The sequence below is a fragment of the Mesoplodon mirus genome, assembly GCF_964341445.2.
Source record: "Mesoplodon mirus genome assembly, chromosome: 15".
NCBI lineage: Eukaryota > Metazoa > Chordata > Mammalia > Artiodactyla > Ziphiidae > Mesoplodon > Mesoplodon mirus.
The window spans coordinates 28,934,919-29,057,808 of NC_138991.1; the positions used below are offsets into that span (position 1 = coordinate 28,934,919).

Below are 122,890 nucleotides of genomic sequence, written 5' to 3' on the forward strand. Positions count from 1 at the left end.
GTTTAGGAAACCTCTCTAAGATGATGTGCAAAAACAGATTGGCTGCCTTGGAGCAGGCAGGGAGAGCCTTGGAGGGAGCGTCTTGGCCAGGAAGACTTCGGGCACTCTCTGTGTAGCCAGGCAAACTCTTCCAGGGTCTCTACAGGCGTCAGAGTGAGAACGGACTTCAAAATCTTCACTGGAACCCTTTCACAGAGCAGGTGTGGGTTGTGGCCCAACCTCTGCTCACACTGGACTCACCCCAACTTGTGGCACACTCCTCCTCTTGCAGCCAGAACCCTGCTAACTCCACCAGAACCTTCTCTGCCTTCACACATGCTCTTAGGATTCCTCAGTCTTTGCCCCTTGAAATAACCCCAAGCAGATCCCAGAGCTTTCCGTCACTGGTGCTGACTAACCCCATTTTGGCAATCATGCCTCCCTGTTTGGATATAAGGGACCAGTCCAATCTACACAGAAGCTTCAGTCTCACATCCAGCTCAAAGCTTCTGCCCTATGCTCAGCTCAGGCCTGACCTGGGCTTGCAGAAGGAGGCACTGTGCATGCCCCCTCTTCCTTCCTCCTTCCCCTCTTGTTGCCTGATCCATCAGAGTTGGAGAAGGGAGAGAGGAAATTACGAGAAAAATGACAAAGTTCGATTTCACTGGTGTTGATGCAGCCTGGCCACAGAAGCCCACCGCGTGGCTGGCATGTAAGTGCAGGCTTTCTGTGTTGCATGTCTCCAATGTGGTCAACATGCCCCTCAGACTCAGCCTCTGGAGGTTCTCCCCTACCGCTAACTGCTCTGGAAGTAGTGGTCCTATTGTGATGGTTTGAGCCCAGTTCCGTTTCATGGGCTCCACTGCCCTGCCGCAGACACCTCCTCTCCCCCTTCTGCATCTCAAGCTGGTCCAGCCTCAGCTTCCCACCTCCAAGTGCCCCAGGTGGGCAGTCAGCACCAGAACTTGTGTCCATACTTGCTCCTGGTGTCAAGGAGCTCTCACCAGGGCCCAGTTCTGGTGTCTGAATGCGGCTGGGCCTCCCAGTCTCTGCAGGACACCAGGCCCCCAGCTGTGGAGGGGGAAGCTCGTCTCTCCACTTGGAACCTTGCCACTCTCTCAAATACCCCTTGATTTGGCCTGGAGATAGGCACCAGTCCCCAGTGAGGAGGGGCAGGGTGAAATAGGCAGACTTCTGCTCCGGTTTCTATTAGAAAAAAGGAAATCCAGAGGTTTCCATTTCCTCCCATCCACATGAGGCCTGCCCCAAACTTTAAATCCCTCAAGCAACAGCCCTGTCAGCAAGCGTCTCCTGAGTGCCTGCTTTCTGCCAGGCTCTGTCCAGAGAGATTAAAAACCAACAAGAGGACTTCCCTGGTGGCACAGTGGTTGAGAGTCCGCCTGCCGATGCAGGGGATACGGGTTCGTGCCCCGGTCCGGGAAGATCCCACATGCCGTGGAGCGGCTGGGCCCGTGAGCCATGGCCGCTGAGCCTGCGCGTCCGGAGCCTGTGCTCCGCAGCAGGAGAGGCCACACCAGTGAGAGGCCCGCGTACCGCAAAAAAAAAAAAAACCAACAAGAGCAGAATCCCTGCCTTTGGGTTTCCATCCTCAAGGGAGCCTCCTAAGGTGTGTCATTAAAAATCCATGAGGAGTTTGTAACCAACACCAAACACATGTGTCTTAGAGCTATGTCTAAACACCCCGCCCCCCCAATTTGGGTTCTGAAGGATTTTAGCAATAAAACAAAGGAATAGCAGGCAGAGGCCACAGTGCCATGTTTATTTCTGGTAGAACAGAAGTTAGAGGTTGTAGCAACGTGTGAGATGCAGTCGGCCTGCTAGCTGAACCCCAGAATTAGGTGACCTTGCTTTATTTGTTAGGATATATGCTCAGCAGCCATAGCAGGGAAACCCAAACTGCCAGGGTCCTAAACAGAATGGGCATTAATTTCTGTCATATAAGAGCCAAGGGAAGCAGCTCAGGGACACAGGCTTCCTTGTCTTACAGTGCTGTCATCCTCCACACATAGCTTCCACCTATCGATTCTAGGTGGTTCTTCCAGCTCAAGGCAAAAGCCCACAGGCCATCCAGCAGGAAGGAAGAAAAGGGGAATAGATGGGCTCCCTCCTTCCCAATCTGAAAGTCAAAAGTTGAAATTATGCATTTCACTTCTGCAAACATCCCACTGGCCAATGAATCTAAAAGTGGGTTGTTTGAAATGAATAACATTGATGTATCTCTAGCCAAACTGATTGGGAAAAAATAAAAAATACACAAATTACAAATATCAGGAATGAAAGCACCTGCAGCTATTTAAAGGAAGTAAAGGAATATTATGAACAATGTTATGCCAATAAATCAGACAACTTAGATAAAATGAATTCCTTGAAAGACACAGACTATCAAAATTCATTCAAGAAAAGTAGATATTCCCCATATCTGTCAAAGAAATTGAATTTGGAGTGAAGACCAACAGAAACTGTCCAGGAGCCTAACAAGCCACAGAGCAGGTGGTTGTTTTGTCACTATGTTTTCCTGTGGTTTGTTATACAGCAAAGGAACCATTTTTCTCCATTTCCATGCATACATCCTTGCCCTTTCCAGTGAAATATCCCCTCTTCTGAGAAACCTTCTCCGTATCCCTCCCCACCTTGCTGCACCCATACACAGCTGGCCCCTCCTTCATCTACAATTCCCTTCACTGTGCACATGTCTTTTTAGACCACTTTGGCTTAAAGTCATCTGGGCCTTTGTACATCCCTCTCCCCATCTTAGACTATGTACTTGTCATGGGCAAGAACCAGGTTTCCTTTAGCCCTCCACACTTAGCAGTGTCTGGTGTAGATTAAGTACCCATAGATATTCATTAAAGACCAAAGAGGTGGGCCTCCCTGGTGGCGCAGTGGTTGAGAGTCCGCCTGCCGATGCAGGGGATACGGGTTCGTGCCCCGGTCTGGGAGGATCCCATATGCCGCGGAGCGGCTGGGCCCGTGAGCCATGGCCGCTGGGCCTGCGCATCCGGAGCCTGTGCTCCGCAACGGGAGAGGCCACAACAGTGAGAGGCCCGCATACCGCAAAAAGAAAAAAAAAAAAAAAAAAAAAAGACCAAAGAGGTGAATGAGACTGTAGTTGAACAAACAAATGAATGAATAAAGTGACTAATTGGAAGTACTAAAAAATTATAATATCTAACATTCATTGAGAGTGTAAAATCTGTAAGTCACTGTTCTAGGATTTTTAAAAATTTATTGATTGCCTACTATGTGCCAGATATTGTGCTCAGTGTTTCATGTCCATTATCTTACTGAATCCTATATAGCATTCTTGAGTGGCAATCATTGTTATTCTTATTTTTGTCTTTTCAACTTTCTTTTTAAATGGACTTTATTTTTTAGAGTAGTTTTAGATTCACGGCAAAATTGAACAGAAGGCACAGATATTTCTCATATACCCCCTGCCCCCCCATATGCATAGCCTCCCCCATTATCAATATCCCTACTAGAATAGTATACTTGTTACAATTGATGAGCCTATATTGACACATCATTATCACCCAAAGTTCATAGTTTTACATTAGGGTTCACTCTTGGTGTTGTACATTCTATGGGTTTGGATAACTTTATAATAACATGTATGTATCCACCATTATAGTACCCTCCTTCTCCTCTAACACCTGGCAACCACTGATCCTCTTCCTGTCTCCATAGTTTTGCTTTTTCCAGAATGCCACATAGTTGAAATCATACAGTAAGTAGTTTTGCCAGCCAGGCTTCTTTCACTTAGTAATATGCATTTAAGTTTCCTCTAAGTCTTTTCATGACTTGATAGTTTATTTCTGAATAATATTCTTTTGTCTAGATGTGCCACCGTTTGTTTATCCATTCACCCGCTGAAGGACATCTTGGATGCTTCCAAATTATGGCAAATATCAGTAGAGTTTCTATAAACATACATGGGCAGAATTTTGTGTGGACATAAGTTTTCAACTCCTTTGAGCAAATATCAAGGAGCCCAATTGCTGGATCATGTAATAACAGTATACTTAGTTTTATAAGAGACTGCCAAATTCTCTTCCAAAGTAGCATTATGCATTTCCACCAGCAATGAATGAGAGTTCCTATTGCTCCACACCCACATCAGCATTTGGTATTGGTAGTGTTCTGGATTTTGGCCATTCTGATAGATATGTAATGGTATCTCATTGTTTTAATTTGCATTTCTCTGATGACATATGAAGTCGAGTATCTTTTCATATGCATATTTGTCATCTATATATCTTCTCTAGTGAGGTGTCTGCTAAATGTATTTAGCCTTTATTTTAATCAGGTTATTTGTTTTCTTATTGTTGAGCTTCAAGAGTTCTTTGTATATTTTGGATAACCGTTCTTTATTAGATATGTCATTTGCAAATATTTTCTAATAGTCTGTGGCTGTCTTCTCATTCTCTTGACAGTGTCTTTTGTAGGTGAGAAATTATTCATTTTGATCAAGTCCAGCTTATTAATTCTTTCATGGATCATGCCTTTGGTGTTGTATTTAAAAAGTCATTGCCAGGGACTTCCCTGGCGGTCCAGTGGTTAGGACTCCGTGCTTCCACTGCAGCACTGCAGGAGGCCTGGGTTCAGTCCCTGGTGGGGGAACTAAGATCCTGCATCTTGCTCAGTGCAGCCAAAAAAAAATTTTTTAAGTAAAAATAAATAAAGTCGTTGCCAAACCCAGGGTCATCTAGATTTTCCCTTATGTTATCTTCTAGGAGTTTTAGAGTTTTGCATCTTACATTTAGGTCTGTGATTCATTTTGAGTTAATTTTTGTGAATGGTACAAAGTCTGTGTCTAGATTCATTTTTTTTGCATGTAGACGTCCAGTTGTTTCAGAATCCTTTGTTGAAAGGATTATCTTTTCTCCATTGAATTGTCTTTGCTCCTTTGTCAAAGATCAGTTGACTATATTTATGTGATTCTATTTCTGGGCTCTCTATTCCATTCCACTGATCTATTTGTCTATTCTTTCACCAATACCGCATTGTGTTGATAACTGTAGCTTTATAGCAAGTCTTGAAGTTGAGTAGTGTCAGTCCTTTGACGTTGTTCTTCTCCTTCAGTGCTGTGCTGGCTATTCTGGATCTTTTGCCTCTCCATATAAACTTTAGAATCATTTTGTTGATATCCACAAAATAACTCAATGAGATTTTAATGGGGATTGCTTTGAATCTACAGATCAAGTTAGGAAGAACTGATATCTTGTCAATATTAAGTCTTCTTATCCATAAACATGGAATATCTGTCCTATATTTAGTACTTTGATTTCTTCATTAGAGTTTTGTAGTTTTCCTTGTATAGATCTTGTATATATTTTCTTAGCATTTTATCTATTTTATTTTGGAGGCTGTTAAATTAAATAATATTATGGTTTTTTAAATTTCAAATTCCACTTTTCATTGTTGGTATATAGAAAAATGATTGATTTTTTTTATATTAGCTTTAAATCCTGCAACCTTGCTATAATAGCTTCTTAGTCCCAGGAGTTTGCTGTTGTTGTGGCTGATTCTTTCAGATTTTCTGCATAAATAATAATGTCATTTATGAACAAAGATAGCTTTATTTCTTCCTTCACAATCTGTACACCTTTCATTTCCTTTTCTTATTGCATTAGCCAGAACATCCAATATTGAAAAAAAAGTGGTGAGAGGAGACATCCTTGCCTTGTTCCTGCTCTTAGTGAGAAACCTTCTAGTATGATGCTAGCTATTTTGTAGATGTTCTTTATCAAATTGAAAAGTTCCCCCCATTCCTGGTTTACTAAAGGTTTGAAATGAGTGTTGCATTTTGGCAAATGTCTTTTCTGCATCTATTGATGTGACATGTGATTTTTCTTCTTTAGCTTATTGATGTAATGGGCTACAGTAATTGATTTCTTTTTTTTCTTTTTGCACAGATTTTTTTTTTAACATCTTTTTTGGAGTACAATTGCTCCACAATGGTGTGACAGTTTCTGCTCTACAAAAAAGTGATTCAACCATACACACACATAAATACCCAAACCTCCCCACTCTGCTTTCCCACCACCCCGCATCCCATCCCTCTAGGTGGTCACAAAGCAATGAGCTGATCTCCCTGGTGCTATGCCGCTGCTTCCCACTAGCTATCTATTTTACATTTAGTAGTATTTATAAGTCCATGCCACTCTCTCACTTCGTCCCAGCTTACCCTTCCCCCTCCCTGTGTCCTTGAGGACTTTCTCTACATCTGTGTCTTTATTCCTGTCCTGCCCCTAGGTTTTTTTTTTAGATTCCATATATATGTGTTAGCATACGGTATTTGTTTTTCTCTTTCTGACTTACTTCACTCTGTAGGACAGACTCTAGGTCCACCCACCTCACTACAAATAACTAAATTTCATTTCTTTTTATGGCTGAGTAATATTCCATTGTATATATGTGTCACATCTTCTTTATCGATTCATCTGTCAGTGGACACTTAACTTGCTTCCATGTCCTGGCTACTGTAAATAGAGCTGCAATGAACATTGTGGTACATGACTCTTTTTGAATTATGGTTTTCTCAGGGTATATGCCCAGTAGTGGGATTGCTGGGTCGTATAGTAGTTCTATTTTTAGGAACCTCCATACTGTTCTCCATACTGTTCTCCATAGTGGCTGTATCAATTTACATTCCCACCAACAGTGCAAGAGGCTTCCCTTTTCTCCACACCCTCTCCAGCATTTATTGTTCTGTAGATTTTTTTTTTTTTTTTTTTTTTTTTTTTTGCGGTACGTGGGCCTCCCACTGTTGTGGCCTCTCCTGTTGTGGAGCACAGGCTCCGGACGTGCAGGCTCAGCGGCCATGGCTCACGGGCCCAGCCACTTCGCAGCATGTGAAGTGATCTTCCTAGACCTGGGCATGAACCCGTGTCCCCTGCATCAGCAGGCAGACTCTCAACCACTGCGCCACCAGGGAAGCCCTGTAGATTTTTTGATGATGGCCATTCTTACTGGTGTGAGGTGATATCTCATTGTTGTTTTGATTTGCATTTCTCTAATGATTAGTGATGTTGAGCATTCTTTCATGTGTTTGTTGGCAATCTGTATATCTTCTTTGGAGAAATGTCTATTTAGGTCTTCTACCCATTTCTGGATTGGGTTTTTTGTTTTTTTGATACTGAATTGCATGAACTGCTTGTAAATTTTGGAGGTTAATCCTTTGTCAGTTACTTCATTTGCAAATATTTTCTCCCACTGTGAGGGTTGTCTTTTGTCTTGTTTATGATTTCCTTTGCTGTGCAAAAGCTTTTAAGTTTCATTAGGTCCCTTTTGTTTATTTATTTTATTTCCATTTCTCTAGGAGGTGGTTCAAAAAGTATCTTGCTGTGATTTGTCATAGAGTGTCCTGCCTGTTCTCCTCTAAGAGTTTTATAGTGTCTGGCCTTACCTTTAGGTTTTTAATCCATTTTGAGTTTATTTCTGTGTATGATGTTAGGGAGTGTTCTAATTTCATTCTTTTACATGTAGTTGTCCAGTTTTCCCAGCACCACTTATTGAAGAGGTTGTCTTTTCTCCATTGTATATTCTTGTCTCCTTTATCAAAAATAAGGTGACCATATGTGCGTGGGTTTAACTCTGGCCTTTCTATCCTGTTCCATTGATCTATAATTCAGTTTTTGTGCCAGTACCATACTGTCTTGATTATTATAGCTTTGTAGTATAGTCTGAGGTCTGGGAGCCTGATTCCTCCAGCTCCTTTTTTCTCTCTCAAGATTGCTTTGGCTATTCGGGGTCTTTTGTGTTTCCATACAAATTGTGAAATTTTTTGCTCTATTCTGTGAAAAAGGCCATTGGTAGTTTGCTAAGGATTGCATTGAATCTGTAGATTGCTTTGGGTGGTATAGTCATTTCCACAATATTGATTCTTCCAATCCAAGAACATGGTATATCTCTCCATCTGTTGGTATCATCTTTAATTTCTTTCATCAGTGTCTTATAGTTTACTGCATACAGGTCTTTTGTCTCCTTAGGTAGGTTTATTCCTAGGTATTTTATTCTTTTTGTTGCATTGGTAAATGGGAGTGTTTCCTTAATTTCTCTTTCAGATTTTTCATCATTAGTGTATAGGAATGCAAGAGATTTCTGTGCATTAATTTTGTATCCTGCTACTTTACCAAATTCATTGATTAGCTCTAGTAGCGTTCTGGTGGCATCTTTAGGATTCTCTATGTATAGTATCATGTCATCTGCAAACAGTGACAGTTTTACTTCTTCTTTTCCGATTTGCATTCCTTTTATTTCTTTTTCATCTCTGATTGCTGCAACTAAAACTTCCAAAACAATGTTGAATAACTGTCGTGAGAGTGGACGACCTTGTCTTGCTCCTGATCTTAGTGGAAATGGTTTCAGTTTTTCACCTTTGAGGACGATGTTGGCTGTGGGTTTGTCATATATGGCCTTTATCATGTTGAGGTAAGTTCCCTCTATGCCTACTTTCTGGAGGGTTTTTATCATAAATGGGTGTTGAATTTTGTCAAAAGCTTTTTCTGCCTCTATTGAGATGATCATATGTTTTTTCTTCTTCAATCTGTTAATATGGTTTATCACATTGATTGATTTTCATATGTTGAAGAATCCTTGCATTCTTGGGATAAACCCCACTTGATCATGGTGTATGATCCTTTCAGTGTGTTGTTGGATTCTCTTTGCTAGTATTTTGTTGAGGATTTTTGCATCTATGTTCATCAGTGATATAGGCCTGTTGTTTTCTTTCTTTGTGCCATCTTTGTCTGGTTTTGGTATCAGGATGATGGTGGCCTTGTAGAATTGAGTTTGGGAGTGTTCCTCCCTCTGCTGTATTTTGGAAGAGTTTGAGAAGGATAGGTGTTAGCTCTTCTCTAAATGTTTGATAGAATTCACCTGTGAAGCCATCTGGTCCTGGACTTTTGTTTGTTGGAAGATTTTTAATCACAGTTTCAATTTCATTACTTGTGATTGGTCTGTTTATATTTTCTATTTCTTCCTGGTTCAATCTTGGAATGTTGTGCTTTTCTAAGAATTTGTCCATTTCTTTCAGGTTGTCCATTTTATTGGCATATAATTGCTTGTAGCAGTCTCTCATGTTCCTTTGTATTTCTGCAGTGTCAGTTGTTACTTCTCCTTTTTCATTTCTAGTTCTATTGATTTGAGTCTTCTCCCTTTTTTTCTTGATGAGTCTGGCTAATGGTTTATCAATTTTGTTTATCTTCCCAAAGAACCGGCTTTTAGTTTTATTTATCTTTGCTATTGTTTCCTTATTTCTTTTTCATTTATTGCTGCTCTGATCTTTATGATTTCTTTCCTTCTGCTTACTTTGGGGTTTCTTTTTTTGTTGTTCTTCTTCTTTCTGTAATTGCTTTAGGTGTAAGATTAGGTTGTTTACTTGAGATGTTTCTTCTTTCTTGAGGTAGGATTGTATTGCTATAAACTTCCCTCTTAGAACTGTTTTTGCTGCATCCCATAGGTTTTGGGTCGTTTTCTTTTCATTGTCATTCGTTTCTAGGTATTTTTTGATTTCCTCTTTGATTTCTTCAGTGATCTCTTGGTTATTAAGTAGTGTATTGTTTAGCCTCCATGTGTTTGTGGTTTTTACAGATTTTTTCCTGTAATTGATATCTAGTCTCATAGCGTTGTGGTTGGAAAAGATACTTGATACAATTTCAATTTTCTTAAATTTACCAAGGCTTGCTTTGTGACCCAAGATATCATCTATCCGGGAGAATGTTCCATGAGCACTTGAGAAGAAAGTGTATTCTGTTGTTTTTGGATGGAATGTCCTATAAATATCAATTAAGTCCATCTTGTTTAATGTATCATTTAAAGCTTGTGTTTCCTTATTTATTTTCATTTTGGATGATCTGTCCATTGGTGAATGTGGGGTGTTAAAGTCCCCTACTATGATTGTGTTAGTGTCGATTTCCCCTTTTATGGCTGTAGCATTTGCCTTGTGTATTGAGGTGCTCCTATGTTGGGTGCATATATATTTATAATTGTTTTTTCTTCTCCTTGGAATGATCCCTTTGATGATTATGTAGTGTCCTTCTTTGTCTCTTGTAATAGTCTTTATTTTGAAGTCTATTTTGTCTGATATGAGAATTGCTACTACAGCTTTCTTTTGATTTTCCTTTGCATAGAATATCTTCTTCCATCCCCTTACTTTCAGTCTGTATGTGTCCCTAGGTCTGAAGTGGGTCGCTTGTAGACAGCATATATACGCATTTTGTTCTTGTATCCATTCAGCCAGTCTATGTCTTTTGGTTGGAGCATTTAATCTAGTTACATTTAAGGTAATTATCAATACGTATGCTCCTATTGCCATTTTCTTAATACTTTTGGGTTTGTTATTTTAGGTCTTTTCCTTCTCTTGTTTTTCCTGCCTAGCAAAGTTCCTTTAGCATTTGTTATAAAGCTGGTTTGGTGGTGTTGACTTCTCTTAGCTTTTGATTGTAAAGGTTTTAATTTCTCCATCAATGATCTCTGAATGAGATCCTTGCTGGATAGAGTAATCTTGGTTGTAGGTTTTTCCCTTTCATCACTTTAAATATGTCCTGTCACTCTCTTCTGGCTTGCAGAGTTTCTGCTGAAAGATCAGCTGTTAACCTTATGGGGATTCCCTTGTATGTTATTTGTTTTTTTTCCCTGCTGCTTTTAATATTTATTCTTTGTGTTTAATTTTTGATAATTTGATTGATATGTGTCTTGGCATGATTCTCCTTGGATTTATCCTGTATGGGACTCTCTGCGCTTCCTGGACTTGATTGACTATTTCCTTTCCCATATTAGGGAAGTTTTCAACTATAATCTCTTCAAATATTCTCTCAGTCACTTTCTTTTTGTCTTCTTCTTCCAGGACCCCTGTAATTTGAATGTTGGTGCATTTAATGTTGCCCCAGAGGTCTCTGAGACTGTATTCCCTTCTTTCATTCTTTTGTCTTTATTCTTCTCTGTGGTAGTTATTTCCACTATTTCATCTTCCAGGTCACTTATTCGTTCTTCTGCCTCAGTTATTCTCCTATTGATTCCTTCTAGAGAATTTTTAATTTCATTTATTGTGTTGCTCATCATTGTTTGTTTGTTGTTTAGTTCTTCTAGGTCCTTGTTAAACGTTTCTTGTATTTTCTCCATTCTGTTTCCAAGATTCTGGACCATCCTTCCTATCATTATTCTGAATTCTTTTTCCAGTAGACTGCCTATTTCCTCTTCATTTGTTTGGTCTGGTGGGTTTTTACCTTGCTCCTTCACCTGCTGTGTGTTTCTCTGTCTTCTCATTTTGCTTCACTTACAGTGTTTGGGGCCTCCTTTTCACAGGATGCAGGTTCATTGTTTCTGTTGTTTTTGGTGTCTGCCCCCAGTGGCTAAGGTTGGTTCAGTGGGTTGTGTAGGCTTCCTGGTGGAGGGGACTAGTACCTGTGTTCTGGTGGATGAGGCTGGATCTTGTCTTTCTGATGGGCAGGACCATGTCCAATGGTGTGTTTTGGGGTGTCTGTGACCTTATTATGATTTTAGGCAGCCTCTCTGCTAATGGGTGGGGTTGTATTCCTGTCTTGCTAGTTGTTTGGCATAGGAAGTACAGCAGTGTAGCTTGCTGGTCGTTGAGTGGAGCTGCGTCTTAGCATTGATATGGAGATATCTGGGAGAGCTTTCACCATTTGATATTACATGTAGCTTGGAGGTCTCTTGTGGACCAATGTCTTGAACTCAGCTCTCCCACCTCAGAGGCAGAGGCCTGGCACTTGGCTGGAGTACCAAAACCCTGTCAGCCACACAGCTCAGAAGAAAAGGGAGAAAAGAAAGAAAGAAAGAAAAAGAAAGAAAGAAAGAAAGGAATGAAGAAAGGAAGGAAGGAAGGAAGGAAGAAGAAAGAAAATAAGAAAGAAAGAAATATAAGGAAAGAAAGAAAGAAAGAAAGGGGGCTTCCCTGGTGGTGCAGTGCTTGAGAGTCCACCTGCCGATGCAGGGGACACAGGTTCGTGCCCCGGTCCGGGAAGATCCCACATGCTATGGAGCAGCTAGGCCCATGAGCCATGGCCGCTGAATCTGCGTGTCCGGAGCCTGTGCTCCACAGCGGGTGAGGCCACAGCAGTGAGAGGCCCGCGTACTGCAAAAAAAGAAAGAAAGAAAGAAAGAGAAAGTTATTAAAGTCAAAAATAATTGTTAAAAATAAAAAAAATTAAAAAGTAATTTTAAAGAAAAGTAAAAAACAAAAAGAAGAGAGCAACCAAACCAAAAAACAAATCCACCAATGATAACAAGAGCTAAAAACTATACCAAAAAAATGGACAGACAAAACCCTAGGACAAATGGTAAAAGCAAAGCTATATAGACAAAAATCACACAAAGAAGCATACACATACACACTCATAAAAGGAGAAAAAGGAAAAAAATATATATATTTAAAAAAAGGAAGCAAGCAACCAAATCAATAAACAAATCTACCAATGATAATAAACTAAATACTAAACTAAGATAAACATAAAGCCAGGAACAAATTAGATGCAGAAAGCAGACCCCAAGTCTGTAGTTGCTTCCAAAGTCCACCGCCTCAATTTTAGGATGATTCGTTGTCTATTCAGGTATTCCACAGATGCAGGGTACATCAAGTTGATTGTGGAGATTTAATCCACTGCTCCTGAGGCTGCTGGGAGAAATTTCTCTTTCTCTTCTTTGTTCACACAGCTCCTGGGGTTCAGTTTTGGATTTGGCTCCACCTCTGCGTGTAGGTCACCTGAGGGCATCTGTTCTTAGCTCAGACAGGATGGGGTTAAAGGAGCAGCTGATTTGGGTGCTGTGGCTCACTCAGGCCGGGGGGAGGGAGGGATATGGATGCAGGGTGAGCCTGCGGTGGCAGAGGCCAATGTGACATTGCAACAGCCTGAGGTGCGCTGTGCATTGTCCCGGGGAAGTTGTCCCTGGATCACGGGACCCTGGCAGCGGCGGGCTGCACAGGCTCCCAGGAGGGGAGGTGTGATGTGGTAGTGACCTGTGCTTGCACACAGGCTTCTTGGTGGCTGCAGCAGCAGCCTTAGTGTTTCATGCCTGTCTCTGGAGTCTGCACTGATAGCTGTGGCTCGCACGGGTCTCTGGAGCTCGTTTAGGCGGTGCTCTGAATCCCCTCTCCTCGTGCACCCCGAAACAATGGTTTCTTGCCTCTTAGGCAGTTCCAGACTTTTTCCCAGACTCCCTCCCGGCTAGCTGTGGCATACTAGCCCCCTTCAGGCTGTGTTCATGCAGCCAACCCCAGTCCACTCCCTGGGATCTGACCTCCGAAGCCTGAGCCTCAGCTCCCAGCCCGCGCCCGCCCCGGCAGGTGAGCAGACAAGCCTCTCAGGCTGGTGAGTGCTGGTTGGCACCGATCCTCTGTGTGGAAATCTCTCTGCTTTGCCCTCTGCACCCCTTTTGCTGCACTCTTCTCCATGGCTCTGAAGCTTCCCTCCCGACCAGCCCCTATCTCCACCGGTGAAGGGGCTTCCTAGTGTGTGGAAACTTTTCCTCCTTCACAGTTCCCTCCCACTGGTGCAGGTCCCATCCCTATTCTTTTGTCTCTGTTTATTCTGTTTTCTTTTGCCCTACCCAGGTACATGGGGAGTTTCTTGCCTTTTGGGGAAGTCTGAGGTCTTCTGCCAGCATTCAGTTGGTGTTCTGTAGGAGTTGCTCCACATGTAGATTTATTTCTGATGTATTTGTGGGGAGGAAGGTGATCTCCCGTCTTACTCCTCAATCATCTTGAAGGCCTCTTCTGGTAATTGATTTTTGAATGCAGAACCAGCTTTGCAAATCTGGGATAAATCCCACTTGATTCTGGTACATAAGTCTTTTTACTCAATGTTTTACACAGTATTTTGTTGAGGATTTTTGCATCTATGTTCATGAGAGATAGTGGTCTGTCATATCTTTTCCTATAATGTCTTTGTCTGGTTTTGGTATTTGGCCTTATTGAATGGGTTAGGAAGTATTCTCTCTGCTTCCACTCTCCAAAAGAGATTGTGGAGAATTGGTGTAATTTCTTCCTTAAACTTTTGGGAAAATTCACCATTGAACCCATCTGGGCTTCTTCTTCTTATTTTGTACTGATTCAATTTCTTTGATAGAAATTAAATACATATAGGCCTTTTCAGATTCTTCTGTGAGTTTTGGCAGATTGTGTCTTCAAGGAATTGGTCCATTTCATCTAGGTTATAAAATTTGTGGGCATAGAATTATCCATACCATTTCTCTATTATCCTTTTAATGCTTATGGATCTGCAGAGATGTCCCCTCTTTCATTTTTGATATTAATAATTTGTGTCTCTCTATATTTTCTTATTTAGCCTGCCTAGAGGCTTATTGATTTTATTGATCTTTTCAAAGAATCAGTTTTTGGTTTTGTTGATTTTCTCTTTTGATTTCTTGTTTTTCGTTGATTCTGCTTTATTTTTAAGTTTTATTTTCCTTATTTTGCTTACTTTGGATTTAATTTGCTTTTCTTTTGCTAGTTTCCTAAAGTGGAAACTGATTATTGATTTTAGATCTTCTTTTCTAATATATGCATTCAGTGCTATAAACTTCCACCTAAGCACTGGTTTGGTGCATCCTATACATTTTAAGCCATATTTTCATTTAGCTCAAAATATTTTAAGATTTCCCTTGAAATTTCTTCTTTGACTCCTGTGTTATTTAGAATTGTGTTGTTTAATCTCCATTTATCTTGGTATCCTTCTCAGCTATCCTTCTATCCTCAGCTATCCTTGGTATCCTTATCAGCTATCCTTCTGCTGTTAATTTCTAGTTTAATTCTAGTGTGGTCTAAGTGCACACATTGCACAATTTCTATTCCTTTAATTTGTTAGGGTGTGTCTTGTGGCCTAGACTGTGGTCAATCTTGGTGAATATTCCATGTGAGCTTGAGAAAAATGTGTATTCTGTTTTTGGGTGTATTAGTTTATAGATATCTATTATATCCAGTTGACTGATGGCATTGTTGAATTCAACTATGTCCTTACTGATTTTCTGCTTGCTGGATCTGCACATTTCTGATCATGATATGTTGAAATCTCCAACTATAATAGTGGATTTATCTATTTCTCCTTACAGTTCTATCAGTTTTTATCTTACATATTTTGATGCTCTGTTGTCAGGCACATACATGTTGAGGATTGTTATGTTTCCTTGGAAAGCTGACCCCTTTATCATTATGTAACACCCTTCTTATCTCTGATAAATTTCCTTGTTCTGAAATCTGTTCTGTCAGAAAATAATATAGCTACTCCCATGTTTTTTTGATTAGTGTTAACATGGTGTAACTCTCTCCATTCATTTACTTTTAATCTATATACGTCTTTATATTTAAAGTGGATTTCTTCTAGACAAAATATAGTTAGGTCTTATTTTTTGATCCACTCTGACAATCTCTGTCTTTTAATTGGTGTATTTAGATCATTGACATTCAAAATAACTGGATATAGTTGGGTTAATATCTACCACATTTATTATTGTTTTCTATTTGTTGCTTTGTTCATTGTTCCTAGTTTTGTCTCTCACTATTTTTCTGCCTTTGTGCTTTTAATTGATCATTTTATATTATTCCATTTTTTCTCCTTGCTTAGCATATCTTTTGTTATTTTTTTAGTGCAAGTACCTTATAATAATAATCCAAATTCTTTTCTCCTGTCCCTTATATCACTGCTGTCCTTCATTTCACTTATTATATAAGCATACATATATACACCATATATATGAAATATATAAATACACAATCAAATATATTACTATTTGAACAAACTATTATTATTTGAACAAAATAATATCTTTTAGATCAATTATTATTTTGAACAAACTATTATCTTTTAGATCAATTAACAATAAGAAAAACAAAGAAAACATGGGGGAATTTTCTCTGATCTTCACCAAGAAAACCTGGTAAGGCTTCTGGAGGGAAAACCCACAGAGATGTTGGGGACCCTCTATGACTGGGTCCCCCTGGAGTTTTTAACTCTCAGACTTGTCCACAATGAGCCTCCATCAATCACCACTTTCTTTAGAGTAATCCTGTAAAAACTGACCTTGTTTAAGATGAGTTATTTTAAAAATCTTAACAAAGTAAAAAACAGAACAGAAAAGTCACTTCAGTTCAGGTTTTCCTACCCCAACACTGGTTCCCACAGAGGTTGCTGCTCATAGGTTTCTCTGTATTCACAAGTCTCTCCAGTTTGGGGGACAGCAGTTTGCCTTGGGACCTCACTTCTCTTATGGATCTAAGAAGAGTTGTTGATTTTTCAGCTTGTTCAGATTTTTACTTGTTGTTAGTACAGAGTGGCGACTTCCAAGCTTCTTACATGTCAGACTGGGAAGCCAGAAGTCTGTTCTAAGCATTTTATAGGTACTTGTTTATTTAAGCTTTCCAACAAAACTTTGAGGAAAGGACTAACATTATCTTCACCTTACAGATAAGGGAACTGAGACTTCAAGAATTAATTGGGTCACAGGAGAGTTAGTAAGTGGCAGTGGTGGTACCTGGGTAGACTGGCTATAGTGCCTAACCGCTATATTATGTTGTACTACCTACACAAATTCTGAAAAGTTATCCAGTGATAAATGCCATCACAGGTTTACAAAGAAACAAGGAGGTAAATGATGCAGAAACTCAAGGAAGTGTGGCTCTGCCATGGCACCCAGCCCTGGAGAGGCATTCTTGGATGCCTCCTCCCAGCCTACTTTCCTGCAACTACTTGGTTATTGGCTCTCTCCTTCCCACACTAAGTGCCATCAATAGGGGAGCTATGAGTCCCTCTTCCCAGAAACAGCCTCCTTACCCACCCTACCTTTGGCTCTAGGCCACTCCTCCTCCCAATCTTAATCACACTTGCCTTAGAAGCCAACCTCAAACAGCTGAATTCAACCAGCATCTCCTGGAGCCTGCTGCATAGTAGGGGGTCTTCCTGCCATGTGTCATTCCCCCTCCCTGCAACCTTCAAAGGCAGACATTATTTACTCCCCTTGTACCAATGGGGAAACAGAAGCTTAGAGCAAGTTCTCTCCATTCTTTGCTCTCATACCAACCTTCACATACCTTTATGATCATCTTTATTGCAATCATTTGTTTATCTGTCAATGGTTGCCAATATACAAGGTAGAAACATAGGCAAATGTGCATAAAATGAGTTATTGATATCACCTTATTAATGGCCAACCCGTAGTAAATTAGCTTTCTCTTTTGTAAAATAAAAATGTTTAACATATACAGATACATTTATTAAAATATTTTATACAAATATAGTTACAGTATAAAAATCCCTTAAATACATGAGCAAAAGAGAGACTGAAAAACAGACACTTCTCTTTCCCACCCCTATTCTACTCTTTTTTCCAGAGAACACACAAGTTGTCAATTTGGAGTGTGCCTTTTCCAACTTCTGGGCCCTTGAGAGAGGAGAGATGGTGGTCTCCTACTGTTCCATGCTGAGAATAACAGGCTTTTGTAAAATCATCTGATGGTCAGTGCTTCAGACTGAAGGTCCAGCCTTCTGTTTAAACTTGATATCCCTGTGGAGACTGGAGGCATAACTCTACAGGAAGATTTTGGTGTTTTTGTATATGACATTGACAATCCAACTCATCTGATGTGAGCGACCTCCTAGGGTCACCAAGCCATTAAATTCCAAGATTTCTTGAATCACAGATGATTCATGAACCCCTACTGTGACCAGGTTGTAGGGATTCAGCACAGATAATCTGTGTTTTCTAGAAGTTTTCTGGCATGGGGAGACAGAGGTATAGAAGTGGATGTGGGAAGATAGAGAATAAAATGAGTAATCAAATAAATACAAAATACATCTTCAAGTAATTATTTTACACTGATGAATAAAAGTCAGGATGGGGATATGTGTTGACGAGGGACTGGGCAGGGCAGCCCTCTGACAGGTGATATTTACTAGAAACAGAAAATGAACTATGAAGGAAAGCCATGTGAAGATCTAAAGGAGTGAGTTCCAGGAACAGCAGAGCAAAGCCCTGAGGTGGGAGTATCCCTGGTGTGTAATCAGAACATAAGGAAGCAATGCTCTTGTAGAGGAGAAGTGAGGGTGAGAGTAATCAGAATGAAAGCAGAGAGGTGGGGTCGGGGGCACAGATCCCATAAGGTCTTGGAGACCACTGTAAGGACTTTGGCTTCTATCCTGAATGAGATGGGGCATCCAGGAGGGTTTTGAGCAGAGAAGTGACAGGATATCACTTGTGTTTTAAAAGAAGCCCTCTGGCTGATGCAGGGAGTCCAGTGAGGAGGCTACAGTGAACATCCAGGTAAGAGGTGATGGTAGCTCAGACCAGCGTGGGTAGCAATGGCTGGATGAAGAAGTGGTGGAGAAGGCAGAACCCACTAGACATCCCAAGGGATTAGATGTGGGATGTGAAGAAAGGAGGCGTGTAACTGACACCAACATCTACTAGCGTGAGCAATACAGTGATTCCAGGTCTGATGGAGCACCGCTCTTTTACTCTTCCTCCACTAGGTGAGCCCTGGGGGACTACAGAATGGAACCTCTTTACCTCTCCCTCCAGACTCATTCTGGCCCCCCATTGGCCACCTCTCTGTGTCTAACCCTCTAACCCCTGTTAGAGGCCTGGCCTAGGCCCAGGAAGCATCTTCTTTGGTCAACGTCCCAGGTGTTCAGAGCTCCACACCAGTCTTGGAAGGAGGAGCAGGTTTCAGAGGGGAAAGAAGACTTGAGGTCCAGCTGGGAGGCTGGGGCAATCAAGGAGGACTTCTCAGATGAGTTGGCCTTGAAAGATGTTAGGACATTCTCATATTCAGGCAGGGGACATTGGACCCTGGTGAGGGTGTTGTATGAGAAGGGAAGATCTGTTGCTAAACATGAGGAATGTGAGGCTGGATAGGCAAGTGGATGAGGACTGGGAAAAGCCTGACCTTGACTGGCCAGAGTTCATTTCAGTTTGGTGGGGCAGAGTGGGGGAGGGGCTGTATGGCAGATTATATTTTCCAAACATGGCCACAATCCTAGTTCTATATGCTCTTCCAGACTCAATCAAAAGGTAAAGTCTAATCTCCCTTCTCAAAGGTTGTCCTTTGAAACTGCCTTGATGAACAATGCAGCAGAAGTGATGCTATGGGACTTCTCTGATAAATCATAAAAGACAACATGGCTTCTTCCTGGCTCACTCTCGCTCTCACTCTCTCTCTCTCAGCACTCACATTTGGAACCCAGCCTCTATGTTGTGAGGAAGCCCACAGCACATGGAGAGGCTTCATGTAGGTATGCCAGCCGAAAATCCAGCTAAGGTTCCCACCACCAGCCAGAATCAACTGCCAACCGTGTGAGTAAACGAAACTTCAGTAGCTTCAGCCCCAGAGTTATACTCAGCCCTCAAGTCTTCAAGCCAAGGCTCTGAACTTCATGGAGCACAGGCAAGCCATCCCCACCATGCCATGTCTGAAATCCTCACTCATGAGAACAATAAATAAATGTTTTACACCACGAAGTTTGGGGGTAGCTTGTTATGCATCAGTTAATTGACACAAGCTTCAGTGCATGTCAGCCTCTTGAATAATTTCCCAGTGTCATTAATGTGTCCCTATTATTTCCAGGGTTATCAGTGTCTAAGTAGGCATTATGCACAGAGATTAAAGCATTTTATCTAAATATCATCTTATTATTGTTCCCCTTTGTGCTTGGCTGGTACCTGTTTGTTGGGGAGGCAGGAATACTCCCCACCCAGGACAGGAGCAACCCTTGTGGTTTTGTTTAAGAATAGGGTTCTCTCTTCATGATGTTGTCTAGTAAAAATTATGTGCCTGCTCGTCATGGATGAAGAGAACCGGGAGACTCGAAGTGACTCTGGAGTAAGGAATGTGACCTAAGGTAAAGGGCTTATTTGCCCATCTGATGCCTCCCAGGTCAGCCCTGTCCGAAAACAAGCCTCTTTAACCATCCATGCATCCATCAGTCATCTATGCATCTACTCAATCACAACCATCTTAAATACTTACTATGTGTCAGACACTGCACACATGAGAATACAGTGGTCCATGAACTCATAAAGTTTATTTTTTTAAATTTTATTTTATTATTTATTTATTTTTGGCTGTGTTGGTCTTTGTTGCTATGTGTGGGCTTTCTCTAGTTGCGGTGAATGGGGGCTACGCTTCATTGTGGTGCACGGGCTTCTCATCTTGGTGGCTTCACTTGTTACAGAGCATGAGCTCTAGCCACGGGCTTCAGTACTTGTGGCACACGGGCTCAGTAGTTGTGGCGCATGGGTTTAGTTGCTCTGTGACACGTGGGATCCTCCTGGACCAGGGCTTGAACCCATGTCCCCTGCATTGGGAGGCGGATTCTTAACCACTGTGCCACCAGGGAAGGCCCCAACTCATGAAGTTTACATTCTAATGGAGAATCAGACAGAAGCAGGTAAACCAGCAAATAAAATACTGACAGTTTGTTATAAGTGTAATGAAGGAAAAACACAGGTGTTGTCCTGGAGAATAACAGGCTACTTCCCCTGTGGCTGGAGGAGGTCTCTCTGAGGAGCTGTTTCAGCTGAGACCTGAAGAAACCAAGCATGATAGACCTGTCTGCAAGCAAAGGAAACTGACTCTGGCTGGATCAAGGAGAGGAGAAAATATTGAAAGGACACAAGGAACTCACACTAAGGAGAGAAGATGGAGGACCAAGTTTAGAAAACGAGCAGGAGCAAAGGATGGCCACACGATTGGCATCACAGTCAAAACTGAACCACAGGAAAAGCGTTCAAGATGGTGACATAAGAAGATCCTGCGGTCAACTCCTCCCATGTACACACCAATGTTACAACTACATATAGAACAGTTCCCTCAAAAAAGACCAGAAGACTGGCAGAACAACTTTTCCACAACAAAAGACAAAGGTGGGGGGAGGCACATCAAGATGGGTAAGAGAGGTGACCAACAAGCAGGAGGGATGTCACAAACACAGAGCTCTTACCTAAGGAGCAAGGGGTTCAGCCCCGCATTTGACACTCCAGCCTGTGAAACCTGTACCAGAAAGGTGAACCCCTGGAAAGACTGGCTTTGAAATCCAGCAGGGCTTATTCTGGGAGAGATGAAGGGCTGTAGAAAACTGAAACTCCACTCTTGCAGGGCTTACACACAGACTCACTGGCTCCAAGTCCCAACTCAGAAGCCGTAGCTTGAGAAGCACTTGAGGAGGGAGATTTGCTGACTAGTCTTAGGATGTATACGGAGTCTAAGGGTCTTTTGGAGACCTCTCCAGGGACAGAGATGCTGGCAGGTGCCATTTTTCTTACTCTCCTTCTGCCTCATTAGCCTGGAGCTAGCAGGCATCATTTTTGGCACTCTCAATCTCACTCACTAGCACATCTCACCCAGCCTGCTGCTCACCCACAACAGCCCTCACCTCACCAGACCCAGAGTGTGACCTCACCCCAGTCTAGCACTCATCCAGCACAGCCCCTACACTGCCAGATCCAGCAGATGGGCTTGCCCCATCCTAGCTCTCATCCACAGCTGCCCCGCCCCACTAGATATAGAAGGTGCATGCACCCCACACAGGGGATGACACTTGAACACCTGGTGCTGGTGGCCAGGAGGGCTTGTGTTTCTGGGTCCCATGGGACTGAAACAAGCAGAGAGACAGATCATGGCAGGCTAGCACTCCCAGAGTACTGCACAGACAACAAAACAAAACACACCTCCAGTCTTCCAGTGACCACTCCTTCAAGAACCAGGAGAGAGAGCTGTTTTGCCTAATACATAGAAACAAACACAAAGTGTCAGACAAAATGAGGAGACAGAGGAATATATTCCAAAGAAAAGAGCAAGACAAAACCTCAGAAAAAAAGACAGTAATGAAACAGAGATAAGCAATCTACCTGATACAGAGTTCAAAGTAATGATAATAAAGATGCTCACTAGACTCAGGAGAAGAATAGCTGAACACAGTGAGATCTTCAACAAAGAGTTAGAAAATATAAGAAAGTTCCAAACAAGCTACAAAGATGAAGAATTCAATAACCAAACTGAAAAATACACTAGATAAATGAACTAAAAAATACAACAGCAGACTGGATGAAGCAGAAGAATGAATCAGTGAGATGAAAAACAATGGAAATCACCCAGATAGAGCAGCAAAAAAAAAAAAAAAAATTAAAAAAAATGAAGATTTCTTAAGGGACCTCTGGGACAACACCAAGCAGAATAACATTTACATTAAAGGGTCCCAGAAAAGGAAGAGAGAGAAGGGACCAGAAAATGTATTTGAAGAAATAATGGCTGAAAACTTACCTAATCTGGGGAAGGAAAGAGAGTTCCAAGTAAAATGAACCCAAAGAGATCCACACCAACACATGTTATAGTAAAGTGGTAAAAGTTAGAGAGGATTTTAAAAGCAGCAAGAGAAAAATGACTTCTTACATATAAGAGAAACCCCATAAGGCTATCAGCAGGTTTTTCAACAGAAAATTTGCAAGCCAGGAGAGGGTGGCAAAACATATTCAAAGTGCTGAAAAGAAAAAACTTTCAACCAAGAATTCTGTACCCACAAGTTTATCATTCAGAATTAAAGGAGAGATCAAGAGTCTTCCAGGTAAGAAAAGGTGAAGTTCATCACCAGTAAATCAACCTTACAAGAAATGTTAAAGGGACTTCTCTGAGCTTAAAAGAAATGGCACTAATTAATAACAAGAAAACATATGAAAGAAAAATCTCACTGGTAAAAGTAAGCATATAATAAAGGTAGTGAATCAATTAGTTATAAAGCAAGTGTGAAGGTTGAAAGATGAAAATAGTAAAAATTAACTAAAATTACAATAATTAGTTCAGGGACGCACAAAATAAAAAGATGTAAAATGAGACATCAAAGATACAAAAAAATGGGAAAGGGAGAAAAATGTGATTTGGAATGTGTTCAAATTGAAGTTGCTATCAACTTAAAACAACTTAAAACAAACTATTATATACATATACGGTTTAATATATGAATCTCACAAAATCTACCAAGTGAAAACTCATAGTAAATACACAAAAGAAAAAGAGAAATGAATCTAAACTTAACACTAAAGAAAGTCATCAAACCACAAAGGAAGAGAACAAGAAGAAGAAAGGAACAGAGAGGAACTATGAAAAAAACACAGAAAACAATTAACAAAATGTCAATAAGTACCTATCAACAATTATTTCAAATGTAAATGAACTAAACTCTCCAATCAAAAGACATAGAGTGGGTGAGTGGATTAAAAAACAAGACACAATTATATGTTTCCCACAAGATACTAACTTCAGGACTAAGGACACACACAGACTATAAGTGAAGGGATGGAGAAAGAAATTCCATGCAAACAGAAATGAAAGGAAAACTGGTGTAGCTATACTCATATCAGACAAAACAGACTTTAAAACAAAGACTGTAATAAAATACAAAATGGGCATCACATAATGATAAAGGGTCAATCCAGCAAGAAGATATAACATTTATAAATATGCATGCACCCAACATAGGAGCAAAAAATATATAAAGCAAATATTACCAGACCTAAAGGGAGAAATTGATACAATAATACTAAGGGACTTTAACACTTCACTTACATCAACAGGTTGATCAGGCAGAAAATGAATAAGGAAACACTGAGATTGGTTCAAGATGGCAGAGTAGAAGAACATGCGCTCACTACCTCTTGCGAGAACACCAGAATCACAACTAACTGCTGAAAAATCATTGACAGGAAGACACTGGAACTCACCAAAAAAGATACCCCACATCCAAAGACAAAGGAGAAACCACAATGAGATGGTAAGAGGGGCGCAATCACAATAAAATCAAATCCCATAACTGCGGGGTGGGTGACTCACAAACTGCAGAACACTTGTACCACAGAAGTCCACCCACTGGAGTGAACGTTCTGAGCCCCACGTCAGGCTTCCCAACCTAGGGGTCCAGCAATGGGAGGAGGAATTCCTAGAGAATCAGACTTTGAATGCTAGTGGGATTTGATTGTAGGACTTTGACAGGACTGGGGGAAACAGAGACTCCACTCTGGGAGGGCACACACAAAGTAGTGTGCACATCAGGACCCAGGGGGAAGAAGCAGTGACCCCATAGGACACTGAACCAGGCCTACCTGCTAGGGTTGGAGGGTATCCTACAAAGGCAGGGAGTGGCTATGGCTCACCGTGGGGACACGGACACTGGCAGCAAAAGTTCTGGGAAGTACTCCTTGATGTGAACCCACCCAGAGTCTGCCATTAGCCCCACCAAAGAGCCAGGTAGGCACCAGTATTGGGTCGCCTCAGGCCAAATAACCAGTAGGGAGGGAACCCAGCTCCACCCATCAGCAGACAAGTGGATTAAAGTTTTACTGAGCTCTGCCCACCAGAGCAACACCCAGCTCTACCACCACCAGGCCCACCCATCAGGAAACTTCCAGAAGCCTCTTACATAGCTTCATCCACCAGAGGGCAGACAGCAGAAGCAAGAAGAACTACAATCCTGCAGCCTGTGAAACAAAAGCCACATTCACAGAAAGATAAACAAGTTGAAAAGGCAGAGGCTATGTACCAGATGACAGAATAAGATAAAACCCCAGAAAAACAACTAAATGAAAGGGAGATGGCCAACCTTCCAGAAAAATGGCCAACCTTCCAGAATAATGATAGTGAAAATGAACCAGGACCTCAGAAAAAAAATTGAAGGCAAAGATTGGGAAGATGCAAGAAGTGCTTTAAAAAGTCTTAGGAGAATTAAAGAACAAACAAGCAGAGATGAACAATACAATAACTGAAATGAAAAATACACTAGAAGGAATCAATAGCAGAATAACTGAGACAGAAGAACGGATAAATTACCTGGAAGACAGAATGGTGGAGTACACTGCCAAGGAACAAAATAAAGAAAAAAGAATGAAAAGAAATGAAGACAGCCTAAGAGACATCTGGGACAACATTAAACACAACAACATTCACATTATAGGGGTCCCAGAAGGAGAAGAAGGAGAAGGAGAAGAGAAAGAGAAAGGACCCAAGAAAATATTTGAAGAGATTATAGTCGAAAATGTCCCTAACATGGGAAAAGAAAGAGCCACCCAAGTCCAGGAAGCACAGGGAGCACCAGGCAGGATAACCAAAGAAGAAACACGCTGAGACACGTAGTAATCAAATTGACAAAAATTAAAGACAAAGAAAAATTATTGAAAGCAACAAGGGAAAAATAACAAATAAAATACAAGTGAACTCCCATAAGGTTAACAGCTGATTTCTCAGCAGAAACTCTACAAGCCAGAAGGGAGTGGCAAGATATACTTAAAGTGATGAAACTGAAGAACCTACAACCTAGATTACTCTACCTGGCAAGGATCTCATTCAGATACCACAGAGAAATCAAAAGCTTTACAGACATGCAAAAGCTAAGAGAATTCAGCACCACCAAACCAGCACTACAACAAATGCTAAAGGAACTTCTTTAAGTGGGAAACACAAGAGAAGAAAAGGACCTACAAAACAAACCCAAAACAATTAAGAAAATGGTCATAAGAACATACATATCGATAAGTACCTTAAATGTGAATGGATTAAATGCTCCAAACAAAAGACACAGGCTCACTGAAGGGATACAAAAACAAGACCCATATATATGCTGTCTACAAGAGACCCACTTCAGACCTAGAGACACATATATACTGAAAGTGAGGGGATAGAAAAAGATATTCCATGCAAATGGAAATCAAAAGAAAGCTGGAGTAGCTATACACATATCAGATAAAATAGACTTTAAAATAAAAAATGACACAAGAGAAAAGGAAGGACACTACATAATGATCAAGAGATCAACCCAGGAAGAAGATAAAACAATTACAAATATGTATGCACCCAACATAGGAGCACATCAATACATAAGGCAACTGCTAACAGCTATAAAAGAGGAAACCGACAGTAACACAATAATAGTGGGGGATTTAACACCTCACTTACACCAATGGACAGATCATCCAAAATGAAAATAAATCAGGAGACAGAAGCTTTAAATGACACAATAGACCAGATAGATTTAACTGATATACATAGGACATTCCATGCCAAAACAGCAGATTACACTTTCTTCTCAAGTGCACATGAAACATTCTCCAGGAGAGATCACATCTTGGATCACAAATCAAGCCTCAGTAAATTTAAGAAAATTGAAATCATATCAAGCATCTTATCTGACCACACGCTATGAGATTAGAAATCAACTACAGGGGAAAAAAACGTAAAAAACACAAAGACATGAAGGCTAAACAATATGTTACTAAATAACAAAGAGATCACTGAAGAAATGAAAGAGGAAATCAAAAAATACATAGAGTCAAATGACAATGAAAACATGATGATCAAAGACCTATAAGATGCAGCAAAAGCAGTTCTAAGAGTGAAGTTTATAAGAATACAAGCCTACCTCAAGAAACAAGAAAAATCTCAAATATCAATCTAACCTTACGCCTAAAGGAACTAGAGAAAGAAGAACAAACAAAACCCAAAGTTAGCAGAAGGATAGAAATCATAAAGATCAGAGCAGAAATAAATGACATAGAAACATAGAAAATAATAGCAACGATCAATACAACTAAAAGCTGGTTCTTTGAGAAGATAAACAAAATTGATAAAACATTAGCCAGACTCATCAAGAAAAAGAGGGAGAGCACTGAAATCAATAATATTAGAAAAGAAAAAGGAGAAGTTAAAACAGACACTGCAGAAATACAAAGCATCCGAAGAGACTACTACAAGCAACTCTATGCCAATAAAATGGACAACCTGGAAGAAATGGACAAATTCTTAGAAAGGTATAAACTTCCAGGACTGAATCAGGAACAAATAGAAAATATGAACAGACAGATCACAAGTAATGAAATTGAAACTGTGATTAAAAATCTTCCAACAAGCAGAAGTCCAGAACCAGATGGCTGCACAGGTGAATTCTATCAAACATTTAGAGATGACTTAACACCCATCGTTCTCAAACTCTTCCAAAATATTGCAGAGGAAGGAACACTCCAAAACTCATTCTATGAGGGCACCATCACCCTGATACCAAAACCAGACAAAGATACTACAAAAAGAGAAAATTACAAGGCCTTCCCTGGTGCTGCAGTGGTTGAGAGTCCGCCTGCCAATGCAGGGGACATGGGTTCGTGCCCCGGTCCGGGAAGATCCCACATGCCGCGGAGTGGCTTGGCCCGTGAGCCATGGCTGCTAAGCCTGTGCGTCCGGAGCCTGTGGTCCGCAATGGGAGAGGCCACAACAGTGAGAGGCATGCGTACCGCAAAAAAAAAAAAAAGAAAAGAAAAAAAAGAAAATTACAGACCAATATCACTGATGAATAGAGATGCAAAAATCCTTGACAACGTACTAGCAAACAGAATCCAACAATACATTAAAGGATCATACACCACTATCAAGTGGGATTTATCCCAGGGATGCAAGGATTTTCAAATATACACAAATCAATCAGTGATACACAATATTAACAAACTGAAGAAAAAAAAACCATATGATCATCTCAATAGAGGCAGAAAAAGCTTTTGACAAAATTCAAAACCAATTTATGATAAAAAAAAAAAAACCTCCAGAAAGTGTTCACAAAGGGAACCTACCTCAACATAATAAAGGCCATATATGACCAACCCACAGCAAACATCATTCTCAATGGTGAAAAACTGAAAGCATTTCCTCTAAGATCACAAACAAGAAAAGGATGTCCACTCTTGCCACTATTATTCAACATAGTTTTGGAAGTCCTAGCCATGGCAACCAGAGAAGAAAAAGAAATAAAAAGAATACAAGTTGGAAAAGAAGTAAAACTGTCACAGTTTGCAGATGACATGATAGTATACAGAGAATCCTAAAGATGCCACCAGAAAACTACTAGAGCTAATCAATGAATTTGGTAAAGTTGCAGGATACAAAGTTAATGCACAGAAATCTCTTGCAGTCCTATACATTAATGATGAAAAATCTGAAAGAGAAATTAAGGAAACACTCCCATTTACCATTGCAACAAAAAGAATAAAATACCTAGGAATAAACCTACCTAGGGAGACAAAAGACCCATATGCAGAAAACTATAAGACACTGATGAAAGAAAGTAAAGATGATACAAACAGATGGAGAGATATACCATGTTCTTGGATTGGAAGAATCAATATTGTGGAAATGACTATACCACCCAAAGCAATCTACAGATTCAATGCAATCCCTATCAAATTACCAATGGCATTCTTCACAAAATTAGAACAAAAAATCTTAAAATTTGTATGGAGACACAAAAGACCCCGATTAGCCAAAGTAGTCTTGAGAACGAAAAATGGAGCTGGAGGAATCAGGCTCCCTGACTTCAGACTATACTACAAAGCAACAGTAATCATAACAATATGGTACTGGCACAAAAAAATAAATATAGATCAATGGAATAGGATAGAAAACCCAGAGATAAACACACGGACATATGGTCACCTAATCTATGACAAAGGAGGCAAGAACATACAGTGGTGAAGAAACAGTCTTTTCAATAAGTGGTGCTGGGAAAACTGGACAGCTACATGTAAAAGAATGAAATTAGAACATTCCCCAACACCGTACACAAAAATAAACTGAAAATGGATTAAAGACCTAAATGTAAGGCCAGACACTATAAAACTCTTAGAGGAAAGCATAGGAAGAACACTCCATGACATAAATCACAGCAAGATCCTTTTTGGCCCACCTCCTAGAGAAATGGGAATAAAAAGAAAAATAAACAAAGGGGACCTAATGAAACTTAAAAGCTTTTGCACAGCAAATGAAAAAGGATTAATCTCCAAAATATACAAGGAGTTCATGCAGTTCAATGTCAAAAAAAACAAACAACTCAATTAAAAAATGGGCAGAAAACTTAAATAGACATTTCACCAAAGAAGACATACAGATGGCCAAGAGGCACATGAAAAGATGCTCAACATCACTAACTATTAGAGAAATGCAAATCGAAACTACAATGAAATATCACCTCACACTGGTCAGAATGGCCATCATCAAAAAATCTACAAACAATAAATGCTGGAGAGGGTGTGGAGAAAAGGGAACCCTCCTGCACTGTTGGTGGGAATATAAATTGATACAATCACTATGGAGAACAGTATGGAGGTTCCTTAAAAAACTAAAAATAGAACTACCATACGACCCAGCAATCCCACTGCTGGGCATATACCCTGAGCAAACCATAATTCAAAAAGAGACATGTACCACAATGTTCACTGCAGCACTATTTACAATAGCCAGGACATGGAAGCAACCTAAGTGTCCATTGACAGATGAATGTATAAAGAAGATGTGGCACATATATACAATGGAATATTACTCAGCCATAAAAAGGAATGAAATTGGGTCATTTGTAGAGATGTGGATGGACCTAGAGTCTGTCATATAGAGTGAAGTAAGTCAGCAAGAGAAAAACAAATACTGTATGCTAATGTATATATATGGAATATATATAAAAAAAATGGTACTGATGAACCTAATGGCAGGGCAAGAATAAAGACGTAGACATAGTGAATGGACTTGAAGACACAGATGGGGAGGGGAAGCTGGGGCAAAGTGAGAGTATCATCGACATACATACACTACCAAATGTAAAATATATAGCTAGTGGGAAGCAGCAGCATAGCACAGGGAGATCAGCTCAGTGCTTTGTGATGACATAGAGAGGTAGAGTAGGGAGGGTGGGAGGGAGGCTCAGGAGGGAGGGGATATGGAAATATATGTATGCATATGGCTGGTTCACTTTCTTGTACAACAGAAACTAACACAGCACTGTGAAGCAATTATACCCCAATAAAGATGTATTAAAAAAAAAAAAGAACTACCATGTGACTCAGCAATCCCACTACTGAGAAAACCATAATTCAACAAGACACTTGTGTCCCAATGTTCATTGCATCACTTTTTACAATAGCCAGGACATGAAAGCAACCTAAATGTCTATCGCCAGATGAATGGATAAAGAAGATGTGGTACATATATACAATGGAATATTACTCAGCCATAAAAATGAACAAAATTGGGTCATTTGTAGAGATGTGGATGTACCTAGAATCTGTCATACAGAGTGAAGTAAGTCAGAAAGAAAAAAACAAATATTGTATATTAACGCATATATGTGGAATATATATGCATTAAAAATTGTACAGATGAATCTATTTTCAGGTCAGGAATAGAGACATAGATGTAGAAAACAGATGTGTGCACACAGGGGGCAAAGGGGGGGTGGACAAATTGAGAGATTAGGATTGACATATACACACTACCATGTGTAAAATTGATAGCTAGTGGGAACCTGCTGTATAGCACAGGGAGCTCAGCTCAGTGCTCTGTGATGACCTAGATGGGTGGGATGGGGAGGGGGTGTGATGGAGGTCCAAGAGAGAGGAGATATATGTATACATATAGCTGATTCACTTCATTGTACAGCAGAAATTAACACAACATTGTAAAGCAACTATACTCAAATAAATAAATAAATAAATTTAATGGGAAAAATCCCAGAAATGTAGAGTTAAATAACATGCTACTAAACAACCAATGGGGCACCAAAGAAATCAAAGAAGAAATAAAGAAATACATAGAGACAAAGGAAAACAAATATGACATACCAAAATTTATGGGGTAGAGCAAAAGCAGTTCTAAGAGAGAAGTTTATAGCAATACAGGCCTACCTCAAAAAATAAGAAGAATCTCAAATAAACAATCTAACTTTACACCTAAAGGAGCTAGAAAAAAGAAGAACAAATGAAGTTCAACTTTAGGTGAAGGAAGGAAATAATAAAGATAAGAGCAGAAGTAAATGAAATAGATAATAAACAAAAAAAACCAAACGAAAAAGATCAATGAAACTAAGAGCTGTTTCTTTCAAAAGATAAGCAAAATTAACAAATATTTACCTAGACTAACCAAGAAAAAATAGAGGGCTTAAATAAACAAAATAAGAAATGAAAGAGGAGACCTTAGAAATATTTCAGTACAGCACAGAAATACAAACGGTTATAAAAGACTAGCACAATTTTATGCTAACAAGTTGGACACCCTAAAAGAAATGGATAAATTCATAGAAACATTTAGTCTTCCAAGACTGAGTCATGAGGAAATAGAAAATCTGAATAGAGCAATTACTATCATGGAGATTGAATCAGTAATCAAAAATCTCCCAAAAAACAAAAGTCCAGGACAAGATGGTTTCACTGGTGAATTCTACCAAACATTCAAAACAAGATTTAATACCTATCCTTCTCAAATTTGTCCAAAAGATTGAAGTGCAGGGAACACTTCCACACTCATTTTATGAAGCCAGCATTATCCTGATACTAAAACCAGACAAGGACATCACACACACACATACACACACACACACACACACACACACACAAATTACAGGTCAATATCCTTATTGAAGATAGATGCAAGAGTCCTCAACAAAATATTAGCAAACCAAATTCAACAATACATTAAAAGCATCATACACCATGATCAAGTGGGATTTATTGCAGGGATGCAAGCCTGGTTCAACAGCCACAAATCAATCAACATGATATACTACATTAACAAAATAAAGGATGAAAACCTTATGATCATCTCAACAGATGCAGAAAAAGCACCTAACAAAATTCAACATCCATTTATAACAAAAACTTTCAACAAAGTTGGTGTAGAGGGAGCATACTTCAATGTAATAAAGGCTATATATGACAAACCCACAGGTAACATTTACTTAATGGTGAAAAGCCGAAACCTTTTCCTCCAAGATCAGTAACAAGACAGGAATGCCTACTCTCACCACTTTTATTCAACATTGTATTGAAAGTCCTAACCACAGTGATTAGGCAAGAAAAATAAATAAAATGCAACCAAATTAGAAAAGAAGGAGTAAAATGTATGTAAAATTGTATGGAACCACAAAAGACCCTTAATAGCCAAAGCAATCTTGAGAAGGAAGGACAAAGCTGGAGGTATCATGCTCCCTGATTTCAAACCATACTACAAAGCTATAGTAACCAAAACAGTATGGCATTGGCATACTAACAGATGCAACATGTCAATGGAACAGCATTGAGAGCCCAGAAATAAAACCATGAATATAGAGACAACTAATTTACAACAAAGGAGAAAAAAATATACAGTGGAGAAAGGACAGTCTCTTCAAAAAATGGTGTTGGAAAAACTGGGAAGCCACATGCAAAAGAATAAAACTAGACCACTATCTTACTCCTTACACAAAAATTAACTCAAAATAGATTAAAGACTTGAACGTAAGACCTGAAACCATGAAATTCCTAGGAGAAAAAATAGGTGGTAACTTCCTTGACAACAATCTTAACTATGTTTTTGTGGATCTGACTCCAAAGGCAAGGGAAATAAAGCCAAAAATAAACAAATGGAACTTCATCAAGCTAAAAAGCTTTTGCACAGTGAAGAAAACAATCATCAAATGAAAAGGCAAACTATTGGATGAGAGAAGATATTTACACATCTGACAAGGGGTTAATATCCAAAAACTGTAAAGAATTCATACAACTTAACAACAACAACAAAACCCCACCAGATTAAAACATAGGCAGAGGATCTGAATAAACATTTCTCCAAAGAAGACATACAGGTAGCCAACTGACACATGAAAATCACTAATTATTAGGGGAATGAAAATAACAGCCACAATAAGATACCACCTCATACTTACAATGGCTATCACCAAAAAGACAAGAAGTAACAAGTGTTGGAAAGAATGTGGAGAAAAGGGAATCTTTTTACACGGTTCATAAGAATGTAAATTGATTCAGCCACTATGAAAAATAGTATGGAAGTTCTTCAAAAAGTAAAGAATAGAACTACCATACAATTCAGCCATTCCACTTCTGGGTATTTATCCAAAGAATATGAAAAGATTAATTTGAAAATATATATGTGCCCTGATTTTATAGCAGCATTATTTACAATAGCCAAGATATGGAAACAACCCTAAGTGTCCACTGGAGGATGAATGGATAAAGATATCATATATATACACAGTGGAATACTAATCAGCCATAAAAAAAGAATGAAATATTGCCACTTGCAACATCTTGGATGGACCTTGAGGGAATTATGTTAGTCAGAATGTGAAAGACGAAAATCAAATGATTTCACTCACATGTAAAATCTAAAAAACAAAACAAAAATGAACAAATAAAATGAAAAAACTCATAGACACAGAGAACAGGTTGGGGAATGGGCAAAATGGGTGAAGGGGGTCAAGTACATGGTGATGGATGGTCATAATGTTGTACACTTGAAACCTATAATGTTATACACAAATTTTACCTCAATAAAAAAATTGCATCACAAACCCATCGAGTGAGGACATCATTGCTTGACCTAAGAATAATATGGCACTAGAATCCATTCTGGCCAACAGAATCATCACCATTGTCCCCCAGATTGGAATCCCTATTGTCCCTGCTTCTTCTTGCCACCAGCTCCCAATTAAAAATTCCAGATGATAATTTGTTCTTGGCTATGCCTAAGTCATGTGACTATTCTCTTGCTGAAACAAAGTCTGGGAAGTTTGGACAAGATGACTGGATCTGCAGCAGCCATCTGTAACAATGAAGAAACAAGCATGAAGAAGATAGCCAAAGGTAGCGTAACAGAAAGTGAAAGAACTAGGTCTTTGATGGCACTGCTGAGCTGCTATACCAGTCTTAAGACTGTCTAATTCTGGATATTTTATTAAATAAACAATAAAGTTCTTTAGAATTTCAGCCACTATTGTCAGAGATTTTATTGCTTGCAGTAAAAAATTTTTAACCATTATAGAGGGAAAGAGATACATACTCAAGTAATTTTTATCTAAGGTGGCTGGTAGGTGTGCTCTAATGGGTGGAGGGGGCAGAGAGTAAAGTTTTTCAAACTTCTTTGTAAATCAGGATCAACTGGAGTGATTGCTAAAATGCAGATTTTCACAGCCCATCCTCCAAAATTGCTGGCTCAGAATCGTCAGGCATACGCATTATTATGGCATCCAGATGCATCTGACACAGACAGTCCACTGAACATAGATGATGAATTCTGCCAACAGAGGCACTCTGATTTAGAAAAGCACCAGGACAGGCAAACCTAAGTCTATTTTCTTATTCCTCCTCTCTGAGTCCCAGGTTCTCATCTGCAAAACTAAATGTGATAGTGAATGTCAAGTAGCTAACAGTACCTGGACACAGAAAACAATATAAATAATATTATTTATAGTATCAGACTGCCTGGGGATCCTGGCCCAACTGACTGTATGACTTTGGGAAAATTATTTAAACTCTCTGTGCCTCAGTTTCTTCATTTATACAATGCAGATAATAATGGGACTCACCTCATATAGTTGTGATGAACAGTGAGTTAAATATGTTGAGCACTTAGAACAGCAGTTGGCAGAGAGTTAAGTTTCAGTAAAGGTCAGCTTTAATTATTATTGCCAGGGTCAGGCATTCGTCTTAGTCAAAGAGGTTCCCCACACCTACTCCTACCCCACAGCACCAGGGTTTGGGAGTACCAGGAAGGACACAATCTTTCTGCTTGGAGGTCACTGGGAGGACCTTTGAAGGAGGTGAGATTTGATTTCTCCTTTGGTCAGAAGTGGTCTAATCAGGGCTGAGTCTGTGACACCAGAGACCTACACTGAGGCTCAACTCAGAGCTCTGAGGGTTTGCCCAGAGTAGAGCAGAGACTTCCATCTCTGGAGAATCACAGGGATAGGCACTGAGCAGCAGCCTGGATATTAAGGAAAGATCCAAGGATGCTGACAGCTGAGGCAAACCCACTGCAATCTTAAAGATAACCAACAGAGGGAGACCTAGACCAGAACCAGCTTCTAGCATTTAGTAACTAGCAAATGCCAGACTCAAGAAATTAGATGACTTCAATGTGCAGTCAAGATTGAGAACTAGCACCCTAAAGAGTGGGGAACTTGCTGTAACTGTATGTATTAATCCAGCATGGGAGGGGGACAGGGAGTGGGGTAGAACAGATGTATATCAGACACTCCAAATTCTCTTGGCCTCACTTGTCCCAGTCACTACTGTAGGAACTGATTCTGGTGTCTGACAATACTTTCTCTTGTACCTCCAGTTTAGACTCTCTTCCCCTGCCCATGACTTTCCTTCTGATGCTAAGGACCCAGCTCAGTATCCACTGAACTGTACCCTTAAAAATAGTTAAAATGGTAACTTGTATGTATAGTTTATCACAATTTTTAAAAATAAATATTTTTTAAAAAACATCATAAAACAATAATTATAAAATGATGTCAATATGTTTATAATGTATAAAGATTAATTTATATAATAATTACAGAAGGATTAAGGAGGAAATGGAGCTATATTGGAGTAAATTTCCTATATGCAATTCACATTAAGTTAAAGTTAATTCAAATTAGATTTTTTAAGTTAAGATGCTAATTGTAACCCCAGGGAAATCACTAAGAAAATAACTTCAAAATTATAGTGAAAGAAACAACAAGGAAATTTAAATGGTATACTAGAAAATATCTATTTAACACAAAAGAAGTCAGTAATAGAGGAACAAAGACATAAGACAGCAAACAAATAGCAAAATTACAGATATAAATCCTATCTTAATGGTAATTACAGCAAATGTAAATGGGTTAAACTCTCCAATTAAAAGGCAGAAGTTGGCAGATGGAATTTTTTTTTAATGACCAAACTATATGCTGTCTATTCGAAGACACAAACATGTTGAAAGTAAAAGGATGGAAAAATATATACCATGCAAACAGTAACCAAAAGAGAAAAGAGTGGCTATACTAATATTAGACAAAATATACTTTAAGACAAAAATTCTTACTAGAGACTAAACAATGCATGTTCCTGGTACAAGATCTTTGTAGACCAAGCCAGGAAATACATATACTTACCTTCACTCCAGAAGGTTCTCCTGAACACTAATGTTTAAGAACCATTGGTGAATGTCGTAGGCCCATGGAGGATTTAAATTGGCCTATACTTTGTTTTTAAAGTGTTTAAATCTATTGCTGACATTTTAAAACCATGAGACTCACATAACATTCAAACTTGCTGCTTCTCTAAAAGCCTGGCCACACTGGGTTTGCTTTTCTACTTAATAAATGTTGGCTCTGGGGACTTCCCTGGTGGTCCAGTGGTTAAGACTTTGCCTTCCAATGCAGCAGGTGCGGGTTCAATCCCTGGTCAGGGAGCTAAGATCCCACATGCCTCCTGACCAAAAAAAAAAAAAGAAACACACAATAGAAGCAATATTGTAACAAATTCAATAAAGACTTTAAAAAATGGTCCACATCAAAAAAAATCTTAAAAAAAAAGGTTATCTCCAGCTGATACCAACTTCCTTTTTCAATAAGTCTGTTGCCCAATTCCCCATAGTTCCCACCTAGAAGAAACTTGGAGCTTGGCCAGGCCAACATTCCCCTCCACCCTTACCATCCACTCTCTTTTCATGGATGGGGAAACAGACCTAACAAGGCAAGAGCCTGGCCAAGGGTCACACAGAGAGGCTCATGCAGGAGCAGTTCTGCTGCTGCTAGTCACTATCCCCTCCATAGCACTAACATAGCACATAGCACTACCATAAAAAAGCAGAAATGTTGCCTTTGAACTCTTACCCTCCAGGGTGAGCTGATGTGGGCTCATCCTTCACCTGTTGCCTGGGCCTGCCAGTTCTTTCTCCCCCATCAAAACCATTTTAGGAGACTCCAGCAGTCACAGTACCACTGAGAGTTGAATGGATGACAGCAAATCAGGGAGGGTACGGTCAGGGGCACTTGCATCTTAACAGACATCCAGGGTGAGCCAAATGAGTGACTGAGATTCTAAACCAGGAATTTCAGACACTTGACAGAGAATTGAGGAGGGCACACCTAGTGAATCTTCCCACTAGTGTTGAAATTGAAATCAGACTATAAAAAGAAGTGTCTTTTGGGGCTTCCCTGGTGGCGCAGTGGTTGAGAGTCCGCCGGCTGATGCAGGGGACGCGGGTTCGTGCCCTGGTCCGGGAGGATCCCACATGCCGCGGAGCGGCTAGGCCCGTGAGCCATGGCCGCTGAGCCTGTGCATCCAGAGCCTGTGCTCTGCAACGGGAGAGGCAACAACAGTGAGAGGCCTGTATTGCAAAAAAAAAAAAAAGAGAGAGAGAGAGAGAGAAGTGTCTTTTAAGTGATTTCAGCTGCAAAACCCTTTCTTCAAACGAAACAACTAATGGAACATAAGTGTATATAAAGTAATCAGAGAACTTCCATGATTCGGTGGGAGTGGGGGCCAGGAGCTGGGTTCACTCACTGCCCCCTTGTAGTACACACTCACGATGGACCAAGCCTTCCCCTCGGCACAGCTGGGGTAGAGTCCCGTGCACCATTGCCAGGGTCTCACAAGTGTGTTCCATGGTCAAGTCTCTGCTCTGCTTTTAGATAAGCTTCAGAAGCCTGCTCAGCCCTGTGCAGGCACATTCCAGAAGTGTGAGGAGTTGACACCTCTGGAGGTGACCCACTACCAGCGGAGACTGGACTTGGCTCTATCATCCTTTTGGAGGGACAGGCCTAAGGTGTGTTCCATACAGTTCTTCAGAGAATGACCAGCAGGATTAAGCCCCAGTTGTTCATCATAATTGTTTTATCTGTTCAGGCTGCTATAACAAAAAAACATAGACTGGATGGCTTATAAACAACAGAAATTCATTTCTCATGGGTCTGGAGGCTGAAGTCTGAGATCATGACGAGGTTCTGGTAAGGACCCTCTCTGGCTGCAGACTAGTAGTGTCTTCTCATTGTATACCCACATGGCATAAAGTGTGAGGGAACTCTCTAGAGTCTTATAAAAAATGGCACTAATCCCATTCATGACAGCAGAACCTGCCCAAAAGCCCAGAGGCCCCACCTCCTAATATCTTCACTGGGATTTCAACATATGAATTTGGGGTGGGACACAAACATTCATAACAGTAATCCATTTATTAACACACTATTTACTGACATTCCTTCATTTCTGTGTCACTTTTAATGCTCCTTCACTTCTAGCTCCTTGGATCACCTCCCAAACCAACTGTAGGCACACAAGCCTTTCCCTTAGGTTCTGCTTTCACAGGAATTCAAACTAAGACATCCCTCACCACTGCCCCCAACATGCCTCCCCAGACACTTGCCAGGGCTCCTCCATGTGGGTGATAGCCACTGCCCTAAGCACCTCTAGACCTTGGGCTTCTCGACTACCGTGGCTAATGCCGAAAACTCAGCCTCTGTACACTGGTGCCGAATTGAATCTTGGAGACAAAGTTTTGGGTGAAGTAAAAAAGAATAGCTTTATTGCTTTGCCAGGAAAAGTGGGTCACAGCAGGCTCCTGCCCCAAAAAACTATGTATCCCAACCCGGGAGGATTTGATGAGGAGTTTTATAGCAATAGTTCAAGGGTGGGGTTGCTGACAAGATTAGGGTGTGTGCAGGGTCTGTATTCCTTTAATCTCATCTCAGGTAGTCTTCTAATCTTGATGAGCTTCTCTGGTCCCTTTAATCTTGCCTCAGGTGGTTTCTTGGCTGCTCCTCCCTTGATTACAAACTGAATCTTCCCTTTGGAACTCAGGGAAGATCATGGAGGCTAGAGTCTTGCCTACAAACAAGAAATGGGGGACAGAAAGGCTTCCATGGCCAGGAGCCCCCTTCACATCAAAGAAACCATCTGGACTCAGAAAAAAGTAGCCCAAAGGAAAAGATCAATGCTATTGACTTCATACAACATGTACAATTCTTTAAATAAAGTTAGGAACACAATTCAAAGGCCATGGTGACTAGAAGTGGGAAGTGAGCAATAGAAGAAGTAGAGGAGAGAGAGCCTCAGCTTCCGGATGGAGTTAGAGGATGGGAAGGGATGCCATAGGAGCAGACTGGGGGGGAGATAAAAAGATTGGTCTTGGACATGTGCTTTTGGTGCCTGAGAGGTAACCTGGTGGAGTTTCCAGGAGACTATGGTTACCAGTTTCAGGAGATAGAGATTTGAAAGACAGCAAACTAGAGATGATATTAAAAGTCATGAGCATGGATGAGATCCCTCAAGGTAAATGTCTAGAAGAGAAAAGAAGCCTAAAATCGCTGTTTTAAAACTTAACCATGGTTTCTGAAAGGTGGATTTTTAGTGGTAGTGAAATGAAGGAACTTCAATTTTATATACTTTTTTCAGCTTTCTTATTGCAAGTACTATCTGTATTTATGTCTTGGATTTTGTATTTGTCTTTATATGTACTTTATCATTATAAATAATTTAGTGTTGTTATCACAAGTAATAGTGTAAGATTTTCAAAATGTACATCATGGTGATTTGATAAACACATACGCTGTAAAAGGGTCCCCCCGGCGATCTGGTTAATACATCCATCACCTCACATGTTTATCCTCTTTCTCTCTCTCTCTCTCTCTCTCTCTTTTTTTTTTTTCTGGTGAGAACATTTAAGTTCTACTTTCTTAGCAAATTTCAATTATATTGATACAATTCAGTGTTATCAACTATAGCCACCATGTTTTATATTAGATCTTCAGACCTTATTCATCTTGTAGCTGAAACTTTGTACCTTTCACCGACCTCTTCCTATTACCCCCAGCCCAGCCCCTGGCAACCACTTTTCTACTTTCTGCATCTATGAGCATGAGCATGACTTCTGCTGTTGTTGTTGTTGAAGACTTTCCTTTATTCTTTGGAGTACTGAATACTCACTGTGTTCAGGTACTGTTCATACATTTAAACTCATTTAGTCCTCCTTGGGTCAACAAGTTCGGATCAAATGGGGGAAAAAAACTGCCTTCTTACAGAGCAGGTGTCATCATCTTCACAGGGTATCAGTGGCTTTATAAGACTGTCTCACTTTAAGAATGCTGTGTCCAGTTCCTGGTGTGACAATTTTTGTTTTTTTTTCATCTTTACTGGAATATAATTGCTTTGCAATGCTGTGTTAGTTTCTGCTACATAACAAAGTGAATCAGCTATATGTATAAATATATCCCCATATCCCCTCCCTCTTGCGCCTCCCTCCCACCTTCCCTATACCACCCATCTAGGTGGTCAAAAAGCACCGAACTGATCTCCCTGTGCTGTGTGGCTGCTTCTCACTAGCTATCTATTTTACATTTGGTAGTGTATATATGTCAACGCCACTCTCTCACTTCATCCCAGCTTACCCTTCCCCCTCCCCGTGTCCGGAAGTCCATTCTCTACATCTGCATCTTTATTCCTGTCCTGCCCCTAGGTTCTTCAGAACTTTTTTTTTCAGATTCCATATATATGTGTTAGCATACAGTATTTTTCTCTTTCTGACTTACTTCACTCTGTATGACAGACTCTAGGTCCATCCACCTCCCTACAAATAACTAAATTTCATTTCTTTTTATGGCTGAGTAATATTCCATTGTATATATGTGCCACATCTTCTTTATCCATTTGTCTGTCGATGGGCATTTAGGTTGCTTCCGTGTCCTGGTTATTGTAAATAGTGCTGCAATGAACATTGTGGTACATGTCCCTTTTTGAATTATGGTTTTCTCAGGGTGTATGCCCACTAGTGGGATTGCTGGGTCATATGGTAGTTCTATTTTTAGATTTTTAAGGAACTTCCATACTGTTCTCCATAGTGGTTGTAACAATTTACATTCCTACCAACAGTGCAAGAAGGTTCCCTTTTCTCCACACCCTCTACAGCATATATTGTTTGTAGATTTTTTGATGATGGCCATTCTGACTGGTGTGAGGTGATACCTCACTGTAGTTTTGATTTGCATTTCTCTAATAGTTAGTGATGTTGAGCATCTTTTCATGTGCCTCTTGGCTATCTGTATGTCTTCTTTGGTGAAATGTTGATTTAGGTCTTCTGCCCACTTTTTAATTGGGTTGTTTGTTTTTTTGACATTGAGCTGCATGAGCTGCCTGTATATTTTGGAGATTAATCCTTTGTCCATTGCTTCATTTACAAATATTTTCTCCCATTCTGAGGGTTGTCTTTTCATCTTGTTTATGGTTTCCTTTGCTGTGCAAAAGCTTTTAAGTTTCATTATGTCCCCTTTGTTTATTTTTGTTTTTATTTCCCTTTCTCTGGGAGGTGGGTCCAAAATGATCTTGCTGTGATTTATGTCATAGAGTGTTCTGCCTATGTTTCCCTCTAAGAGTTTTGTAGTGTCTGGCCTTACATTTAGGTCTTTAATCCATTTTGAGTTTATTTTTGTGTATGGTGTTAGGGAGTGTATTAATTTCATTCTTTTACATGTACCTGTCCAGTTTTCCCAGCACCACTTATTGAAGAGGCTGTCTTTTCTCCATTGTATGTTCTTACCTCCTTTGCCATAAATTAGGTGACCATATGTGGGTGTGTTTATCTCTGGGCTTTCTATCCTGTACCATCGATCTATATTTCTGTTTTTGTGCCGGTACCATACTGTCTTGATCATTGTAGCTTTGTACTATAGACTGAAGTCAGGGAGCCTGATTCCTCCGGCTCCTTTTTTCTTTCTCAAGATTGTTTTGGCTATTCAGGGCCTTTTGTGTTTCCCTACAAATTGTAAAATTTTTTGTTCTGGTTCTGTGAAAAATGCCGTTGGTAGTTTGATAGGGATTGCATTGAATCTGTAGATTGCTTTGGGTAGTACAGTCATTTTCACAATATTGATATTCCAATCCAAGAACATGGTATATCTCTCAATCTGTTTGTATCGTCTTTGATTTCTTTCATCAGAGTCTTACAGTTTTCTGCATATGGGTCTTTTGTCTCCTTAGGTAGGTTTATTCCTAGGTATTTTATTCTTTCTGTTGCAGTGGTAAATGGGAATGTTTCCTTAATTTTTCTTTCAGATCTTTCATTGTTAGTGTATAGGAATACAAGAGATTTCTCTGTATTAATTTTGTATCCTGCTACTTTACCAAATCCATTGATTAGCTCTAGTAGTTTTCTGATAACATCTTTAGGATTCTCTATGTATAGTATCATGTCATCTGCAAACAGTGACAGTTTTACTTCTTTTCCGATTTGGTTTCCTTTTATTTCCTTTTCTTGTCTGATTGCCATGGCTAAAACTTCCAAAACCATTTTGAATAGTAATGGTGAGAGTGGGCACCCTTGTTTTGTTCCTGATCTTAGAGGAAATGGTTTCAGTTTTTCACCATTGAGAATGACGTTGGCTGTGGATTTGTCATATATGGCCTTTATTATGTTGATTCAGGTTCATTCTCTGCCGACTTTCTGGAGAATTTTTATCATAAATTGGTGTTGACAATGTTCATTGCAGCTCTATTTACAATAGCCAGGACATGGAAGCAACCTATGTGTCCATCGACAGATGAATGGATAAAGAAAATGTGGCACATATATACAATGGAATATTACTCAGCCATAAAAAGAAATGAAATTGCATTATTTGTAGTGAGGTGGATGGGCCTAGAGTCTGTCATACAGAGTGAAGTAAGTCAGAAAGAGAAAAACAAATACCATATGCTAACACATATATATGGAATCTAAAAAGAAAAAAAAAAGGTTCTGAAGAACCTAGGGGCAGGACAGTAATAAAGACGCAGATATAGAGAGTTGACTTGAGGACATGGCTGGAGGGAGGGTAAGCTGGGACGAAGTGAGAGAGTGCCATGAACATATATACACTACCACATGTAAAATAGATAGCTAGTGGGAAACAGCCACATAGCACAAGGAGATCACCTTAGTGCTTCGTGACCACATAGAGGGGTCGGATAGGGCGGGTAGGAGGGAGAGGCAAGAGGGAAGAGATATGGGGATATATGTATATGTATAGCTGATTCACTTTGTTATAAAGCAGAAATTAACACACCATTATAAAGCAGTTACATTCCAATAAAGAAGTTAAAAATAATAATGAAATAAAATAAATGGGTGTTGAATTTTGTCAAAAGCTTTTTCTGCATCTATTGAGATTATCATATGGTTTTTATCCTTCAATTTATTAATATGGTGTATCACATTGATTGATTTGCATATATTAAAGATTCCTTGCTTTCCTGGGATAAACCCTACTTGATCATGGTGTATGATCCTTTTAATGTGCTGTTGGATTCTGTTTGGTTGTATTTTGTTGAGGATTTTTGCATCTATGTTCATCAGTGATTCTTTTTTTGTGGCATCTTTGTCTGCTTTTGGTATCAGGGTGGTGGTGGCCTCGTATAATGAGTTTGGGATTGTTCTTCCCTCTGCTATATTTTGGAAGAGTTTGAGAAGGATGGGTGTTAGCTCTTCTCTAAATGTTTAATAGAATTCACCTGTGAAGCCATCTGGTCCTGGGTTTCTGTTTGCTGAAAGATTTTTAATCACTGTTTCAATATCAGTGCTTGTGATTGGTCTGTTCATATTTTCTATTTCTTCCTGGTTCAGTATTGGAAGGTTGTGCTTTTCTAAGAATTTCTCCATTTCTTCCAGATTGTCCATTTTATTGGCATATAGTTGTAGTAATCTCTCATGATCCTTTGTATTTCGGCAGTGTCAGTTGTTACTTCTTTTTCATTTCTAATTCTGTTGATTTGAGTCTTTTCCCTTGTTTTCTTGATGAGTCTGGCTAATTGTTTATCAACTTTATCTTCTCAAAGAAACAACTTTTAGGTTTTTTTTGTTTCTTTTGTTTGTTTGTTTTTTTGCCGTATGCGGGCCTCTCACTCTTGTAGCCTCTCCTGTTGTGGAGCACAGGCTCCGGACACGCAGGCTCAGCGGCCATGGCTCACGGGCCCAGCCGCTCCGCGTCATGTGGGATCCTCCCATACCAGGGCATGAACCCGTGTCCCCTGCATCAGCAGGTGGACTCTCAACCACTGTGCCACCAGGGAAGCCCTAGCTTTTAGTTTTTTTGATCTTTGCTACTGTTTTCTTCATTTCTTTTTCATTTATTTCTGATCTGATCTTTATGATTTCTTTCCTTCTGCTAATTTGGGGGGGTGTGTTTGGTGTTGTTGTTCTTCTTCTTCTTTCTCTAATTGTTTTAGGTGTAAGGTTAGGTTGTTTATTTGAGATTTTTCTTATTTCTTGAGGTAGGATTTTATTGCTATAAACTTTCCTCTTAGAACTGCTCTTGCTGCATCACATATGTTTTGAGTCCTCAAGTGTTTCTTGTCATTTGTTTCTAGGTGTTTTCTGATTTCCCCTTTGATTTCTTCATTGATAACTCTTGGTTACTTAGTAGCATATTGTTTACCCTCCATGTGTTTGTATTTTTTACAGTTTTTTTCCTGTAATTGATATCCAGTCTCATAACATTGTGGTAGGAAAAGATACCTGATACAATTTCAATTTTCTTAAATTTACTGAGGCTTGATTGGTGACCTAAGATATGCTCTATCCTGGAGAATGTTCCATGTACACTTGAGAAGAAAGTGTATCCTGTTGTTTTTGGATGGAATGTCCTCTAAATATCAGTTAAGTCCATCTTGTCTAATGTGTCCTTTAAAGCTTGTGTTTCCTTATTTATTTTCATTTTGGATGATCTGTCCATTGGTGAAAGTGGGGAGTTAAAGTCCCCTACCATTATTGTGTTACTGTCGATTTCCCCTTTTATGGCTATTAGCATTTGCCTTATGTATTGAGGTGCTCCTATGTTGGGTGCATAAATATTTACAATTGTTATATCTTCTTCTTGGATTGATCCCTTCATCATTATGTAGTGTCCTTCTTTGTCTCTTGTAATAGTCTGTATTTTAAAGTCTATTTTGTGTGATATGAAAATTTCTACTCCAGCTTTCTTTTGATATCCGTTTGCATGGAATATCTTTTTCCATCCCCTCACTTTCAGTTTGTATGTGTTCCTAGCTCTGAAGTGGGTCTCATGTAGACAGCACATATATATGGGTCTTGTTTTTGTAACCATTCAGCCTGTCTGTGTCTTTTGGTTGGAGCATTAAATCCATTTACATTTAAGATAATTATTGATATGTATGTTCCTATTACCATTTTTTAATAGTTTTCGGTTTGTTTTGGTAGGTTTTTTTCTCCTTTTGTGTTTCCCATCTAGAGAAGTTCCTTTAGCATTTGTTGTAAAGCTGGTTTAGTGGTGCTGAATTCTCTTAACTCTTGCTTGTCTGTAAAGGTTTTAATTTCTCCATCAAATCTGAATGAGATCCTTACTGGGTACAGTAATCTTGGTTGGAGGTTCTTCCCTTTCATCACTTTAAATATGTCCTGCCACTCCCCTCTGGCCTGCAGAGTTTCTGCTGAAAGATCAGCTGTTAACCATATGGGGATTCCCTCGTATGTTATTTGGTGATTTTCCCTTGCTGCTTTTAATATTTTTTCTTTGTATTTGATTTTTGATAGTTTGATTAATATGTGTCTTGGAGTGTTTCTTCCTGGATTTCTCCTGTATGGAACTCTCTGTGCTTCTTGGCCTTGACTATTTCCTTTCCCATGTTAGGGAAGTTTTTGACTATAATCTCTTCAAATATTTTCTCAGTCCCTTTCTTTTTCTCTTCTTCTCCTCGGACCCCTATAATTCGAACGTCAGTGTGTTTAATGTTGTCCCAGAGGTCTCTGAGACTGTCCTCAATTCTTTTAATTCTTTTTCCTTTAGTCTGCTCTGTGGCAGTTATTTCCACTATTCTGTCCTTTTTTTTTCTAAATTTAATTTTTATTTTATATTGGGGTATAGCTGATTTACAACTATGTAAATGTGTGACTTTCAGCTGTGCAGCAAAGTGAATCAGTTATACATACACATATATTCATTTTTTTTCATGATTTTTATTTTTATTTTTTATCTTAAAATCAGAAAGATGACTTTAATCTTATTTCTCAATAAAATAATAACATACATTTGTAAAGCAAACAATTTTAAGAATATTTCTCTAAAGGCTTTCTGGAATTCCTAAAAGAAATTCATCTATTTTAGAAAGAAAATTCCAAGGAATTATGGAAAACAATATAAAATTATGAAGTAGCCCCCTCTCTCTGCAGCACACAGTAATCATTCTGGTACAAACCACATTTTTTTTTTCTATACAGCAGGTTCTTATTAGTCATCAATTTTATACACATCAGTGTATACCTGTCAATCCCAATCTCCTAATTCATCACACCACCACCTCTACCCACCGTGGCTTTCCCCCCTTGGTGTCCACACGTTTGTTCTCTACATCTGTGTCTCAATTTCTGCCCTGCAAACCGGTTCATCTATACCATTTTTCTAGGTTCCATATATAAGCATTAATATATGATATTTGTTTTTCTCTTTCTGACTTACTTCAGTCTGTATGACAGTCTTTAGATCCATCCACGTCTCAACAAAAGACCAATTTCATTCATTTTACGGCTGAGTAATATTCCATTGTAAATACTTACCACATCTTCTTTATCCATTCATCTGTTGATCGGCATTTATGTTGCTTCCATGACCTGGTTATTGTAAATAGTGCTGCAATGAATGTTGGGGTACATGTGTCTTTTTGAATTGTGGTTTTCTCTGGGTATATGCCCAGTAATGGGATTGCTGTATCATATGGTCATTCTATATTTATTTTTTTAAGGAACCTCCATAATGCTCTCCATAGTGGCTATATCAGTTTACATTCCTACCAACAGTGCAGGAGAATTCCCTTTTCTCCACACCCTCTCCAGCATTTGTTGTTTGTACATTTTCAGATAAAGCCCATTCTAACTGGTGTGATGTGGTACCTCATTGTAGTTTTGATTTGCATTTCTCTAATAATTAGTGATGTTGAGCAGCTTTTCATGTGCTTCTTGGCCATCTGTATGTCTTCTTTGGAGAAATGTCTATTTAGGTCTTCTGCCCATTTTTGGATTGGGGTGTTTGTTTTTTTAATATTGAGCTGCATGAGCACTTTATATATTTTGGAGATTAATCCTTTGTCCATTGATTCGTTTGCAAATATTTTCTCCCATTCTAAGGGTTGTCTTTTCGTCTCGTTTATGGTTTCCTTTGTTGTGCAAAAGTTTTGAACGTTCATTAGGTCCCATTTGTTTATTTTTGTTTTTATTTCCATTACTCTAGGAGGTGGATCAAAGAAGATCTTGCTGTGATTTATGTCAAAGAGTGTTCTTCCTATGTTTTCCTCTAAGAGTTTTATAGTGTCCGGTCTTACATTTAGGTCTCTAATCCATTTTGAGTTTCTTTTTGCGTATGGTGTTAGGGAGTGTTCTAATTTCATTCTTTTACATGTAGCTTTCCAGTTTTCCCAGCACCACTTATTGAAGAGACTCTCTTTTCTCCATTGTATATCTTTGTCTCCTTTGTCATAGATTAGTTGACCATAGGTGTGTGGGTTTACCTCTGGGCTTTCTATCTTGTTCCATTGATCTATGTTTCTGTTTTTGTGCCAGTACCATATTGTCTTCATTACTGTAGCTTTGTAGTATAGTCTGAAGTCAGGGACTCTGATTCCTCCAGTTCCACTTTTTTCTCCTCAAGATTGCTTTGACTATGCGGGGTCTTTTGTGTCTCCATACAAATTTTAAGATTTTTTGTTCTAGTTCTGTAAAAAATGCTACTGATAATTTGATAGGGATTACATTGAATCTGTAGATTGCTTTGGGTAGTATAGTCCTTTTCACAATATTGATTCTTCCAATCAAGAACATGGTATATCTCTCCATCTGTTGGTATCATCTTTAATTTCTTTCATCAGTGTCTTATAGTTTTCTGCATATGGCTCTTTTGTCTACCTAGGCAGATTTATGCCTAAGTATTTTATTCTTTTTGTTGCAATGGTAAATGGGAGTGTTTCCTTAATTTCTCTTTCAGATATTTCATCATTAGTGTATAGGAATGCAAGAGATTTCTGTGCATTAATTTTGTATCCTGCAACTTTACCAAATTCATTGGTTAGCTCTAGTAGTTTTCTGGTGGGATCTTTAGGATTGTCTATGTATAGTATCATGTCATCTGCAAAGAGTGACAGTTTTACTTCTTCTTTTCCAATTTGTATTCCTTTTATTTCTTTTTCTTCTCTGACTGCCATGGCTAGGACTTCCAAAACTATGTTGAAAAATAGTGGTGAGAGAGGATATCCTTGTCTTGTTCGTGATCTTAGAGGAAATGCTTTCAGTTTTTCAACATTGAGAATGATGTTTGCTGTGGGTTTGTCATATATGCCCTTTGTTATGTTGAGGTGAGTTCCCTCTATGCCCACTTCTGGAGAGTTTTTATCATAAATTGGTGTTGACTTTTGTCAAAAGCTTTTTCTGCATCTATTGATATGATCATATGGTTTTTATTCTTCAATTTGTTAATATGGTGTATCACATTGATTCATTTGCATATATTGAAGAATCCTTGCATCCCTGGGATAAATCCCACTTGATCATGGTGTATAATCCTTTTAATGTGTTGTTGGATTCTGTTTTCTAGTATGTTGTTGAGGATTTTTGCATCTATATTCATCAGTGATATTGGTCTGTAATTTTCTTTTTTTGTAGTATCTTTTTCTGCTTTGGGTATCAGCGTGATGGTGGTCTCATACAATGAGTTTGGGAGTGTTCCTTCCTCTGCAATATTTTGGAAGAGTTTGAGAAAGATGGGTGTTAAGTCATCTCTAAATGTTTGATAGAATTCACCTGTGAAGCCTTCTGGTTCTGGACTTCTGCTTGTTGGAAGATTTTTAATCACAGTTTCAATTTCATTACTTGTGATTGGTCTATTCATATTTTCTGTTTCTTCCTGGTTCAGTCTTGGAAAGTTATACCTTTCTAAGAATTTGTCCATTTCTTCCAGGTTGTCCATTTTATTGGCATACAGTTATTTGTAGTACTCTCTTAGGATGCTCTGTATTCCTGTGGTGTCTGTTGTAACTTCTCCTTTTTCATTTGTAATTTTATTGATTTGAGTCCTCTCCCTCTTTTTCTTGAGGAGTCTGGCTAATGTTTTATCAATTTTGTTTATCTTCTCAAAGAACCAGCTTTTAGTTTTATTTATCTTTGCTGTTGTTTTCTTTGTTTCTATTTCATTTATTTCTGCTCTGATCTTTATGATTTCTTTCCTTCTGCTCACTTTGGGTTTTGATTGTTCTTCTTTCTCTAGTTCTTTTAAGTGTAAAGTTAGATGGTTTATTTGAGATTTTTCTTGTTTCTTGAGGTAGGCTTGTATAGCTATAAACTTCCCTCTTAGAACTGCTTTTGCTGCATCCCATAGGTTTTGGATCGTCGTATGTTCACTGTCATTTGTCTCTAGGTATTTTTTGATTTCCTCTTTGATTTCTTCAGTGATTTCTTGGTTCTTTAGTAACGTAGTGTTTAGCCTCCATGTGTTAGTGTTTTTTACGTTTTTTTCCCTGTAATTCATTTGTAATCTCATAGCGTTGTTTTCCGAAAAGATGCTTGATATGATTTCAATTTTCCTAAATTTACTGAGGCTTGATTGTGACCCAAGATGTGATCTATCCTGGAGAATGTTCCATGCACACTTGAGAAGAAAGTGTAATCTGCTGTTTCTGGATGGAATGCCCTATAAATATCAATTAAATCTATCTGGTCTATTGTGTCATTTAAAGCTTCTGTTTCCTTATTTATTTTTATTTTGGATAATCTGTCTTTTGGTGTAAGTGAGGTGTTAATGTCCCCCACTATTATTGGGTTACTGTCAACTTCCTCTTTTATAGCTGTTAGCAGTTGCCTTATGTATTGATGTGCTCCTATGTTGGGTGCATATATATTTATAATTGTTATAGCTTCTTCTTGGATTGATCCCTTGATCATTATGTAGTGTCCTTCCTTGCCTCTTGTAACATTTTTTATTTTAACGTCTATTTTATCTGATATGGGTATTGCCACTACAGCTTTCTTTTGATTTCCATTTGCATGGAATATCTTTTTCCATTCCCTCACTTTCAGTCTGTATGTGTCCCTAGGTCTGAAGTGGGTCTCTTGTAGACAGCATATATATGGGTCTTGTTTTTGTATCCATTCAGCAAGACTGTGTTTTGGTTGGAGCATTTAATCCATCGATATGTATGTTCCTATGACCATTTTCTTAATTGTTTTGGGTTTGTTTCTGTAGGTCCTTTTCTTCTCTTGTATTTCCCACTTAGAGAAGGTCCTTTAGCATTTGTTGTAGAGCTGGTTTGGTGGTGCTGAATTCTCTTAACTTTTGCTTGTCTGTAAAGCTTTTGATTTCTCCATTGAATCTGAATGAGATCCTTGCCAGGTAGAGTAATCTTGGTTGTAGGTTCTTCCCTTTCATCACTTTAAGTATAGCATGCCACTCCCTTCTGGCTTGTAGAGTTTCTGCTGAGAAATCAGCTGTTAACCTTATGGGAGTTCCCTTGTATGTTATTTGTCATTTATCCCTTGCTGCTTTCAATAATTTTTCTTTGTCTTTAATTTTTGCCAATTTGATTACTATGTGTCTCGGTGTGTTATCCTTGGGTTTATCCTGTATGTGACTCACTGCGCTTCCTGGACTTGGGTGGCTATTTCCTTTCCTGTGTTAGGGAAATTTTCGACTATAATCTCTTCAAATATTTTCTCGGTTCATTTCTCTCTCTCTTCTCCTTTTGGGACCCCTATAATGTGAACGTTGTTGTGTTTAATGTTTTTCCAGAGGTCTCTTAGGCTGTCTTCATTTCTTTTCATTCTTTTTTATTTATTCTGTTCTGCAGCAGTGAATTCCTCCATTCTGTCTTCCAGGTCACTTTTCCGTTCTTCTGCCTCAGTTGTTCTTCTATTGATTCCTTCTTGTGTAGTTTTCATTTCAGTTATTGTATTGTTCATCTCTGTTTGTTTGTTCTTTAATTCTTCTAGGTCTTTGTTAAATAGTTCTTGCGTCTTCTCCATCTTTGCCTCCATTGTTTTTCCAAGGTCCTGTTTCATCTTCACTATCATTATTCTGAATTCTTTTTCTGGAAGGTTGCCTATCTCTACCTCATTGAGTTGTTTTTCTGGGGTTTTATCTTCTTACTTCATCTGGTACATAACCCTCTGCCTTTTCATCTTGTCTATCTTTCTGTGAATGTGGTTTTTGTTCCACAGGCTGCAGCATTGTGGTTCTTCTTGCTTCTGCTGTCTGTCCTCTGGTGGATGAGGCTATCTAAGGGGCTTGTGCAGGTCTCCTTATGGGAGGGACTGGTGGTGGGTGGAGCTGACTGCTATGCTGGTGGGCAGAGCTCAGTAAAACTTTAATCCACTTGACTGCTGATGAGTGGGATGGGTTTCCTGTTGTTGGTTGTTGGGCCTGAGGGAACCCAACACTGGACCCTACCTGGGGTCTTTGTTGGGGCCAATGGCGGACTGTGGGAGGGCTCACGCCAAGGAGTACTTCCCAGAACTTCTGCTGCCAGTGTCCTTGTCCCCACGGTGAGCCACAGCCACCCCCGCCTCTGCAGGAGACCCTCTAACACTATCAGGTAGGTCTGGTTCGGTCTCTCCTGGGGTCACTGGCGTTCCCCTGAGTCCTGATGTGCACACTATTTTGTGTCTGCCCTCCAAGAGTGGAGTCTCTGTTTCACCCAGTCCTGTCGATGTCCTGCAGTCAAATCCCGCTAGCTTTCAAAGTCTGATTCTCTAGGAATTCCTCTTCCTGTTGCCGGACCCCCAGGTTGGGAAGCCTGACGTGGGGCTCAGAACCTTCACTCCAGTGGGTGTACTTCTGTGGTATAAGTGTTCTCCAGTCTGTGAATCAACCACCCAGCAGTTATGGGATTAGATTTTGTTGTGATTGCACCCCTCCTACCGTCTCATTATGGCTTCTCATATGTCTTTGGTTGTGGGGTATCTTTTTTGGTGATTTCCAGTGTCTTCCTGTCAATGATTGTCCAGCCCCTAGTTTTGATTCTGGTGTTCTCGCTAGAAGGAGTGAGAGCATGTCCTCCTACTCCACCATCTTTGTTCAGGCTCCTAGAGGCTTTTGATGACAGCTTTCTGGGGATGGTTGGAAGGTGCTGCCAGCAGGCAATGGGACAGATGAGATGACAACTCTGGAATCCTAGGCACACCAAGAAATCCAGGGCTCTGGATGGGTATGGAAATTCATCAGGCACTTTTGGAGCCCATGCTTTCATTTGCTGATCAGACAGAAGGCACACTTTGGTTTCAAAGAGTGCTTTCACTTCCTCCTTGATCCAGAAAGTGGGTGGAAGTCAGGACAGCTGAAGTGGACCCCTCTCTACTGCTGGCCCTCTTGCATCTTGGTCAGGTCCTTCCCCACAGCAGGGTCCCAGCAGCTCAGGGTTGGTCTACCAGGTCTGTAGCTTTTCCCTTTCTCCAGAGCTGAGCTTCCTGGGGGTGGCTGGGTCTCCTGATTCCCTCTCCTCTCTGCCAGGACCCCAGGCTTCTGAGGCCCTCCGCACCAAAGCTGTGTTCCAGACATTGGAGCTGGAGGAGAGCAATGCCTGGATGGCAGTGAAGGAGGCTCAGATGGAGAACACCATGACCATCAGCCTCACCAACCCTCCCGATGCTGTCATTGGCTGCTACCAGCTGAGCACCAAGGTTTCCTCTCACCGCAAACACAGTAACCGGAAGCTGGATGAGTTTGTTCTGCTTTTCAACCCATGGTGCCCAGATAGGAGCTCCTGAGTCCAAGGCTGAGGTTTTCCTGGAAGCTGTCCTTCAGGAAGGCCTGGGAGGCAAGTTAGGGACAGGGAGATGAATGCCAAGAGCTTGGCAAGAGCAGGCCCGGGAGGAGACAGGCATGGGACAGAGGAAGCTGGTAGCAGATGTTCCAAACCTGCCGTGACAGAGGGGTAGGTATTAGTGGGTTCTGATGTATGGAGGCCAGTGGGCAAGGAGGGAGCCTAATGGCAGGAAAGGCCTAGGATTGGGTAAGAGCCAGGTTTCAGCGGCCAGACAGCCTTGGTTTAGTCCCAGCTTTGCTAAGTTGCTTCCCTCTGAGTCTTAGTTCCTCACCTGTAATATGGGAATAACAGTGCCTACCTCTTAGTGTTATGGTGAGAAACTATAGAGCTAATGTTTGTAATATGCAAGGCACATCTTAAGGAGTACTGAGGTCAGTATTCTTACTAAGGGGTAAGTCAGTAAGCAGTAGCCTGGATCAGTATTCTTATTAATGTTTAAGAAATATGAGCCTTCCATTGTCATTAAGTCAGGTCACTCGAAAGCATCAGGACTTCTAAATTCCCTCCATCTGGGGCTGGGTTGGGGGTGGTCCCTGCCTGGGGAAAGACTGTCCAGGTGGAGTAGGGCTTGGCCGGGAGGCAGCCTGGGAGCCGGTAAACCCCTCTCGACCTCTCCTGCTCCAGCAGCCTCTAGGCGGCATCCTGCAGCTGAGCCCTGGTGTAGCCCTTTCCCCAGGCCAGTGAGGCCAGAGTCCCTGCCCACGCCAGGCCCGACCACTGCCTTTCAGAGGATGATGTGTTTCTGGCCACAGAGGAAGAGAGACAGGAGTACGTACATGCTCAACGACAGCGGGATCATCTTCCGAGGAGTGGAGAAGCACATCTGAGCCCAAGGCTGGAACTTTGGGCAGGTCTCCAGGGGCCCAGGCCAGGAGGGGGACTGAGAGGCATAAGAGACAGAAGGGGGGCTGGGGAGATGAGAAAAGTCAGCGCAGGAGCCTTTCTGTCTGCCCTCTTCTTCCCAGGAGGGACAAGGTGGGCTGACTCTTAGACCAAGTCCACTTCTCCAGTCTCTACTACTAGTTGTTCTGGGTCCTTGGGAAGGGGTGGTACATTGGGTACAAATAAATAGCTTAGATCAGGGGCTCTCAATCTTGAGTGTGCACCAGAAGGCCACCAAGGGCTCGTTAAAACACACAAATGGCTGGGCCCCAACTCCCCAAGTTGCTGATTCACTAGGTCTGAGGTGGGGCCTGAGAGTCTGTATTTCTAACAAGTTACCAGGTGCTGCTGCCGTCGCTGGCCTGGAACCACATTTTGAGAGTCACTGGCTTAGATAAGTAGCTACAATACAGGGTGCGATGTTGTGGGAGGGGGTGGAGGCGGTCGGAAAGGTAGAGATGGGAGCAGAGGGAGTTCAGAAGGGCATGAAGGGAAACTCCACCTCAGGGATTGCAGAAGCCTTCATGACATTGGGGTGGAGCCCCCAAAGTCGGGCAGGATCTGGACAGGCAGAGGGAAGAGCAGACAGAGCAGTGGAGGAGGGGAGCCAGAGAGTAGCGGAGGTTCTGTAGAGGAGCTCTGTCTGCCCGGGCTCCGGGCAAGTCGAGAGCCTTGACTGTCAGGCTGAGGAGCTGGGCGTTGAAAGCATCTGGGGCTCAGGGGCTGGGCAGGGATGATATACTAGACAGTTTAAGGTCCATCTAAGGGTAACCCCATCTCAGCACCCACTTCTTATTGCCACATAGGAAAGTGAGCCCAGGGTTCCCAGACCTTCCCAATTTTCAAAGACCAGAAATCTTAATTTGTATGTGAAAATCCCCCAGTTTTTAAATGTTGTCAACTAAGTCATTTGAAAACATTATGTAAACAAGTGGGATCGATGTGGCTCCAGAGTGTCAGTTTATCATGAACTTTACTGTGGTTCATGGGGAGCCATGGGCCTACTGAACAGGGGAGGGAGGTGATTAAGGCTGAGCTTCTGGTTCCCAGTGACTCTTTGAAAGAAGGTTTTTGAGACTTGGGTGTGCTCTATTGTGTCCCTGGAGGGGGGTGGAGGGGTGGGCAGGGGGGTAGGCAAACTCCCTGCACAATACAGTGACTGACTATGGGAGGGTCGTGAGAGGGTCTGAAGTGTAGGCGTGGCTCTGGTCTCTAAGAGCAGCTTCTCTGGGGACAGTTTGAGGAGGACATCCTGAACATCTGCTTCTGCATCCTGGACTGAAGCCCTAGTCACCAAGATGACCCAGCCCCCACCAAAGTGTCCCACCGCTACGACCCCATCTACGTCACTGGAGCCATCAGTGCCATGGTAAGGAGCCCTGCTATCCCTGCATGCACACTCCCTCGTGGGTCCCCGGGCCAACTCCAGGGCCACACCCTAAGATTTTTCCCATCACCTCTTGTTTTAATTCTCTATTGCCACATAACAAATCACCCCAAAACTCAGTGGTATAAAACGGCCATTTACTGTGCTGACAACTTTGCAAATCACGGACTTGGTCAGGGCAACGTGAGGACAGAACACCTCTGTTCCAAGCTGCTTCAGCTGGGTGTGTCTGAATGGCTGCAGATGTCTGGGATGATTTGACGGGACCATATATCTAGGGCATTGGTTCCAGCAGTCAATGTTTCCTTGGTTCTCTTCCATGCTGTGTCTGCTGGAAGTGGAATGCCCAGGTGGCTTGCTCACTCTCATGTCTGGCCCCTGGGCTGGGGTGGTTGGAAGAGCTGGGTCTGGCCAGTCATCACTCTGTGTCTCCATGCAGCCTTTCCACATGGCTAAGTTGGGCTTCCTCACAGCATGGCAGTCTCAGGGTAATCAGATAAGGCAGCTGGTTTCTCCCCAAGTGATTATTCTAAAATTAAGTGGAAGCTGCCCGTCTCATAAAGCCTGGGCCTGGAAACAGGCACAGCATCACTTCCACCATGGTCGTTAATCAAAGCAGTCACAGGCCAACCTGTGAGATTCAGGGAGAGGGTACACAGAACCACCTCGCTATGAGAGGAGTGCCATCTTTAATCTATTACATGTCAGTGCTTCCTCCTCAGAAGGTAGCCAGAGGGCCTACTAGCTCTCTCTATAGCAAGTAGGTGTTAAGATCAGTGGGTGGGTAACTGTGATTCCAAAAATGGGCAAAGCTGTTTTTCTCATATTTGATACTTTCAATTCCTCAAGACTTCAGAGAGATGTTGGAGCACAGAGAATCAAAAGCAGTGACCAGTCCCAAACAGTAGAGTGGTACAACCCTGTGGGATAGCGGTACAGGCTCCCAAGTCAAAGTCCTGAACTCCTGAACCCCTTTTGCTAACTTGCTGTGCGATTTGAGCAAGTTCCCTAGCCTCTATGAATCTCAGTTTCCTCATCTGAAAAAAAAAGGAAATAATAGAACCTACCTCATAGACTAATATAGATTAATATAGATTAATATAATGTGTGCTAAGCCCTTAGAATAGTGTCTGGCACACAGTAAACATTTAATGAATGTTAAGCGTCTCTACAACTATCATTACCACCAACAGTCCCAAAAAACAGATTACTTAAAACAGGAAATGCTCTAAAACTGAATATGATTTTCAGCAATAGAGCACCCCAATGGAAGGTAACTGAAAATGATAAATGGTACCAAAAAGTAGGTATTTTAAGACAGCAGATGGCCCCAATTTTCAGACAATTTAAAAACAAGGGGTGGCCCCAAATAAATGGGTGGCCCAAAGTTGGAGATGACTTTACGATGGCAATGTTCCTGAAGAGGGAAGCCCTGCCTGGTGGTGGACTTTTGGCCTCCTCTGCCCAGGTGAACAGCAACAACGACCAGGGCATGGTACAAGGCCAGTGGCAGGACAAGTACGGTGGCGGCACCAGCCCACGGCACTGGCGTGGCAGCGTGGCCATTCTGCACAAGTCGTTCAAGGGCAGGTTCAAGCCAGTCAGATATGGCCAGTGCTGGGTCTTCGCTGGAGTCATGTGTACAGGTACCCTGGGAAAGAAGTTCCCCAACCCCTAGTCAGCTCAGTTTGCATTTGTTTCCATATATTTGCATAGGCATCCCTCACCCCCCACAAAAACATCTTTCTTTATTAGTGATGGGGGAAATAGAAGTCTGGGTAATGAAGAGAAACCAGATCCCTCATTTATGTGACTTTTGGTCTTTTATTTTACAGGAGTCCCGCCTCTCAAGCCCATTGAGTGCCCTTGAGTGAGTCTTGTGGTCCTGGGTCCTCAGTCCCTACAGGCTATTATGGCTATTATAGGGTTATTATATGGCTTCCAAGGTCCTGCCAGCCTCAGCGCCCATCTATTCAAATGGGGGTGGTGGCAGTGACTCTAGAAGTCCCCTGAGAGAATGTACAGGAGATGGAGGTGTTTCTCAGAGTGGAGATGAGAGTCGACCCTGCCAAAGACAGGGAGGGGGCTGTGGCTAGATCTGAGGCAGGCGGCCTGCTAGGGGAGGCCACACCACCCCTCCCTGAGCCTGGGGTCCCGGCCTGTCCTGGAGTCTTTCAAGCATCCTGCTCTTCACTCCTTGGGTGCTTGGGGATAGCGACACGGGTTGTGTCCAAATTTAACTTGGCGCATGACAGGGGCAGGAACCTGAGTGTGGACAAATACGTGGACCCCTTCGGGCGGACGCTGGAGGACTTGATGGAGGACAGCATGTGGTGGGTCCTCAGCCGCCGGCTCCCAGGGGCGCCCTGAGGCCCTCCCAGATGGAGCTCAGCTCCACTGAGTCTGAGCCGGTTCTGGAAGGGGTGACAGGTGCCCAGCAGAGGGGTTGGTCCTGGGCAGGGTGACACCTCTTCTGAGATACAGGGGTCTTTGGACACATGACTCAGAAGCCAAGAGGGGGTCTCAGGATTTGACAGCCTTGTACCCCCGGCTCTCCGCTCTGCAGGGCTATGAGCCCTCCCCTAGACACCTGTGACTTGCAGGTGGGGTCAAGACCCGCCCCTGCAGAGTTACCTCTGTGTCCCGCTCCTGTTGTCTGTCAGCTGCCTGTGCACTGAGCTGTGTCTCAGGTGGGAAACAAGCTCCTTTCTCAGCTCAAACAAAACTCTTTGCACAAAGCTTTACAAAATCCATTTTGATTTTATTTTTTAAAGTAGGAGATACATTCACGTGCTTTAATATTCAAAAGGTACAGAATGGGCTACAGTGTAAGTCTCCCTCTCTCCATTGCCAGCAACCCCATCCTCCTTCTGGACACAACACCAGAGAGAAGCCCTGCAGCTACAGGAGCACACGTATGCACAATCCTAACACACCCCCACTTCCCCTCACTTTAATATCGGCAGCGTAATGTAAACTGTTCATTTTGCTCTACATGAAACAATTCCATATCGGTACATACAAGGTTTCCTTTCTTTTTTTCCTTAATTAATTAATTAATTAATTATTTTTTGGTTGCATTGGGTCTTCGTTGCTGCACGTGGGCTTTCTCTAGTTGTGGTAAGCGGGGGCTACTCCATTGCAGTGCGCGGGCTTCTCATTGAGGTGGCTTCTCTTTTTGCAGAGCACAGGCTCTAGACACACGGGCTTCAGTAGTTGTGGCGCACAGGCTCAGTAATTGTGGCTCACGGGCTCTAGAGCGCAGGCTCAGTAGTCGTGGTGCATGGGCTTAGTTGCTCCGCGGCATATGGGATCTTCCTCCACCAGGGCTCGAACCTGTGTCCTCTGCATTGGCAGGTGGATTCTTAATCAATGCACCACGAGGGAAGTCCCCTTATTTTCTATAGTGTTTAAAAAGTAGTAACACCGTGCCCAGTGAGCACCTCATGTATGCCAGGCCCAGTTGTGCTGCACATGCAGGCTGACCTCATTTTATTACTCTCCTTTTTATTGCTTCACAGACATTGCATTTTTTTTACAAATTGAAGGTTTGTGGCAATCTTGTGGCAAGCAAGTCTATTGGCATCATTTTTCCAACAGCTTCATTAAAGTATGTACATTGTTTTTTTAGACGTAATGTTATTGCACACTTAATAGATTACAGCATACTGTTAGCCTAACTTTTATATGCACTGGGAAACCAAAAAAGTTTGTGTCACTTGCTTTATTGCTGTATCCACATTTTATCCACATGTAGTGGTCTGGAACCTAATCCACAATATCTCCAAGGTGTACCTGTGTACTAATTCATTCCTCCAAACAACCTTGTAAGCAAGCTAGTATTATTATCTCTATTTTGCAGATGAGGAAACCAAGGCACAGAGAGGTTAAGTAACTTGTCTAAGGCCACACAGCTGGTGAGTGGAAGAGAAGTTACAAACCTGTCCTGTCTTTCAATTGTACAGCAAAACCAGTGTTTATCTAACCACCTCACATGGCTGGACCAAATATTTGCCTTTACAAACAAGGCTTTTAGAAAACCAAAAAGAGGAGAAGGAAAGGGGAGAAGAGAGGCAGAGAGATGGTCTGAGGCTGGACACCAGCTTCGGGGGAAGGGATCCTGGGCACGTTCCCCTGGGCGTGGCTGAAGGACATTCTTAAGAAGAGGGCTGCTGAGGCCGGCTGTGTTTCCTTCTGTACTACGTGCTCTTCACTATTCCCCTGCTCTTTAGAAAGTCGGCTTTTCTTGGCAACTTGCACATATATGAAAAGACATTCAGACAAGGTTATTCATGGAAGCCTTGTGGATACAGGAGCTCCAAAAAAAAAAATTGCCTTCTTCTCTTTATGCAGAACGGACAGACCCTTCTTTTTGTTTTGGGGATCTCTGTCACCATACAGGTTAACCATATTCTCCCTTTCACCCCCAATGCTTTTCACAATATTTTCCCAAAGAAGAATTTGGAGGCCAGAGTAAAGATGCCAACCCAGGCCAAGAAGCGTTTCTCTCTGTTGCTTCCTTACTGTGTGACCTTGTGCAAATGATGTCATTTTTCCTAATTTCATATTCTCATCTTTAACATAAGAGACTTAAAGCCTAAACCAAGGCCTACAGAACTCTGCATAATACGAAACCTACCTACCCCCGTGCTTGCCGTAGCCCAGAGATATACTTTCTGTTCCTTGAACACACTAAGTTTTTTCTTGTCTCAAGAGCCTTTGCACATGCTGCTCCTTCTATCTGGAACACCATTCCCTTCGCTCTTCCTATGGCTAATTCTTTCCACTTTAAGTCTCATCTTAGATGTCATTTACCTAGAGTAGGTCTCCAGCAGTTATTCCCTAACTCAAGCTCCTCTCTTTCTTCACAGTATTTATTATTACTTTATTGTTTTATTTATTTGTTTATTTATTATTATTTATTGTTACTTTATTGTTTTATTTATCTGCTTACTTAATTTTGCCTGTCTCCCTATCTGTCTCCTTTGTTAGAATGTAAGCTGCATGAGAACAAGGATCTTCCGTCTTATTTGCTGTTGTATTTCTAGACCTTGAACAACAGGTTCTAGATATATATAGATATAGATATATAGATATATATACATACACACGTATATTTATACATACAGGCAGACTTTGGAGATAGTGCCAGTTCAGTTCCAGACCACTTCAATAAAGCAAATATCACAGTAAAGTGAGTCACATGAATTTTTAATCCAAAAGAGCATATAAAAGTTATGTTTACATTATACTATAGTCTAATAAGCATGCAATAGTATTATGTCTAAAAAACTATGTACATACCTTAATTTTTAAATATTTCATTGCTAAATGATAACTACCATTTGAGCCTTCAGTGTGTTGTACTATTAACATCAAAGGTCACTCATCACAGATCACTATAACAAATACAATAATAATGAAAACATTTGAAATATTGCAAGAGTTACCAAATGTGACACAGAGAGATATGAAGTGAGCAAATGCTACTGGGAAAACAAGGCAGATAGACTTACTTAAGGAAGGGTTGCCATAAACTCTCAATTTGTAAAAAACGCAATATCTACAAAGTGGAATAAGTGAAGTGCAATTTAAAAAGGTCTGCCTGTACGTATATGAATGCTAGGGGCTCTATCAATACAGTTGATGAACGGTTCACAAAATTCAGCCACAGAGCAGGGCCCAGGGCCTGGCTGGCAGCAGGAACTTTCCCTCTCCGGGAGCGCCTCTCTGCTCACCGGAGGCCACCCTGCCCCATCCTCTCTCTGTGGCAGGAATTTCCATGTCTGGAATGAGAGCTGGTTTGTCCGGCAGGACCTGGGCCCCTCTTACAATGGTTGGCAGGTTCTGGATGCCACCCCCAGGGAGGAGAGCGAAAGTATGGGCTTAGGGGGACGGGTCCCAGACCCCCGCTTTTGCTCCCCTGGAGCTGCTCATGCCCACCCATCCTGCTCAGGCGTGTTCCAGTGCGGCCTGGCCTCGGTCACTGCCATCCGCGAGGGCGACGTGCATCTGGCCCACGACAGTCCTTCTGTGTTTGCGGAGGTCAACGTGGACTACATCACCTGGCTCTGGAATGAGGATGAAGCCGGGAGCGTGTGTCCTCAGACACTAGGTACTAAGAAGATCGGGAGGTGCCTCAGCACCAAGGCAGTGGGCAGCGACTCCCGCATGGACATTGCCAGCCTCTACAAGTATCCGGAAGGTAAGGGCGTATAGCGGCCTCCATCAGCCTCCCCTGTGACCCGGCTGCTGCAGAGGGACAACCGCGGGCCACCCTGGGACCAGGCCCTTTCCCATGTGATGTGGTGGTGATAGCCTCGTTCAATACTGTCTCTGAGACTGAGCCAAGTGCTTTTAGCTTATATGAACAGCTTCCTCTGTTTGCAAGTAGATTTCCCACATCTAACAATATCAATAGCTACATTTCCTTTAACATATATGTTCCAGGTACTGTATCAGGTATGCTCACATGTGATAACAATAATTACTAATAATAGTGATGTTAGTAGCAGGTATTATTTATTGAACACCTAGGATACATAGCAGTAGGCCCCACACAAAATAATAATAATAATAGCAGCTCCTGCTTATCATCTGCCAAGGCCTAAGCCATGGTCACTAATTAATGGTCACTGGTTTACTGAAGCTCCTGTACTTGTTGGGGGTACAAAAACAAAACATGTGTTTTTCTGGTCACTGCCTCTAGCTATAAAAAGTCACCCTTTCCCCCTAAATAACAGGTCCCTTAGCAATGCTGTGAGCTGATCACACACTTTCAGATATTCCTGCTTGTTAAAGGAATGTTATTTGTGTAATCAAGACTTCAAATTCAAACTTGAATCAGAGCTAGTCTCCTCCCCTCCTCTGAACACAAACTGGAGCAGTGACCCCAGAAGTCTGCTGTAATGGAGGGGCACCAGCTCTGGCTGCCTCCAGCCCCTGCAGTTTACCCTCTAAGGTGGTGGTTTGCAACACACTGGAGTCACCTGGGGCACAGATTGAACAACAATAACTTTTTGCTCAGGATTCTGTGGGTCAGCTATGTGGGCTGTGCTTAGCTGCGATGGCTCGTCTGCTGCACCTGGTGTCTGCTGAGATCTCAGATTTATCTGGGGCCTCAGATGGGACTGCTGGGCTGGCTACTGGGGCCTCTCACACTCCAGTAGCCAGCCCCGGCTTGTCCACGTGGCAGCAACGTGCTCAGCAGGTCAGAATGAAAGCTGCAAGGTCTCTCAAGGCCTCACTCAGAACTTACTATGTCACCTTTGCCACATTCTGTTGGTCAAGCAACAAACACCACCCCAGACTGAAGGGGCAGGAAGTACACTCTACATCTTAGTAGGAAGAGTTGCAAAGAGAGTATTATGGCCCCTTTAATCTACCACAGCAGCCCTGACGGCACCCTGACTCAGTGAATTGCAGTCTCTAGAGGGTGTGGCCCAGCCATCAGGACTTTTAAAAGCTCCCCAGGCGATTCCAATGCACAGCCAATGTTGAGAACACCAGTCTAAGTCTTCTGGTGTGTTAGGCCAAGAAGGAGGAGGACAGAAGAGTGGAAATGCCTTTGACTTCAGGGGGCGAGGATTCAGTGCCCTAAGGCAGGCGGGTCCTGCTGCCCTGGTTACTCCATAGCTCAGGGAGGACGGGTGGTGGCTCCGTTACAGCCTGCTACCTTGGGACTCACTCCTGTGCTGTCCCCAAGCACTGCTGATTTCTTGAGACATTGCCCACCCCTTGCAGTGGAGCCCCTCCCACCCTACTGGCAGTCACACAGCTTCCCTCTGATGCATGGAAGTTTTTGTCCCCAGATTCTGGAGGGGGTTTGCAAGGTTGTGGCCCCCACACTCATCTAGATGCTGTGGCCCCCTCCAAAGCTGGTGGGCAGAGTTCTTGATGGGCTGTTACCCACCTGCCATCTCCCTTCAGTTCTCCCCTCTGTGCTCAGGGAACACACAGCTCAATAAGCAGACCTCCCACAAGGATGAAATGCCAGCTTCCCCTTCCTGTAGGCACTCTGCCAGTCTTTACCGGCCAGCTCCTTCCTGCAGGCACCCCTAAACTTTAACATTGATTCTTTTAAACACCCCCTAACACACACACACACACACACACACACACACACACACGGTCCCCCAGTCCCTTCTCTAGGAACATGGCCCTTGATGTTGATGACCTTCTCTTCTTCACTGTCTCAGGGTGGGCAGTGAGGGGTGGTAGGTGGTAAGGCCTCTTCCAAACTGCTACTTCTCTCATAAGTCCTTCAGGTTGATGCCTGGTCCCATCTGCTGGGAGTTTCTAAAACTTAGAATACGGGGTCTTTGGGGTCTCTTATCCTGAGCTTTAGCCATGGCCACATGAGAAATCAACATCCTGTTACAAGATGCCAATAACAGTAGTCACCACTGCTGAGTCCCACTGTGGGCTGGCCGTGTTCACATGTTATTTAATTCTATTATTTAACAAATGCTTACAAAGCAGTTCCCATAAGCTTGTAAGGTAGACGCTGGTATAACACTTATTTGATAGAGGAAAAAGTAGAGGTGCACAGAGGGAAGTGGACTCAGTGAAGGGACACAACCAGTGAGTAGCGGGTCTGGCTCCGGAGCCCATGTTCTTCCTTTACTCTTGGCTGCACTATCTAATTATAATATTATCTACAGTTGATTGCCCACTGTGGGGCAAGTGATTTTACATCTAGGTTAATAATAATAATAGCATCTAAATATTGTTAAGCATGGTGATAAGCAATGTCTGCACATTATTTCATTTAATATCATAAAAACCCCCTCTTACATAAGCAAGTTGAAGCATAGGAAGGTTAAGTAACTTCCCCAAGTTTCCAAAACCTAGAAGAGCTGGAATGCTAACCAGAGCCTCTGTGTAATCTCAGAGCCTCTGCCTCTCCACTCTGCTAGACTGCTTCTCTCTTCCATGAGTGCCCACAATGTGCCATGTACCGTGCCAGGTTCTTTTATGTGCTCAAGAAATAAAGCGGCCCTAAGTGTCAGGCATGATTTAGAGGCAGGAGAGAAAGAGAAGTGCCCAGAGGATTCACCATCTGGTGAGCGGACAGCATCAGGAAGGTACAGGGTGATCAGCTGCACTGTGTTGGGGAGGCCAGAAGGCTGAGGAAGCACAGAGGACAGGTTGCTAACCAGCCAGGGAGGAGAGGGCAAGAAGAACATCCCCTGGGAAGGGATCCTGAAGGGAGTAGATTTAGCAGGAGATGAAGGGCTGGGAAGGCATTCCAGGAGAGGACCCTATGCATCTTGATTCCAGATTCACTATAAGCAGTGCTGTTCATCCAAGCCACGGGCATCCCATTCTGTGGATGAAATGGCAGGGCCTGTCTGCTTGCTCCATCCACTGAAGGAGGATACATGATAGAGCAGATTCAGAGCCCTTGGGGACAATGTGCTTTGCCCCTACCCCTGAGTCAGCCTGGATGCTGAACAAAGAGGAACCAACCTTCTAAGCAAAGGAAACTGTGTACAAAAAACGCACTGGCCGTCCTCAGATTCAGGTGGGCTTTCTGCAACAGGCTTCAGAGTAGAGTGGAGGAAGGCAGCTTCCTCCGCTAACCTTCAGGCAGAGGCACTAAACACAGAGGAAAGATAGAGGCTGGTGCCAGGGGTTTGCAGGGGAGCCAGGTTGGCAGTTCAGCCATCTGCCTCTGGGCCTGCCTGTTAGCTTCTTAGGGCTTCCATAACAAATTACCAGAAATGTAGCAGCTTAAACCATCAGAAAGTTATTCTCTCACAGTTCTAGAGGCCAGAAGTTAAATATCAAGGTTTAGCAGGGCCATACTCCCTCCAAGGGCTCTAGGGAAGAATCCTTCCTTGATTCTCCCAGCTGCTGATGGCCCCTGCATTCTTTGGCTTGTGGCTGCATCACTCCAATTTCTGCCTCCACACGGCCTTCTTTCCTCCTATGTGTCTCAAATCTCCATTTCCTTTCTCTTACAATGACATCAATCATTGACTTTAGGTCCCACCATAAATCCAGGGAGATCTTATCCCAGGATAATTAATGTACAAAGGCCCTATTTCCAAATAAGGTTATATTCACAGGTACCAGGGGTTAGGACTTGGACATACCATTTAAGGGGACACTATTCTGCCCACTACAGCCTGTGAGTGGGGAAGACCAAGCACCTGCTGATCAGGGCCTGGCCAGCCAGCCAGGCAGAGGACAGCACATCCAGTGGCTGTGGGGCTGGAGCTGAGAGGCTGATCCACAGAGACCCAGTGACCAGGCCCCAGGGAACTCCCCTTCCACCCTCTCTCTCCCTCTCTGTTACCCTGCTGTCTGTCTCTTTCTACACTTCTCTGCTGTGCCCTTCTCCCTCTCTTCCTTCTTGCATTTAGTGGGTCCCCCCAAGTGCCAGGTAGGAGAGTGGACAAGATGAGCAAGAAAGCAGACAGTCCCAGCACAGCGTGTTGCTGTCTGCCTGCCAAAGTACAAAATGGCCAAGGGAACAGCATGGGGGAAGGCACAGCTTGTTCAGGCAACAGCAAGTGTGAAAGGGTCATTGGAGGCTCTTTTATACCTAAAGGACTTTGCACAGGATGCTTTCTCTGCCTGGGAAGGTCCTGCTGACTTCATCCCAAGTCTGCCTGACCAGGGGTCTCAGGACCCTACTGGCTTCCTTCCTTCTAAGTACATATCACAATCTGATATTTGCTTGAATCTTTATTCTTTCCCAACAAACTAGACTGTGAGTTCTGGTATGGCTGGAAACCTGACTATTTTGTCTTCTGCTATATCACCAGCTCCTGTTTCAGCATCTACCACATAGTGATGCTCAATATGGATTCATATGAATGAATGAATGCAGGCTGATGGCACATAATGGGCTTTGAATGCCTAAGGCCTTTGATCCATATGTCGGAGGGCCTTGCTTTATTGATTGTAAGACTGGCTTATGTTATGAGATACATGAGGCACATTTTCACATTTCTCTGTATCAATATATATTTATTGAACATCTGCTGTGTGCCAGGTACCCAGAGAGCAAAACATGTATGACCCTTGCCTTAAAGGGGCTAACATTCTAGTGGGGCAGTTAGAAGTTAAGAAAAAGTAAAATAAATAGTATCTCAGATGTTGATAAGTATTCTGGGGGAAAATAAAGCAGAGAAGAAGTTTAGGAACAGATTGGGAGGAAGTGAACGTTTGTCATTAAAATCAGGTGATCACTAACAGATATCTATAGAAGACCCACCCAATAGCAGCAGAATACACATTCTTGGAAAGTCCAAATAGAACATAATCCAGAATTGACCATATGTTCATCCATAAAACAAACCTCAGAAATTTTAAAGGATTGAAATCATACAAAGTATATTCTCTGATCACAATGGAATAAGATTAGAAATCAAAATCAGAAAGGAATTTGGGGAATGCACAAATATGTGGAAATTAAGCAATACATACACCTAAACAATCAGTGGGTCAAAGAAGAAATCACAAGTGAAATTAGAAAATATTTTGAGATGAAAGTAAATGAAAACACAACATGCCAAAATTTATGAGGTGAGGTAAAGCAGTACCTAGAGGGAACTTTATAGCTGTAAATACCTATATTAAAGAAGAGCAATCTCAAGTAAATAACCTAACCTTCCACCTTAAGAAACTAGAAAAAGTAGAGCAAATAAAACCCAAAGAAAGCAGATGGGCTCCCCTGGTGGCGCAGTGGTTGAGAGTCCGCCTGCCAATGCAGGGGACACGGGTTCGTGCCCCGGTCCGGGAAGATCCCACATGCCGCGGAGCAGCTGGGCCCGTGAGCCATGGCTGCTGAGCCTGCGCATCCAGAGCCTGTGCTCCGCAATGGGAGAGGCCACAACAGTGAGAGGCACACGTACCGCAAAAAAAAAAAAAAAGAAAGCAGAAGGAGGAAATAAGAAAGATTAGAGCGGAAATAAATTTTTTAAAATGAAGAAAATCAATAAAACCAAAAGTTGGTTTTTTCACAAGATCAACAAAACTGACAAATCTTTAGGTAGACAGAAAGAAGACTCATATTACTAAGGTCAGAGAGGACATCACTACCAACCTTACAAAAAAGTTATAAGGGGTGTGACAAAAAAATAACTAATTGGTCTTTGTCCCCAGTTCCTGGACATGGCTCCTAAAAACCCTTGGAATCTCTGGAGTGATAAGAGTGTCTTTGGTATGGAAATGAGATGACAGGTGGCTGGGGGTCCCCAGGTAGCTCAGGATGGGGCTGATTACCAAAAAGGCCAAAACCATGCTTAGAAGATTAGAACTTTATACTTCACCTCAACCTCTGGGGATGGGAAAGGGACAGGAGATTGAGTTAAATGCCAATGGCCAATAATTTAATCAATCATGCCTATGTAATTAAACTGCCATAAAAACCCCTAAACACAGGGTGCAGAGAGCTACCAGGTTGGTGAACACATCCAGGAGCTAAGAGGGTTACCCTCCCAAAAAGGGCATGGAAGCTCCATGCTACCTCCCCCCTCCCTCTACCTTGCCCTATGTTTCTTCTGTTTATCTCTCCTATTTGGCTATTCCTAAGTTATATCCTTTAATATAAATTGGTAATAGTAACTAAACTGTTTTTCTGTTCTGTGAACTGCTCTAGCAAATTACTGAACCTGGGGCTGGGACAGTCATGGTAACCTCCAATTTGTAACCAAGTCAAACAGAAGTGTAGGTAACTTGGGCACCCAGTACTTGTGACTGGTGTCTGAATTGCGGGCAGTCTTGGACTGAGCCTTTAAATCTGTGGAATCTGACACTAACTCTAGGTAGTTAGTGTCTGGATTGAATTCAAATGCAGGACAGCCAGGTGGTGACCAGAGAGTTGGAGAGTTGGTTGGTGTGGAAAACTCCCACACATTTGGTGTCAGAAGAGTTGTGAATAAAACAGTTCATTAGGAGACAGAATGAACAACTATTTACCAACATATTAGGTAACTTTAGATAAAATGGACAAATTCCTCTAAGAATTACCAAAACTGCCTCAGGAAGAATTAGAAAATCTGAATAGATTTATAATAAGTAAAGAGATTGAAGTAGTAATTTAAAACTTCCCACAAAGAAAAGACCAGGCCCATATGATGTCACTGGTGAATTCTACCAAACATTAAAAGAAGAATTAATACCAATTCTTCACAAACTCCTCCCAAAAAAATAGGAGGGAACATTTCCCAATTCTTTCTATGAGGTTAGTATTATCCTGATAGCAAAACCAGATAATAACATCACAAGAAAGGGAAACTAGAGATTAATATCCCTTATGAACATAGAAGCAAAAATTGTCAACAAAAATACTAGCAAAGTGAATCCAGCAACACATAAAAAGGATTATATGCCATGACCAAGGGTTTATTACAGGAATACAAGATGGGTTGAACATTGAAAGCTAATTAATGTAATACACCACATCAATAGAAAAACTGGACAAAAACCACGTGATCATCTCAATAGATGCAGAAAATTATTTAACAAAATCCAGCACACCTTCATGATAAAAATGCTCAACAAATTAAGGATAGAAGTGAACTTAGCCTGATAAAAGTCTTCTACAGGTTAACATCATATTTAATGGTAAAAGATTGAATGCTTTCCCCCTAAGATGAGGAAAAGACAATGTTGTACACCATTGCTATTTTGTTCAACATTGTGATGGAAGTATTAGCCAAGGAAATTAGTCAAGAAAAAAATAGAGATCTTTTCAACAGTGTTGGGAAAACTGGATATCAACATGTAAAAGAATGAAGTTGGACCCTTACCTTACACCATACACAAAAATTAACTCAAAGTGGATCAAAGACCTAAATGTAAGACCTAAAACTCTAAAACTCTTAACAGGAAACATAGGAGAAAAGCTTCATGACATTGAATTTGGCAGTGATTTCTTGGATATGACACCAAAGGCAAAGGTAAAAAAATAAAGACAAATTGGACCTCATCAAACTTTTGTGACATTATCAACAGAGGAAACCTGTAGAATAGGAGGAATTATTTTCAAATCACATATCTGAAAAGAGGTTAATATCCAGAATATATAGACAACTCTAAACATTCGACAGCAAAAAAAAACCCAAAGAAATGGGCAAAGGATTGAATAGACATTTCTCCAAAGAGGGTATACAAATGGCCAATAAGCACATGAAAAGATGCTCACATCACTGATCATTATGGAAATGAAAATGAAAACCACAATGAGATACCACCTCATACCTATTAGGGTGACTACTATCACAGAAGGAAAGAAGTCAGGAAGGAAGGAAAGAGGAAAGGAAGAAAGGGATGGAGGAGGAGAGGGAAGAAGAAAGTAAGAAAAGCACAAGTGTTGATAAGGATGTGGAGAAGTTAGAACAAGTGCACTGTTGCTGGGATTTTTAAATGGTGCAGCCACTGTGGAAAACAGTATTGAAGTTCTTCATAATATTAAAAATATAATTATCAGATAATCCAGCAATTCCACTTCTGAATATATACCCAAAAGACCTGAAAACAGGGACTTGAAGAGATATTACACCCATGTTCATAACAGCATTATTCACAATAGCTAAAAAAACACAGAAGCAACCCAAGTGTCCATCAAGAGATGAATGGATAAACAAAATACGGTATATACATACAATGGAATATTATTCAACCTTAAAAAGGAAGGAAATTCTGACACATGCTACAAATGGATGAAGCTTTGAAGGCATGATGCTAATGAAATAAGCCAGTCCCACATGGACAAATGCCATACAATTCCACTTGTATGAGGTATCTAGAGTAGTGAAATTCTTAAAGACAAGAAGTAGAATGGTGGATGCCAGTGGCTAGGAGAGGAGGGATGGGAAGTTATTGTTTAATGAACATGGAGTTTCAGTTTTGCAACATGAAAAGAGTTCTGGAAATGGATGATGCTGAAGATAGCACAAAAATAGGAATGTACCTAATGCCACTGAAGTGCACACTTAAAAATGGTTAAGATAGTAAATTTTATATTATGTATATTTTACCATAATTTTTTAAAAAACAGAAAGAAGAAAAAATAAAGTAAAAGAAAGAAAAGGAAGGAAGGGGGGAGGGGCGAGGGAAAGTAAAGAAACAAGGATTTCCAGATTTGCAAGGAAGAGGTAAAACTATCTCTATTTGCACATGATATGATCTTGTATATATAAAATCCTAAGGAATCCACTAAAAGTTATTAGAGCCAATAAATGAGTTCAGAAAAATTGTAGAACACAAGATCAATTTTTAAAAATTAATTGTATTTCAGGACACTAGCAATGTATAATCTGAAAATGAAATTAAGAAAACAAATCCATTTACAATAGCATCAAAAATAATAAAATACTTAACAATAAATTTAACAAAAGAAGAGCAAGAGTAGTACACTGAAAACTACAAAACATTGTTGAAAGAAATTAAAGACTTCAATAAATGGACAGACATCCCATTTTCATGGATTGAAAGACTTTATTTTTTTAAGGTGGCAATGCCCCAAAATTGACCTACAGAATCCATGAAACCCCTATCAAAGTTCCATCTAAGTTTTTTCCAAAATTGAAAAGCTGTTCCTAAAATTCACTTGGAAATTCGAGGGACCCAGAATAGCCAAAACAATCTTGGAAAAGAAGAACAAAGTTGGAGGGCTCAAACTTCCCAAATTCAAAACTTACTATAAATATACAATAACCCAGATAGTGTGATACTGGCATAAGAATAGACATATAGATCAATGAAATAGAATCAGGAGTCCAGAAAAAAACTCTTAAAATTATGTTTAATTGATTTTGACGAGGGTGCCAAGACAATTCAGTGGGGAAAGAATGAGAATAGTCTTTTCAACAGATGGTGCTGGGACCACTAGTTATCCACATGCACAGAAGAAAATGGGCCTCCTATATCACACAGTACACAAAAATTAACTCAAATGGCTCATTGACCTATATCGAAGAGCTAAAATTACAAGTTTTAGAAGAAAACAGGAGTTAATCTTCATGAGCTTGAGTTAAACAGAACCTTTTTGGATATGACATCAAGAGCATAAATGACAGAAGAAAAAATTGATAAATTGGACTTCATCAAAATTAAAATCTTGTACTACAAATGATACCATCAAGAAAGAAGAAAAGCCTACAGAACAGAAAATATTTGCAAATCATGTATCTAATAAGGGACTTGTATCCATAATATATAAATAATTCTTATAGCTCAATAATGAATAGAAAAATAACCCAATTTTTAAATGGGCAAAGGATTTGAAAGACCTTTCTCCAAGGACAATATACAAATGACCAATAAACATGAAAAGGTGCTTAGCATCATTAATCATCAGGGAAATGCAAATCAAAAACACAACAACATACAACTTCATATCCACTAGAACTGCTATAATCAAAAAGACAGACAATAAGAGTTGGTGAGATTGTGGAGCAATTGGAACACTCATACATTGCTGGTGGGAATGTAAAATGGTACAAGCACTTTGGAAAACAGTTTGACACTTTCTCACAATGTTAAACACAGAGTTAACATAACAACCTAGCAGATGCACTTCTAGGTATACACCCCAAAGAAATGAAAACAAACATCCACCCAAAAACTTGTACATGAACCTTCATAGCAGCATTATTCAAAATAGCTAGAGTGGAAGCAACCCTAACATCCATCAGTGGATAAATAAAATGTGGTCTGTCCATATAATGGAGTATTATTCAGCAATAAAGAGGAATCAAGTACCAACGTATGCTACAACATGGATGAACCCTAAAAATATTATGTAAAGTGAAAAAAAGCCAGTCGCAAAGGACCACACATTGTATGATTCTCTTTATATGAAATGCCCAGAATAGGCAAATTAGAAATTAAACTAACAGTTGCCTAGGGCTAGGGGTGGGGCAGGGAGGAACAGGAAGTGACTGCTAATGGTTACAGAGTTTCTTTGGGGTGACAGAAATTGTTCTGAAATTAGATTGCGGTGATGAGTGCACGACTCTGTGAATGTACTAAAAGACATTGGCTTGTAACCTTTAAACCGGTGGATTGCTTGTTATGGAATTAACGTATATCTGAATAAAGCTGTTTTTAAAAATCAGGTGGCCAGAGAAGCCCTCCCTGAGAAACTGACTTTAGAAGTTTTGGCAGGGAGATGAAACATTTTCTTAGTAAAAATATATTGTGAGTACATTATGGAATGGAATGAAAATTCACATACATTTTAATAATAAAACATGACATGTTAAAGAACCTTTAGGTCCACATGTGTCCCTTCAAGCCCAGGTCACACAGTAGAGAGGTACTTGGGAGAACATTTGAGAAGGAGCATAGCACAGGGTTCAAGGAGGGAATCAGAACTATCAGAGTTGGATCTTGGAAGGATCAGGGTGGAAAAAGGACTAGAGTGGGCATGCAGCCCACATCCTCAGGAAGAGAGGGGCATTCTTGAGCACTGTGCTTGGGGCCTAGCCTTTGCACCTCTTGTCCTCACTTCATAGGTGGGAAACTGAGACTTGGAGGGACTGGGTAATGATAATAGTAAAAAAAAGTCCACAGTCACCTGGTGGCAAACTGATCTGATGGTGAGACGTTTTGTACAGTGGTCTGAGGGGAAAAGAATGATGGGAGAAGGGGGCAGATTCCAGAGATCAATGAGAATGCTTGGCAGAACTTGCTGTCTGATCAGCTGTGAGTGGTAAAGATGAGGGAAGAGTCAAGGACACATCCAGTTTCCAGTTTGTACATTGGGTGAACAGTGGGTGAATGGTGGAGCTGTTTGCTGAAATGGGGAATGCTGCCAGGCAGAAGATGGCATGCCTGGTTGGGCTGGAGGCACCTGTGGAACATCCTGGGGGTGAGGTGGGGGCTGTCAGGTTGTGTATTGATCTGGAGATCAAAAAAGAGAGAGAGAGGTCTGTGCTAGCAACAGGGTAAGTGGGTGATCAGGGTTCCTAAACTCACATGTCTTCAGGAGCTTGCAGATGGCATGCTGTGAGTGCAGCAGGCCTGTGGGAGAATTACAGGTGGAGATCATGGAGAACCAGCAAGTACACCCCCTTCCAGAGAGAGCACCCCTTACTCAGCTCTAGACCATAACTGCCAGGTAGAGAGAGTGGGAAGGGAGCATGATTAAGAACATGGAAGTTGGAGACAGACTGCCTGGGTTCAAATTCCAGCTCCCTTACAAGTTGCTTTACTTCTCTATGCCTTGGGTTCCTTATCTGTAAAATGGGGATGATAATATAGTACCTTCCTCCTAGGCAAAATATATGTGTGTGTGTGTGTGTGTGTGTGTGTGTGTGTGTGTACATATGTGTGTGTATCACCTAGAACTACAGTGCCTGGCATATAGCAAGTCTACAAAAGTGTCAGCTATCATTATCATATGAGACTTCAGATACAGCTGTCAGAGGGGCTACAAATCTATAATGTTATGTGAAATTTACTAACCTGAAGTTGTTGGCAACTGATTAAAATTTTATTTAAATAGTCCAGAATCAAACACAATGCATATGGATGAGGTCTGCATATGGCTCTTGAGTTTCCAATTTGAGACCTCCGACAGCCATGGTAAATTAAAGTGGGGATGAGTGGTGGTTTTACCTAGAGAAAACGGAAAATGAGAAGAGCTGGCCCTGGGACAGGTGGCAGAGGAGAGAATGCCTGCCTCATGATGTCCGATGCCCTGCAGGATCCCAGAAGGAGAGACAGGTGTACAGCAAGACCATGAAGAAGCTGTTAAGAGTGGAAGCCTCTGGAAGGAGGGCCCAGGTCCACAGTGTGGGCAGCCATGGTCTCTGGCATGATGACCTCTTGGAGCCTGCCACTAAGCCCAGCATCACTGGAAAGTTCAAGGTGCTGGAGCCGCTCGTGCTGGGCCATGACCTGAGGCTGGTCCTTTGCTTGGATAACCTCACATCCCAGGTCCAGTGGGTCCAAGTCAACATGAGTGGTGCCACCATACTTTACACCCACAAGCCAGTGGCAGAGATCCTGCACGAATCCCATGCAGTGAAGCTGGGGCCAGAAGAAGATAAGAACATCACAGCTGGGTGGGACCTGGTTGGCCCAGCTCCTTTTCCAGGAGGGTTGGGGTTGGGGGCAGACTTCCCAGCATCCTACATTCATTCCCAGGAAAGAAAGGGATATTTCTGGGCATTTGCAGATGAGAAAAATGAGGTTCAGAGGGGCTGAATAATGAAGATAGTAATAAAAGTACACAATCATCTAGTGGCAAACATATAATGGTCAGGTGATCCCACTTAGTATGAATATTTACACACTGAATAAATACCTGCTGGGAGCATTTCATAGTATGTGGAATATGCTTTGTGTTACCTTTCTTTTTTTTTTTTTTTTTTGTGGTACGTGGGCCTCTCACTGTTGTGGCCTCTCCCGTTGCAGAGCACAGGCTCCGGATGCGCAGGCTCAGTGGCCATGGCTCACAGGCCCAGCCGCTCTGCGGCATGTGGGATCTTCCCGGACCGGGGCACGAACCCGTGTCCCCTACATCGGCAGGCGGACTCTCAACCACTGCGCCAACAGGGAAGCACCTCCTGTGTTACCTTTCTAAAATCCAACAAATTTCAGAGCTCATCTGGCTCCAGGTGTTTGGTATGAGGGGAATGGACGAGTAAGAGATGTTTATTAAGCGCCTACATGTGCCAGGCCCTGTCCCAAGCATTCTGCAGGCATCAGCTACAACCCACAACCACCCTCAATCCTCTCCCCTCCCCTTTCCTCCCATATTCTTCCTCTGTCCCTCTCTCTCTCTCTCCCCTGCCCCACCAGCACATACATTCTGAAGGATTCCATTAAACAAAGACACTGTTCCTCTGACCCAGTTTCAGCTAAGTGAAACCTTGTGTGTTTTGACAGGATGTAAAAATATGTGAAGGAGGTGTCACATATTTTTTGCTTTTCTGTCACTTATTTTTCACAAAATCTAAATCACAAAATAACACTTCACAAGGAAATGCTAATTAACATACACTTTCTCCTGGCTTTTTTCATATTAAAAGTAATACAGCTACGTAGGGGAAAGCAGGAGCAAGATGGCAGAGTAGATGGACGTGCGCTCACTCCTTCTTGTGAATCATAAATAACTGCTGAACAATCATGGACAGGAAGACACCGACACTCACCAAAAAACATACCCCACATCCAAAGACAAAGGAGAAGCCACAGTGAGACAGTAGGAGAGGAGCAATCACAATAAAATCAAATCCCGTAACTGCTGGGTGGGTGACTCACAAACTGGAGAACACTTATACCACAGAAGTCCACTCACTGGAGTGAAGGTTCTGAGCCCCACATCAGGCTTCCCAACCTGGGGGTCTAGCAACAGGAGGAGGAAACCCTAGAGAATCAGACTTTGAAGGCTAGCGAGATTTGATTGCAGGACTTTGACAGGACTAGGGGAAACAGAGACTCCACTCTTGGAGGGCACACACAAAGTAATGGTCACATCAGGACGCAGGGGAAGGAGCAGTGACCCCATAGGAGACTGAACCAGACCTACCTGCTAGTGTTGGAGGGTCTCCTGCAGAGGCAGGGGATGGCTGTGGCTCACTGTGAGGACAAGGACACTGGCAGAAGAACATCTGGGAAGTACTCCTTGGTGTGAGCCCTCCCAGAGTCCGCCATTAGCCCCACCAAAGAGCCCGGGTAGGCTCCTGTGTTGGGTTGCCTCCGGCCAAACAACCAAAAGGGAAGGAACCCAGCCCCACCCATCAGCAGACAAGAGGATGAAAGTTTTACTGAGTTCTGCCTACCAGAGCAATACCCAGCTCTATCCACCACCAGTCCCTCCCATCAGGAAACTTGCCCAAGCCTCTTAGATAGCCTCATCCACCAGAAGGCAGACAGTAGAAGCAAGAAGAACTACAATCCCTCAGACTGTGGAACAAAAACCACATTCACAGAAAGATAGACAAGATGAAAAGACAGAGGGCTATGTACCAGATGAAGGAACAAGATAAAACCCCAGAAAAACAACTGAATGAAATGGAGATAGCCAACCTTCCAGAAAAAGAATTCAGAATAATGATAGTGAAGATGATCCAGGACCTCAGAAAAAGAATGGAGGCAGAGATCGAGAAGATGTAAGAAAAGTTTAACAAAGACCTAGAAGAATTAAAGAACAAATACATAGAAGAATTAAAGAACAAACAAACAGAGATGAATGATACAATAACTGAAATGAAAAATACACTACAAGGAAACAATAGCAGAATAACTGAGGCAGAAGAACGGATAAGTGACCTGGAAGACAGAATGGTGGAGTACACTGCCATGGAACAGAATAAAGAAAAAGGAATGAAAAGAAATGAAGACAGCCTAAGAGACCTCTGGGACAACATTAAATGCAACAACATTTGCATTATAGGGGTCCAAGAAGGAGAAGAGAGAGAAAGGACCCAAGAAAATATTTGAAAAGATTATAGTCAAACACTTCCCTAATGGTAAAGGAAATAGCCACCAAAGTCCAGGAAGCACAGAGAGTCCCAGGCAGGAAAAACCCAGGAGAAACACGTCAAGACACATAGTAATCAAATTGCAAAAGTTAAAGACAAAGAAAAATTATTGAAAGCAACAAGGGAAAAATGACAAGTAACATACAAGGGAACTCCCATGAGATGAACAGCTGATTCCTCAGCAGAAACTCTACAAGCCAGAAAGGAGTGGCATGATATATTTAAAGTGATGAAAGGGAAGAACCTACAATGAAGATTACTCTCCCCAGCAAGGATGTCATTCAGATTCAACAGAGAAATCAAAAGCTTTACAGACAAGCAAAATCTAAGAGAATTCAGCACCACCAAACCAGCTCTACAACAAACGCTAAAGGAACATCTCTAAGTGGGAAACACAAGAGAAGAAAAGGACCTACAAAAACAAACCCATAACAATTAAGAAAATGGTCACAGAAACATATATATCAATAATTACCTTAAATGTGAATGGATTAAATGCTCCAACCAAAAGACACAGGCTCGCTGAATGGTTACAAAAACGAGACCCATATATATGCTGTCTACAAGAGACCCACTTCAGACCTAGGGACATATACAGACTGAAAGTGAGGGTATGAAAAAAGATATTCCATGCAAAAGGAAATCAAAAGAAAGCTGGAGTAGCTATACTCATACCAGATAAAATAGACTTTAAAATGAAGAATGTGACAAGAGGCAAGGAAGGACACTACATAATGATCAATGGATCAATCCAAGAAGAATATATAACAACTATAAATATATATGCACAGAACATAGGAGCACCTCAATACATAAGGCAACTGCTAACAGCTATAAAAGGGGAAATCAACAGTTATTCAATAATAGTGGGGGACTTTTAACACCTCACTTACACCAATGGACAGATCATCCAAACAGAAAAGAAGGAAACACAAGCTTTAAATGATACAATAGAGCAGATAGATTTAATTGATATTTAAAGGACATTCCATCCAAAAACAGCAGATTACACTTACTTCTCAAGTGTGCACAGAACATTCTCCAGGATAGATCACATCTTGGGTCACAAATCAAGCCTCAGTATATTTAAGAAAACTGAAATCGTATCAAGCATCATTTCTGACCACAACGCTATGAGATTAGAAATGAGTTACGGGGGAAAAAAGTAAAAAACACAAACACATGGAGGCTAAACAATATGTTACTAAAGAACCAAGAAGTCACTGAGAAATCAAAGAGGAAATCAAAAAATACCTAGAGACAAATGACAGTGAACATACGACGATCCAAAACCTATGGGATGCAGCAGAAGCAGTTCTAAGAGGGAAGTTTATAGCTATACAAGCCTACCTCAAGAAACAAGAAAAACCTTAAATAAACAATCTAACCTTACACCTAAAGGAACTAGAGAAAGAAAAACAAACAAAACCCAAAGTGAGCAGAAGGAAAGAAACCATAAAGATCAAAGCAGAAATAATGAAATAGAAACAAAGGAAACAAAAGCGAAGATCAATAAAACTAAAAGCTGGTTCTTTGAGAAGATAAACAAAATTGATAAACCATTAGCCAGACTCATCAAGAAAAAGAGGGAGAGGACTCAAATCAATAAAATTAGAAATGAAAAAGGAGAAGTTACAACACACCTCAGAAATACAAAGCATCCTAAGAGACTACTACAAGCAACTCTATACCAATAAAATGGACAACCTGGAAGAAATGGACAAATTCTTAGAAAGGTTTAATCTTCCAAGACTGAACCAGGAAGAAATAGAAATATGAACAGACCAATCACAAGTAATGAAATTGAAACTTTGAGTAAAAATCTTCCAACAAGCAAAAGTCCAGGACCAGATGGCTTCACAGGTGAATTCTATCAAACATTTAGAAGAGAGCTAACACCCACCCTTCCCAAACTCTTCCAAAAAATTGCAGAAGAAGGAACACTCCCAAACTCATTCTATGAGGCCACCATCACCCTGATACCAAAACCAGATAAAGATACGACAAAAAAGAAAATTATAGACTAATATCACTGATGAATATAGATGCAAAAATCCTCAACAAAATACTAGCATCCAACAACACATTAAAAGGCTCATACACCATGATCAAGTGGGGTTTATCCCAGGAATGCAAGGATTCTTCAATATATGCAAATGAATCAATGTGATACACCATATTAACAAATTGAAGAATAAAAACCATATGATCATCTCAATAGATGCAGAAAAAGCTTTTGACAAAATTCAACACTGACTTATGATAAAAATTCTCCAGAAAGTGGGCATAGAGGGAACCTACCTCAACATAATAAAGCCCATATATGACAAACCCACAGCAAACATCTAATCAATGGTGAAAACCTGAAAGCATTTCCTCTAAGATCAGGAACAGACAAGGATGTCCACTCTCACCACTATTATTCAACATAATTTTGGAAGTCCTGGCCACGGCAATCAGAGAAGAAAAAGAAATACAAATTGGAAAAGAAGAAGTAAAACTGTCACTCTTTGCACATGACATGATACTATACATAGACAATTCTAAAGATCCCACCAGAAAACTACTAGAGGTAATCAATGAATTTGGAAAAGTTGCAGGATACAAAATTAATGCACAGAAATCTCTTGCATTCCTATACACTAATGATGAAATATCTGAAAGAGAAATTAAGGAAACACTCCCATTTACCATTGCAACAAAAAGACTAAAATACCTAGGAATAAACCTACCTAAGGAGACAAAAACCTGTATGCAGAAAACTATAAGACACTGATGAAAGAAATTAAAGATGAAGCCAACAGATGGAGAGATATACAATGTTCTTGGATTGGAAGAATCAATATTGTGAAAAATGACTATACTACCGAAAGCAATCTACAGATTCAATGCAAGCCCTATCAAATTACCAATGGCATGTTTTAGAGAACTAGAACAAAAAATCTTAAAATTTGTATGGAGACACAAAAGACCCCAAATAGCCAAAGCAGTCTTGAGGGAAAAAAACGGAGCTGGAGGAATCAGACTCCTTCACTTCAGACTATACTACAAAGCTACAGTAATGAAGACAATATGGTACTGGCACAAAAACAGAAACATAGATCAATGGAACAAGATAGAAAGCCCAGAGGTAAACCCACACACCTATGGTCAACTAATCTATGGCAAAGGAGGCAAGGATATACAATGGAGAAAAGAGAGTCTCTTCAATAAGTGGTGCTGGGAAAACTGGACAGCTACATGTAAAAAGTGAAATTAGAACACTCCCTAACACCATATGCAAAAATAAACTCAAAATGGATTAGAGACCTAAATGTAAGACCGGATACTATAAAACTCTTAGAGGAAAACATAGGAAGAACACTCTTTGACATAAATCACAGCAAGATCTTTTTTGATCCACCTCCTAGAGTAATGGAAATAAAAACAAAAATAAACAAATGGGACCTAATGAAACTTAAAAGCTTTTGCACAGCAAAGGAAACCATAAACAAGATGAAAAGACAACCCTCAGAATGGGAGAAAATATTTGCAAATGAAGCAACTGACAAAGGATTAATCTCCAAAATATATAAACAGCTCATGCATCTCAATATTAGAAAAACAAACAACCCAATCCAAAAATGGGCAGAAGACCTAAATAGACATTTCTCCAAAGAAGACATACAGATGGTCAAGAAGCACATGAAAAGCTGCTCAACATCACTAATAATTAGAGAAATGCAAATCAAGACTACAATGAAGTATCACCTCACACCAGTTAGAATGGGCATCATCAGAAAATCTATAAACAACAAATGCTGGAAAGGGTGTGGAGGAAAGGGAACCCTCTTGCACTGCTGGTGGGAATGTAAATTGATACAGCCACTATGGAGAACAGTATGGAGGTTCCTTAAAAAACTAAAAATAGAATTATCATGTGATCCAGCAACACCACTACTGGGCATATACCCAGAGAAAATCATAATTCAAAAAGGCTCACGCACCCCAATGTTCATTGCAGCACTATTTACAATAGCCAGGTAATGGAAGCAACCTAAATGCCCATCGACAGATGAATGGATAAAGAAGATGTGGTACATATATACAATGGAATATTTCTCAGCCATAAAGTGGAACAAAATTGGGTCATTTGTTGAGACATGGATGGATCTAGAGACTGTCATACAGAGTGAAGTATGTCCGAAAGAGAAAAACAAATATCATATATTATCACATATATGTGGAACCTAGAAAAATGGTACAGATAAACTGGTTTGCAGGGCAGAAATTGAGACACAGATGTACAGAACAAACATATGGACACCAAGGGGGGAAAGCAGCGGGGGGGGTGGGGGTGTGTGTGATGAATTGGGTGATTGGGATTGACATGTATACACTGATGTGTATAAAATTGATGTCTAATAAGAACTTGCTGTATAAAAACATAAATAAAATAAAATTCAAAAATACAAAAGAAAAAAAGATACCTATGATAGATACACAAAAACCGAAAACAAAGGAACACAAGCTTACTACCAAAGAAAATCGTCTTTGTTTGGAAGAACAAAAAGAAGAAGAAATGAACAAAGATGAACTACAAAAACAACTGGAAAAGAAGTAATAAAATGGCAAAAAGTACAGACCCACCAATAATTGTTTTAAATGTTAGTGGACTAAATGCTGCACTCAAAAGACAGGGTTGCTGATTGGATTAAAAAAAAAAAAAAAAGACAAGACCCTTCAATATCATGCCTACAAGAGACTCACTTCAGAGCCAAAGACACACACACACGATTGAAAGTAAGGGGATGAAAAAAAATATTTCATGCAAATAGAAATGACAAGAAGGGTGGCAATACTCATATCAGATGAAACAGACTTTAAAACAAAGGCTATAACAAAAGGCCAAGAAAATCATTAGGTAATAATAAAGGAATCAATACAAGAAATGGATATTACACTCCTTAACATATATGCATCCAATACAGGAGCACCTAAATATGTAAAGCAAATACAAACAGACATTAAGGAAGAAACTAACAATAGTACAATAATAGTAGGGGACTTTAATATCCCACTTACATCAATGGAAAGATCATCTAAACAGAAAATCAATAAGGCAACAGTGGTCTTAAATGATACAATAAACCAGCTGGATTTAATAGATAACTACAGGACATTACATCGAAAAGCAGCAAAATATGCATTCTTTTCAAGTGCACATGGAACGTTCTCCAGGATAGATCACATGCTGGGCCACAAAACAAGTCTCAACAAATTTAAGAGGATAGAAATTATATCAAGCATTTTTTTCCAATCACAATGGTATGAAACTATAAATCAACTACAAAAAGAAAAATGGGGGGCTTCCCTGGTGGCACAGTGGTTGAGAGTCCGCCTGCCGATGCAGGGGACACAGGTTCGTGCCCCGGTCTGGGAAGATCCCACATGCCGTGGAGCGGCTGGGCCCGTGAGCCATGGCCGCTGAGCCTGTGCGTCCGGAGCCTGTGCTCCGCAACGGGAGAGGCCACAGCAGTGAGAGGCCCGCGTACCGCAAAAAAAAAAAGAAAAATGGGAAAAGAATAAACACATGAAGACTAAACAACATGCTACTAAAAAACCAATAGGTCAATGAAGAGATCAAAGGGGAAATCAGAAAAATACGTCAAGACAAATGAAAATGGAAACACAACACTCCAAAATCTATGGGATGCAACAAAATCAGTTCTAAGATGGGAGTTTACAGTGATACAAGCCTTCCTCACAAAACAAGAAAAATCTCAAACAACATAACCTACCACCTAAAAGAATTAGAAAAAGAACAAAGCCCAACATCAGCAGAAGGAAGGAAGTATAAAGATCAGAGAGGAAATCGATAAAATGGAGATCAAAAAAATAGAAAAGATCAGTGAAACCAAGATCTGTTCTTTTTTAAAGATAAAATTGATAAACCTTTAGTCAGGTTCACCAAGAAGAAAAGAGAGAGGACTCAAGTAAATAAAATAAGAATGAAAGAAGACAAATAGCAACCAATATCACAGAGATACAAAAAATCATAAGAGAATATACTACAAACAGTTGTATGCCAACAAATTGGACAACCTAGAAGAAATGGACAAATTTCTAGAAACATACAACCTGACATGACTGAATCAAGAATAAACAAACAATTTGAACAAACCACTCACTAGTAGTAAAATTGAATTTGTAATAAAAAAATAAAAATAAATAAAAACTTTTAAAACTCTCAGCAAACAAAAGTCCAGGAATTAAGGCTTCACAGGGAAATTTTTTTTTTTTTTTTGGCTGCATTGGGTCTTCATTGCTGTGCATGGGCCTTCTCTAGTTGTGGCGAGCAGAGGCCACTCTTCATTGTGGTTCACGGGCTTCTCATTGCGGTGGCTTCTCCTGTTGTGGAGCATGGGCTCTAGGCACGTGGACTTCAGTAGTTGTAGCTCACGGGCTCTAGAGCACAGGCTCAGCAGTTGTGGCACACAGGTCTAGTTGCTCTGTGGCATGTGGGATCTTCCCAGACCAGGGCTTGAATCCATGTCCCCTGCATTAGCAGGTGGATTCTTAACCACTGCGCCATCAGGGAAGCCCCTCACAGGGAAATTTTACCAAACATATGAAGAAGAACTTATACCTATTCTTCTTAAACTATTCCAAAAATTTGAAGAGGACAGAAAAATCCCAAAATCACTCTACAACACCACCATCACCCTGATACCAAAGCCAAAGACACTATTAAAAAAAATTACAGGCCAACATCTTGGATGAATATTGATGCATAAATCCTCAACAAAATATTAGCAATTAAAATCCAACAAAATATAAAAAGGATGATACATAATGATCAAGTTGGACTTATTCCAGGAACACAAGGATGGTTCAACATTCACAAATTGGGCTTCCCTGGTGGCACAGTGGTTGAGAGTCTGCCTGCCAACGCAGGAGACACGGGTTTGAGCCCTGGTCAGCGAGGATCCCACATGTCGTGGAGCAAGTAAGCCCAGGTGCCACAACTACTGAGCCTGTGCTCTAGAGCCTGTGAGCCACAACTACTGAGCCTGCATGCCACAACTACTGAAGCCCGTGTGCCTAGAGCCCATGCTCCGCAACAAGAGAAGCCACTGCAATGAGAAGCCCGCCCACCGCAACAAAGAGTAGCTCTCACTCGTCACAACTAGACAAAGCCCACACACAGCAATGAAGACCCAACACAGCCATAAATAAATAAATAAATAAAATTATTTATTTTAAAAAATTCACAAATCAATCAATGTGATACACCACGTTAACAAAAGGAAGGATAAAAATCACATGATCATCTCAATAGATACAGAAAAAGCATTTGACAAAATTCAACACTCATTCCTGATAAAAACTCTCATCAAAGTGGGCATAGAGGGAACATATCTCAACATAATAAAGGCCATTTATGACAAGCCCACAGCCAGTATCATACTCAATGGTAAAAGCTGAAATCCTTTCCTCTAAATTTAGGAAAAGACAAGGATGCCCACTCTCACCACTTCTGTTTAACATAATATTGGAAGTCCTAGCCACAGAAATCAGACAAGAAGAGAAATAAAAGGCATCCAAATTGGAATGGAGGAAGTAAAACTGTCACTATTTGCAGATTACATGATACTTTATATAGAAAGCTGTAAAGTCTCCACTCAAAAACTATTAGAACTAATACATTGGGCTTCCCTGGTGGCGCAGTGGTTGATAGTCCGCCTGCCGATGCAGGGGACACGGGTTCGTGCCCCAGTCCAGGAAGATCCCACATGCCGCAGAGCGGCTAGGCCCGTGAGCCATGGCCGCTGAGCCTGCGTGTCCGGAGCCTATGCTCCGCAACGGGAGAGACCACAACAGTGAGAGGCCTGTGTACCGAAAAAAAAAAAAAAAAAAAGAACTAATACATTAATTCAGCAAAGTAGCAGGATACAAGATTAATATACAGAAATCTGTTGTTTCTATATACTAATAATGAACTATCAGAAAGAGAAAGCTTTATAAATTTTCATTTAAAATTGCATCAAAAAGAATAAAATACCTAGCAATAAATTTAGGCAAGGAGGTGAAAGACCTATACTCTGAAAACTATAAAACACTAATGAAAGACATTGAAGACGATACAGAGAAATGGGAGGATATCCCATGCCCTTAGATTCAAAGAATTAATATTGTTAAAATGGTCATACTACACAAAGCAATCTACAGATTTAATGCAATGCTTATCAAAATACCATGAAATTTTTCATAGAACTAGAACAAATAATCCTAAAATTCATATGGAACCACAGGAAACCCCGAATTGTCAAAGCAATCTTGAGAAAAAGAACAAAGCTGGAATATCACTTTCCCAGAGTTCATACTATACTACAAAGCTACCATAATCAAAACAGCATAGTATTGGCACTAAACCAGACACATAGATCAATGGAACAAAATAGAGGTCCAGAAATAAACCCATGTACCTATGGTCAATTAATCTACAACAAAGGAGGCAATAATATATAATGGAGAAAAGACTGTCTCTTCAATAAGTGGTTCTGGGAAAACTGGACAGCTACATGTAAAACAATGTGATTACAACATCTCCTCACATCATATACAAAAATAAATTCAAAGTGGTTTAAAGAGTAAATGTAAGACTTGAAACCATAAAACTCCTAGAAGAGAACATAGGCAGGACACCCTTTGACACAAAATCATAGCAACATTTTTTGGAACTGTCTCCTAAGGCAAAAGTAATAAAAACAAAAGTAAACTAATAGGACATTATTACACTTAAAAGGCTTTGCTTTTAAAAGCTTTTTGATTTTTGTTTTGTTGATGGTTTCAACAAAACAAAAAGACAACCAATGGAGTGGGAGAAAATATTTTCAAATGATATGACTGACATGGAGTTAATATCCAAGATATGTGAACAGTTCATACAACTCAATACTAAAAAAAAATTTTAATGGGCAGAATACCTGAATAAAAGACATATAGATGGCTAACAGATAAATGAAAAGATTTCAACATCACTACTTATTAGAGAAATGCAAGTCAAAACAATAAGTTGTCCCTTCTCCTCTAAGCAACCAGATGGAACCTTCCAAAATCTGTCATGTCATGTCATTCCTTTGCTCTGATCCCCTCCCACTAAGTGAAAACAAGTGTCCTTCAGGGCCCCTAGCTGCTCTCTAACTTCATCTCCTCCATCCTCTTACTCGCCCACTCCTTTAGAGCCAGGCCGACTGTGTCAGTCAGGGTCTATTCATGAGACAGAAACCATCAGTAATGTGCATGGGGAAAGTTTAATACAAAGAGTTATTGACCATAACAGGGGGTTGGAGTAATCAGGGGTTGGAGAACACCAAAAAATACAGGGGTTTCTTATTTAAGGAGCAGCTCCTAACCCTAGGCCTGAGAGAGCCCAAAAAGAGCCCACTCCCCAGCCCCAAACGAGGTTGAGATCAGGCTTAGCTGGAGAGGTCATGCTGTGGCTCTACAGATGGCAGAGGAGTGACCGTGGTCCTCACTAGTGGAAGCTGCTGGGAATCTGCCCTCTACCAATGGCCAGGGAAAGCCATTCATGGTGAGGCATCTCCCCAGAGGCATTCTATACAGAACCACCCAAGACAGGTGCCAGGGGAAGCTGCTGGTCGCTGGGTGCTGATGGCCAATGTGCACTGCAGGAGGCAGTGCTAAAGAAGCCATCTTCCCTGCAGAAGTGGGCTGAGAGCACAGCAGAACCAGAACAGAAATCCCTCTTCTCCTGCAGTGTCTCTCCAGCACCCTCCACTGACAAACCTTAAAATCATGCTAGCTGTCAAAAACGACTTGAGATGCAGTCAATTGATAAGTGGCCTGTGACTTTCTTGATAGTCTCACTGAAAAATACATTCCCACCTCAGTGCCTTTGCAGTTGCTGTGCCCTCCACCTAGAATCCTTCTCAATCCCCAACATTTTCTGCATGACTTGCTCCCTTACATCCAACAGACTTCTGCTCAAATTGCTCTTTATCAGTAGGTCTTTTCTGACCAACCTAATTAAATAGCACCATACTCGTAGCACTTGCCATCTCCCTTGTCCGGATTTCCTTTCTCCAAAGCAATTATGTATTTGCATGTTTATTATTTATTGTCCATCTTCCCCTTTTAGTTAGGATGTTAGCTCACCAAGTACAGAGAATTCTATTTTGTTCACTTTTGTATATCCAGCAGAGTTTAATTGAACAGTGCCTAGTACATAGTAGGCATTCAATAAAAAATTTTGAATAAATTGTTGTAAATTAGGAACATATAGGAAAAGAAGGGGAAAATACCTGCCAGAATCTCATCACTGAGATACTACCACAGTTAACATGACAAGTTTCCTTTCAGATTTTCCCCAATAAGGACTTTTAAAAAATTTTTTGTAGGATCTTAACATACACACAGAAATGCATTCATATGTGCAGCTTGCTGAATTTTCACATACTAAACCCACCCAGCACCCAAATCAAAAAATAGAACATTACCAAGCAACCTAGAATCTCCCTTTGTGCCCCCTCTAAAGGTAACCATTATCCTAGATTGTGGAACCAGAGATTAGTTTTTATCTTCTATATGAGTGGAATAACACAGTATGTATTTTGTGATTGGTCTTGACTTCTGTCATTTGACATTTTTATAGAAGATTCATCCATATTTGTGTTACCGTGTGTATCTTTCATACTCCTTGATGTGCAATATTCCAATGTGTGGATATACTACAATTTATTTGTACTGTTGATGGATATTTGTACAGTTATTATGAAGAGAATCACTATATGCTTTTCCTGTACGTGTCTTCTTGTGAGCATATGTCAGTATTTCTGTTGGGTATATATCTAAGAGTGGATATGCACATATTCAGCTTTACCAATCAGCCTCCCCAGCCCATACCCCAGGGATATTCTCTTTCATTCGTGTCAACTAGCATTCCCTGACATGACATATATGAAGCACCCAGCACTGTGCGTGGCCCTCAATATGAGGATTCTGGAAACGGGCATGCCCTTTCTTTGATTTCATGCAAAGCCCTGTACCTGGTTCAGTGGGATGAAACAAAGACAAGTAAGCCATGTGATACGTAAGAGTAAACAAACTCTGTAACTATAGATCTCACTATAGAAAAAAAAATTCTAAGGTTATACTCAAAAGAAAAAAACAAAACTAGAATTGAGGGCTTCCCTGGTGGCGCAGTGGTTGAGAGTCCACCTGCCGATGCAGCGGACATGGGTTCGTGCCCCGGTCCGGGAAGGTCCCACATGCCGCGGAGCAGCTGGGCCCGTGAGCCATGGCCGCTGAGCCTGCGCGTCCGGAGCCTGTGCTCCGCAACGGGAGAGGCCACAACAGTGAGAGGCCCGCGTACCACAAAAACAAACAAACAAAAAAAACTAGAATTGAAAGACTCAAGAATAACAATAAAAGTGGCAAACATTCATTAACCACTTCCTCTGCAGCAACCTTATTGTGTATATTACCTTATTTAATCTTCAGTGAGATGAGTTTCTTCATCCTGTAACACCAGAGCCCACTTTTTTTTTTGCTGTTTGACTGCTGACAGCTTTCAAGCTCTTAAGAAAGCTGTGGGCGCTCTCTCTTGGCACCTGTGGGATGTCCAAGCCATACATGCCTTGGCCCTTCTATAGGACCTTACCACAGCCCCCCACCCCAGCAAGCACAGCGAAATGGGACAGTCGCCCCACCTGACTCTCTCAAGCCATTTTCAGGCCTGCTTGGGACCCTGCCCTGCTCTCCCCAGAAAGCCTCATTATGGCTATAATAAATCCTTTCAAACACCTGTGGTGCATGTATAGGGTCATCAGTCTCAGATATCCAAACTGAACTTGGCGGAAGGCTCAATCCTGCCTCCCATGAAGCAACAAGAAGACACATTCCCATTTTATAGATGAGGAATGTGAGCTCAGAAAAGTTACTCATCATTCATTTATTCAACAACATGTGTTCAGTGCACAGAGCAGTGGGAAAAAAACATGGACAGGGCTTTCCTGGTGGCGCAGTGGTTGGGGGTCCGCCTGCCGATGCGGGGGCGCGGGTTTGTGCCCCGGTCTGGGAGGATCCCGCGTGCCGCGGAGCGGCTGGGCCTGCGCGTCCGGAGCCTGTGCTCCGCAACGGGAGAGGCTGCGGCGGTGGGAGGCTCGCGTACCGCAAAAAAAAAAAAAAAAAAAAAAAAAACATGGACAAATTCCCAGCCCTCGGTAGGGTGAAGGAAGTAGTTCACAGAAAAATAAATGTAAATTGCTTTTAAATATATGAAAACATAACTAATGTCCCTTATAGCTAAATATATACTAATTAAAACAAGGAGATATTTTTAACTTAAATTAAAATTAAATTTAACAAGCTCTAACACTGTAACAATACACTGTGTTGGCACCTGCATACACCATTATGAGTGGTGTAGGGTGATACCACTGGAAGGCTACCTGGTAGATCTATCAACATTTTAAATGTAGCCCCCCTTCCCTCGGTAACCTTACTTTTAGAAATTTATAAACATGGACAGAGGTATGGCCCTAGAGCTAAAGAGGGGCAGGGCTTGACACCTCCTTCTTTCCTTAAAGTGTATTTTATTTCTGTATAGGTGTTTGTAGAAAATTAGAAAATACAGAAGGTTAGGAAGAAAAACTCCAACCCACAATCTGAGCATCCATGAATAAGACTGAGCCCACACATTTGCTGCGTTTCCTTCCTCCTGACAGAGCAATGCTGCCTCCTGGTGGATTTATTTCTTAAGTACATTCATTATTTTACCATTTTTAATTTTTTAAATGTACTTAATTTTTTTAACTAGGTAGTGCACTCACACGGTTCAATATTTCTAAAGTTCTAAATGGAATAGAGTGGAAACTCTCCCATCCATTCCTTTTCCCCTTGAACTAGGGTTCTTTCCCCACAGGCAACTGAACTGGCCGATTCCTCATACATAGCTTTCCAGAGATCTTTTATGCATACACCTGGATTCATTTGGTGAGAGTTTCTTTCTTTCTATTTCTTGCCTTTGAATCATGAATATTGCTCCTAAAAACTTAGAAAATCCAAAGAAAAATATTTCTACATAAACTATTCATTACTGCCTGATATGAAGTCATAGAAAATCAGAGATACTATGCATTTCCCAAATAGGAAGAATGACCAAGTTATGTTACACTCACTAAATGTACATTCGGTCATCATTATGAAGATTTATGTAATAACATGGAAAAATGTCTATCACAAAAGTTTATTTTTAAGACAATACACAAAAGAGGAAATAACTTAAAAATACATCCCTACTTTAAAATTTTAAAAACAATGATATATCATTTTTCAGCTGTCAAACTAGAAAAGTGTTTTTCTTCTGAATGATAATTATCAGTTCTAAGGAGCATGTTGTGAAAAGTGTAGTTGTGTCTGTTTTATAACAGAGTAAATCGACTCAAGTGTTAAGTTAATTAAAACACTGACATCCTTTGACTCAAAAATTCCTTTTTAAATTATCTAAATATAGAATAATCCTTATGCAAAAATATGGTCATCACATTATTTGTTAATGAGAAAACTAATCTTAATGTCTAACTACTGAGAACTGGCTAAGTAAATAGTGGTTTGTCCACTTAATGAGATACTAAAGTCATTCTAATGTTTGCAAAGATTCAGAATGTGTTTTGATGTTAAAAGAAATAGAAAGCTGAGTACATAGTAAGCTCACAAAACCCAACAAAGGAGACAAGGCTAACAATGAATATATGGAATTTTGGGACTCGAGTAATTTCATTCTATAGTCATTCTTTATGAGCAGTTATATAATAAAATATTTTTAAAGAAATGAGCAGAATACAAAACCTATGAAATAGTACACATGTGGCTCTGACCAAGCACAATTTAGATTTAAATCCAGCAGCAAACCTAATGCCTTTATTATCTCATTTAGTCCTCACAGCCACAGACCAATTCACTAACTGAACTAATGTTATAGAGCAGCGGTCCCCAACTTTTTGGCAGCAGGGACCAGTTTCGTGGAAGACAATTTTTCCACGGACTGGGGGGCGGAGGAGGGAATGGTTTCAGGATGATTCAACCGCATTACATTTATTGTGTACTTTATTTCTATTATTATTATTACATTGTGTTATATAATGAAATAATTATATAATTCACCATAATGCAGAATCAGTGCCAGCCCTGAGCTTGTTTTTCTGCAACTAGATGGTCCCATCTGGGGGTGATGGGAGACAGTGATGCCCAAAGCGTTCTGCTTATGTCCAGTCTACTCCGTAAGATGCAGCTTACTCATCACTTGCCACTCACTGATAGGGTTTTGATATGAGTCTGCAAGCAACTGATTTATTATGGTCTCTGTGCAGTCACACCTCTCTGCTATGATCATCTGTATTTGCAGCCGCTCCGCAGCAGTAGCATCACCGCCTCAGCTCCACCTCAGATCATCAGGCATTAGATTCTCACAAGGAGCGCGCAACCTAGATCCCTCGCATGCGCAGTTCACAGTAGGGTTCCCACTCCTATGAGCATCTAATGCCGCCACTGATCTGACAGGAGGTGGAGCTCAGGCGGTAATGCGAGCAATGGGGAGCAGCTGTAAATACAGATGAAGCTTTGCTTACTCACCTGACATTCACCTCTTGCTGTGTGGCCCACTTTCTAACTGGCCATGGACCTATACCTGTACCGGTCCGTGGACTGGGGGTTGGGGACCCCTGTTACAGAGTCTTAATGTGAAAACTGGAAAGGAGTAAAGTCTGTAAGCAGGTCAAAGCACATTTGAATTCTCCACCCAACCCCTTTACCTCCAGGGACTTAAGAGTTCTCTTCAAGATACAATGATCAGAATGCCCCAGTATCTAATTGCAGACTTCACCTTTTGTTCTCTTAGTTTAGTCAATGGTTCTCAAAAGCAGGTGTGCCAAAGATTATTCTATGTAAGATTGTATACACAGAACAATATGGACCAGACATACTTCAAGAAGGTTTTAGTCGACTCTCAAGAACAGTTTTGAGCATCCAGGGTTTTTACTTACTGATCACTACGCAGTGTGTGACTCTGTTTTTCCTTAGTTGACTATGCTTATTTGTGTGATAGAAGTAAGAGTCCCCGTCTTTCAGCTCAGGCTAGGAGTACAAAACCCTTCTGTGTCACGCCTGGCAGGTAAGTGGGAGGCAAACCAGCCCTGCTTTGCAGTTCATGCTGCTCAGGCTATAGGTTCTTGCAACACTGTCTGAGCCAACCACTGACTCTTCTGCCAAAAGCCGCTGCCAAATTCACCTCCCTGATGTCCCTACTCCTCAGCCTTCCTCCGTGGGAATAACCTTCCCACAACAAAAAGCCTTAGTAAACTCTTTCCATGAAGAAACTTTTTTTTCTCCTTTTTTTGAGGTGAAATTCACCTAACATAAAATTAACCACTTTACTTTGACCATTACAACTCAATAGTATTTAGTATATTCACAATGATGTGTACTGTGCATAGAGAGCTGGTAAGCTCTCTCTAGTTTCAAAACCCTTTTCATCACCACATAAAAACATCCCGTACCCATTAAGTAACCACTCTCCATTTCCCCCATTCCATCCGCATCCCTTGGTAACCTCTAATCTGCTTTGTGTCTCTACGGTTTTACCTATTCATATAAAAGAATCATATACAGAAGCAACCTAAATGTCCATCAACAGATGAATGGATAAAGAAGATGTGGTATGGGATTTCCCTGGTGGCACAATGGTTAAGAATCTGCCTGCCAATGCAGGGGACACAGGTTCAATCCCTGGCCTGGGAAGATCCCACATGCTGCGGAGCAACTAAGGCCCTTGTGCCACAACTACTGAGCCTGTGCTCTAGAGCCCACATGCCACAACTACTGAAGCCTGTGCACCCTAGAGCCTGTGTGCTGCAACTACTGAGCCCACTTGCCACAACTACTGAGCCTGCGTGCTGCAACTACTGAAGCCCACATGCCTAGAGCCCATGCTCTGCAACAAGAGAGAAGCCACCACAATGAGAAGCCTGGTTAAAAACTCTCCAGAAAATTGGCATAGACGGAAGCTACCTCAACATAATAAAGCCCATATATGACAAACCCACAGCAAACATCATACTCAATGGTGAAAAACTGAAAGCATTTCCTCTAAGATCAGGAACAAGACAAGGATGTCCACTCTCGCCACTCTTATTCAACATAGTTTTGGAAGCCCTAGCCATGGCAATCAGAGAAGAAAAAGAAATAAAAGGAATACAAATTGGAAAAGAAGAAGTAAAACTGTCACTGTTTGCCTCTGACGTGATACTATACATAGAAAATCCTGAAGGTGCTACCAGAAAACTACTAAAACTAATCAATGAATTTGGTAAGGTTGCAGGATACAAAATTAATACACAGAAATCTCTGGCATTCCTATACACTAACAATGAAAAATCAGAAAGAGAAATTAAGGAAACAATCCCATTTACCATCTCAACAAAAAAAATAAAATACTTAGGAATAAACCTATCTAAGGAGGTGAAAGATTTATACTCAGAAAACTATAAAACACTGATGAAAGAAATCAAAGATGACATAAACAGATGGAGAAATATACCATGTTCTTGGATTGGAAGAATCAATATTGTGAAAAGACAATACTACCCAAAGCAATCTACAGATTCAATGCAATCCCTATCAAACTACCAATGGCATTCTTTACAGAATTAGAACAAAAAATTTTACAGTTTGTATGGAAACACAAAAGACCCCGAATAGCCAAAGCAATCTTGAGAAAGAAAAACAGAGCTGGAGGAATCAGGCTCCCTGACTTCAAACTATACTACAAAGCTACAGTAATCAAGACAGTATGGTACTGGCACAAAAACAGAAATATAGATCAATGGTACAGGATAGGAAGCCCCGAGATAAACCCACGCACATATGGTCACCTAATTTATGACAAAGGAGGCAAGAACATACAATGGAGAAAAGACAGCCTCTTCAATAAGTCGTGCTGGGAAAACTGGACAGCTACATGTAAAAAAAAAGAAATTAGAACACTAACACCATACACAAAAATAAACTCCAAAGACCTAAATGTAAGACGAGACACTATAAAACTCTTAGAGGAAAACATAGGAAAAACATTCTTTTACATAAACCACAGCAAGATCTTTTTTGACCCACCTCCTAGAGTAATGGAAATAAAAACAAAAATAAACAAATGGGACCTAATGAAACTTAAAAGCTTTTGCACAGCAAAGGAAACCATAAACAAGATGAAAAGACAACCCTCAGAATGTGAGAAAATATTTGCAAAAGAAACAATGGACAAAGGATCAATCTCCAAAATATACATACAGCTCATGGAGCTCAATATCAAAAAAACAAACAATTCAATTAAAAAATGGGCAGAAGACCTCAACAGACATTTCACCAAAGAAGACATACAGATGTCCAAGAGGCACATGAATAGATGCTCAACAACACTAACTATTAGAGAAATGTAAATCAAAACTACAATGAGGCATCACCTCACACCAGTCAGAATGGCCGTTATCAAAAAATCTAGAAACAATAAATGCTGCAAAGGGTATGGTGAAAAAGGAACCCTCCTGCACTGTTGGTGGGTATGTAAATTGATACAACCACTATGGAGAGCAGTATGGAGGTTCCTTAAAAAACTAAAAATAGAACTACCATATGACCCAGCAATCCCACTACTGGGCATACACCTTAAGGAAACCATAATTCAAAAAGAGACATGTACCACAATGTTCATTGCAGCACTATTTACAATAGGCAGGACATGGTAGCAACCTAAATGTCCATCAACAGATGGATGGATAAAGAAGATGTGGCACATATATACAATGGAATGTTACTCAGCCATAAAAAGGAATGAAATTGAGTTATTTGTAGGGAGGTGGATGGACCTAGAGTCTGTCATACAGAGTGAAGTAAGTCAGAAAGAGAAAAACAAATACTGTATGCTAACACATATATATGGAATCTAAAAAAACAAAAAAGGTACTGATGAACCTAACGGCAGGGCAGGAATAAAGACAGACATGGAGAATGGACTTGAGGACACAGCGGGGGAGGGAGAAGCTGGGGCAAAGTGAGAGTAGCATCAACATATATACACTACCTAATGTAAAATAGTTAGCTAGTGGGAAGCAGCAGCATAGCACAGGGAGATCAGCTTGGTGACTTGCGACAACCTAGAGACGTGGGATAGGGAGGGTGGGAGGGAGGCTCAAGAGGGAGGGGATATGGGGATATATGTATGCATATGACTGATTCACTTTGTTGTACAACAGAAACTAACACAGTATTATGAAGCAATTATACTCCAATAAAGAGCTATTTAAAAAACATAACTATAAATGCAGTATAACTTTTAAAACCTGTGAATCACTATATTGTACACCTGTAACTTATATATCAACTATACTTCAATTTAAAAAAAAACCAAAAAGCAATCATATGTGCCCTTTTGTGTCTGGCTTCTTTTACTTAGCAGAATATTTTCAAGGTTCATCCAAGTAGTAGCTGGTATCAATACTTCATTCCTTTTATGACTGAATAATATTCCATTGAATTTATAGGCCACAATTTATCTATCCATTCATGCACTGCTGGACAGTTGGGCTGTTTCCACCTTTTGCCTGTTATGAACACTGGTATAAACATTCGTGTACAAGTTTCTGTGGAGACATATATTTTCATTTCTCTTGGATATATACTTAGGAGTAGGATTGTTGGATCATATGGTAATTCTGTTTATCTTTTTGAGGAACTGCCAAACCATTTTACACAGTGGCTGCAACATTTTACATTCTCACCAGCAATGCACAATTACTGTGCATCCTTGCCAACTTTTTTCCCCATTAAAGCCATCCTACTGGGTTGAAGTGGTATCTCATTGTGGGTTTGATTTGAATTTAATGACCAATGATGTTGAACAGTTTTTCATGTGTCATCCATTTGTATATCTTCTTTGAAGAACTGTGTATTCAATTCCTTTGCTGACTTTTTAATTGGGCTGTTTACCTTTCTATTGCTGGGTTGTAAAAGTTCTTTATATAGTCTGAATATTAAACCCAAATCAGATATATGATTTGTAAATATTTTCTCCCATTCTGTAAGTTACCTTTTCACACTCTTGATTATGTCCTTTGATGCAATTTCTAATTTTGATGAAGTCCATTTTTTTTTGTTTCTTGTGCTTTTGGTGTCAAATCTAAGAACCTATCACCAAACCCAAGCCCATCAAGACTTATTTGTTTTCTTCTGGTAATTTATAGTTTTAGTTCTTATAGATTGTTGATCCATTTTGAGTTAATGAGTGATATATGAAGTGAGCTGGGTGTCCAACTTCATTCTTTTGTATGTGGTTTTCCAGTTGTCTTAGCACCACTTGTGGAACAGACTATCCTTTTCCCAGTGAGAGGTCTTGGCACTTCTGTGGCCACATATACAAGGGCTTATTTCTGGACTCCCAATTCCATTCCATTGGTCTGTGTCTATCCTTATGCCATACCAGTTTTGATTACTCAAGCTTTGTACTAAGTTTTGAAATCAGGAAGTGTGAGACATAAAGATTGTTCTTGCTATTCAGGACCCGTTGAAGCTTCAAAGAATTTGAGGATGAGCTTCTCCACTTCTGCCAAAAAAAAAAAAAAATTTTTTTGGAATTTTGATAGGGATTGCATTTAATCTATAGAGCACTTTGGGAAATACTGCCATTTTAACAAAATTGTCTTCCAATCCATGAACATGGTATGTTTTCCCATTTATTTAGGTTTTCTTTCAGGATGTAAGTTTATTTTTTTCATAAATTTGTTTATTTTATTATCTATTTTTGGCTGTGTTGGGTCTTTGTTGCTGCGCATGGGCTTTCTCTAGTTGCAGTGAGCAGGGGCTACTCTTCATTGCGGTGAACGGACTTCTCATTGAGGTGGCTTCTCTTGTTGCGGAGCACGGGCTTCAGTAGTTGTGGCACGTGGGCTTCAGTAGTTGTAGCTCGCGGGCTCTAGAGCACAGGCTCAGTAGTTGTGGCTCACAGGCTTAGTTGCTCCACGGCATGTGGGATCTTCCCAGACCAGGGCTCAAACCCATGTACCCTGCATTGGCAGGCAGACTCTTAACCACTGTACCACCAGGGAAGTCCCTGTAATTTTCAGTGTACGAATCTTTCACCTCCTTGTTTAAATTGATTCCCAAGTATTTTATTCTTTTGGCTGCTGTTGTAAATGCAATTAAAAAATTTTTTTCAGATTGTTGCTGGTGTATAGAAATAGTTGATTTGTATGCAATCTCATACCCTGCAATTTTGCTGAATTTATTTATCAGCTCTAGGAGCTTTCTTATGGATTCTTTGGGATTTTCTATATATAGGATTTTATCTGTGAAGTTTTACTTTTTCCTTCCCAATTTGGCTTTTTTCTTCCTTAATTGCTCTGCTATAACTTCCAGTATAATTTTGAATAGCAGTGGTGAAAGTGGACACCCTTGTCTTATTCCTAATCTTAAAGGTAGTTTTCAGTCTTTCACTATTATGTTTGCTGTGTTTTTTTCATAAATCCCTGTATCATGTTTATAAATTTCCCTTCTATTCCTAATGAGTGTTAGAATTTTACCAAATGTCTTCTGCATCTACTGAGATTATATGGCTTTCTTCTTGTCGTATTAGCTTGGCATATCTGATTGTTTTTATGGTGAACCACCTTACTATCCCTGGAGAAACACCTCCATACTACACTAGTCTCTTCTTTTTCATTAAGGTCTCCTTTGCATTTAGAATGGTCCCCCTGCAAGGCAGTAATTTTTAAAGTATCCACTTTATTTCTGTATCCTTTAAGCCTGATGTACTACTAGAGTAGTTTAGTGACCTATCAACTAAAGATAGACTTTGGGTGAAAGAAGTCATGGATACCCCACAACTCAAAAATTGGATTAGATTACATGTATGCATATGACCCCAGGAGAAAGTTATACCAAAACTGTTCCTCTTCCAATAGGATTAATTTCCATTTTTAGTATTTCCTTCAGCTTTGTTGTAGAAAAATATGATAACCTAAAGTATTGCTCAACTGCTGTGGATGCTGACACCATGAACAGCATTAAGAGAGGCTTGCACTGACACGAAGCACAAGTGTGACCAGTGCTTCAATTGCTGGTTTGCAGAGAAGTTCCTCAATGGGGACCCATGCACCGACCTCTTCAAGCACTCAGCAGTGAGTTCAGAAAGCAGTAAAGGAGGAGATTCCTACTGAAGGACTGGAGGTTCATGGGCATGGCAAAGAAAAGACTGAAAGTTCTTTTTGACCTTGACAGTCACCTTGAAAATGGACTCATATCAGGAAATTGAGGACTCTGGATCGTGCCAATTAAAGCTGTGAAGATAGCATGGATTTGATAAATTTATGAGGGAGGAGTTTCCTTTCCTCCTTGGTATTTTCCTCTCACTTGTAGAAAATGATGAACCATCACTCTTTGAGATATCTGGCTTTGGCATCTCAGCACACTAAATAATGGGATTATTTGGGATTATGGTTGCAATATTTGGTCTGGGATCAGTTTTAAATGTATCTTGTATGTAAATGCTGATAAGCTCGTCAGGATGACCAAGGTTGCCTAACCTCCTGAGCTATGCTTCGAAGGACATTCCGTACACTGTACTGGGGTTACTGTTCATGGAAGTAACTGGTTAGGATCTCTCTTTTCTCTCAGGGAGCTAATGCTCTAGAAAATCAATGCTTGGGAGCACAGTTTTATTTTTATATAGTAACTTAATTGTTAAGATTGCTGATGGACTGGGTGAGCCAAGAGAAAGACAGCTTTTAACAGTTCCCTACCTTAACAAGAGGTGTCAGATCTCATATTGATGTGAAAACTTCAAGAACAGTGTGGTGAACACCATTTCAGAGCTCATGGTATAGTTCAGGAATTAAGATCCTTGTAGTAGCTAAGGAGGAAGATCCTAAATGGCAAAGATTTGTTGTTGCCACCTTTCAACTTAAGTCAATGAATTAAGTCAACCTGTGTATGATAAAAACACCAAAATGAGGCATCTGGTTAAATGTTGGGGGGGGGGGTTGCTTTATCTGCCTTGCTTACCCACCCTGCCCTGTAATCCTTTAATCATGAAGATGGAAAAAACTGTAACATTTAGTTTCTAAAAAATAAAAGTACTGCTCAAGAAGTTATCTAGATTAGTGCCTTCCAAAGAGGACATACCAATCACATTAGGGTACGAATGTTTATTTCAACAAAATGATCTTTGCCAGTTTGACAAGTGAAATGTCTTCTTGTAGTTCAATTTTGTAATTCTCTTGGATGAGGCTGTGCATCTCTGCAAATGATTATAGTATTTTACAAGGGAAGCAGCTACGGATTAGGGCTAAATTTTTTCAAGGCAACGCTTCTTGACTCGTATTAAGCACCCAGCATATGAAAGGTTTTTCTGAAAATAAAGAAACATACCAGGTGCATTTATAATATTCTCTTAAGAGTTTATTATAAACTAGTGTCACAGGCCACAAGGAAGTAAAAGGACTATGTACAGCCTTACGGGAAACAGGCAGGGAGCTGAGGAGGGCCAAGATGAGTCTAGGGCCTTGGTGGGCGCATTCCCGGGGGAGGGGGCCCTGTAAGGGAAACCAGACAATCCGGTGAGACTCCGTGAACAACGGCTTAACAAACAAACAGGTGTGGTAACGTGGCCCTGGGGAATCGGGCCCACGCCTCTGTGGAGCTACTTCCATAACTCTGTGGCCAAGGTCAAAGAAGGCCTGAAGTAAGAGTAAGAAGTTTAGTCAGTGCCTGATCTGCAACTTGAATCCCCACCGTACCCCAGCCTCCCACACCCTGCAGTTATCAAAAGATCAGAGGGGGACTTCTCTGGGGCTAACTGGGCTCCTATGCTTATAAAGCTCATAAATGGAAAACCCGAATTAGAGACACAGTGGTCAGCAGGTTTGGCCATGGGTTAACTTAGAGGCCACTATGGCTCGGTGGAAAGAACACTGGTCTGGACACTGAGCTCTCTGGGCCTGTTTCCTCATCTATAAAATGAGAGAGCTGATCTACTTCAGCATTTCTCAACTGGAATTAAACAGATATACATAATAGTGTAGCAAAGCATAGAGCTCCTCCTTAATTACTAGACACTCCCAAACCAAAGGGCATAAGACCTTTCTTTGTTCGTCATGCAACAGAATGCATTATTTCACAGTGACCTGAGAATACTGCCCTGGACACTGAGCCCTGTGTACAGGGCTGCTCTCACTGTTCTAAGAGGGAGGTAAGGTCAATTTAAGAAATGCTTGTTCCCTCTTTCCTTTCTGGACAAAACTGTCCTCTAAGAGTTCACTTCCCGAGGCTTAAGGCCTAAAAGCCCAAAGGTATGGTCAAAATCCAATCTTCCCTCCATTTCCCATCCCAACATGGCTCTAGAGAAGGAAGTCAACGCCACTGCTGCAGGCACTTACCTCGCATCCCTGGGGGAGGGGGCCGCATGCCTGGTGGGGGCATGCCCATTGGAGTGCCTCGTCCAGGGGGAATCCCCATTGGGGGACCCATGGGAGGCCTCATACCAGGAGGTGGGCCCATCATGCCTGCAAGAGAAAAGCCCCAAGAATATAGCTCAAGTGTCTGTCTTGAAAAGGTAGCAGGAAACATACAAAACTGTCCACCAAGTTTGGAGACGGAAGGACCATTCCACCCTCCCAGCCCCTCCTAGCAAACCAGGACTTGAGCCAAAGAAGTGAGGCTCTTGCCCAGATAGTTCCACAGTCAGTCAACCAAGCTGGATCTCAGAGTAATCCTGCTTAATTACACAAACTCGTCATCAGTTTCAGTCAAGGTTATGTCTCATCATAAATCCAGCTAAGGCATCTTCTATCAATTAGCAAGGTTCTCCTCATGGGCTTCTCACCTGGAGGGGGTGCCCCTCGGCCCATAGGTGGGGGAGGACCCGCACGGCCGGGTGGGTACTGGGTTGGGGCCCCTGCAATACTGGCTGTGGCAGCAGCTGCAGCTGCTGCAACAGTGCCTCTTCCTTGTGGGGTCATCACCTAAGAGGACACAGGAAGGAAGTTAGGCAGAACAGTACAGTGCAATGCAATGCGGTGTCCCACTCTCCTCCCCAACTTGGTAAAGAAACAGCAGACGCCAAATCCCCTAAGCTACAACTCATGGTATCAGACTTCCTATTTAAAACTATCTGCCAGGGACTTCCCTGGTGGTGCAGTGGTTAAGAATCCACCTGCCAAGGTTCGATCCCTGGTCTGGGGAGATCCCACATGCCGCAGAACAACTAAGCCCATGAACTACTGAGCCTGCACTCTAGAGCCCATGCACCACAACTACTGAAGCCCGTGCACCTAGAGCCCGTGCTCCACAACAAGAGAAGCCACCACAGTGAGAAGCCCGCGCACCACAACGAAGAGCAGTTCCCGCTCGCCGCAACTAGAGAAAGCCCGCGCACAGCAATGAAGACCCAACGCAGCCAAAAATAAATAAGTAAATTTTAAAAAATAATAATAAATATAAGTAAATAAAAAATAAAACTATCTGTCAGAGAAGATCACGCTTGAATGCTCAATTCCCATTTTCTAGGCCTAAGTTAAGTATGCCCAATCCAAATCAGTTAAGGCACTTGCATTTTCAAATAAGACTGATAATAGGTTGCAAGAGCTGTAGTACAGCTGACCTTGAACATGGGTTTAAGCTGCCAGGGTCCACTTATACGCAGATTTTTCTCAATACATACTACAGTACTACATACAATCTTGGTCGAATCCTTGGATACAGAGCGCCAACTGTAAAGTTATAAGCAGATTTTCAACTAAACAGTTGGCATTCCTAACCCCTGCATTGTTCAAGGGTCAAGAATTCAAATGCTGTCATGGAAACACTTTGTTCCAATTCAGTTGGCCAAAATACTTTTTATACAACTCTTTACTTATTTTTCCCATTTTTTGGCCACACCTCGCAGCATGTGGGATCTTAGTTCCATGACCTGGGATTGAACCCATGACCCCTTGCAGTGGAAGCGCAGAGTCCTAACCACTGGACCACCAGGGAAATCCCCTGCATCTTTACTTTAATAGCATCAACATGATTTATAATAGCAAGTTTTCCTTTTTGCTTGACTCTGGGACCATAGTGAAGCACAGTGAAATACTGATAGCCTGACAATCATAGGTTGATTGATCATTCTGGACTCTTCGCAAACTGTGGACCCTCACTCTATCCTTTATTTTAACCACCAGACGTTGGTACCCCCTTCCCCAACTCCTCACCTGTTGGGATGGCCCACCAACCCCACGGACCGGCCCAGCAAGTCCTGCAGGAGCCTGGGGCATGGGAACACCAGCTGGGATTCCTCTGCCAGCAGCTCTGCCAATCCCTGGGCCCCCAGCAGCTCCAGCAAGTGGCACTCGTGCAATGCCAGTCTGAAAAATAAAGATACATGTTAAAATGCTTGTGGCCGAGAGAATCAGAAGTACACTTTGAAATATCATTGCCAAGAGAACTCCTCAGATTTATAGGGCATTGAAACAGCTTCTGATAAACACTACCCACCTATGTGTTAACACCATTCCTCCTCCATCCATGATTATATGCCTAGCAGGCTAGAAGAACTTAAGAGTAAGTCAAGAGAAACATGCACAACTCAACCTGTATGCACTCCTATGAAAATTAAACCAACACATGGCCAGGGCTCCATTCAGAAGGGTGTGTATGGCAGACTAGAGCACTTGACCTGGCATCAAAGAGACATGAGGTCCAGTACCAGCTCTGATTCTCACCTGGTGGGTGACAGTGGGCAAGTAATCCCACCATTCTAGGACTTTTTCCTCATCTGCAAATGGGGTTATGACAAAACTGGTTGTGGTCATGAAGGTTTACAATGGGCAACATTAGAGTAGCTATGAGTAGGTACATATGCTGTCCCTTGCAGACATTTACAATCAGGAAAAGCTTCAATGTAAGAGTCTAAAAAGAAGGAAATGACTAGGATAAACTACTCTGTACTCACTTGAGAGTATCTTTAAGTCATTAACATGACTTTTTTTTTTTTTTTTTTTTTTGTGGTACACGGGCCTCTCACTGTTGTGGCCCCTCCCGTTGCGGAGCACAGGCTCCGGACGCACAGGCTCAGCGGCCATGGCTCATGGGGCCAGCCGCTCCGCGGCATGTGGGATCTTCCCGGACCAGGGATCGAACCCGTGTCCCCTGCATCGGCAGGCGGACTCTCAACCACTGCGCCACCAGGGAAGCCCATGACTTTTTAAAAGTGTACAGCAACAGGAAAAATGTTTACAATGTTAAGCGATAAAGCAGAATGATATATTACATACCTATTACATGTTAAGTAAAAAAAAAAATACATGTGGACAAAAATTAAAACAAGGTAAGAGGATTATTCCTTTAACAAACAATATATTAAAATGAAAAAGGGAAAAAAAATTTGCTTAGATTCTCTAGAGCCTCTTCTATTTCTAAAGGTAGGCTGATGTTAATGAACCAAGATTGCCTGGAATCAAAAGCCAGTATCACTGATCACTTTCTAGCTGTGACACCTTGTGCAAGTTACTAAACCTCAGTCTGTATTATCTATAAAGTGGGAATAATTTATCTCAAAAGACTTTTATAAGGATTAAATCATACTGAAGGTCCCACAGAGCCTGGCACATAGCAGATGCTTAATAAACATTAACTATTATTCTATAACTGAACAAAAAATAAGTATGTTCTACTGTTTGGAGTTATGACTTTTTATGGTCCACTAAACTGTCATCACATTAAGAATTGACCCGGATGGCCTTAGATGCCTCTTCTGTTGACTCACTATGTCCATCAACTAAAGAAGAAGGGACGGCTTTCAAGTTAGAAACCCTCAAATTCTAGTTCCCTACTTCTTACTTGCAAGGTAACCTCTTTAAGATTCTGGCTTATTATCTGTAAAAGGGGGACAGAAACCAGAGGATGCCTGTGAGTACTGCAATGAAAGAGAGAACCTCACACAGAGCCTGGCTCAGGTGGGGCCTCCCTTGTACAAGGTTCCTGGCCTTGCACAGGCTCTCTGCTGACTTACATCTTTGGGAGGTGGTCCCTCTACTGTCATTGAGACCAGGTTCTCCCCTCGAAGTAGCACCAGACCAAGGACTCGCTTCTCTTCTCTCTCCGCTTGTTTTGAGTTCTTTGGTCTAAAGACAGGTTTAGGAGAAGGAACAAAAAAGCAAGCATTAGAAAAAGGGTGAAGTTCAAGTTCACCTACCTAAGGACCCTCCAAGATTTGTTTTACACTATATCTACTGACAAATGGTACATAAACTTTCCCTAAGACAGCTCCTCTGGACAGTCTTCACAGGCTGAACTTGTAACCCCTTAGGTGGTTGTCTCCCGTGCCAATAGGATGCACAGACCAAGAGACAGGGTAAGAGTCAAGAAAGCCCAGCCCTGGCTCACTCATGTAGCCACTGTGAAAGCCTTTCCTCAGTCAACTCTTCTTTGCTATTACCCTTTTCCTCCCTCTAGCTTAAGGCCTCACCAGTGCCAGGAGGCAGCCAAAACAATTCCTCAGTCAACTGAATCCCACTCATTCCACTTACATGCAGTATTCTTCTAGTACCAATTCAACCCCACAGGCCTGTAACTCCACCCCTCACCTCACATTAGAAATAGAAGCTATAAAGGAAAAGGTTAAGAGTTAACTACATAGAAATTACACCTCTGTCCTCAAAGAACAAAAAACAGAAATCTCCAAACAGCAGCAACCAGAGAAGTATGAACAAAATATAAATGAATGTAAACCAGGAAAAATAACCGCAACAAGATGGGGAAAGGAAAGGAAAGCCACAGCCAATATCCTAAAAATAAACACAAAATACCCTGATTTTTAAAAATAACTTAAAGGTTTCATTTTAGTGATATTTTATATTAAATTAACAGTAGTTTTCTGTGGGTGTCATTTTTTCCTCTTTTTTTTTTGACTTATCTATATTTTCTTATTTAATAAAAGCATGTATTGCCCTTTCACATTTAAAAAAAAAACCCTTTCTGGGTATTTTAAGTTTTTTCTCACATACTTTTATGTACTTTTAATAAATATTTTCTAATAGGCACTTTTTAATTATCAGAATAAAGTTAGTTTCATTTAAAAATACAGAAGAGAACAATTTGGAATAGTTCTACACTGACCTGTTGGTCACTGTCTAATGTGTACCTGGCACTCAGCCATCTCTACCACATTTTCTGTGCTGTATTTCTTGACCTCATGCCACAAAGAAAACAACTGTCCCAAAGAGAATCAAAGGGAATTCACAGCCACTGGCAACATACTATGGACGCTGCACGTGGCAAAAGAGAGCTGGATGATCATGGAAGTCATGTAACTTCTCTGGGCCTCAAGATGCCTTGAATGTAAAATAGGATGAAATGCAAAACCACATCTTTTAATAGCCTAGAAGCTTAAGATCTGTGAGTCCTAAGACAAGGGAATTATCTAGTAACTTATGGAATTGTATTCTCCAATTGTTTCTATAAATGCCAACAAAAAATCACTGGCCCCAAACCCCCAAGGGGAGCTGAGCACTTACCCTGAAGAGGGTCAGAGGCTTCTTAAAGCAGTTTCAGACCAGGCTGCACTGGGAGAGCCCTTTAGGCTACAGCTTTACAAATAGGCAATGAGGCCAGAAAATCAAGCTCTCCCCCCTTACACACCTGTGGGGAGAACATGAGAGCCCTTTACCCCAGTACCCAGGGGCACGCAAAGTCAGAGAAACAAAAAGCCTAGCAGCCCTCCTTACAATTTGTACTCTGCTAGAAGTAGACAGCAAGACTAAGGAAAGAGATGTCTTAGTGTCCAACATCCCCATTTTAATCTGCCCTGTAAAACAGGAAAGTAAACCAAGAGGAACTAGCTAGCTACATCACCGCCTGTCACTTGGCCCACCCACCCAATCCACTCCCCATCCACCCAATCCCTCCCCCCACAGCCCACTCCTCACTTGATCTTCCTGAACTCATCACAGTCACAGAGGATCAAATTCATATGCTTGTCAAAAGCTTTAAAGGTGCCAATGAAGATACGGCCATCTTGCAGGATGCACCTCATCCTGTAGTCGATGTGCTGCAGCATCTTGCTGCTCTTGCCCACGGTCTGCAAGGAGAAATCAGCAAGAATGGGACTCAGCTCTTTTAGACCCACATAGCCCTGGTCCTTCCTTAAAACTTCTGCTGCAGCCTTCTTTTCCATGTCTGTCTTTCTCAGTATTCTCAGCTCTGTCTTCCAGCCACAGACTTTTCCTGGGAATTCTCTCACATCACTCTGTTTTCAACCCTGACCTGTTATTCTTCCTTCCCTTAAAATCATCTTTCTCGTATTACAATTGCCTTTGTCTGTGTTGTGTATGTTTCATGGGTGAGAGGGTAAGGTGGTTCCAAACTAATGAAACCCAAGTATATCACAGATTAGCCATCTGCCACTGTGTAGATTATAGGTGCTGTCGAACACCAACATCCCATTAAAAAGACTGGGTAAAAGAGCTAGAATGGGACTGGCACTAAGAATTCAATCAATGAAGAGCTTTTTATCAGAAAGGAGCTGATCAGCTTGGAAGCCAGAATAGAATCCCCCAAATCAATAATTTGTTAGTGTGTCTCCAAGACTACCTTTAGGAGAGAAAAACTTTCTGGTGCTCAGTGCTAATGAGTTTGAACACAAAATGAGAATATATAACCTGATATACTCCTTAATTAACCCAACAACCTATTCTGCTTTATAGCCTGGCTTCCAATGTAGTTTTGGTAAAACAGAGAGACTATATAGACCTCACAATGAGAATGTCAAGTGCCCTTGGCAGTTACACTTCTCTCTAGAAATAAATGACCTGGCATTTGCTTTGTTATATCAGCCTCCTATCAGTCTGACTGGTATAGGCCAATCCAAACTCATGCAAGGGCCTTCTAAGTACCAGGCACTGTGCTTACTATTCATCTCTGTGAGCTTGGACGAGAACAGGTGCTCTGAACCTACAAATGCATGGATTGGAATCTCGACTCCTGCCACCCTGGAGACCCAAGTTATGTGGTTCAGTCTCTTTCAGATGACCATTTTAACCCAACTGTAATCACAGCTTCTAACCACATGGTCTGAACCTTTATGGTAACATATACTGGTCCATCTGTCTTGTACAGCTAATTCTTACTGGGTGCTCACTGGCAGGCACTGCCATAAACACTATTCTCTCACTTAATCTTTAACATCAGATTTTACAGATGAGGCCACTGAGGCTGTAAGAGGTTAAGCTGTGTTGGAAGTTAGTCAGCCTGAATCCAGTGCCTACTCTTCTAATCAATTCTCCAAACAATACCCTACTAGGTTTCCCTGCTTTCAATTCACCCAATATATAACAGCTACCGAACAGTTATCTTTCTAAACACAACTAAGTTCATGCCATTTTGCTGGTTAAAATCCTTCAGTGGCATCCTTCATCACCAACAAAATGAAGTAGCATGTAAAGCCATTAATAACCAGACTCCTGCCAATTCCTCCCACCTCATTCTTCCTTTTCCCCTCCAGGAACTTTCAATAGTGCTACCCTTCATGCTTTGTTCTGGCAATCCTTCGGATCTATACTATTCTCTCCCATTTTCGCTGGGAAAACGCCTGACAATCTTTCAGGACTCTGCTCCAGAAAGCCTTCTTACCCCACCCCCCGCCGTTACTTTTACTTAATGCTGAATTACCATTCCGAATTATACTATCCGTGTCCCCAAACAGAGAGTGAACTCGGGGAAGTAAACATTTCATTGTGCAGCCCCAGGGCCTGAAAAGTCAGACATACTCAAACATACATATATGCTGAACAAACGAGTTGAACTTTTCCTCCACTCGTTCATCCTCCGTTCACTCCTCCCCATCTACTAGAACCAAGACTCTAGTTTCGGCCACAAGCCCTTCCACCTCTTTCCGCAACTCCTTCTCGGACCCTCACCCGCCTTCACAAGTCTGAGTCTCTCACCGGGTCTTCCCCAGTACCCCTGCGGCGCTAGTACCTGCTCCGACACCCCAGACACTCACACTCATGCTGCAAAGTTTACTCAGCGCCTACGGGATCCCAAGCACTGTGGTCACAGCGGTGTGGAGGACCGCAACGCAGTTCTAACTTCTCCTGCACCGAGCGACCCTGGCCTCGGACCCTCATTTCCAGCCTTCCCCTCCCCCACCCCGCCGAGCGACCAAGGTCCGGGTCTTCCCTGTCCCGAATGAGGGGCTGCGGCGGCCGGGGCCTTCACCGCCCGGAGCGGCCAACCCACGGCCTCCTTCCCGGTTAGTCGCGCTCCCCACTCCACAACAGACACGGGAGCTCCCGCGCCGCCGGCCTGTGCCTCCTCACCATGGTGGCGGTTCTGATGGCTCCGATTCCCGCCGGATTCGCCTCCGCAGAGGCCTAGAAGCCCGCCACTAGCTCGCTTCCCGCCGCCGTTACCGGAAACGCGACCGCGGGCAAAATGAGGTAACGTAGAAGGCTGCTTCCGGTCCCGGAGCCAGTCCCTTGAGTTCCGGCCGAGGTGCTGAGCCGCGAGCTTAGAGTGGGGCGGGGCTTCGGCGGGGTTGGGGGCGGGGCTGGCGTCAAACTGAATCGCACAGGCTTAGGATCTTCTCTGTTGGACACCTTCCTAGTTTCTGTCGGTACTGGAGCTGCTCCTCTTCACCCTCACCACCCAACCCCCCGCGCCCCAGCCCATTAACTCTCGGTCCCCATCTCCCACCACTCTACCCCAGCTCGGTCCTCTACAGCCAGTGTCCCTGCTTTTCCGTGAACTTAGTCGACCTGCTTCAGCTCCTTTGCATTTGCTGTTGCCTCTGCATGGAATGCTAGTCGTCCAGGTATGTGCACGGCTCACGCCCTCACCTTCACGACTCAAGCTCAAATAATATTTTCCCACTGAGGACTTTCCTTGTCGTCCTGTTTAAAACTGCAATCTTCCCACCCATCCCTGTTTTATTTTTCTCCTTAACATTGATTGCTAACATACTATATATGTTATTTTATTATCCCTCCCCATTAGAATGTAAGTTCGAAGGGTATAGATTTTTGTGTATTGTTCATTGCTGTAGTGCCTAGAACACTGCTTAGCACAAAATAAGGGCTTAATAAATATCTGATGAATGAATTTATCAATCCCATCCAGTCCCATGACTTTTGAATGCTACCTATATGATCGGGTTTTTCGAATTTACTCCTCTAGGGCTTCCCTGGTGGCACACTGGTTTAGAATCCGCCTGCCAATGCAGGGGACACGGGTTTGAGCCCTGGTCCAGGAAGATCCCACATGCCACGGAGCAACTAAGCCCGTGCACCACAACTACTGAGCCTGCATTCTAGAGCCCGGGAGCCACAACTACCGAGCCCATGTGCTACAACTACTGAAGCCCACATGCCTAGAGCCTGTGCTCCGCAACAAGAGAAGCCACCGCAGTGAGAAGCCCGTGCACTGCAACAAAAGGGTAGCCCCCGCTCACTGCAACTAGAGAAAGCCCACATGCAGCAACGAAAATCCAGGGCAGCCAAAAATAAATAAATTTTAAAAAATTAAAAAAACAACAAACTTGGCAGCATCCTTGACTCCTCCCTTTGAGGAATTCCTCATCCCTGATTCAAAATGTCTTGAATCAGATTGTAGTCACCTGCTCCACTTCTACTATGCTAGTCCTAGGCACCATCATCTCCATCTTGGATCACTGAACAAGGCCATAACTGGTCTCTTTGCTTCCTCTCTTGCTCTCACAGCAGCCAGAGGGATCATTCTATAATGTACTGAGATTATATCAGATGATGTCATCACCCTGCTCTCCACCTCCCAATAACTTCCCAGCACACGTTGGAATAAAATCCAGTCCTGAATCTCTCTCTCTGCATCTAACCTCATCTCCCTCAACATTCCCCTCATTCATCATCTTCCAGCCACACGTCTCCTTCCTGTTCCTCAAACCCAACAAGGATATCTTCCATCCCAGGGCTTTTTAATCCTCACACCAGACCTAAGATGCACATTCTGTCACCCTGTTTCTGTCAACCCGTAGATGAAGAGATGGAGGATCAAAGAGATGAATTATCTTGTCCAAGGTGGCAGAGTCGACAGTCAGAATAGGAATATGGTGCCATTTGTCTCCTCAGTGGCTCCAAAGTTACCCTGCCTCCGAACATTATCACTTATGCACACACTTAAAAATTACTTATTTAGCACCTACTAAGGCCATGCACTGTTACTGGGATACAAAGTCCCTTCCCTGAAGGAATTTATGTTCTAGTAAGAAAGGCAGACAATAAACCAAACAAATAAGTATACAAGGTAACATTAGACTGACATGAAAAAATAAATAAAGTAGGGTAGGGGAACTGAGAGTGATGGGTTGCAAGTTTGGCTAGATGGTCAGAGAAAGCCTTTCAGGAGTGGCATGTGAGCAGAGACCTCAGTCAAGTGAAGGACATTCCAAACACTTCATATAAAGGGAATCATGTAATATATGATCTTTTGTAACTGCCTTCTTTCACTTAGCATAATGTTCTCAAGGCTCATCCACGCTGTGGCATGTATCAGTACTTCACTTCTTTTTATGGCTGAATAATATTCCACTGTATGGATAGACCACTTTTGTTTATCCATTCATCAGTTGACAGACATTTGGGTTGTTTCCACCTTTGGCTATTATGAATAATGCTGCTATAAACATGCATGTATGCTTTCATGTGATTATATGCTTTCATTTCTCTTGCATGTATACCTGGGAATGGGTCATATGGGTCATATTGCTGGGTCGCATGGTAACTTTAATCATTTGAGGAACTGCCAGACTGTTTTCCAAAGGGGCTGCACCATTTTACATTCCCACCAGCAGTGTATGTGAGTTCTGATTTCTCCACGTCTTCACCAATGTTTGTTACTATGTGACTTTCAGGTTCAAGCTATCCTAGTGTGTGTGAAGTGGTATCTATCTCAAAGTTTTGATTTGCATTATTACCCTGATGACTAATGATGTCCAGCATCTTTTCATGTACTTATTGGCCATCTGTGTATCATCCTTGCATTGTCTTTTATTATTGAGTTGTGAGAGTTCTTTGTGTATTCTAGATATGTCCCTCATCAGATATATGATTTATAAACATTTTCTCTCATTCTGTGAGTTGTCTTTTCACTTTACAGTGTCCTACACAATAGTTTTTAATTTTGATGAAGTCCAATTTATCTTTTCTTTTGTTGCTCAGGCTTTTGGTGCCATATCTAACAATCGATTTTTACCAAATCCAAGATCATGAAGATTTAACCCTATGTTTTCTTATAATAGTTCTACAGTTTTCATTCTTACATTTAGATCTTTGATACATTTTCAGTTATTTTTTGTACATGACATAAGGCAAGAGTCAAACTTTATTCTTTGGCAAGAAGACATACATTTGTCCCAGCACCATTAGTTGAAAAGACTATTCTTTCCCCTACTGTATGGTCTTGGCACCTTGAGGAAATCAGTGGACCATAGACACATGATTTTATTTCTTATCTCTCAATTCTATTCCTTTGATCTATATGTCTTTCCTTATGTCAGTACCATTGCTTTGTAGTAAGTTTTGAAATCAGAAAATGTGAGTCCTCCTAATTTGTTTTTCTTTTTCAAGATTGTTTTGGCATTCTGCATCCCTTGAAAATTCCATATTAATTTAGAATCAGCTTGTCAATTTCCACAGATCAGAAAAAGGGGGCCATGAATTCCAGAGCTGGGGGTTAAACAAGCTATTCATTCGGCCTTTGTTTGGTAAAGTATTCCCAAGTTTCGGTCTAGATCAGGGATTTGCAAACATTTTCTGTTAGGAGTCAGATAGTATTTTAGGGTTTGGGGCCATATGGTCTCTAATGCAATTACTCAACCCAACCATTGTAGCATGAAAGCAGCTATAGACAATATGTAACAATATATGGCTGTGCTACGATAAAACTTTATTTATGAACACAAATATGTGTCACAAAATATTATTCTTCTTTTGATTCTTTCCAATGATTTAAAATGTAAGAAGCATTCTTAGCTTGTAGGCCTTACAAAAACAGGTGGCAGGCCAGATTTGGCCTTCAGGCTGCATTTTGCCATCCCCTGGTTTAGACCATTAAGTTTGTGTCTGGGTTCAGGGCCATTGCCCCAGCTAGTATTAATAATAATTTTGACGTGCATTATTTCTTTGGTTTATCTCTGGGTTCACATCAAAAGTTCGTGTCCTTGCCTTCATATAAAAACTGTACAAGGCTTCTCTGGTGGCGCAGTGGTTGAGAGTCCGCCTGCCAATGCAGGGGACACGGGTTCGTGACCCAGTCTGGGAAGATCCCACATGCCGCAGAGCAGCTGGGCCCGTAAGCCATGGCCGCTGAGCCTGAGCGTCCGGAGCCTGTTCTCCACAACGGAAGAGGCCACAACAGTGAGAGGCCCGCGTACCGCAAAAAAAAACAAACAAAAAAAACTGTACACATTCACATCTGTATCAACGTGGGTCCAGTGAGGAGAGAGAAACCACACAGTAACTTAAATGGGAAATTTAGCAGGAAAAATTACTTTGCAATGATAGGAAAGTAACTGTAAACATTAAAAGAAAACCCTCAGCTAAGGCTAAAGAAGGATAAACCTAGAAGGAGGTTTCCCTCCCCAAGGTTTGGGTTCAGCCCTCACTAGAGAAGGTGTGGTTTCAGCCCACTGGATGGTAGAGAAGTTGGCAGGAAGGGCCAGAACTTTACACAGGCCAGAGCTGGTCTGCAGTCGCCAGGCAAGCAGGAATATCCCTCTGGAGCACCGCAAGCCAAGGCTGGTTGGCAGGTACACAAAGGGAGCCCAACGTGCACAGACAGTCAGGGTGTTGATGTTGACACAAAGCCTGGACCATACAGTATCTGTGTCTGAAGGGCCGCAGCAAACAAACCTCCGGGGCACAAGTCAGCCAAGACTGATGGGTGGGTGAGCAGAAGTGGTCAAGGTACTGCTATAGGTGCTGCTAGAAATGGAGGCTGAAAAGCTGCAAAAACCTAGTGCACTTAGGTGCACAGCTTGGGCTGTGGCAGCTATGGGTGGCTGCTGGGGCTCTGGTGCACATGCATGTGGAGCTAAGGAGAGGGTCTGGGGAGCAACAACCAGGCTGGGGAGGCTCTGAGCCTCTGCACAGGATGAAGGTCCAAGGTGGCCCCAGGGTGTGTCCCCATGGCGCTGAAGAGAGGGTACAGGAGCAGCAACCTGGGCTGGAGCACAGGCCTGTGCTGTTGGGGTTCCTGAGCCACCACCACCTGGATGGAGAGCTGGAGAAAACACAGGGTGGCCAATCGGTGGAGAAAGCTGTGTCCCTGCAGGCATTTAGCATGAGAGAAAACTGCAATGGCCGAGAAGCAGGGGAAAAGGGTACTCTCCAGGAGCCTGGTGGAAGAGCCACCTACACCAGGAGAGAGGACCCCTTCCTGCGGCAATGTTGCTCCAGAACAGCCCACTACTGATGTACCTCATGCCAGCTGACAAAGGAAAAATATATAAAGGGCCCAGATCCATTTTCACAGATCAGGCAACAAAAGGTGAATTTGGAGCTAAGACAATATATTGATTAAGTGACACCACTCCACATACACCCAAACATATTCTACCATACAGGTCAGCAGAATGCAGGCCTCGGAGGGAAAAGATGATAGCCTCTAAAGAAGGAACTACTCTCATGATAAACACAGATAAGACGTTGGCTTTCTGCTTGGATTCTTGGAGTGATGAGCACTTTTTATCTTTTGCAAATGTTTCTACTGTTGGAAAGCTGTGTTTGCAGGGGTGCTTTTAAATTCTACATCCAGGTGATCACCAAGTGCTTTGAAGACAAACCCTATGGAGCCTATCTTCTCTTTCAGTCCACAAAACTATCACCATAGTTGTCCTGTAAATTTTTCCTGGACAAGTGCAACACTTCTGACCTCCCAGATTTACCCTGGTCTCAGTGCTATTCATCATACCTTTCTCTCAAGTTTTCTCTCAGATTCCCCACATCATCTCTTCCAGGTCTTCAACACCCAAATAATTCCTGTACCAATATATTAAGCAGAAAATCTGATCTCATATGTTTTCACAATTTTATTAGTCAGGCACACCTCCAATATTGCAAAATTTACTTACTCTAAGATTTTTACAAGTTGAACCCCTCTATCAAAAGACAAGGAAGCCTCTTTTAGTGGCAGTGTTTATTAGACCTAGGGGAAGGTCGGGGTCCTGCTGCTTTTACCCAAGGTTATTATAACACACAAAAGAAAGGCAGCTCAGACAAAAACTATTATAAGTAGCATTAAACTTCATAAAATTAAGCTCTCTTCCCCCCCAGACAAAAAATAGCTTTCTAGTTCCCAGAAGAGGTAGGAAGTAGGGAAGAGGGGAACTGATGACTAGTAGCAGCAAGGATTCTGTAAAACCAGCTCTGCCTTAGAGCCTAGTAAGCAAGGTAAGCTGGGCCCCACACTGTGGTCTACATTAGAAGCAGACAAGCCTGTCCCTGTGTGTAACCTGGCTTTGTGAGATTTTCCAATCCTCAGCTGTTGCCTCAACACTCAGACAGAGAACGAATGCTTTTATCCTTTTTAGAGCACTGATGGCTGGAACTCTAGAAATCTGGTTTCATTTTTTTAGGATTCTAGAATGTCATATTTCAACCTGTCCTAAACTTCTCTTTGAAGGGCAGTTGAGGGGCTTCCCTGGTGGTGCAGTGGTTAAGAATCCGCCTTCCAATTCAGAGGACACAGGTTTGAGCCCTGGTCCGGGAAGATCCCACATGCTGTGGAGCAACTAAGCCCGTACGCCACAACTACTGAGCCTGCATTCTAGAGCCCACGAGCCACAACTACTGAAGCCCGCGCGCCTAGAACCCATGCTCCACAAGAGAAGCCACTGCAATGAGAAGCCCGTGCACTGCAACGAAGAGTAGCCTCCACTCACCACAACTAGAGAAAGCCTGCGCAACAAAGACCTAATGCAGCCAAAAATAAAATAAATTTATTTTAAAAATAATAATAATTTTTTAAAAATTTGTTTAAATAAATGGCAGTTGAGTTTTTGGCTGTTCTCCAAAATGATAATGAGGTTAAAATTAATGAATAGGGTACAGAGCTAGATAAAAATAATCTTTATATAAGAATATGGATTTTGATCCCTTATATATGTCATGCATAATTAGGAGGAAATAAAGGATAACATGGTATTTCCATTAGGAAAAAGATTATGTAATGAGAAAATCTCATGTTTTGCCAAGAATCCTTTACTATCTGTTTTCTTTTAGAAAAAATTTGATAAAAAATTTATACATGCTTACTTTGAATATATGAGAAATATATGTACAGATATTTAAAAGTCAGATTAGAGCTTGTATGTATAAATTAGGTCACTTTAAATCTGACCCACTGTACCTAATTTCACAGCCAGGGGCCGTCAGATTGCCAGCCATCTTGAAAGTCCCCCCAACCCAGATCCTGTCTGTGACCCACAGGTGGCCCTCACGTGGATTCATCACACAAGGTGCCGCCAAATCATCGCATTTTTACACGTTCTTTTGTCAGATTACGGAGTTTCCACACCATTGTGTTACTGGGTCAGATGTTCCCATATCAAAACTGATGTTCGGGCTTCCTTGGTGGCGCAGTGGTTGAGAGTCCACCTGCCGATGCAGGGGACACGGGTTCGTGCCCCGGTCTGGGAAGAGCCCACATGCCGCGGAGCGGCTAGGCCCGTGAGCCATTGCCACTGAGCCTGCACGTCCGGAGCCTGTGCTCCGCAACAGGAGAGGCCACAACAGTGGGAGGCCCGCATACCGCAAAAACAAAAAAAAAACAAAAAAAACTGATGTTCATTTTTCATAATCTACTGCCATGTTTTTCAGAAAACTAAGCAAAACTCAACATGAAAAGGACAGTTCTAAAACTGAACAAGGGGAAGAATGCTGGAGGGTTCTGAAGTCAAGGTCATGGCTCAAAAAAAGGGGCAGGACATTTGGATCATTCAATGAAAAGGCCCAAACGAGGTGTAGCTCAAGGCTTTCTAGAGTGGGGTCAAGTGAGGAGGCCAGGAAGGATGTAGGAAGCAACTTGAGTTTGAGCTCCCCAGTTCCCCAAAGCACCCCCACCCAATCGAGGCTTGACCCCCCCATTAGTATAGGACCTGCCTGGACACTGCAGGCCTCTGAGTTTGAGGCCACTGACCTCCTGTAGGAAATAAGCTCTTATTGTAAGTCTGAGCTCCCCCTCCCTGGGGGCAGAAACCAACATCCTAGGGAGTGGGGATGTGTACCTTCCTTTCTTCCCAGGGAGAGTTCACCTCACACACCCCTGTTCTGCTTCCTGCTGGGATGGAATACAGGAGCTGGTTCCAGTGGCCCTTCCTAGAGATAAAGGACAGAGTAGCAGCAGTCTGGGGAAGCCCCTTTCCAGGCTTGCAAGATAACCCCATACCCCTCTCCCTTTGCTGGGCTAGGACTGACAGTCCTTTCCCTGGAACACGTCTGAGGTCACTACAGGTTACAAGGGACTTCAGTTAAAAGGAATCTGCATCATTTTCTTTCCTCCCACCCTTCCTTCCCAAAGGAAGGTGCTGGTTTGTTCACAAGTTTCTCTCCCAAGGGCAGGACACAGGGAGGGGTCTTGGCGTCATCTGGAACATAGAGGGCCTATCCCTCTTCAGACCCTAGAGACTGCATACCCATAAACACTTTTCCCTCTGTGGCTTCCAGTTCTGACCCAAAGCAAAGTGTTGATGTTATAGGGGCAGTTCCAGCAAAGAAACATGACGGAAAATGTGGCAAAGGGTGGGGACCCACGCTCCCCGCACTCACATCCTCTCCACCAGAGCTGACTCAGGACCCACTGGAAAGCTGACTTCGTGGCCTTTGGACTCTCTTTTACTGCCCCCTCCTTTGATAGTGCATCAAAATCAGTCTGTGTTTTTTTCTGATTTTCAAAGCCTGATATCCATTTTGTGGATCTGGCAAACTCCAACTGAGCAACAAATTTGCTAGAGCTGAGGCCAACCCTCTCCAGTAAAGAGTTCTGGCTTAGGACATAGAAGTCAGAGCCAGGGCATGCAGAGTTGTCAAAAATCTGGGCAATTTGGACTCTGAGGGAGGAAGACTAGGAAAGGGTGTGATTAAAGGCCAGGTCCTTGGGCTGAAAAACAAGGGCAGGGGTATGACCAGGTTGTCTTGGATCAGTTAGTGGAGGGATGATGTGGGTGTCATTAGCAGGACTAGACCCTAGGATTGGAGGGAAGAGGGAACGTGGCACTGGAGCTGTGTTTAGGGGTTTTTTTGTTTTGTTTTTTTTGGCCACCCCACACGGCTTGCAGGATTAGGGCCCAGGGATTGAACTCCGGCCCTCAGCAGTGAAAGCACAGAGTCTTAACCACTGGACCACCACGGAATTCCCTAGGGGTCTTTAGACTTATGATCTGACACAGAAGTAGCTAAGAGACCCAAAGCAATGATTCATGACTGGAGAACAGTTTGGGCGTAGTTAAAGGACCTGACTCTGGAATCTGGAAGGAAAAACAATGCTTCAGTGGTAGAGAAGGATACAGCAGAGACCTGAATAGAGACTAGAAGGAAGAGACGGAAGTCAGGGAAGGGAGCTTTCACAGAAGCCAAAGGGAGTGATCAGTCAGAAGAGGCAACCCAGCCCCCAGAGACCCGGGAAATTCCCTCCCTTCAGTGGGCATGCTCCAGAACCTACATCATCCTCCCCATGCAACGAATCAGATCCTCCAATAGATCTACTAGGTTGATTGGGACTTATTTTTTCTCAAGGGTTGAATTCATGCAGAAGTCCAGGTTGTGAAATCTAATTCCTTTCCAGACAGATGAGTGACTAAGGTACATAGCCTGAGCTTATTGAACATTTTACGAGAACAGAAGGACATGAAAACATGGAAAAGAATGGGTGTTTGAAAATAAAACAAATTGATTATTCTTACTTAAATAAAGCCTTCTACTTTTTTATTCCATCTGATTATAAAAAGTGGAAAAAACATGTTTATTAAGTTGTTACTGCCATCTTCACTCTCAAAAAGAGTATGGGGGGCTTCCCTGGTGGCGCAATGGTTGAGAGTCCGCCTGCCGATGCAGGGGACACGGGTTCGTGCCCCGGTCCGGGAAGATCCCATATGCTGCCGAGCGGCTGGGCCCGTGAGCCATGGCCGCTGAGCCTGTGCGTCCGGAGCCTGTGCTCCGCAACGGGAGAAGCCACAACAGTGAGAGGCCCGCGTACCGAAAAAAAAAAAAAAAAAGTATGGGGAGGGGTGGGGGTCAAGACTTCTGAAACCCCCCCAGGAGGTGAGTGAGGTAGTGATCTGTGAGGAGGGGTGTCAGAATAAGGCTCCGCCCACAACCCCACCCACACAGGCCTCCCTGAGTGTCCTCGGCTGCACTAGAAGGTGTAACTTATTGCTAAAGCTTCCCAGTCTCCCTCCCTGCCTTGTAAAGCTTCTCCCTCAAAAGCTGTTCTCTGATGCATCCTGAGGTGTCCTTACCCATTCTCCCCGCACACACAGAGCTTCTGTTCTGTATACTCTGGGGTTTGTTGAGGAGCGACTTTTAGCCAAAGCCTCGTCCACACTCCTTGTGTGCTTATGATATCTTAGGGTGGATTCCCTGGAGAGACAATGAGACAGAGAATTGAGTGGCTTATCGGGGAATGAGGACAGGACTGGGCAGAGGAAGAAGCTGACCTGCAATGTGTTTGAGATCATTCAGTCTCATGGGGACCTTGGGATCTGGGATGACCCTGTGGAGCTGTCCCAGCAGAGTCAACGGCTAGGGTTTTGTTTTGTCTCCCCGTATCAATCAGTCGTTGGCCAGGAGGCATCCCTTGGGAAGTGCAGCTCCCTGTGGCTGAGGACAAGTCTAGTGAGGAATTCATCTCTGCAGCCATCAGCAGTAGTCGGCTGGAGCAGCCCCACAGTATCCCCACATAAGGATTCTCCCTACAGTGTGTGAAGAAAGCTGACTGATCACAAGAGCCTTGCCCACACTCCCTGCAAACACACAGCTCCTCCCTGAGTGAGCCATCTGGAGCCCTCCTGTCGGTTCTTTTCCCAAAGCCTGTCAGCACTCCCTGAACACACGACGCTTCTCCTGAGTCGGCCACTGGATGTTCCATAAATGCTGACTTATGGCTAAAGCTTCCCCACAGTCCCCGCACACCCACTTCCCACCTAAGCGCATCCTCTTTGTGCACTGAGGGTTGACAGCTACCCACACTCTGCACGCATAAGGCTCCTGCCCTGAATGTGCCTCACTGCCCGATGAGGGTCAACACACCTCTGAAGCTTCATTCACAGCCCACACACACATACAGACTACTCCCCACATGTCTCTCTGGCGTAAGAAGAGATTCGACTAATTGCTAAAGTCCTGCCCAGGACCCCTGCATACACAAGACTTCTCCTCTCAGTGTGTCCTCTGGTGTCTTATGAGACTTGACTTGTTGCTAAAGCCTCGCCCACACTCCCTGCAAACATAATACTTCTCCCCTGAGTGTGTCCTCTGGTGTACAAGGAGGAGTGACTTCTGGCTAAAGCCCCGCCCACACTCCTTGCACATGTAAGGCTTCTTCACTGAGTGTGTCCTCCGGTGATTAATAAGGGTTGACACCTGGCTGAAACCTCAGCCACACTCACTATACACATAAGGCTTCTCCATTGAGTGTGTCCAATGGTGTCTGATGAGGTTCGACTTATCTTTAAAGCCTCGCCCACACTCCCTGCAGACATAGGGCTTCTCCCCTAAGAGGATGGTCTGGTTTGTAATGCAGTTTGATTTGGGGCTACAGTCTAGTTCACATTCTTGACAGTTGACTGCTCCAGAGCTTGAGGTTTCTAATTCCTTTATTTCTTTGTCTGCTTGCACAGGGTTTACCCTTTGGGCTGCGCTGGGGTCTATTTCTACCACTGCGCTGCCTTCTCCAGGACTTGCTGACTGTTCTCAGGGTGGGCTGGGCAATGCACGGAAGGGCCGTCTCTCCTCTGTCCTCAAGCACCAGGGTCTGGAGTCACCTTTTCTCTCTTGACCTTCTGTGTTTTCCCTCCAGCAGCTGTGAGCAGAATACTGCTGCCCCCGATGCCCCAGGCCAGAATCCCCCAGGTGGAAGTGATTTTCTACACACACACCCGGGAAGATCTGCAGCGTGTGTTAGCTGAGGAACTGCTGACAGAAAAAGGCCAGAAGGCAGGAAGAACAGGGGTAGATCTCTGGCTTTGGTTCTGCTGGAGAGAGAAAGTTTTCAGTTAGAGAAGCCCTAAGTAGGGCTGCTGGGCTGTTCTGCCTTGTCTTAGGACAGAAAGTGTCTTACTGCCACAACTGTAATTGACAATATACATACAACATAATTTGTTTCCCACCAATAATTCCTTTACATTCCACTTCTACACATTCCATTTTCTACTGCAATCCAGAAAATCCATAACAAAAGCATCTTCTATATGTCAGTCAGACCAGGAACCTTTTTGCTCTGCAAGTAACCTCAACTACCCTTAGCCTTTTCCTCTGACTAAATCATCTAAGTCTATATCACATTGATATAGACTGTCCACAACTCTGTTCTACTTGGAGGTAACAGTCTCTATGACCTATGTGGAAATCTCTTTCATGCCTTTTCTATTACAAAATAGAAGACTGATATACAAAAAAAGTCACTAGGTCTGGAAGGCTTTCAAATGTAGGAAACAGTATATGAAACAGTGGTTAAAGAGACTGTATATGAAATAAATCTGAATTTCCAGTTGCCCACCCGCAAACAAATACTAAAAATTTCTAAGTACTAGGTTCTCTACTAAAGTATTGTGGATTCAGCAGTGGACAGAAAGACATGCTCCATGATTTCAGGATTCTGGTACCTTGTGCCCAAACTAATCCCATTATAGTGACATCGACGTGGCTATGGGATTTGCTTTGGCCAACAAAGATTAGTGAAAAGTTAGTGCTTCTTCCAAACAAGTTTTAAGAGGCACAGTATGGTTCTATAATTGCTGTTTTCCCTCTCCCTTAAGAATCCCATGACCCAGATAGAGGCTGTTCCTTTTGCCTAGATCCCAGAGCCAGCAGAGCTGAACCAATAGAGCTGTCTACCTGAACTGTAGACAGTAGATATTAAGTAAGAAATGAACATTTGCAAAGTTTGGGGTTGTTTGTTATCACAGCATTACCTAGCCTAAACTAACTGAAATATCTCCCCTATGAAAGCTTTAAAGATTATTTCAGGGAGTACCTTTGAAGAAGAGACATCATAACATGAGTATGTGAAGAACTAGAGAAAGAGAGACTGGTTTAGGAGGAAAAATAGTATGATCTCAATTTTTGAAAAGTTTGAGAATAAACTTATGCTGTCTTGTAACCAAACAGAAATATGAATATAAAGCACAGGTGAGACAGTGACAAAGAAAATGGATTCATTATAATAGGTGATGGGTAAAATCGTTGAAGTTCACAAACTGTTCAAGGGTGTGAATACTGACATAGAAAAAAAGAGTATGCGACACTAGTCCTATGGACCCTTACAGTCCAAAGAAAAGAAAAAAGTAAGAGAAAAGTCCACAAGAGACATAAGAGGCAGGAGGACTGCAGGATATTGTGGTGCTGAGCAAGACAAAGGACACAACTTCAAGAAATGCAAGTGGGATCCAGGTATTCAATATCAACACTAATCTGAACAAGGTCATTTTGACATTTTCCTCGGAACCTGTTAAACATATTAACACAGAGAAGGAAGATAAAATGACAAGAGAAAAATAAAAACAAAATCTAGTTAGATTGACTAACTGAGGCCAAATCAAACACAAAGGACCAGACTGAAACAGATGAATCCACACTTAATTAGATGGAGCTCAAACTAGATGAAATCAGATCAAAACACATCAAAGAAGATGAAAATGAAAAAAGTAAACCTGATTAATCCATATCAGGGAAATAGCTATGCCATTTAAGGAAACACCTGAAGAAACTCCTGCCTAAAACTAGTTTGTGTCTCCAAAAAATGTGATTTTTCTCTACCTGCTTTATCTAGAACTACAGGAGTATCTAAAACCACACTATCCAATATGGTAGCCACTAGCTGTATGCTTCCTGAGCACTTCAAATGTGGCTGGTCTGAATGAAAATGTGTTCTAAGTATAAAATAACAACCAGATTTTGAACACTTAGTACAAAAATAAAGCGTAAAATATCTAATTAATTTTTATACTGATTATATGTTGACATGAAAATATTTTGATATATTGGGTTAAATAAGATATTAAAATTAATTTCACCCATTTACTTCTACAGTTTTAAATGTGGTTACTAGGAAATTTAAAATTACTCACATGGCTCACATTATATTTCAACTGGACAGCACTGATTTAGAACAAAGGGTGGGAAAACTATGGCCCACAAGCTAAATCTGGCTGTCTATTTCTGCACAGTCTACAAGCTAAGAATGACTTTTAAATTTTTAAATAGTTGGAAAAAAATCAAAATAATAATATTTCATGATACATAAAAATTACATGAAATCCAAAATTCAGTGTCCACAAAAGTCTTACTAGAACACAGCTATGCTCATTCATTTACCTGTTGTCTATGGCTACTTTAGCCCTACAAGGGCAGAGTTGAGAGTGGTTACAGAAACCATATCACCCACAAAACCTAAAATAGTTACTTTCTGGCCCTTTACAGAAAAAGTTGGCCAACCCCTGATCCAGAGAAACATCACAATCAAAAGTATTTATCAACCTAGATTTAAAGAATCAATGTCAGTTTTTACATAAATGAAAAAAATATGGCTTATGAAACTCAAAAGCCATACAAACTTTGATATAATGTTAACTTCTGTCTTAGAAGACATTTCTCACTGCTCTCCCCTAGCATACTGTGCCTCCACTGCTGTTCCTTATATCCAGCAGGCACCCCAATTCCTTAGGGCCTTAGCACTGACCAGGCCCTCCACCTGAAATGCTCTTATCCTAGATACCTAGAGTTCTAACTCCCTTTGGTCAAATGTTACCTTCTTGGTGATACCAAATACCCAATTTCAAAATTCAGCCAGCCACCCTCTCACACTCAATACTCCTTTATCCGGTTCTATTTTATTATTATTTTTTACTATGTAGTGCTTATCACCTTCTAATATACCATATTATAATATCCCTATATATGTAATAACCAAAAATGGAGTATAACCTTTAAAAATTGTGAATCATGGGCTTCCCTGGTGGCGCAGTGGTTGAGAGTTCACCTGCTGATGCAGGGGACATGGGTTCGTGCCCCGGTCCGGGAAGATCCCACATGCCGCGGAGTGGCGGGGCCCGTGAGCCATGGCTGTTGAGCCTGCGCGTCTGGAGCCTGTGCTCCGCAACAGGAGAGGCCCCAACAGTGAGAGGCCCGCGTACTGCAAAAAAAAAAAAAAGAAAATTGTGAATCACTACATTGTACACCTGAAACTTATGTAATATTGTAAATCAACTATACCTCAATAAAAA

General features: G+C 41.6%; 3 protein-coding genes across 11 annotated transcripts in view; 1 reads left to right on the forward strand and 2 right to left on the reverse strand.

Annotated features, from left to right (window-relative positions):
- Positions 1-33,593: 33,593 nt before the first annotated feature.
- On the forward strand, positions 33,594-74,053 carry TGM6 (transglutaminase 6; the record flags this gene model as incomplete). Its single annotated transcript, XM_082644507.1, is given in 14 exon segments — positions 33,594-33,657; positions 37,464-37,597; positions 38,070-38,208; positions 52,170-52,538; positions 53,340-53,386; positions 53,388-53,435; positions 53,439-53,462; positions 54,731-54,772; positions 54,776-54,862; positions 56,349-56,526; positions 57,075-57,213; positions 60,655-60,758; positions 60,837-61,085; positions 73,551-74,053. Coding segments are annotated over 14 exon segments (2,127 nt in total).
- Positions 74,054-98,815: 24,762 nt separating this feature from the next.
- On the reverse strand, positions 98,816-107,877 carry SNRPB (small nuclear ribonucleoprotein polypeptides B and B1). Of its 3 annotated transcripts, none has more exons than XM_082600357.1 (7): positions 107,739-107,877; positions 105,348-105,499; positions 103,433-103,544; positions 101,634-101,786; positions 100,265-100,403; positions 99,819-99,944; positions 98,816-98,975 (listed from the first exon to the last, which is right to left on the reverse strand). In XM_082600357.1, exons 1-7 carry the CDS (start codon positions 107,739-107,741, stop codon positions 98,938-98,940), a joined length of 723 nt encoding a protein of 240 aa, XP_082456483.1. In that variant the 5' UTR covers positions 107,742-107,877; the 3' UTR covers positions 98,816-98,937. The 3 variants fall into 3 exon arrangements, with proteins under 3 accessions (XP_082456483.1, XP_082456484.1, XP_082456485.1); XM_082600358.1 differs by having other exon boundaries at positions 98,816-99,119; positions 107,739-107,876; XM_082600359.1 differs by lacking the exons at positions 105,348-105,499; positions 107,739-107,877 and adding an exon at positions 104,937-104,954.
- An 11,677-nt stretch (positions 107,878-119,554) lies between these two features.
- Positions 119,555-122,890, reverse strand: part of ZNF343 (zinc finger protein 343) — a 14,273-nt gene continuing 10,937 nt past the window's right edge. For 6 of the 7 annotated variants that reach the window (XR_014295993.1, XR_014295994.1, XR_014295995.1 and 3 more), the window contains 2 exons: positions 122,592-122,799; positions 119,555-119,638 (listed from right to left, as the gene is read on the reverse strand). The gene's annotated coding sequence lies outside the window, so the exon portion shown is untranslated. Of the gene's footprint in view, positions 119,642-122,591; positions 122,800-122,890 lie in introns of all 7 variants that reach the window. The other variant, XR_014295999.1, reaches the window with a different exon arrangement.

What these genes read in the sequence shown, in the direction of transcription:
- SNRPB (XM_082600357.1), bottom strand. An exon ending in GATGAGTTCAGGAAGATCAA is followed by an intron (nt 103,545 to 105,347) that starts GTGAGGAGTGGG and finishes ACCTGTCTTTAG; the next exon opens with ACCAAAGAACTCAAAACAAG. An exon ending in TTGGTGGGCCATCCCAACAG is followed by an intron (nt 100,404 to 101,633) that starts GTGAGGAGTTGG and finishes GTGTCCTCTTAG; the next exon opens with GTGATGACCCCACAAGGAAG.